Genomic DNA, 141,906 nt, shown 5'->3' with positions numbered 1-141,906 from the left:
TGTGCTCTGCTGTGTGCTGTTATGCTCTGATGTGCCCTGGTGTGCTCTGCTGTTCCCTTGTGTGCTCTGGTGCGCCCTGGTGTGCTCTGCTGTTCCCTTGTGTGCTCTGGTGTTCCCTGGTGTGCTCTGGTGTGCTCTGGTGTGTGCTGTTATGCTCTGATGTGCCCTGGTGTGCTCTGCTGTTCCCTGGTGTGCTCTGCTGTGCTCTGCTGTGCTCTGCTGTGCTCTGGTGTGCTCTGGTGTGTGCTGTTATGCTCTGATGTGCCCTGGTGTGCTCTGCTGTTCCCTGGTGTGCTCTGCTGTTCCCTGGTGTGCTCTGGTGTGCTCTGGTGTGTGCTGTTATGCTCTGATGTGCCCTGGTGTGCTCTGCTGTTCCCTGGTGTGCTCTGCTGTTCCCTGGTGTGCTCTGGTGTGCTCTGGTGTGTGCTGTTATGCTCTGATGTGCCCTGGTGTGCTCTGCTGCAGTCTGGGCCCCATGGCTGCTCTGCCTTGCAGGCAGGACCTTGCTGCCCCATCCCAGAGCTGCAGAGATCCCTGAAGGGACTGGTGGGAAAAGGTCTGGGTGTCCAGGCAGCCTTCATTGCCCTGACTCTCCATCAGCAGCCCCTGAGCCTCTTTATCCAGTAATAGATGCAGGTCCTGCAGTCAGGACACAGCCTGCGAGGACAGTCCACATCCCTCTGCATGGGCAGAGTTCTGCAGTCACTTTGCAGGCTCATCAGGTCATGTTTGAATTCATATTTCTCCATCCCCTGGAGCTGAGTCCTTCTCCTCACGCTGCTGGAGTGAGCAAACCCCTGGTTGGGGCCAGAGGGCAGGACAGTGGGTGTGAGCAGTGCCCCAAAGTGCCAGGCTGCCTGCCAGACCTGCAAAGGAGCTTTCAGCACCTCCAAGCCCGACTTGCTTTTGGAGTTCACTGTGAAAAAGACACCGTGACAAGCCCCAGAGGGTTATTTTTGGCAGAAAACTATATTTGAAAGAAAACAGAGCAGCCATCCTGCTGCAGCCAAAGGAGGCTGTGATATCGCTGCTGTGGCTCAGTGCTGCCTTTCTCACTGTCTTTTCTCCCAGAGGCAAAAATGCCATAAGACTGTGGTTATAACCAGGTTATTCACATGGGGGTATCTGCTCACACATTTAGTGTCACAGCCTGCTTGTCCTCACTGAATCAGTCTCCAGCTGTAGGAGCAGTGCAGTGACCCATCTAGGACCTCCTTCAGCTCCCTGTGAAGGACAGTGGCAGCAGGGCAGGTCCCTGCACTGAATAGGCTCTACCCAGCCCAGGAGATCACAAACTAAAATGACCAATAATTCACAGCACATCAGTGCTGGGGGTGAGGTTCCAAGGGCTGGTTTTGCTAAGAGGTGAGTTCCACCAGGGAGGAATTCACTCCTTGCCTGTGCTGGATGATTTAATTTTAGGCACAGTTATCTTTCTCGCCACAGTTTAACACAATTGTGTGGCAGGATGTCTGCAGTGGTCAGATGGGAATAATAGAGGTGTTAGTAACTCCAGAAAAGGAATTAAATTCCACCAGGCAGTTTGCACAGTTACTTCTGGTGCTGCCGCAGGGAGAACCCCTAGGTGTTGTCTAGCAAAGCTTCAGCATTTTTTAGGGAAGCATAGCCAGAATTTTTTGCATCTCTGTGTGTCTTTCACAGCAGAGCAGTGTGTCCGTGTTGCAGCTGCCGTGGGGACTGTCCTGCTGGCATGCAGGCGCCGAGGGAGGGTCATTGTCCCATTGTGTGGATGGGAAATGCGAGCACAAGGATGCAGAGCTCTGCGTGGAGGCTCTGAGCTCAAGTCTCTGGGGGCCTTGGCCTGAGCTTTAACTACAAAACCATCTTGCACAGTCCTCCATGTGCCGAGCAAAGCATTTCAGAGCATCCCCCTCTCTACTCATGACCTTTTGTCAGCAGCTTCCCTGTACTTGCTGCAGACTGTCCCTCTGGAAACTCAGCTGCTCTCTCCAGTTTAGGCAGCAGCATGGATAAACCTCTGTCACAAAAGCTTGAGCCTCAGCCAAATTTCCCAGAGACCAGCCAAGCTCTGGCAGAGCAGAGACAGTTCTGGCTTGTCCTGGCACCGATGCCCAGCTCCAAACCCCAGGGGCTGGTCCCTGTGCTGTGGGCACAGGTGCCACCATGCACCAAGTCCATGAAGCCACAGTGACCTCAGGACCCAAGGGCTCAAGCTGCAGAGCAAAGAGCACATCCTCCTGAAGCCACCACGGGGAAAAGGGACCAAGCAACCCCCAGCAGAAGGGCATGGCAGGTTTGGGAATGTGTGAGTCAGGCTTGGGTCTGACATTCCCAAAAAAGAGGCTGTGCTGGCTTCCTCAGGTGACAGGGCTCTGGTGGGTGCCCAGCCCCGCCACCCTGGGGCATCCAGACACACAAGAGCAATTGTGGCTTCTCACTGTTGGGCAATGAGCTCTGAATGGTGGGCCTGAATATTGTCGTGGATTTCAATAGAAAATGCTTTCAGATTGAAATGACCTTGATTACAGCTGGTTGAATAATTTGTTGTGAATAAGGTTCTGTGCAAAGTTTGGCATTTTCGCGTTCATTGCGTAATAATTGGTGATTACATTTTTCCAGTTTTTATCCTGTGTTGATCTCGATATTAGCCTGAAATGCCAGCAGTGCAATGACAAGAGACAGCACCCATGCCAAGATCCATGCAAACATCCATGCAGCTCGGGCATTACTTGCTTTCTGTAGGTCTGGGACATCCAGCAACCCAGAACTGCTTCTCCCTTAGAAACATACAACCCACTGATGCTCATTTGGCTATTTTTAATTTGATTAAGGGCTCTGCAAGTCCCCTTGGGGGGACAGATGCAAATGGGGAGATGCATTTGTCAGGCCTGTGCATGCTGTGAACAACAATATTCTGTAAACATGTGTCCCCATGTAAACCAATTTATTCCGAATTTATTCCACAATTTATTCAGTTTTCTTTTCCATCATTATGGGATTATGGTTTTAGTAATAAAAATGAGGATGAATAGTCCCTGATAACTACAGTGACAATTTACAGAAGCAGAATGTCTTGCCTTCTATGCAATTTCTGGCAGAAATATGCCAACTGAATTACTTAACAAAATAATAGCAAGTATCAGTCATTATTCATAGAAATATAATGCAATTCAGTCCATACTTTTGCATGTGATGTGAATATAAGGACACACATGGAATTGCACTGATTAAACTACAGATGCAACACTTAAGGTGGGAAAAATCTATGTGACGACCACTATGTCTTTGTCTTAAACCAGAATATATCAAATTTTAGTTGTTTGGAAGTGGGTTTTAAGTAAGCCACAGAGAATTTTCCTTTAAGCCACCAGTCCTGTCTGTACAGGAAGTTGCATCAGTGTATTTTAGCCAGTGCAAATCTGCGTGCAGACAAACCCTGCGTGACATCTCCTCATGGAGGCACATTCCAAATTCTCAGCACACTGTACCTTTTGTGCTGACAGGTCAGCACTGAGAGCCAGGGAAGGAACTTTAAAAAATGGGAGATTATTAGTCTTTTTCTGTGGTGATCAATGAATCCAGGACAAAAAATTTACACTAAGTCGTCAGCTGCAGTGAATTAATCACCCAATATTTTCTGCTCTGCTTCTTCCACTGGGGCTCACTGAATAGTAGCATCCACAGCAGCTTTATAGCATTTGAAAGAACTTTATGTTTTAGGTGAAATGTGATTTCTTTGAAGGATAACTATGAAATGCAGTCAATAACACAAATGACTTCAAATCCACCCTTTCCACCTAAGAGGAAAATGAGCCTATTGGTCTCTGTATGTGCTCAGTATATATATGTACATATATCTATATATCTATATATCTATATCTATACCTATATCTGTATCTATATATATTTATGTATGTAAATCACCAACAGGGGCTCTGGGACCTGCTCCTGCTCTGAACTCAGCAGTGCAAAGGGATCCACAGGAAATGGATGAGAACAACGTTGCTGGAGGATCTCCAGACGAGCATCTCCAAGGGATGCACTGCTAGGTGAGCTTGTGCCTTCCCAGAAAAAGAGATACAAACACAGAGCTGGAAGGTGGATTTGCAGCAGAGCCCTTAAATTGGGGCTTGTCCCATGCAGGAGTGGGAGCTAAGCCCCCTCAGGTTCTCCAGCCAGGACACAGGGCACTCCAGCCAGCTCGGCTGTAAATGTTACTGTATATTTATAAACAAGAGCAGGCTGGAGGGATGACATGGCTCTGTTTACCCCAGTGGCATGCAAAAGTAAACACCCCAGATGAGCTGATCATTAACTTGCCTCCCCTGCTTTCGTGCCTGTGTGAATAGGAACATTCCCCCTCTCTGCTTCACTCTGTCTGGTTTTGTTTGCTCTATCTCCACAGGGCTGATTTAATAGCCCTCCTTGAACTCAGAGAAGGCTATCATTTGCCTGCAGATCAAAACAATGCTGACTGCCTTGCATTTGAAAAACCCCCAATTTCTGCTTTATGATCGAGATAAAAATCCTCCTCTCAGTTTCAGAAAACAGGCAGCGAAACTTTGTGTGGTTCAGGACAATCCCACAAAAACCAAGGCTGTACTGAAAGCTTGGGAGCAAGCCAATTTGATGCATTAATCTCAAGAAATAAATCACATAAATAAGAGATAAGCACATGTTTCCCCCCAAGCAAATAGAGGCCACTTGGCTGTGAAAGGCACGTCCTTCTCAAATAATGAGTGGGAGACTCTAATTCCAGGCTCATAGTCAGTGTTTCTGTAGGGGCTTGCAGGCTGTGAGCAGAGGAGTAGCTGAGCATTATCAGGCATCTATTGAAAGGGTGTATGTCTGACACAGCTCACAGAGCCAGCAGAAAAGTCAGCACAGATTATTTTCCCACCCACGCACTTTCACAAGGAGTCAACGGCGCCACTACTGCACAGGTCTTGTAAAGGGTCAAGGATTTATTTTTCTTGAGTGAGCAACAAACTTCTTTTTCCATCAGCAATAATATTTTGTGACAGTGAGGCACCATTCCTAGGATCCCAGTAATCTCTGACCCGACAGATACTGAAACTGCAAGCAGAGTGTTGGGTAGGTGCCCAGCATTTGGTGGTGTGCAGAAACCCCCCTTTGCACTGAGATGTCCAAGACAGACACAGGAAAGGTGAAGAACACCTGAATTGTCACTGAAATCTTAATCCATCTCCTGCATGTTTCATTGCATAAGCCTCAGCAATGAGGGCTGTGCAGGAATGCTGGTTGGGGTGGCAGGAGGGGCAGATGGATGGGGCTGGTCCAACACCAGGCAGGAGGGGCAGGAGGGTCTCAGGTATGGGCTGGTGGGTACAGAGGCAGAGGCTGTTGTGGTTGTCAGCATCCACCTTGATCTGTCTTTTCCCTTTGGACAGTGAAAACCAGGGAGTTCTGTGTGGAGAAGCCACATGGATGAGGTGTAGTACAGATTGCAGTTGCAATCCTGAGTGGTGTAACGTGCCTGTGGCAGCAAATTTGGGTTAATTTGGAGTTTGGCTTTTGTGACTCTAGGAGGTATTCATGAAAACCCAAACCAGCCAAGTCAAATGAACAAACATTCACATCCTTGGTAGCCTGTCTCTGCTAAAACTAAATGCCCTGAGATGTGCTTCTCTCATCAGCTCTTTCCCAAACTTGTCTTTATTTTCTTCCCTCTGCAGCATCCACAAAGCAGGGCAGCACTGCAGCTGCCCAGGGTCACCCATCCCCAGCTCCCTCCCAGGCAGTCCCCTCTCTGCAGTGCTGCTGAGCTGGTCTGGGCTGTTTCCTTGGCCCTGGAATTTCACCTCTCCATCCCCACAGCCCTGTTTCAGCCTCTCATTTATTCTGGCCCATGCTGGCAGCTGGCTTGATTCTTGCAAATCTACCAAACCACATCTCATGGAGATTGATCACAGAAGCCATTGTTGTCCTGTGGAAAGTCATTTATTTGCTAGTTAGTCCCCAGGGTGTCTCTGGAGGGAGAGGGGGAAGGTGGACAATGAAGGGAGTGAAGGGTCCCTGCTGGGCTCAGGCTTCCTCAGGGATGTGAAACCCCAGCCAACCACACTGCTTACACTCAGACATGGGGCTATTTTTAGTGCAGCAATTCAACTGGGTTGCTGTTCCCTCTGCTCAGAGCCCAAATATTCTCTCAGGCACTATTGTGAGTGGCCTGAGGAGGGAGGGTGACACAGCCCTTCCCTGTATGCTGGGCAGCCCAAAAATCAGGGCAGGTGGCAGATCCAACAGCCTTACATGCAAAGGGCTCTTCAGGCCTCTATCAGGCTGATAACTCAGCTCAGGACAGGTGTCTGCTGCCCTCCTTCCCCTGCTCAGCTCTGTTAAGCTCCTGTGATCCTTCTCACTGCAGAGCCAGCCTGGTGTGCAGAGCAGGATGTGCACAGGGATGCTGGAGGGCTGAGAGTGTCTCGCAGGTTTGGCTGCTCTCAGCTGCATCTCTCCACACTGTCACACCTGCCCTGTGGCAGCTGAGGCATTGCAAAGGGCATATAGGAAAAAACAAGATCTAAAACCAACACCATTGATCTGCATCAGCTCTTTTCAGGCTCCTCCCCCACCTGCAGGCAGGAAAGTTATGGGAAATACTTTGACTCCTGCTCGGAAGAGCATCCCTCAACTCCAAACCAGCTTTGGTTTTGCCTCCTAGCCAGCCCAGAAACCCTTGCCCTCCTCTGGAACTTTCCCTATCTGCTGGAGACATCTCCTTGGGACAATGTCTCTCCTGCTTGTGGGGCCACAATATGCAGGGTCAGGATTATTGGGCTGCTGACTCTGGGACATGATTGTCGCCTCCAGAAGAAGATAGGGAATAAATACTCTGTTTTAATGATTGGTTATGGAGACAGAGGTCATCACCATAGCAAACAGAGTCTCCTTTGGGAAAAGATGAGGGTTGCTGGGCTGATCTGGGTTGTTTCCACATGTTGTGTTCTCACCAAGATGTTTGGGAAGTGCTTTGTGCCAGTGAGCTCTGCTGTGTGTGCGTGTCTGGCTGGGCACAGGGCAGCTCTTCCTGTGCCTGGACTGGAAGCATTTTAAACAGGACACTGAAGAGTAGCAAATAATAAAAACCACACTCCAATCTGAGATTACTGGATGAATAATCACTGGTGGTGAAACACATGAAACTCTGTGAGTCTGGGCTCTCAGTGCTTTCCCCAGGACCCAGTGGATGTCCAAGTACAAACAATGAGCAACCACAGTGTGGGGAAGGGGAGTGACAGCTTTGCTTGTCACTGGGCAAGGGGACAGGGACTTGCCAGGTCTCTCAGGGGTGCTGTGGCCTCTGTGTGTCTGCCCACACAAAGGAGGTTTTGTGCCCAGACCCCTCCCCAGTTCCTGGTTCCCTCTCCCTGTTCCTGCCTCCTCTGCTGCTGCTGCAAACCTGGGTGTGCTGGCTCTGAGGGGCTCCCAGCCAGGCACCACTGCCCCATCTGTGCCCAAGTGCTGTGTTCAGAACTCACCCAGAGCTTTTTCCATTGCAGAAATTGGTCTGGGAGCCCAAGGCCATGGCAAGATGGTTCACACTCCCTCCAATAACCTTTGGAAAAGGTCCATAGCCAGCCCAGCTGCCAGAAGCAGGTTAGCAAAACAGACAGATGGTCAGGGTTTAACTTGGGCACTTTTTCATTCCTTCTGTCACGACGCAGCCATCAGGAGTGTCTCTGCTGCCTTTGCTGTGACTGAAGGGCTGGGCTCCCTCTCACCCCCAGCTCAGGAGCACCCTGTGCCCTGGCTGGGATCTGGGAGCAGACCTGATTCTCCCTGCCAGGACTGGAACCAGTCTCTGCATGCCCAGCCATACTGGGAGTAGTGGTGCAGGGGCTGCTGTGCTCAAAGAGGAGGGGAGGGCAAGGGGTCTGCAGGGTAGGAGCAGTGTCCTACAGGGATGAGGAGGGAGGTAGGGCTGGCAGGGATGCAGGGAAGGAGGTGGTGGAGCTGGTGGGGATGAGGACACATCAGCCCAGGGTCCAGCATCCATGATCAGCTCACAGAATCTGCCATTCCCCAGACCCCTGGCATCAGCACTCACTGCACAGGTGTACTGAAGGACTTTGCTGCCAGATTGCACAAAAGCCCCACTCCAGGTTGGTGTCTAGGTTTAGGGTGGGCAGCAAAGGGTCCTGGGCCTTGTGCAGCACCCACAGTGTCTGACCCCATACACTGCACTGGCCATCCCATTGTCCTGGCCATCCCATTGTCCTGCACCCTGGGGAGTTGCAGTTCCTGGAGTTGCCTACCCCCTTGTCCTGTGCAGGACAAGTCTGCAGGGGAACTGTGCCACTCATCCTTCAAACCTCACTGATCCAGGCCAATGTCCCCTCGGTCACACCTGGAATCAGTTGGACCCTGACTCCAAACCCAAATCATTATTAGATAAAACCAAGAGGGATGTATCAGTAACAACATGAGACAGATTAATTCCTTGCATGGGTGGAGAGAAAATGCATGCCAGGCAATGTCTGTTTTCTATCAGCAATTTAAATGTCTCTCTGGATGTAAGATGAGTATGTTCCCTTACTGGGGAGCACCACTGCACTTGCAGGGCTTCTCCCTCTCTCAAGTGCAGCTGCTGCAGAAATACAGGCAGGCAAAATTGTCTGGGGTCAGGAGTCACCAGCACTCAGTTTCTACATAGTTTGGCTATTTTAAATGCTGACAGTGTTTGTTGGTTTGTTTGATCACAAACTTTGCCCAGCCTCCCACTGCAACTCCACCTGCCCAGCTGGCCACTGACACAGACACTGCTGTGGTGGCACCATGGTGTGACACATCTGCCACAGCAAATCCTTGTCCAGAGGCCCCCAAATACTGGCTGTGTCCCTGTTGCAGGTGGCCCTGGGTGACACCAGGCCGTGGGTGATCCTGACTGGCACTGGAGCTGCTGGTTTGTGCTGGTCACGGTGCCTGTGCTGGGGAATTTCAGCTTCGCCAGCAAACTTCTTATTCAAACATCAGCTGTACTAAATTTGTACGAAGCATTTCTCATGATGTCCAGATGCCACTGCTTCTAAAAATAGTCCAGTCTAGTCTGTTTTCCCAGCTTTTTATCAGCAATAGTTTTAATAGTCTTTGCAATCTTTAAGAAGTCATTTGTCAGGCCAGTGACTCCTGGGAATAAGAGTCAATCCCAGTTCTCCCATATTCCCATTCATGTCCTACACACACCAAAAAAAAAAAAAAAAAAAAGAAAAAAAAAAAGAAAAAGAAAAAGAAGAAACTTTTTGCATTGGAAAACAGATTTTTTTTGATGCACACTTTACAGGAGCTGGGTGGCAGAAGGTGAAATCCAAGCTTTCCCTGCAGAACTCCCCAGCACACAAAAGCTGCTGTGGGTCCTTCCCTCGGCACTGGTGCAGCACCTGGAGGGGGAGCAGGACATCCCTGAGGATCCCCAGTGTGGTGAGCTGTGCAGGAGGGGTTGGGATAGGGTGGGAGGAGATGAGAAAACCTGACATGACATGAAGTTGAGTGGGCTGGAGGTGAGCTGGGATGGGGATGAGGTTGGCTGGGAGGGGGCACAGTGGGGTGCCAGGCCAGCATCCAGGGGCAGTTTTGTCCTGCTGCCAGTCTGGTGGGAAAGGCTGAGACACCCACTCATGCCTCAGTTTCCCCATTCTCAGTGGTATCAGTGTGCTCTTTGAGAGCCTGGCAGCTCTGTCAGGATGGAGGTCACCACAGCAGCTGTTTCCAGTGCCAGACACAGACACTGTGACACTGCTGTCTTGCTATTATTTTATTTCATTTAAGATTCATGCCATTTCTGAAACATTTCTGCAAACACAGCTCTTAGGGACTTGTCATCATTTAACTACCCAGTAATATGTCCAGTTCTTGAATGTTGTGGCTTTTCCTGTGTTTATTTTTCCTCATCCTGGACCTTTTCCTCAGCAGATAGGCTGGTTTTGTATTTAGTTTTGTTTTTTTTCTTTGTTTGTTTTTTTTTTTTTTTTTTGGTGTGCCTGCCTGGAGTGAGCATCCCAGGAGGTGCAGCATTGGCAGAGTTGGTGCAGGATGGTGTTGAAGTTCCAGAGTTGGTCACAGGGATGCCCAGGGGAGCCAGGAGGAGGGCGATGGGTTAAAGAGTAAGTTGTGCCTTAAAGAGTAAGTTCAGGGGAAGAGGAGGGGCAGAGCTTTCCCGAAACACAACCAGCACCAGCCTGGCTGGCCCTGAGGTCGCATCCACATTTCAAGGAGTGATGGATCTGAGAGACAGTTTGGGAGAGAGACAGCCCTACTCTGAATGCTGCACTGGGATGGTGCCTGAGACCTGCAGCAGCAAAGCTCAGCCTGTTCTCCTTGCAGAGGAGCCTTGGGGAGCAGTAACACCTCCGTGCACTCAGTGTGGCTCAGGGGAAGGTGCTGGGAAGGCTCAGCCAGGGCACAGTTTGCCGGGTCCCCTCTGCGGGAGCTGCTCCCCGACGCTGCCCTTTATCCTGCTGCTTCCCGGCTGGGAACAAGCAGCCAGGGGAACAATGATTCCCGGGAACCCCGCACTGCCTCCGGGAGCGGGGGCAGAAACGCTGCGGGGCTGCTTCGGGGTAAAAATAGAACAAAATACAAATAAAGATTGCGGCTCATCCCCCAAAAGCGCGTTTGAATTGCCGGTGCGGGGACCCGATCGCGTTGGTGTTTCAGGGAAGGCTCAGAAACGCTGGTGAAGCATTTGGAGTGCGGGACTTGCGGGCTGGAGGGGAACACGCGTGGTTCCCACCGCTCCCCCGAAAAATCCGCGCATTTGTGGAACGGGCTGCGTATAAATTACCCATAAATAAGCTTAACATTAGTGAGCAGGTGGAACAGGGCAGGGTTCAGGAAATTATACAAAGAGAGTAGACAAAGAGCCAGGCTGCAGTTGCTCTTTGTGCCGGGGAGCTGGGCTCAGTTTGTGCAGTCACAACGAGTTAGCCCAGGCACAAAGGCGGCAATTTTGGGTTTGATTAAACTCTCTGACAGCATTCATATGTTAAATGATTATGTGCTGCTATCTGCTGCTACAGCGTGCATGTCACAGGAGAATCACAAATGAATCTGCTGAGGCCAGGGTGCAGTGTCACAGGAGATGTAATTAATAAGCCAAGAAAGAGCAGGATAAAAAAGCAAATTTATTGTGGCTCTTACTCAATGACCAGGCACATCAAGTCAGAAAGAAATGAGTAACATGGAGCAACACAGATGTACGTTCTGGCATTTGAAATTCTAATCCAGATGTAAATATTGTAGTCAGGATCCTGTCTCCCACCCTCAAAACTTCAGACACATCAGAACCATGTGGCATCCCCCGTGCCAGCTGATGCCTGTGGAGGCAGACCAGGGCTGTTCAAAGGCATTCCCAGCATCGGGATTATTTTGCCTTTATGCTTGCTGTCCATTCAGCCTTTTGTGAGGTGCCATGGGGATTGGAGTGACATTTGAAACAGGAATGAGGATTAGACACATCCCCCCCTCCCTGTGTGGGTCACACAGTGCCTGGCAGAGGAGCTGCACACCCAGGTCACCCTCACACAGGAGGGGACAGCACCCCACCTGTGCTGCCTGCAACCCCTGCCTGACCCACGAGTGAGAAGGTGTCTCAGAAACCCTGGATGATGGGCAGCAGGAGGTCAGTGGGCATCAGATGGGCTGCAGAGCCCAGGTGTCCCTGTCCCTGTCCCTGTCCCTGTCCCTGTCCCTGTCCCTGTCCCTGTCCCTGTCCCTCCCTGGCTGCCACTGGCACAGGTGTGGGAGCCATCTCCTTTACATTTCGATAGCCACAGCAAATGTGTCAGGCTGGGTTCACAAAACATCCCCAGCTACCCTGCAGAAATCAGATCACATGGAACAGCCATGTCCATGCATGCTGGGGATGCCCAAATCTCTAGTGGGCAGGTAGAATACTCCATGGGGAGTATTGGTTCCATGGGGAGGGCTGGCTCCATGGGGAGGGCTGGATCCATGGGGAGGGCTGGATCCATGGGGAGGGCTGGATCCATGGGGAGGGCTGGCTCCATGGGGAGGGCAGCTCCCAGGGACCCCCATCTCTGCAGGGAGCCCAGTCCAGCTGCAGACCTCAGCACAGGGCTGGCCAGGGCTCACCATGCACCAGATTGCAGTGAAAGGTTTTATTGCCCAGTCAGCTCACCCATATCAGTCAGCTATTTGGCTGAAGGGGAGGCGTCCATTCAAAGCCAGTTTACAGCAGAGGCTTTATTTTTATTTTAAAAGCATCTGGAAATTAAAAATCCCCTTTGGCACTCATCCACTTTGGAGAGAGAGCCAGGCCTGTCGTCTGGCCAAGCAGCCCTGCTCTAGCTGAGCTGGGTGGATCCAGTGCTGGGACATTTTTCTGACTTGGGCAGGAGTGGGATGTTGCCTTTCTTCTTCCAGCAGCTCCATAAACTTGCCATGAGTGTTGTTTACAAGTGTTGGTTTGATCCTCACATCGTGTGTCCCACAGTGGGATGACACTCAGAGACATTTGGGGTGTGCTGTGCCCTCCCCCAGCCCAGGGACATCTGTGAGGTCCTTGGCCAGGACAAAGAGCAATGGGATGGGTGTAGGGTTCACCTCAGGTGAAGGGGAACCATGCAAAACATGGGTTGTTTATTTCCATTGTGGGATGGCTGCAGGTCTGACAGGTGACTCTGCCCAGCACTGGCTGAACCTGGTGGCACTGGCATGTTGAATTTACAGCAGAGCCCTGGTAAGTTCTCCATGAGCAGTGTTTTCTCCCCAAATCCACAACATTTTATTGCATTTTTCCTTGGCAGGGTGGCAAACCCAAGGTAGGGTCATCCCTTGGGTCAAGGGGTGCTTTGGAAAATGGAAAAAACAAGTTAAGTAAATCCAATGCCTGCATGCAGTTATAGTTGATAGACCTGTTTTTCATCCTGCAGGCAAAGTAGGCACTGAAGTGTCCAGGCACCCCTGGCTCCCAGCCCCGTGTGTCCCTTCACTGTGGCTCCTCAGCAGGAAGGCAGAGAACAGAGTGACAACAAGGATTCATCCATTGAAAAATTGAAAATTGAGAAGCCCCTGTCCAGCAGCCTGGGACTGCCACTGTGGAGACTGAAACTGCTGAGTGCATCAGCTGCAAGGCAGAACAGCATTTTTTATCCAAAAAGTGAGTGAGGTGAACAAGTGTTTGTTCATCAAGGTGTTGAGGATCTCCAGACACAGCTCTCACCAACATCCCAGGGGGGCTTGGGCTGCCCTCCTGCCCTCGAGGTGGGAGCTCCACAACCTGGGGTAGCTGCAGCCAGTGCAGTATTCCCTGTCTGATCCACGCCTGGAGGGAATGAGGATTATGGCTTGTTGGTATTATTATCATTATTATTGTTATTATTGTCCTTTCTGGCAGGAGAGGAAGGGAATACCCACCAGGCTGGGAGAGGGGATGAAGCAGGCAAGGAACCACAACTTCTCAGCCTATCCTTCCAACCTGCCCTGTCCCACTGGCTCCTTTTTCTTCCCCCTGCCCCTCCCCAAGTCCTGCTGCACAGGAGCTGGTGCTGGGAAGGACAAATCCCACCAATGGCACAGGCCAGTGAGGGCCAGGCACGAGGAGACACGAGCAGAGACTCTTCTCTAATCTCAGCTAAGCCCTTGCAAAGCCCTGCTGCACACACACAAAGTAGATTTCTGCAGAGTCTCATAAAACTGAGAAACCTGTGGCCAGACCCTTATGGCAATGGCAACACGCCCTCTTTAGCACAAAGACTATCTTCCCACATTGGATTTCAAGGCCCCCTTTCAAAGTATGGAAGCATTAGATCTTTCCAAAGAAAGGATTTCCTGAATTATTCTAACACTGAAAAAAATAACATATTCTTCCCTGGCTCTCGCAGGCAGTTGAAGTACTTGGCTAATATTTTTTTCTCTAAAAATACCCAAAAGCCAGAGTCATGACATAAGAACAGGATCTTGTACTTAGAAGGGACATGAACCTCCAGAGCAGGCTGTGCTACCAACTCTGCCTCTAATAATAGCTGCCAACTTTGTGAGCATTGTACATTGTTTAAAGAATCTAATCAAGTTATATATTCCTTTTGAAGTCAGACAACTTTGATTTAACAATGGCTTCAGAGCTTTGAAAAACTCAATCTTTTCTAGTTTGTCTTTCACAATAGTTCCTTACCTGTCTCCCATTGCTGAATAAATCATTATAAACATAAACCAGATGCCTAATGCTAACAATAACTTTAGAGAGCCCTGCTTCCCCCAAGATGTATGGGCAATGACTAACACACTTTTAGCCTCCAGACTTAATTTAAAGCATTCTGGAATTGTGCACTGGTGAGAGGAAGGCTGCCCAAGACAATAACTTTTACATTAAATATAATCTCTCTCTTTAGCAGCAACAAAGTCAAGGTTGTTCTCCTTCAGCCCCGGTGTCTCAGCAGCTCAGCAATCTGTGAGCCTGAAGGTACTGGAGAAGAAAGACCAAGTTAAAGAAAATGAAGTGTGTGTGTTTCAATGGATGGGAGCAGCAGGCTGTGTGACCTGCAGTGGGTGTGCAGCAGCCAGGCACTGCTCCTCACAGTGAAATCTGTGCTGTTTCCAGCAAAGCTGTGACAAGGGACAATGCTGAGCCTCCAGACACATCAGCTCCCTCTGGCAGAGCAGCAAACACCCAGCTGCCCCTGTCAGCAGCTGAAACCTGGAGCTCACCTTGCCTGAGAGAGCTCAGGGGTGTGTGGAGCAGTGCAGGGGCTGTGCTGGTGCAGGGTGAGTGCTCCTGACCCAGGGACCTGCTCTTGACCCAGGGACCTGCTCCTGACCCAGGGACCTGAGCCTGCAGAGCGTCTGTAGCTAACAGCTGCTCCAGAGCTGCTCCACTGGGAATATCCTGCTCAACAGAGGAACACGTTTAAATGCATTACTAGCACAGCTAAATTAGTGTCTGGAGATTGAGCTCTGGCAAAGAAACAAAGTTTTGAAAGTTTCCTTCAGTATTCTTTCACTTTCCTATGTCTGTGCACACTAAGCCTGCAATATCGGGTTAATCTCCCCGTTCTATTTCCGTGATTTTGTCGCCCCTGTTCTACAAGATTTGTCGTCTTCCTTGCTTTGGTTATTTGAAGCAATCACCAAAAAGTGGAGAGAAGGAGAAAGGATGGGAGGAAATCTTTGGCTCTGCCAAGTTTAAGGAAATGAATATGAGATAAACTCTTCCACGCAGAGGTGCGCAGCGTGGCATGGGGGGAAGCTCAGTACTGAATTTCCTGACACAGACTGAATTAAAAGGAGCCATTGCTAAAAATATACCAAAAAGAAGGCTCATGGGGAGCTTGAGGAGGATTATTTCTTGTCCCTGAAATTCACAGAAATACCCCTGGTTTTTTTGAGGGACCTTTTGTATCAGCCTCCCAAGAAACCCGGTCACAGTGAAGCCCAAGGATGTGTTTGAAACCCTTGCAAAGATATCCCACGAAAAATAAACACACCCCAAAACAACCAGAGGGAGATTTTCCAGAAGTTCACCTCTTGCATGAAATTTGTGTTACTTTTGCATCACAGCTTAGCCTTTCTTAATTTCCAGCTGCTTGGGAAACTTCAGCCCTGGACTGTTTTTTTTTTGTTGGTTTTTTTCATTCTAATTTTCAAATAAAACTTCACCAAATTATTTGATATGGGGAGCAAGGTAAAGCACAGAGTAGCTCGAGGGGAGGAAAGACTTCAAACCCAGCATCTCCCAGGAAAATTTTGCCACCTGTTTCACTTTTGTGCTCAATAACAGGAGAGCTCCTTGCCAAACCAGATCCCACCAGCTGTCCAGCTGCAGCACCACCAAATCCACCTCCAGAGGAGGTACTAGGGCATTGGAATACAAAAGTCTGTAATTTATGTACTTTAAGCCACATTTTTGGTTATGGTGGATAGCAAGCAAACCCTGAAAATCATCTTTTACAAAAAAACTAATTCTAGATGATGTTTTTCCCTTATAGAGAATGATTTACCTGTCTCTGTGGGGTTGTACTTTTTGTACAATAGACCACATGTCTGTTCTGGTTCCTCACATATGAGGTACAGATCCCAGGCAAGCAGCTGGGGTATTGTGGAGTTTCCATGACAAATGGGAATCCTTTACAGGCAGCTTTCATTTTTTTCATCTGCCAGCCTCAATACACTGGCAGTTGTCAGAGTACTGTGAACTTTCATGTCAATTATGCCTTCACCACTACAAGTGCTTTAAAATTAACAACCAGCCACATTTCCTCTCTATGACCAAGCAGGAAAAAATGAAAAGACAGAAATTATTACTTTACAGAATACCTTCTCCTCAGTCCCACTTAGCAATCACTTTGTAAAGTGATCTGAAAGGTTATTTACATTGGGGTACATCTAAGGGATGAATAAGAGCAAATGCTCAAAAAAGGGATCACAGCTGTTTCCTTTCTTATCCCTGCCTGTCTCTGCTCCCAAGCAATTGCCCTCATGCTGCTGTCAGGCAGAATCCTCACAAAATAGTAAAAAAAGTGCATTTTAAGTAATCTCACAAATACATTTTTATTTCTGTTTTTTGTTTATTGCTTCTTCCAATTCCTGTTTGCCTTCATAAAGGGATATCTTAAATCTGAGTGTGAACAAAGGCAGGCACATGGAAAGCAACCCCTTCTGTAGGGGCAGATCCCCTGCTGCATTGGCAGGGACAGGAGGAAGGGAATAACAGGAGGAATAGAATGAAAAGCAAGATAGAACAGCAAGAGGAAAGTTTTCTAGCAGAATATTGCAGAGCTGTCCCACCATTGCTGACACATGGTGGGATGCACAGCAAAAGCCTGGAATCCTGGAATCCTGGAATCACAGCCCAGCACCTTTTCTGAGTATGACATCAAGGTCCCAGGTGTCCATTTGATCTGGCACAATGATCTTACATCTGAAAATAATGAGAGACATTAAAAAATTAAGGAAATTCTCTATTTCACAGTCTTTTCTCACTACTTTGAATTCTTCCTGTTAATTTCTCCATCTTTTGACAGTGCCTTTTCAAACCATGATCAGCAGCCCCATCTGCCTGGCAATGAGAAGTGGAGTCTCAGTCTTTGATGAGGACTTGCAGGGCTCCAAGACCTTCCATGGTCACTGGTGGGAGATCACATTCAGGCAACCCCAGGGATCCTCCTGGCCTGGCAGCCTATGGATAAAATCTGTGTGAGTGACTTAATATCCTCAAAAAATTGCCATGGTGAGTAATCCCCTGAGATTTGGTGTTGCCCTCATAAACACAGGCTGTCCTTTTTTATATTTAAACATCAAAGGATGCCATTTGCTTTTAAAGTGATGTTTGGTGTTAATATTCTGTTCCTACAAGCCAGTTGGATTGTGGGGAGGACACAGCCATCTCAAAATAAAGCTCTGCTCTGCTGACTGATAGGCTTGAAAAATTGTGCAACAAATGCTGGTGCACAACTCATTTATATGAAACACAACTGGTGGGAGATAATGTCCTGCCCTGGAAATGTGCACAAATGTTTTGTTTCTACCTTCACTGAGAAGAAGACAGAATTTTGTGCTTCAGTATTTTTTATAACTCTTCCCTCACTCTGCTATAACTTGAAGTAAAATTTTAGCCCTGAAGAGCTGCAGTGGGGGAGTTTTTATCAAGGGGACTCCTTTATGCCACAGGTTCAATCAAGAGGAACTGCCAGGGTGTAGGTTCAGCCTCAGTTTCTCTGTCCTAAAAGCGATGCAAAAATTAGAAAAGTAGCAAATATTATTATACTTGTACTTCTGGGGCAGGATGTGGATCTTCAACAACTTTTGATGTCCAGGGTAGGAAACTGTCCAGGCTGTTTCTTCTCATCCCTGTATCTCACACAGCAGAGAGAAGGGAAGATACAAACCCCTCTTTTCTTAACCTCTTGGCTAAACTCCAAATATTTTAAGCATTTCTGCTAGGGGTTGATTCCCCCAGTGAGCCCCAGAACTCTCATCTCTGACAGCTGTAAATCAAAGACTGTTCACAGGAGATCAGCACGTGCCAATTCTGCTTTAGGCTTTATGGCAATGTTCATCTATTGATAAAAATGAACCATCCCTCCCTGCAAGCCCTCTAGTGAACTCACAATTGTGCTTTGATTTAGTGGGCAGGGGGAAAAAGGACAGTGGAAATAATACAAATGATTACATGCAAAGATCTGCTCATCTTGTGAGACCCCTTTAAATAATTTAACAAAGGTCTTTAACAAGTCACACTCTAAGGGAAAAAAATTGGTCCACTTTAAACCTTGCTTTTCCAATTTGGATGTTTAAAAATACTGCAGTCTTTTAAAACAGACAGATTCTGTAGAAATTGCCATAGAGAGACAGACACAGAGTTCTGGTTGCCAAGTGTAAAGGAGAAAAATGTGAGAAACTCTTTAACAGGCAAACGTGGGGTGATCTCCTTTCCCCCAGAAGAGCTCATCCAAGCCTTGGAGACTAGTTAAAATACTGAAGCTAGAGGTTTTGCCCTTCCCAAACCACTGCTCACTTGAACTCTGCAGTGATGGTTTTCTCCACAGGAAGATTCAGCAAAGCTTTTGATAATTTTATGGGAACGCCTCATTGCATATTTGAGGTATTCCCTTTACCATCTCTCTCCCAGAAGGACAAGAAGCTCTCCAGTAAAATCCAGCTGGAGACACCACATCCCAGGGCTGCTGGGTCCCTGCTCTGACTGTTCCAGGGCTCTTGTGAGGAGTGTGGATCCCTCCCAGGACACACCTGATCTCCAGCAAAGGGAGTGCAGGGCAATTAGTGACTGTGAAACAGTCTAACGAGCCTAAGGAAATAGGAATTGCCCACACTCCAGCAAAACCAAGTGCTTTATACAACTTGAGATGCACTTGGAGGAATCTGGCTAATCTTTTACTCTCCTAGTAAATCATTCATTGAGGCCAGCTGTGAAATATGAGAAGAGCAGCTTCAACCCAAGGTTCCTGCCTAGCAGAGCTCACACTGCCTTGGCCAGAAAGAAGCTTTCCTGATAAAGCTGATAGCTGGTCCAAGCCCTCATGATTTCCAGAGGCAGGAATCCTGCTGGGGAGATTAGAGAAGCAGCCTTTGGAAGTCCTGGAGTAGGGCTGTGCAATTACAGCAAAATTAAAGGAACAAAAAAAGATAAAATCCACAGCGCTCGCCAGCGCCTGGCCCTCAATGCTCTCATGGGCTCTGCAGGTCTGAGCAACAATCCAGACAAGTCCCAGCCTCTCTGGGACATGGAGCACTCATGGAGCTCTGCAGCAGCAGCAAGGAAAATATCCAGAGCCTTGATGGCCAAGATTGAACTGGAGTTTTGTTCGAGAAGTGTGGGTGCCCATCTGGAAAGTGATATTCAGCTCTCACAGCTGAATGCAGAACCCGAAATTCCCTGCTTCAGGAAACTTCATGCCTGAATCAGTACAGTATGAGGTCATGTAATAATTCATCCAAAACATCTCTACCAGCTCACCACACCAGGATGCTTGTCTGTGTCCTTTACCCAGACTTGATGGATTTTTAAGAAACAGTCAGTCTTTCTCCACAGGTGTTACTACTAACCTGGGATAGAAGGAAGTTCTTGGGCAAAGATTTCATATGGTAAAATAAATAAAATTTTAGTTTACAAGAGAAATGAGCTGAGCACCTAAGCAGAGTATTCAAGGACATGAATTACAATCCACCTCCTCCAGGAATTAAGACAATACAGTTTTTTAAGGCTTTATTTATTTTATATCTTGTAGCTTCCAAAACTCCTAGGATCTGCAATTCCCAGGTCACTCAGTGTCCAGTCGGAACAGAGTTTCAAAGTGAAAGATGAGATGCAGCAAATCCTAGGGCCAAGAGCTTGAAGGGAAGTGAAGCAAAGGCCCAAATAGGAGATAAAATAAGAGCTCAGCAGGGCTGGAGGCTAAAGCCCATAGTCTTACTTGGTGCTAGACTCCCAGGGAAGGTGAGGTTTGCACACAAGGAGCACATCCCACCTTTGAACTGTATCAAATCCCTGTTGTGTGAGTCCAGACACTGATATTGTGTTTGGGAATGGAAGAGAAAATCCACTCCCTCCTGCCCTGTGCTTCACTGAGCAAAAACATGCTTGGTTTAGTGTTGAGCTTGGTTTAGTGTTGAGCTTGGTTTAGTGTTGAAGTCTTGGTCCAAATCACAGTCCCCTTGATGCCTAAATAAACTTGAGAAGTGATTGCATGGTGCACCATGGTGGACAAACAGCAGGAGCTGCAGTTCCCAGCAGACAAAGATCCTCTTTGCCACTTGAACTTTAACCGAAGTCTGGTGCAATAATCCCTCTACTTGTAAGATTTTAACTATTCTTTCTGTTTTTCTTGGGTACCTGGTGTTTTTTCCACTGACCTAGGGGTCAGTAACTGTGTAGAATACATCAAATTTTCTGCCTTCTCCCTAAAATCTCCTCAGATCTAAGTGAAACAGCATCTCATTGACCATTATCCCAACAAGCTTATGAGTGATGCATTTTCTGCTGTGGAGAGAAACAGGACAAGACAAGTAAGACTGGAAACTGTTTTATTTTGGTTTTAAAAGTGAGTGGCTCTTCCTTAACTGCTGAAGAAAATATTTCACCCTGTGCATTAGCTGAGCCATTAAGGAAGCACTTCCTCTAGTCCTAATTAAGTGCAATAAGCACTACAAATGCCCCTTCCTGTAGTGCTGTTTCTATTCTTAGCACATTCTGTACCATCCCTTGCAGTCAGGGCTGTGTGGGTACAAACTGCAGCTTGGATCACTGAAAATAGAGACAGTGTGGAAGGAGCAGCAGCAGGGAGAGCAGCTGGCATCCCCTGCCCCAGGTCAGAAGAAAAGCAGAGGAGGAGGAAGGTGAAAACCAAAGGGTAGCAGAGAAGTGCTCAACCTCAGCAATAGCAAGGACGTGGCTGCAGAAGCATCTGTTATAAATCCTCTTCTCTGGGCAAGGCAGGAAGCACAACTTTCACAAGACTCTCTTAAACTGGAGAAAGTCATCCAGGCCTTTTCTTTGGAAGCACTGCACCCCTCCTGGAGCCCTTTGTGATCTAAGTTGTTTAGAAAGTAAATGAAACTGAGTGAGCCAGAGAGGCAGTAATGGTTATTTCTCCAAGAAGGAAAAGCTTAATTTTACCATGGGGATCTTGCCTCTGCCATGACCCCTCCAACAGCTCACAGGAACACAGGAGGAATTAACCAGCAGTAAGGACTGGTTCATCTTGCAAATTTGTAAAGAGTTCCATCTTAGTTCTTAACAGCAATATCCTTGATCCTGGAAAACAAACAAACAATCCCAACTCAAATACACAGCACCTAGTCCTCAGCTAGTGACACTCAGCTTCTCCATGGCTTGTGGCACCCTCCTTTTTCCATCTAACCATGACAGAATTAGGGTTGTAACTTCTTTGGAGACTTCCCTGGGCTGCACTGAGATGGTCAGTGCATATTTCACAGGCAGCAACCCTGGAGGGGCTGGTCCCAGAGAAGGTGGGAGGACAGAGCAGGATGAGTTTTACCATTTTTGTTTGCTCAAGGTTGGTATCTGTGCAGCTGTCTGGTAAATGAGATCAACAGGATTTTTCCATCTAATCTAAGCAGGCAGTTGGGCTTTATTCAAGTAATTCTTCTAAGGGATAATAATGTCTTATTATGACTAGAGGGCTTATTACTAGAACTCTGTGCTAAATTCAATAATCTGAACTCACCAAATATCATCCCTCTTGTGGGAGCTTCAGCTGTTTGAGAAGGAGCCCCAGAGTTGCGTGATCATCCCTAAAACCTTCTCCCCTAAGTTCCAGCTTTGGAGAACAAGTTGTTCATCATATGCTGAATTCAGCCTTGGAGTAACTCCAGTGAAAACAAAAGGAGTAACAACAGGAATGGATTAGGCCCAATTGCTTTCACATTTCTCCAACTTGGATTTTCAATTCCAATACTAAAGGAGGAGTAAAAAACCCGACCCAACTCATGGTGCAGAGACAAATACACTCCAAAATGTAAGTCTGCTTGTGATGTGACCTCGTGCCCTTTGGAAAGTGCACCAAGGAGGGCTTCCCAAAGCCTACCTAGGGAAAAACCTCTGCTGTCATCTGGCAGAGCAATACATATTCCTGTTTCTGCCACTGTATTGTACCAATTTTTGCACAGGATTGTTCAAACCCTGCAGTTCTAGGCTGCTACATTTGTGACTACTGACCTTACACACGTCTAAAAAAGACAGTTTCTGCCAAGCTGAGATATAGAGTCATGAGGATTTAATTTAATTTCATAAAAACATACCGAGGAAGATTAAACAGTGTGTCTTCTGCACCAGCCTCATTTTCCAGGGGGAGCTGTGCTCAGATCAGGAGAGGGCACAGTCTCACCTACAAATTCTCATCTGACAGATCATCACCTTGGCACCTCTCTGGTTAAACAGAAGTGAATGAGAGGAAGTGGAATAAGGACAGAGACAGAGAACCCCAAGCTCCCCTGCTGTCTGCCAAGCCCTGCTTTCTTGCTGCACCACTCACTCATGAGCTTTTAAGTAAGTTCCCTCTAGCTCTGACCTGCTGTTTCCTGCCAGGGCTGATGAGCCACGAGTGCAGAGTCGCTTCCTCTGGGCCAGTTCCTCAGAGCACACACTTCTAGTGGCTGCCACATGAAGATAGCTGAAGAAAAAAAATGTTGCTCTTGTTTTCACTGGATTTATTCCCAGTGAAATTCCCAGGCTATTCCAGTGTGTTATAAAGGGGGTAACACAATTATCCAGTGATCAAAGAACTAAACTGCATGTCAGAAGTCCTGGGTTCAATTCCCAACTCATATTAGACCAACACTAACCATACACCCTCTCTGTGTCTCCACACACTTGAGGATTTCAATAATAATGATGATGCTCAAAGCTACTCCTAAACAAATAAGAATTTATGAAACATCACAGAAGCACAAAATATTGAGGCCACGTTTGACCCATGGATCTTCTCAAGGTAAGTGCAGAGCTTTGTCCAACTGACAGGCTGGAAGTGGAGGAGTTCAGCTCAGCTGCTATCTAGCTCAGAAATCACTGCACATTGTTTGCAAACTTATCAGGAGTGACTTGAATTGTGAATTAGCTTGAGCAAGGCAGCTGGCAGGCTGCTGAGGCACACAATGCCTGCTGAATCTGCACTTCCTGCTGGAGACGTGCAAAGGAGAAGGCAAACTATGAAAGAGCAGAGAAACAGCTCCCAGCTCCAGCCAAAACTACGTGCAGCACAGGCTCAGCAAGGCCAGCCACTGATCCAGGGGCCAAACCAGAATTCCCAGCAGCAGCAGAGCTGATAGTGCTCAGCACTTGCTGAGGAGGGATCCCAAAGCCCTTTGGGAAGATCATGAGGCTCCTCCACCCTCCCCCAGCTGCTTCCCAGGCTGGGTAAGGTCACAGAGCTGGAGGGCAGCAGCTGGACCATCCCAGCCCTGTGACCCTGCAGACAGCTCTGACACACAGCCCAGAGCTGTGCTGCCCTGTGCTGCACCTTGGTTTTCAGTAAATAACCAAATCCGTGTCCAAAGCAGCAGCAGAGCCCCGTTCTGGCCAGCACTGAGCACTCACCTGGACAGGGCTCCATGGGCACTCTCCATGCAGGCAGACACTCCCTGTGTGCTGCACACAGAGCTGAAGCTGCTGTGCATTCCCCAGGATCCAGGTCTGTGTGTGCCCACTCAGAGAAATAACAGGAAGAGGCTTCCTGCGTTCATCTGATGGGAACAGTGCAGCATCAGCACTTGGGAGAAACCCTAACTTGTACCCTGCAATCCTCTAAACCCAACCAAAATGTGCCACTTTCAGCAGGCTCCTGAGAGGCTCCACAGAGCTGGGAAAAGAGCCAGTGTGCAATGTACTCCTCAAAGCTCTCTCACTGTGAGCAGGGCATTCATTCATTTCAGGTTGTCAGTAAATTTGATCTAAGTCCCCTCTAGCACGGGATTGCATTATCCTTACAGTCACAGAGAACCTTTTTTAAAATCAGCTTTAAGGTTATTAGCATGAAGCCCAAACTCTGACTCTGGGAAGTCACTGTTGGCTGTGAAAGGAAGATGCTACCTTGTAAGTGAAAAGAAAGAAAATATTAGAAGCTTCTAGCAGCAGAAGCAGCAGGGTCAGTGCAGCTCAGAGCACTTCAGCAGCATCACTGCTGCTCAGTAAATGCTGTTCTGTGCTTTGCAGACGCCATCCCGTGGCCATCCAGGTCTCTCAACCTCTCTGCTGGTCCAGAGCTGCAGGCACATCAGGGATGCTCTGCTTGCTCTGCTGCTTGCTGAGTCCTTCACACTCCATGTTCTTTGCTGCTGATGTAAAGCAAAGCTGAAAAAGTTCTGCTAATTCCCCAAAAAGCCCCCCAGAGAGGTGCAGGCTGTAGGATGTGGCTGCTGCCTGCATTCAGCTGTGCCACAACTTTTCTCCCTCTCTTGGTTTGGAGGACAGGCAGCTGCTAAGAAAGGCAGGAGCTTCTTTTTGAAATGGAGAATGTAAACTTCCCCCATTTAAATTATTATAATTTTGAAATTAAGGGGTTTTCAGGCAAAACACTCCCTCAGGAAGAGCCTCCTCTTGGCAGCAGGGATAAATAACCCCAACACTGCAGGAAAAGTTTTGTGTTCTCCACAGCGAGTGTGTGCACCAGCCTGCTCCAGGCCGTGTCCTTCCTGCTGGTGACATCCTCCCCCTGCTCAGTTTTGGTGCTTTATCTACATCCCTTGTCCCACAGCTCTCCACAGTGCCCAGAGCTCCTGGGGCACCTCTGTCCCTCTCCCACACCTTGAATTCCCCTCTCATGCCCGCTCTGCCCCCAGGATGAGTTTTGCTCACAGGTTTGACAGCAGCTGACAATGCTGTGCATTCACTTTTCAGCTAAAGACACGAAGCTGAGCTGCCAGCCCTGCTCTGGCTGTCCAACAAACACAACCACAGCCTTTGAGGCTGATGCAAGCTCCACGTGAAGGGGGTGGAATCTGTGCAATCCCAGACAAATTCAGCTTCCCTCCATTCCCCTCCTTGCTGCCCATCCAGCTCACCCTACCCATGCTCCCTTCATTGCCCAGCTGCGTTTTAATACAGGAGGGGGAAAAAAAAGAGGAAAAAAATAAGAAGTGACCAAAAGGAAAAAGACTCCTCAAAGGCAAATGTTTCCTATTACAGCACGGGTTCTTTCAGAACTTTGATGTTGCTTCTCCCACACAGAGCTGTTTCTTTCACAGTCTGTTCTTGCACACGAACAAGATGTTACACGTACTCTACACAGCACATCCCCAACTCTTATTCAAAGCACATTTGTCCCAACTCACTGTACTTTGTAACATTTTTCAAACCAGTACTCATACATCATAGGCACACAGGCATTTTTATTCTAGCTCCCCCTTTTCACATTTATTTTTCTTCCAAATTCTTGCAGGTTCTGGTCATAAATAGGGAAGTGTTGACATTAGCTAGGGTTCAGAGAAAATTGTTAAGTTCATGGTAGTAGCTGAATTTTTCCAAAATTTTAGGAGCTTGTAGATCTTTGTCAGATCTAGATCCAACATTTGTATTTAGATTCTGGACTAGTTAAATTCAATTTCATTGTTTATTTTACTTGAGCCCACAGTTTTTAATACCACCTGCTTCCTACCTGCCTATCACAAACCCTAACTTTTGCATACTGAAAAAATTGTTGAGCACACATTGCATTGATAAACGATTACAGTCCTCATGACAAATTTAAATTGCAAATTATTTGAGGGAAGGAAAATATTTTTGTTCTAGCACAATAGGGTTTTCATAATCTGTGTTATAAACTATCCAAACACAAATAATAGCTGGGAGCTTCTGCCAACTTACTTGACACTGGTGGTAGTTCAAAAGTGGTGGCAGAATGCAGTTAATGCAGGGGTTAAGCTCATCTTCTGAAAAAAATAATCCCATGTCATTATCTCCAAGATTCATTTAACTCATGTGGTCAAATAGGACTTGCTACTGCATAAACTATACTCAAACACCTTGCAGAATCAAAACACAATGGATAATTCTTCCAGAAAACATTGCATTATCTGAAAAATAACCAAAAATACCATACTCTGTTATACCCCCAAGCTGAAAGACAGGCAGGAGTCCACCAGGAATTTTACCACAGCTATTCAGTAAGATAAGCAACCTATAGTAATTAAGAGTAAATAATACTTGTGTTTGTATAAAAGGTAATAAAATTTTATGGTCCTCAGAAATAAGCCAAGGAAGAACAACAGTATTAGAACTCTTGTACAGTGTAAGATGATGATTTTTGGACAGACAGGAACTGCTTGACAGCCTGGTGCTACACAGGGACTGTTACTGCAAACTTAGGCAGAGACTGAGAGAGACCTGGCCTGGCTGGCAAGAGATGAACAAAACTTGGGGTCTTTCAGTAATAAATTCTTACTTTACAGTAAGAAGACTTTGGAGGTGGAAGCACATCAGGTTTTGTTGCTGCTACTAAAAATAAGCTCAAAAGACTCTTGCCTCTGTTTAGAGAAAGAACCTGGTATCAAACCAGCCCAATTGGTTCACTAAAAATAGGCATTTCTTTATTCTGTGTTTTCAGGTCTCATTTCTTTTAAATCCCCAAAACCTTTTGTGATCTTCCAAGCTAACATGCATTCTTTGTTAATAGCAAGAACCCACCTCCAAACTTTATTATGCAAGAACAACAAACCAAATTGCTCCAGGTTTAAAAAGAAAATGCTGGCCCTGGCATGCTAATCAGAGGCAAGACTCAAACCAAAAGGCTTTAAGATCTAAGAGCAAGTAATAAAAAGCAGCTTGAATGCAGAAAGGGCTTGGATTGAAACAAGAGATTTCCTGCAAGTGCCCAGTCCACTCTGAAGGGATGAAGGAATAGCCTTGAGGTGCAGGCACATTTTACAGTGGCTTCTGTGCCTTTGCATTTATAGGAACAGCAGCCCCATCCCTGCAGCAGGGAGCAAACCCTGGATGCCACCCTTAAACCAGCTCTGCAGCATAATTACTCCTTCAGAAAACAGACTTGCCCAAAAAAGATCTATTTCTGATTTTAGCCTGATGACAAAGGTCCTTGTAGGGACCTTTGGGAGTTAGATAACCAGCCCTTAAGGAAACCCAAACAACAAATCCCTGCCCTCCCCAAAGCCAACTGGAACTGAGACAATGCTACTCCAGTTCTGATGGGCAAGCACAGCTCCCTCTTTTTGGAGTGGATTAAGCAAAACAGCTCCTTACCCACAAGGAGCCTTTTCCTCTAAGTCTGAACAGGGCAGGCCCCCATGAAAAGCCTCAGTAGTCTGAAAAATGCATTGTTCCTTGGCAAATTACCTGGGTAAGATTAACTCAAGGCTACAACTCTAAATTTATAGTTCAGGGAACAAGTCATTACTTCCTTCTCACCAGGTCTTCTGGTACCTCCAGTGACCCACCTTACAGTGAATTTGCTAAGGATTATTAACAAGATTCAAGAGAGGCTAAAATACTCAAGGATAGGCAAAGTTCCTTTCCATCTACTATGGACACTGCCATTCATGTAATAGCCATGGAATACAAGGGGCAGTTTGTGTGGCTCCAAAAATATTCCTTGGCCTTTACTCCAAAAAAGTAAATGCAACAGGATGATGACTTCATGAAATTCTTGAACTCATATTAATGCAGATCTTTTTTTATTATGAAGTAACCAGGAAAATTAAATGCTGATTAAATTCCTTCCAGGAAAAACAAGTTCTCATCTTTGTTGTCACACAATGTATTAGCAGGGTCTACAGATAAGAATGTGAATATTTGCAAAAAATAATTTCCCTGGGCCAGTCTATTGTGTTTGTGCACCAGAACCTCAGTTCCAAATCTGCCTGCTCAAGTTCACCTCTGCAAACAGTCCCCAATATGGACCTGCCTGGAGAAACATGCCAGGCTAAAGCCTTGCATTTAAAATGTTTTTAGCATTTTGATTTGTTAAAATGAGTTCTCTATTTATATCATGACTTCCAAAATATTTTTTAAAAATCCTGCTTTGGTATTTTTATGCAGTATAGAATTCCTTGAGCCTTTCAAGAATGAGTTTTCCAATAAAGTCTGCAGGACTCAGATTTACATCCTCACCCACTGACAGTTTAATTACTTTCATTGTAGGAGAAAGTATTTAATCACATACAGTCAGAAAAACAGCCCCTTAAATACAGGCTTTTGGGCCCATGATCCTCCAATTTGAAATTCAATGAAGGAGAATGAAACATGCACACTGTGATCCATTTCCTGATGCAGAACACTTGATATTATCAAAACATACAGAGTTCCACAGCTGACACACACATTTTTCTAAACCATTGGTAAAATCCTTCCAGCATTTTAAGCCCATGAAATGAGGATTCAGCTCTGGATATGATCTAAAGGCAGTGCTGGTCAATGAGCTGTACAAAGACCATTGCTGTAATACTGTGCTAATTAACATATTAAAAATAGTCTCTCTAAAATATTGCTTGAATTATACAGGTATTTTATCTTAGTTCTCAATTACAACATTAAAGGTAACTGATCACTGTTATTCTCAGCAACAGATACACACTAATGATCCCTTATAAAAAGAAGGAAGTGGGGAAAAGACAGGAATTCTCAGACTCTCATCATGGCAATTCAGCAGAAATAAGTCTGGTGAAGTCATAAAAAACTGTTGTTAAATGTCAATAGTTGTACATTAGAGCTGACTGCCAGCACCAGCTGGCCTTCTCTCCCAAATGCTCTAATTCCTTCAAACAAGGCAGGGAACAAATCCAGAAATGCAACTTTTAGTCAGAGTATGCTACAGTATCAGTGAACCCTGTAAGCAGCAGCAACTCAATAATCAACATATTGGAAAACTTTGTTCCAAAATGAATAAATTGTGTTAAGAGGGTGAAAGTGAACCTACCTCAGGGACAGGGACACCCATTTGTTGTGAAACAACAGACACAGCGAGTGTGTGCATTACGAATATATTTTATAAAAGAGCAATGTCTTTCACAAGACCTTCCAAGAGTGGGGAATAGCCAGAACACTACAAAAACTGCTGTAACAAGAGTGGCTATTTGTGCACTCGCTTTATGCAGCTTACATTCCAATGTTTACAGAGGCCAGCACTCAGATAGGACTCTCCACTAACAAACAAATCTGGAATACAGCAATTGTACAGTAAATCAGCCAAAATTAAGCAATAGCTATGCTCTTCTCAGGTTTAAGAAAGCATGCAATAGGTTGCCCCCTCCTGCCACCCCTTGTTCAGGTTTCCAAACCACAGTACCAGTAAAAGCACGGTAGAAGGGAACCAGGGCACAGGTAACGGGGTTGGATTTTATCACAGACTCTTTATCAATATTTTGCAAATGGAAAAGCAGCTCTCTTTAAGCACCAAGAGGCAGAGAAGATACAGGCATGAATAAAAAATAAAAAAAAATTAAGCGACTTAAGACATCAAAAATTCAAGAAATAGCACTGTGCATATACAAACAAAATTAACATTCAATACTGTAGAGCTCGTTTAAAAATGGCACCAATGGACAATATTTTACAATATGCACATTTATTTGAAGTGGGGAACTAATGCTCCACAGGTGGAAATGATCATACAAATAATAGTGCCACTGTTGGCCCATTCTGGTACTTCTTACAATTTAATGGAAACACTTTTAAAAATAATCTGGTATGTACATGTCTTCTGGATACCCAACGGCTTCTTCAGAACAGAAAAAACTATGGTTCTCCCCCTCCCCTTTTAGCCAGACAGTATTGCCAGAGATTGTGCTCACATCTAAAGCACATAATCTTACTTTAAATTCAGTGCTATTTTCTTTCAGAAAGATCACAAGTTGTACTTTTAGGTAACAAAAGCATTTATGTTACAAACATTCAAAAATGGAAGCTTATGATTCTGGCAGACAATGTTGCGTATTAAATACAAACCAGCCAGCAATTACTGAACATAAAAAACTTATTCAATCATAAAAAAATACTATAATTCATCACCACAGACTTTTTACAGAGTTATAAATAATAAATAGCATAACACAGTAGATTACAAACGGATTTATTTTGCCCCGTTATAGTCTTTAAAAAGTAAAATATCTGTTCCTACCTCAGACTGACCAAGGTACTGTATCAAGACTACTCATAACTCAAAGGGAACTCCTTCACCAAGCAATTGCAGAGCTCATATCCAATCCAAAGCCTTTCCTTAGGAATAGAAGGTTTGCTGAGCTGTTTGCTCTGCTCATGACCAAGAAAGGGACAAACTCTGCCCAGAGCAGCTGCAAAGGGTCTCTCACCTTGGCTGCCCTCGGAGCTGGGGCTGCCCCAGCACCTCCACACCTCAGAAAGGAACAATAAGGGAAGCAGCACCGCCGACAGACTTGGGTAACACTCTATAAACAAGCTGTACACAAGGACTTTCCCCACCCACCCCTCTGGTTTACATTCCATAATTCTGTAACAATGTCCCCTAAGGCACAAAAATACTTATGACCTCAATGCCACAGGAGACATCGACGGTGCCATTCATGGTTCTCCTACACAGTAGTTTAACTAACTCAGTTATCTGCACTGTATGTCTTCAATCGAGGTGTGGATTAATTTTTCCTGGCCAAAATCTTGCTGAATAATGACCTTATTTCATACAATCTGTAGGACAAATGTTCTGGGAAGAGAACTATGCAGCTAATTTAATCATGTTTGCAGTGTACTATTATTTTTCACTGATGGCAAAAGTGACAGTCATTAGTTATTTTGCTGTGGGGTTTTTAGTTTAATGTAATAGAGTGAGATTTCCACACCCAATGTGGTCTTCTGTAAATGAATTCAAAAAAATGACTAGCAGCACTAAGAAAATTAAATATTTTTTCTCCCTTCCATAAAGGAATTTGAGGCTAGTGACTTAAAAAAAAAAAAAAAGCAAGAATAATTTTACTCAATAGTAGAAGTGCCAGAGAATAAATTAGTATTTTCAAATCCTTCCAAACCAAGTTATTTCCCTAGACATAGTGACCATGATAATGATAGAAGTACATTCCTAAAAATTGCAACACTAGTAGGTAGATACCTATTCCTGGAATCAAAAAGTGTATGCAAGTTCCTGAAAGCAAAAGTTAGTATAATATCAGCAGACATCTTGTTTAAAAAATAAATTCGCAAAACCAGACAGTAATATGGTCTACAATGTCCATTAAATGGATAAATTAAAAAAAAAAATCACTGGAAAGTAGCCAAGGATTACAGTAACAACAATTTTTCCTTTTAATAAACCTCATATGAATGGTTCAAGGATCAGAGTTCATTTCTCTGTACGAGTGTACAGGAAGGGGACAGCACAGCCAGACACTGACTCCAGACTTGGTAAAGTCACTTGGGTGAGAAGTCATCCATCAGAATGAAGGAGGAGCAGGAGTTGGAGCAGGGCACTGGAGACTCCGTGGTGATGCTGCCTTTAGTCAGGGAGTCAGAGGAAGAGCCAACACTGCTGCTACTCCCATCCAGAATATCCGAGGACAGGCTGGGGAAGGGAAAAAGGTCCTTTAGTGCAGGGGCACGAGGCTCTGAACAAAGCTGACATGCTTCCCCCTTGGACAGGAATTGTAGGAGACCTATACTACCACTCAGTCTTTACTGCAAGACTGGCAGCCCTGAAAACTCCTTGTTTTCTGTAGCATGTTAGAGATATTCATGCTCCTCATGGGAATGGGGAGCAGAATTATTGGGTTTTTTTAACATGCAGAATAAACTATGAAGCTGATTTTAATCACACATAGAAAGGAGGTGACAACAAATATGTATAAAACCTTAAAAGTCTATAATAAAGGAAAAATAATAAATTAATCAGCAATGCAGAAAACATGTCATTAATTAGTCAGTATGCTCTTTAACACGGTACTGCTCAAAGCAAGAGTGAGACCTATTTTTCCTCACAGAATTCCTGTGCTTGCATTCTGAAGTCTAGATACAAGATCCCAGAGGGCACATACATTGATGCTTTTGCAATTTAGGGGGAAGCAACGTGGAAAAAAACCTCCAGGCAGTTTCAAGTCTGTAGGTAAACTGAAATTACAGTAATTGTAATTAGTTGTAAAAACAGTTGATATTTTTGAATACTTAGTATCTGACTCAACACAAAAGAACTTGGTATTTTATGATTGTAATAAAGAAAGATAACTTAACTCTAAAAATCATTAGGAACAAGAACAATTAAGTACCCACACACATTTTCTAAGCATTCAGTGAAGTGACACAGACACTGCCTACAACATACTGTAATGATGAAGCAAAGTAACTTTGCTTATGAAGTGACAGTTGTAACAATAATACTCAGTGTAAAAGCTTTGATACACAAAATATAGGCTAGAGTCTGTTCAGGAAGAATTGATTAAAGGAGAAGGACAATTGTCACAGGATACTACCACAGGGCAGCTCCCATTAATACACATCCACAAGAAACACATGAAGTATTTTTTTCCTGGAAAAAAAAACAAAAAAAACAACTAGAAAGCTTATGATAAATGCACATTCCCTGTTTTGGCATTTCAGGGCACATGTAATATTTTACCATGAACTGAGATCTGTCAGATGTGTAACATCTGGAGAAAGCATGTTGGTTGTTCCTTGGAAAAGTCTCTTTGGCTGACTTTCAGTTTCCATTTCACCTAAGGAAAACAGCACAAATAATCAAATTCACTTGAGTCTCTGGAATATCTATTTAATATCTGCTGTAAAACATTCCAAGGTTGCATTTGTAACACAAGTTCTCTAATTCATCCAAGCAAGCACCTGGCTAAGACATTAATTTGATGATAGCTGTTGTGAGACCATCCAGTCCATCCTTAGTAAAACTTCAGCAATATCTGAGAGGCTACAATGATCTCAAAGACATCAAACCTGTTACTTATACTGCAATCAGACAAAAATCAGACATCTGAAAATACCATGAACTTGATAATAAAAAAAAAAAGAAAAATAATATCCTCTCACCTTCAGTGTATTTTCATTCTTACTTTGAGGAAAAAAAAAAAAAAGCATAAAATGGTAATAATTTTTCTGGCTTTTACCAAGACTTTGCAGTAGTTGCAGAGTCAGTTTGAAAACCTGACAGAGGTTAAGCATTATAGCACACCAGTCTATACATTCTGCAAAAGAATGTATAGACTGTGTCACACTGCTACACCTTATAGAAGACTGGTAACTTCCAAAACATTGATTTCCTTCAACCCACAGGGATACATTCCTGTCTTAAGGCAAGGAATAATTGCTTCTAGCAAGCAGAAGGGCAAAAAACATTTATGAAATATTTGGTCTTGTGGAAAAATGAACAAAAACCAACTTAGATAACACTTTTGCCCCTTAAATTTCACAGAGACAAATCTGCACTGCTACAACACAGTGCAGAGTCCACCAACATTAATTCCCTATGGCAGAGAAAAGTTCTTCAGTTCATGGCTTTCCTTCTCCAACTATAAATCTACTGCTAAAATTCAGAAAAAAACAGGACCATATAATTGGGAAAAAAAAAAGTAAGTTCATTTTAATGGATAAGATGCTTCAAAATTAAGCAGCATTTTGAAAAATTTTTGCTATTTCACATAAAAAAAGGAAAACTTGTATCTCCACTTTGTATAAGATGTTCCATGGGAGCACATGGATTTGGTGAGGAAATTCTGTCTCTCTACCTGCACTTCTTTTACAATTTCTGTAAAGTGTAAGCATGGATATTTGTTCCTTATTGATCATTCAGCTTAATAAACTTTTGTTCCATTTTAGTGCCTCTAAAATTCACAGAAAATAAAAGCCAAGATAGAACTGACATCTGTGAGAAAACTTGTCTCTCCCCTTTGTCAAGTCAGTATCAGTTAGACAATGTTCTTTATCTGATAGGACAAACAGTACTAACAAAAAAAAAAAAAAAAAAAGCCAAACAACAAACAGTAACTTTTCTCAAAGCCTAAATGTAAGTCCTGTACAATAAAAGGATGGTTTTGGTGCAGTTAAGAATGTCTAAATTTAAAAGAAAAAAAAAAAGCAGAAAGGATAAACACAGCTAAAGGCACACTTTAAGAATATCTCATTCTTACAGCTCTACTATGGAGATTTGTTTGGGGATGTTAGCTGAAAATCTCTAACGTGGAACAGTTCCAGGAAAGAATGCATTTTCCCCCTTCAGGAGGAAAGGGCACTGATCTAGTCTATTTCTCTAAACACTCACCTTCTGAACTTTCAGAGTGAAAACAAACATTCAGTACTAAGTTTAGAAGATACTGCATGATAAGCAACATTCCTAAGATGATCTGAAGGGTGTGCACTGTTCAGTGGTACTTGTAGGAATGTTATGAGCATTTGTAAGCTGACATTTAATTTGATGTATAATAAAGTTTGCTTCTGTCAAGCAGTAGCTGTTTTTTAAGTTTTTCATTCCTGTGTTACTTCCTAGCTACTATACCTTGTATTTTTGAGTTATGCTTGGCAATTTCCAGCTCACTGTGGATACAAGTGCATTATATTTACAGAATAACAAAAAAGAAGTATCCAGCTAGAAAACTATATCCATATGAAAACATCTGATAAATACACATACCTTTTCTTTTAAGGGGGCCAAGAACACTGGGCCTGATGCAGTTGATTGGACTTTGACTCCTCCTGCTGAAGAGAGAATACTAAGAGTCAGGCCTATAAAGTTGCCAATTTGCATCAAATCAACACCTCAGCATATGAAGCATTCTTCAAAACTATTCCTGCACAACTGGAATTCTTCTGGAATCTAAATACATAAGATAACAAGGGCTGTCTATTAGAGCAGATTATCTGCCACACAAAGTTGTAGTAGATTTTTTAAGGTTTTCTCTCTCACTCTGTGAATCACATTCGCTTTTCAATCCTTCTCTAAATTTTGTTGCATATTTATATAAAACTAATCTGCTGACAAAGTTAATTTGAAACACCCAAGAACTTCCCCTAAAGTCACCAAGTCTAGTTTAAAGTTGACACGTGCCCTGTAAGAGCACACACATAAAGCTGCCATTGGTAAAGGTCAAACTTTCATTTTTATGTGGCGATGCTTCGGCAGTTGCAAAAACTGAAGACTCTTTTAATGCCTTAAAATCAACTTTAATTAATCTTTGGTTTAAATTACAATATTAGCACAACTGACACTCATCACTTACTTGCAGAATCGCCTTGTTGGACTAGGAATAGGGCTTGGAGGCAATCCATTACTGCTCACAAACATTTGCAATGATGGTGAAAAACATTGCTGCAGGAAGAAAGTTCAAATGAAATCAGTTTCCTACAAACATCCCCTCTTCCATTCCCTTTTTATTCTTAAAGAAAAGTTAGCAACAGATTACACAGATTATCAGATATAATCTACAAGTATTAGAACTTAATTTACAAAAACATACTAGCCCATTCAATTCTGCTCAGATTAAGCTAAAATTGAAACTCACAAGAGAAGTAAAATTGAAATAGACACTGTTCTCTAAATAAGAGAATTATTTCTGTGCTCTCTTACATTTAGAAACAGCAGTAATCAGGACTTAGTTCTTTAATGGGGCTTGTTCAACAAATGAGTTTACTCAAAGTACATCTGACCTGAAAACTAACAATATTCCAGAGTAAAACAGGATATTTAGCTCAGTGATTCTGCAGCTGATTTGAGCTTAGCTCATGAATGCTTCTACCTAAACACAAAAATCCTTCTGTCAAGTTATCTGCTAGTGCTTTACAGTCAGAATTCTAAAGGTACAGGACCAGCTGCCAGCATCAGTGTTTTCCCAGGAACACATTTACCCAGCACTCATACAGGGCTGTTACATGCACCAATCTGGTAGGAGCACACAGATCACTCCTTTTTTGTACAAAAGTAGAATCATACAAGAGGGTGCAAACAGGGTCAAGCAGATCATCTTTAAACCCAGATGCCAGTTTCTCCATGCTACATTTCAGTTTTCCAATTCTCACTAGAAAAGTAGTTTATCTAACAGCCACCTCTTTCTCTGGCACCTGCCACCATTTTTCAGTATGAGTTCAATCCACCCAAATCCTCCTTCAGAGTGCATTTGTGCCTTCCTTTTCATAACTGATGGACACATTTTCATCTCTCACCACACAGATTTGCAGTCCAATTTTGGTGCTTCTTCCCCAGAATCCCCCCACTTCCATACCTGGAGATCCTATCTATGACTATTTTCATGACCTCTTCCAGCTTCCCTAGAAACAGAACCCCAACCCAGTGGAACACTGCACAAAGAGCAGTAACTGAAAACATCCAGTGCTTCACTGCTTAAACTCTGCAGGCTCCCAGATGGCAACCATTTAATTCTAAGAAACCAACAAAATATGGATTTGGCTTTTTTGGTGCTTGTTTGGTTGTGTTGTTCAGAGGTTTTTTGAACTATGGAACAACTTGTTAAGTTACACATCTTGAGAGTTCAGCTTGGTCTAGAATTATGAAACATTGTCTCAGCTTGGTATTTCACTTATCCTACCTTTCCTATTCCTCTTGTAGGTGAAGGTGCAGGAGAAACTGGAATGAAGTCTATTCTCTTTGGGGAAAAAGATTTCTCAGACTTGTCCAAGTCATTGTCGCTCTGTGAATACAAGGTTTCATACTTAACACAGGCACAGGACCTTGAAATCCAAGGCACAACCTTCAAATGGAAAGTCATTGGGTCAAAAGCACAAAGTAGCTAAAGCAGATGAGCTTAAGTTCTTCTTAAATTATTTTCACAGTTAATTCCTCTCTTTCCCTTAAATTCGACATTTGAGTGTAAAAGTAGAATTAAATAGGAAACATCTATAAAAAGATTACCAGGCTCAAGCTTTCCTCCCATGACTGGCTTATCTGCATTGCTGTCTGCACTTCCCTAGAATACAAAAAACCCCATCAGTAGCTACAAAGAGGATAACTCTGGCTATTTTATCACCTTCTTTCAGTAACACTCACCTTTCATGTGCTGCTTCTCTGTTCATTAAATCCACTCCTTCCTCCTGCAAGAGATAAACGTTGTAAGTTTTCCCATAACATTTGATTCATCAGGCACTGAAATAATACTCATCATTCCATTATTTGCCATCAGGATTGAAATATGAACAGCAGAACTACTACAGAAAGACAGGGTAGCCACCAGTCCAGCTCACTGCTTCTCTTAAATTAAATACTTCTAAAATGCAAGATAGCTTAAACACAACAATAAGCCTTGCAAGGCCACTTCCTTGTTGAAATTAAGCCTTAAGAAACATTCAGTTTTCTTTAGTACTTAAAAAACTCAGTAGGAAAGAAACTAGTGCAAGTACTTCAATGTCATATACTTTTCATTCAGTTACTGAATACACAGATAAAAACTCCACTTACCCTTCTGATCTGATGAAGTCGGCTGCTAGGAATACGAATAGGAGATGATGACAAGAACTGGAATAAAAAAGTGACAGCCACAATGATTAAATCACATATAACTGCTTGCATACACACTATTTACCATCAACTACATTCTTAGGGAGTTCAAAATGAGCTGCACAACTGCATGTGGATGACTCAAACAATGTTGCAAAAAAGCAAACACTGACCTTCCAGAGAAAAGACTTGTTTTACCACTTACAGATTCCTTGTATCACTCAGCAAGTGACAGGAATCTGACTTGCAGGCAGATACTGCTCAGCATCTCAAATGCACAAACAGCTACAGATGCCATTTAGACAAGGGAGATAGTACAAATGAAACTGTGACCATTACACAATTCCCCACTGCCCAGGATATGACAAACTCCTGTAGGACACCTTACTCAACCTCCTGGCTACTGTAAAGGAGAAATCTCAGTGCTTCAACTCAGTCTTGAACAACACCCTCTAAAGCTTAAACTTCTGCAGTTTTATGCATCTAACTCCTCTGGAATTCTAAGATCACATATAAATGGCCAACAGTTCCCACTCAGGATGGCCATGTGTCTAATGTCACACCTACTGATGAGCTCCAAAATTCTGGATTCTTAAGAAATCTCACAACAGACGATTTTGAATTAAAAATCTCTGCCAGCTTTCCTGAACAGAGGAAATAGAGGAAACTTATGTCAGGACTTTAAGGTTTTGAGAAAAGCAATACTTAATCTTCATTACGCTCAGACGAGACAGAAACATTTCAGTGGAAAGTGCACATGAATCCCTCACCTGAGAAGGAGAGGGTAGAAAAAAAGAAATGCAACATCTTTGAAATGTTAAACTGCAGTAGTGTACACTTCCAGACTTATAACAGACAGCAACGAATAATTTCCTCTGCTTTCAGTGATTTCTGAAGTCTAGTGTTCTGTCTTTGTGAAAAAAGAGCACTTTGTCAGACAGGTCAACAAAGAATTGGGACTCCCTCGTGCATTTTCACAACAAAGCACCCTTTAAAGAATTTTAATTCTGACTGTATTTTACTCTTTTAACACACAGGCTTAAATTTTAACTCTAAAACTGGACTTAATATGGGGTGTCACATATAATGTCAACTGCTATTGTCTTCTTGGGGACACACAGTCAACACAACAGTATCATTTCATTATAGGTTGCAGTTAGAGGTGAAAAATGCTTATTCTGCAGCTTGGAAGCTTGCTAGGATACTTAGTGCAAATACAAGTCAAGTTCAACTTCATTTCTCTACTCCAATTATTCCTTCTTGTGTGTAAACATGACATGCTTAAGATTCCTCACCATTCCATGACGGCTCATAACTGTTGTGCTGTTCCTGCGAGTCCGCAACACGTAAGGCTGAAACACCTGGGAGTTGTCACTGCAGGGGGAGAAAACAAAGTTTTACCAACAGCTTTTTTGGATGCGCTTTACTTAAAGCTTCACAGTGCTGTGACACCCTCCAGAGAGCTGAAAACATCATTTTATTTGAAAAGGAGCACCTTCCGTGAGGCGAGAGGGGACAAGGGGGCAGTGGCGGCCCCGGCCCCGCGGGACACGATGCACGGGCCGCTGAGGGAGCGCCGGGCCGGGCCGAGGCGGCAGCGGCGGCCCCGGGGCGCGATGAGCCGGGCGCGCCCCGGGCCCCTCACCTGAGCCCGTGGATGAGCGGGGCGCTGTTCGACCGCCTCAGGCCGCCGCCGTCGCCCGGGGCCGCGGCGCTCCCCGGCGGCAGCTCCAGGTCCAGCTCCATCTTCTCCTGAGCCATCGCGGCGGCGGCGGCTCCGGCTCCTCCCGCCCCGCCGCGGCGCCCATTCACCGCCGGCGGCCGCCGCGGCTCCTCAGGCCGCCGCTGCCCCGGCCCTACAGGCCCCGCGGGCGGCGCCGCGGGCTCAGCCCGGGGGCGCGCCGGGCCCGGCGGGGGGGGCGGCCGCAGCAGCGCCGCATCCCGGGGGCGGCCCGGGGGCGGCCGATTCCTCCAGCGGCTGCTGCCGGTGCCGGTGCCCGCGGAGGCGGTGCGAGCGCTCCCGGTGCTTCCCTCGGTGCCCACCGCGCTCCGCGCCCGCCGCCACCGCGCTCTGCGCATGCGCGGGGAGCGGGGCGCAGGCAGCACCGCCCGCCTCGCAAGGCGCATGCGCGGTGGCTCCGCACCCCGGCACTGCTTCGGCGGCGCGAGAGCTCCCGACAGCCCCCGAGGGCGGCGCGCGCGCTGATTGGCTGTGGGAGGAGCGTGTGTGCGTTTGAAACGCCGCAACGGTCGCTAGGACGCGCGCGCCGCGGGGCGCGGCCTGGAGAGGACCCGGGTTCGAGTCCCACCCCGGCCACAAACGCGGCGCTTGATTCCCGACTTGGTGCGGAAAAGGTTTTACAACTTTCTTCAAGATTCGGTTCTCTCGGCCCTAAGTCCCGCAGGCTTTCCCAGTGTTCTCCCCAGCCTTCCCTAGCTGCTGAAGCACGTACCAGGGCTTTGATTGCAATGAGTCTGCTCAGCTTTAAGGAATCTGGCATAAAATTCGTTATGAGAACTGATCCTAGGTCTTGCCTGTACTCAGTTTTGGGACTGACCTGGACAAACCCACTCAAAGTGATCAAAGTTTGTGCTTGTTTTACAGTATTTTTCTGCAATAACAATTGCATCATAGATAATTGTCTCTTAAAAGCAGGGGGCTTTAGGTTCTTTCTCAGCACTAAATTTTAAAAGGTCTTAATTCTCTCCTGGGATAAAACAGTTCTTTTGCCAGAGTGCTAGGTGTTGAAACTGTTAAGATATAAAAGTTAGGATTTTTCAACATTTCAACTACCTTAGTCGTGAACATGTCTAGATGAATTATTCTCTCACTTTAAAACAATTGAAAGTAGATGCTTCTAGATAGTAAAACTCTTGTTTCTGTCCTTTAATATTTACTATGGTATCTCCCTGCATTTTTTGTTAATCAAGGCTGACTTAAGCACATTCCATTTCTCTACATTCTGAGACTCTGTGTCTCATCAACTGTTGTTTATGTTTGCATTTCTTTCACTGAAATGATATTAATGAAGAACTTTGTGCTGACATGCACACAGATGCATTGGAATTGAGTTAAAAAAAACCCCACAAGATTACATTTAAATATTTATGTGATTTTTCTGTATGTATTTATATTGAAAAACCCAGAGAAAATTTCCTTATATTGTATTATTGCAGAGGAAAATACCTTTCACAATCTTTTGCCCCTTACACTATGGCCTATCACAGCCAGTAATGACACCTTTCTGTGACACACAGAATTGCCATCTCCTTCAAAGACTGAGAACATAAATATCTAAATAGTTTTGCTTAATTTCTAATAATTATGACCAGTCTGATTCACTGGAAAATTAGAATCTGCAGCTGTGAAAGGAATATACTGTTAATCACCTTTTACTGCCACCATTCTCTAAAAGCAATATGACACTTTTACAGAACCTGCACCCTTCTCCTTGCCTGGTGCTTCAGTACAAGCATTTAATAACTTGGAATAACTTCCATACCTTCATTTTCCATGGCTAGAATTGTCTAAAAGGCAATTCAGGTGAAAGTTCCCAGCAAAGCTTCTAGCTCTGAGTGGAAATCTACTCAAAAATATGCTGGTTCTCTTAATACAAAAGCCACCTGCAGGATCTGACTACAGCACTAAACTATGTGGATTTTGCTATTTATTTTTATTGTGGAGTTATTATATTATGTCCTTGCCACTAAGGGCAGCAAACAGCTTCAAATGCCGTGTACCAGGATACTGTTAAGGAAAAAGTCAACAGCATCCAAAATATGGCTATGAGCTTAAAAACATCTGCTCCATGCCCTCAAATTTTCCAATGCCAGGCACATCATCCCACTGTCTGATCAGGATTTACTGTAGCCATGAGACCTTTAATGGGAATATATGTCCAAAGAAAAGTGGAGACTGTCAGGGTGACCCTCAGACAAAGAGGGTAATGAGGCAAAGGGGAGATGCACCTGGGAGAATCGTGCTGTGGAGCAGAATGATGGAAATGAGGAAATCACAACCTGTTGAGTTAGATAAACAGCACCAAGGCAAGAGGGGTTAAAAAAGGAGAGAACATGTTAAACAGAGCCTTGGGAGGACACAGGTGAAGGATGGATGTTCATAGAGGGGCAGCAGAGACTGAGAATGAGATGTGTGAGTACAGTGATACACAGGGACTGGTGGGCATGGAGTGGGTGATGATGGGGGCTATTTTACAGTGTCAGGGAAATACCCCTGTGGGTGAAATAAACAGTCACAATCACAAAATGCCATCAACCCTAGGTAAATCAGAAAGCATGGAGCCCATGAAAAAATGTTTTAGCTCTCTATAATCTACCCTCTTTATCTGGTTATTTCTGTTCCTAAAGACTGCCAGAAACTCTCACTATAAACAGATGAAGAGATGGAGCACTTCTCTTATGAGGAAGGGCTAAGACAACTGGGATTGTTTAACCTGGAGAAGAGAAGCTTCAGAGTGACCTAATTGTGGCCTTCTGGTACCTGAAGAAAATTTACAAGAAAGATGGAGAGATTTACAAGGGCCTGGATTGGCAGGACAAGGTGGAATGGCTTCAAATCAAAAGCAAGAGGGTTTAGATTGGATAATAGGAGGAAGTTCTCCCCTGTCAGGGTGGTGAGGTCCTGCCACAGGTTGCCCAGAGAAGCTGTGGCTGCCCCTGGATCCCTGGAAGTGTCCAAGGCCAGGCTGGACAGGGCTTGGAGCAAACTGGGATAATGTAAAATGTCCCAGCCCATGGCAGGGGGGTGGATCAAAATGGTTTTTAATGTCCTTTCCAATCCAAACCATTCCATGACTCTATGGATAATGCCCTATTAAGGCAAACCAGATTCCCCACTTCTTCCCAAGGGTTGGGAGCCTCAGCACTGTCACCAGCATGGTATTGACCTTCCAACCCACTTCAGCACAACCTCATCTAGGTATAAACTAAGGACACATGTAGCTATTAAAGTATTTTGAAAATGTTTTGGTTTTTTTATTCCTGGAGCTGCCTGGGCCTCCACAGAACCATCCACCGGTATTTCTATGAGTGGCAACAGCTCAATATGAACTCAGAGGTGATATTTTCCCTAGGAAGCCAGCAGCACTGTGGGCCTTGGTGAGAGAGCTCTGGAGAATGAGCACAGAATCACAGAATCGCAGAATAATGAGGTTGGAAGAGACCTCTAAGATCATCGAGTCCAACCTGTGTCCTGACACCTCAGCTCAGAGTCTAGACTATAGCACCAAGTGCCATGCCCAACCTTTTCTTAAACACATCCAGAGATAATGATTCCACCACCTCTCTGGGAAGAGCATTCCAGTACTTTATTATTCTTTCTGTGAAATCTTTTGTCCTAACATCCAGCCTATACCGTCCCTGATGTAGCTTGAGGCTGTGTCCTCTGTGTTTGTCAGTTGCTGCCTGGTGGACACTCTGCACACCCCAATGTGCCAGGGCTCTGTACAACGAGCACACTCCGCACACCCCAATGTGCCAGGGCTCTGTACAACGAGCACACTCCTCACACCCCAATGTGCCAGAGCTCTATTAAGAAGCACACTCCTCACACCCCAATGTGCCAGGGCTCTGTACAACGAGCACACTCCTCACACCCCAATGTGCCAGGGCTCTGTACAACGAGCACACTCCTCACACCCCACCGTGCCAGCGCCGTGCCCCAGCGGCCCGGCCGGAGCGCTGCGCCTGCGCCCTGCGGCCGGGCCCGCCTGCGCTGGGGCCGGGCGGGGAGAGCGGCCCGGGGCCCGCGGGCCGCGGGGGCTGCGGGAATCAGCGGGAGCAGCGGGCACCGGCCGCCCCCGGAGCCCCGGGATGCGGCTTCGCAGCTGCGGCAGCCCCCCCGCCCGCGGGTTCGGCAGGGCCGGGGCAGCGGCGGCCTGAGGCCGCGGATGGGCGGAGCGGGAGGAGCCGGAGCCGCCGCCGCCGCGATGGCTCAGGAGAAGATGGAGCTGGACCTGGAGCTGCCGCCGGGGAGCGCCGCGGCCCCGGGCGACGGCGGCGGCCTGAGGCGGTCGAACAGCGCCCCGCTCATCCACGGGCTCAGGTGAGGGGCCCGGGGCGCGCCCGGCCCGGCCCGGCCGTGCGGGGGCTCCGCGGCGCCTCGGGGAAAGCGGGTTCCTGAGCGCTGTCCCAGGCTGGGAGGGATTTAGGGAAGATATCCTGCTCCTTCCCCGTGTGGAGGGGTGCGAGGGAGCCCGGGAACACGGGCTTCGGTTTTGCTGAAACGCTTTGTTTTCACCAAGGTTTGCTGTGTGTTATAGAGAAACACCGTTGCTGTTCTAACAATCGCGATGATTTCTGTAATGGATCAAGTCTGAACAGAATAAATCACTGCTCTGGGTATGATTACAACAGTAAACGCTTTCGGAACAATCAGGCAAATTTGGTCAGGAAGGTCATTTCACGGGACCTTGACGTAAGTTTTACATTTAGTGTAAAACAGTGTGTCAGGTGTCCAGGAATTCTCCTGGGTGATGCTAATTTCTGTAGTATGCATTAGTGGGAGAAATGCAATGCTGTGTGGACAGTCGCGCTTGGATGTTGCCACCAGGCTGTGGCAGGTCTGTTTGCAGGAGGGCCGGGTGTTTGCCAGGTCTGCCTCTCCAGCCGACAGCACAGTGGCAGTGCCAGGCAAGGGCCAGGCGAAAGCTTTCAGACAGCTAGGGATTCTTGCATAGTGTTGTTTGGGTAAGTTTATAACCCAAAGGGCTGTTTCTTTTCTCCTCTGGGCTCTTGAGGAGTTGGGAGATGCCCCATCTGCTACATGGTGTGGTTTCTATCCAACTCTAAGGTGGTCCATGTGCTGCTGTTAGTGATGTGTCTGCATTTTGGGAGAGCATATTGACAATAAGTTTCATAAACTGTAGGATGTTACATGATACTTCCTGGTGGATTGATTTTTTTCCCTTTCTGTTTCAGTAAGGAACTGGGTATCAAGTGATGAACAAATCTCATAGCTCTTTTACCAAAATAGTTAACAGTGTCTGACAGTTCAGACAAAATACCACTTCTTGCATATTCCATCGTGATTTAATATGAAGTGAATGTAATTTTGATTATTTTACATATTCACTATGCTAGAACTCCCATTTTACATTTTGGTGCAGTATAGAAAGGTTGTGTGTGTGACAGCTCTCCCCTGGGAGGTTTCTGAGCAGGTGAAATAATTATGTAACTGAGATAAGATGTTTTTTTAATCTCAGCTTTTGTAAATTGGAAATTGCAAGACCCTTGAGTCTTAAAAAAACCAAAAAAACCCCAAAAAACCAAATTATTTAGTTCAGGGTCTGGGCAGATAGAAGGGTAAGCCTGAGCTCTTGCCTTGACACTGTGCATACACTGTGGGTTAGGTGTTCATACAAATAAAACTGAAATGCCATTGAACTAATCTGAGGTGATTGCAGTGGTTTGCCTGTTAGTTTGGAATTTTCCACCAGAATACTGTTTTTGCAAGATTGCAGCTCTTGGCAAGAAACTTCAGTTTTTCCCAGAATGGCTTTGTTGGGTAAACTGAAACAAAAGCTCTTGCTCTTACACAGCTTGCTTTTTCTCCTCTGTCTCCTGTTTTGACTTCTTCATTTTTTAGTAAGGAACTTGGAAAATGAGTTGCTATAGTTCCAGGCAACAGTTATATACTTATTATATAAGTAATTTATATCACAAAAGTTTTATTTCACAGAACTTTTAACTCTTGCTTTTGTGCCAAATTAAATTGATTTTTAATAGGAACTGTAGTTTTCTGTGAAAAGTAAGTCTGAGGTCTGACCAGTTCTGGTATTTTTGCAGGGGAGATTAAAGATAGGATTATTTGTAGGTTTATTTTTCTCTCCCTCTCTCTAGTTAGCACTGACAGTTGGGCTCAGGCTATGGTAAAGTGGGACAGGATTATTCCAACCTGTTTTCTTGACTCAGACCCTGGATTTCAGGATGTGCTGTTTGTCTTGTGTTTGCATGCCAACCAGTACATCTACCCTGAAGAGAATTGGGGCTCTTTGCCTCAGCCAAAACTCATCTCTAAGCATCTTGTCATGGATCCCTTCAATTTCTCCTCTTCCTCCTCTGTCAAATGGCAGCAAATGTTTGATCTCTCGTGGGCGTGAGCTGAGTGAAACTTCTTGGCAAATTGTAAATGATGTCTGGTCCTCTGTACTTGACATTTTGGAGAAAGAGAGTCTATGCATTTTTCTTGGCAGAAAGTACAGTGCTTATGCCAGTTGCTGTTGACTTTTATTTCACAGTATAAGCTTTATTTGTTTTTTATTTACAGCTACATAAAAGCTGTCTAAAACTTATGTGTGTAACTGGTGTGTTTTAAACTAGAGGATTCTGACAATGGTGTTTTATGGAAGTGCAGTAGGATTAGCAGTCCTTACAGCAAGGTAGTGATGTTGGTCAGGTTAGTTTTAAATAAATTATGTTTGGGAGGGCTTTTGTTCATCCCAAATTAGCAGCCAGGAAAAATAGATAAAATGTAATGTCTTGTCATTTGAATCTAATTACAGAGTTACATTTGGATTTGTTTACCTGTGCAGTTCCTCACTGATTTTTGAGTGTGGGGATTGCAACTTTTTTTTTCTAGTGACCATAAAAGTTAGTTTATTTCTGCAGTCGCATTTGTTAAGTGCTGATCATTGACTGTTGATAATACTGGTGATGACATGACCAGTAAAACTTGCTTTAGGAATCAATATAACTAAAATTGCCTTGAGAAAGAAGTTCATTTTGTGTCAAATAAATAATCCTATACCAATTCAATTGATACACTGCTGTGGGGCCTTAAAAACTGGGTTTGCTGTAAGTTTAATTTAACTTTTACTGGAGAAATGTTTCAGAAGATATTAAATATTTGTAGTGATAAGATTTATCAAGATGCTGTATTTTTAAATTCTATTTTTTCTGTGGAATCTAAGCTGGTTTCAGTTGCAAGCCATTTATCTATTTGTTCTATTGAATGACATTTGAAGCAATATACAAGCAGCAGCCATTCCAAACATAATAAATCCCCACAGTCTAAACAATTCTTCAATTATTCTGAAGACACAAAATGATTAATTGAAATCATTAATTGAAGTGGCTGGGAATTGGAGGATGAACAAGTTGATTTGCACTCTCTGCCAACGAGCTAAAAGACTCCTTACCTGCCTGTCTCTGGAGTGCTTTGTCTCGACAGGAGAGCTGTCACAGCCTTTGAAACTGAGCTGATCTGAAGAGGAGCATTTTTGCAAGGAAGGAAATGGCTTTTGCATTTGACAAGTGTTTCTTTTCACAGCGATCACTCCCAGGTGTTCCAGGGCAGCGTCCTGCGCACCCGCAGGAACAGCACCACCGTCATGAATCGGCACAGCCTGGTAAGGAAACTCCTGCAGCAGCCCCAGCAGGGGCCAAGCACAAGTGTGCAAACAGGAATAAACAAAATTAGACTGCAGTCCGTGAAACTAATACCACCAGGCTCTAGACTGTGACATTAATATGCTGTAGCTGTAATGAAAAGTTACTTACAGATCATTCGCCTTGCAGAATGCTTGTATTTCATTGTGATCATAACTTGGCTTGTAAAATTGGTGTTCCAAGGTAGAGTAAGAAAGGTGGCTTGTTAAGAAAATTAATTATATGACTGTACTGTTAACAGTTATCAGTGTCTTAAATGATTTTGTTGCTTAAGAAAAAAGTACAGACAAATACTTCAGCAAAGGTTGCATCTGTAACAGAACCAGAATAGTTATATTGAAGAAAGATTGTGGAAAAGCATTTCTCCTGCTGGGATGAAAAAACTGAAAGAAAGTGTTGTGGTGAAGATTTCTTCATCAAGTCTCTTTCTTCATGTTTTTAGGGCAGCAGCTTAGTGAAAATCTGTTTGTGCTTGTGGTCAGGCAAGAGGAGAAAAAAACAAAGGCGAAAGCTCAGTTTATTGTGTTTGCTGAAGATCCTCAGTTGTTGGCTAAAAAGATGCTAATTCAGGGTGCCTTGCCCAGAACTTGCTGGGAAGCTGGAGCAAATTCACTGATGGGCTGCTCTTCTGCCTGCCCCTCATAAATGTTGAAGTCTCCTGGACTTAGCCAGTGTTTCCATCTTCATGGGATGGTTCCTAACCATTCCCCTCACACTAATTAAAAGTGTCCTTCTTCACTCCCAGCTGATCAGGTGCTGACAAAATACATAAAATTTTACTTGCATTAAAAATCAAGTTCCCCACTGACTGCTAGATCAGTGCCTTGTCTGCTTTGAAATGCTTCTTTGAGTTGCCTGGTTTATGGTTCTGTTGAATATTGCAGGGAGGATGGAACTGGAAAGGATCTTAGAGATTCTCATCATTCTGTGATCTTAAACCAGGATCATCCACAGATGAATGATTTTGTGATAAATTAAATTTTCAGTATCAAGGATCCTAACCAACCTTCCCCTGTATTCTTCCTATAGCAAAGAATCACATTTAGTATTATGGTGTTAGAGATATTCTAAGGAGTTAGATCACATCCATTTTTGTAAATTAAATTTTACATAAGGAGGTGCTAAAGTGTATTTCATGTATTTCAAAACCCACTTCTTTGTATTTAAGAAAACTAATCCAAGTTTTACTGTAGTGTAAGCTATAAGAGGGTTAAAAGATTCAGTAAGCAGCTCAAACTTCTTTATTACAAGTATTACAAGCACAGCTTAAACTTTGCATTTTTTTAAACTTTGTGGAAAAAAAGTTGATTTCAATGTTTGCCTAATCTGTGTGGTGTTCCCTGTCAGGGGAACAATGGGAGTTGCTAAAATCTCTGTTAACTGGAGACCATACAACATCAACTCCATCTTCAATGCTGTCCCAGTTGCTCAGGTGAATTCCACAATCTGTTTTTGGGAGTAGCTTCTCCAAATCTCAGACTTCAGCTGGTTTATAATGATAACTGCAAGGGCAGTGGTGCCATTTGGGCTGGGGGTTGATTGCAGTTTTCTGACACTACATATAATTGCCAAGGAAGGGTTAACCAGGCTCAGTATCTGCAGTTTATTTTCTTCCAGGAGATAGCAGTGAGTAAATGTTTTGGTGTTTTTTGCTTTGTTTTGCATGGCTGAGGTTTTTGTTTTGTTGCTTAGGCAGAGCAGTTGGGTCTGTGGTTAGATGTTTAGGTGTTATTTCAGCAGAAGTTGATGTTAAATTTTTTCTTTTTTTTTTTTTTTTTTTTTTTTGTGCTGGGTTCAGTGGCTGTGCTGGCAGGAGGCAGAGGGCACTGCAGGGCAGGGCAGAGGCACCTGTGCATCCCCTGCTCACCTGGGCACTGCCTCCTGCCAGCCTGGCACTGCTGGGGCTTTACCTGCCCTGGAACACAGTCTCTGACACTGAGGGGGAAGGGGTTTCTCTTCTCTGACATAGTCTAATGATTTGTAATGTTTTTATTAATCCTTTTGCTCTCTTAAAATCTTGGGGATGTGAGCAGCAGAATTTTAATAAATGGGTTCAGTGTAGCAAGTATCCTTTGAAAGTGGCAGGTTTCTTTTCACAATAATTCAATCAAAAGATGCCAATAGAGCAAAAGTGAGTTTTACACACTGCCACAGCAATGATGATGACTTGTTGGAAGCAAGATGTAGGACCCTCAGAGCTGTGTTAGTGCATCAGACCCTGCAGAGGAACACTTAATTGTCTTTTTATATTTTTTGTTTTATACTGCAAGCCACTGTTTTTGTACATATTCTATTAATGTCAAACCTTAAAGTATGTGGATCACAGTCATAAAATTAGAATATAATGAGTGGAACAAATGCATTTCTACTGTGGAATGACAGAGTGAATAGGCAGGAATGCACTATTGTCCAAATCCTTTTCTCTGTGTGAGAATCAAGGTCAACTCAAGGTCTGCATTGGCTGGTGAAGCTTGGAGGAATTTTTATTAGGAGCATAGGATTTTTGGGAACCCAGCATAATAATAAAGCTGACCTAAACTGGACTTTTAAAAGTAGCAAATGAAAATATTATAGCTGTTAGCCTTTAGTATTATATATTAGGATGACTAAATTCTGGCACAAGTGTTAGTCATCCTCTGTGTGAGCCTGATAGGCTGAATTCCTTTGTGAGAAGCAGGGTGTGATGTCTTTGTGTTTGTTTTTTTAGAAGGAGGGTTCTGGATGTATGAAGCATTAATGGTCTGTGTTAGCTTACTCTGTCAGGCAGCAAAATCCTTGTATTCTCCATGGCACTTCTTAGAAGATGGTGCAGTAACAGTTAATTGGATATTTGTTAGTTCTCCAGCTTCAGCATGATGAAGAGCTCTAGTAATGTTTTGTGAAGCAGATGGAGCCTTATAATGAATGAAGTATAAAAACACCTATATTAATGTAAGCCTTACTTGCTGAACACATCCATTTTGCAAAGACACCTTATTTTTTGGAAGGATTTTCATCTTGCAGAGAAGTTAAACCTCTATTCAAAGCTTTGGTTTATAATTTTTGTTCCCTGAATGGCTATGACATAAATCAACTGAGGGTTGACAATGTGAGGGATGGGAAATATATGAAAAAAAAATTATATTGTGAGAAAATAATCCCTTTAAATTACTCATAAATTTTGGATGTGCAGCTTTAGATCATAGCATTCCAGTGAGATCTTGATGCAAAACTGTCAACATTAACAGAAGACCATTTTTAGTGACGTCTTCTCTGATTTCACCCAAATTGGTGAAGCTCTTGAGAAACCATAAAGAAAGTGTTTAACTCTTTGTTAGCCTTCTAATAGCTGATTTTTTTCACCTGTCAAAATACTCATTTATAGGCAGGCAACAATCCAGGAACCTTTTTGTACAATTCATTATATTTTTAAAGGATCTATTGGGGAGCTTTCTGAGATCACTTAAATGAAAATAAATATTCTGAATCACATAAAGGAAAATATTTATGCCAACATATATACCAGAGGTGACAGTGTGCTAGTGAAAAGCAGCTCCATTCTGTGGGGCAAGCTGTCAGTTCTAGTTGCCTGGAAATGGAATGGAAGCCAGGCTGATACCAATTAGCATCTGTGAGCCTACAAAGCAGTGTAATGTGGAAATACACATTAACATGTTCTTGCAAGTAAGTAATGTAGTTTAGATATACACTGAGAATGTTATAAGTGATATTTTTTAAAATGAGGTTATTTTTAGTTTGAGGCAACACTACTAACATTTCTGTGGCACTTTTCCCTCCCTTCTGCTGTGCTTTCAATTCTATGTGACTTTGTTTTGCAGTTTGTGCCATCGTCTCCCATCCGTATTCCTAGCAGCCGTCTGCATCAAATCAAACAAGTAAGTACAGATTCTTCTAAATGACTTTTTTATAGGTGGCTGGGTTGTTTTTTTTTTTTTTTGCAGTCAACTGGCTGTAGATTTTATTTTCAAACTGCCTGCCCAGTTCCACGTTTCATGAAGCAAAATGCAGCAAGGAGAAGATTTGAGCAGAGAGAGGATTCTTAAAACGGACATTTTAGAAAGGAAACCTTTAATGTAAACCCTTAGGGTAAAGTTTCACCAAGTTTTTGGCAGCAGTGCCAGCATAAATATTCAGGGCCAATAACAAAGTGTTCCTTAACTTGTGTTGGCACAGGACTTTTGTGCAGCCAGAAAACGAGCAGGATAAGGAAGCACTCTGGCTGAAAAATAGTCTGTACTCTTCTGGCTGGGCTATTTTTCATCTGTATAATTTTCTTATCCAGATCCCTGTACTTGTGCTGTCACAGCAGGAATGGAGGGGGAAGGGCAGCAGAGCAAACACTGGGGAAGGGGGGTGGTGTGGGGAATATCTGAGCAGGCTCAAATAGCTCTGCTCCCAGCCAGCACACTGCAGCCTGAAGACTCCAGCTTTAAAATCAACAAGCTCAAACTCTTGTGTCTCCTTCATTTTATATCTCCACTTTTTTACAGTAGAATGGTTATAAAATTGGTTTGAAGATGCTTAGGTTTTTTTATTTTTTTTTTAGCTGGCTATTTTTCAATGAATAGGCTTGATTTTTAAATGGTCAAAAGTTAAGAAAACAATATAATGCCTCAGGCAGCATTTTTAGGGTATGGTGCCTGAGTGGTGGAAGGCACTTCTGCTTCCTACCTTGGTTATTTAAGGTAGTTGCACAGTAATCCTGAAGAAAATAATTGCTTGCTTTCATTATGTAAATAATTTACTGGCTTAAATAGACTCTGAAGTACTTGGGTCAGTTGTACAGCTCTTTTTATCAATATAAAATGCTTAGGATTAATATGTAAATATCATAGAATCATAAATTAGTTTGGGTTGAAGGGGACCTTTAAAGGTCATCTGGTCCAACCCTCCTGCAGTGAGCAGGGAGATATAATGAGAAATATGCTGAGAGCAAAGGAATTAACTGTTGTGGGTCTGCTCTATTATCTGAAGTAAAATTTGATAATTCAGTCTTCTGGAAAATGCTTCTGCATTCATGTTTGTGTCATCCATTTATTAAAATAAACAGAGTAATTTTCTAATTTGAGCATTAGATTCACAGGTTGGAATTAATTCCATGTCCTGTATACTCACTGAGAACTTGTGAGATGCAGTTCTGATCTCTTTCAAATCTGAGCAAATTATCACACAGGTGAAGAAATTAGACTCTTCCTACTTATGATGAGGATTGTGAAGATGTTTAGTTGAACTTTTACTCTTGAATTAGGGAACCTGTTCATTCACTGAACAAGCTGGGTAGCATTCAGTTTATTTTAAGGAATGGTGTCTGCCTAAGAGGAGATTGAATCGTGTTTGTACTTGGTGTTAATGTTTAGCTTAATTTTACATATTTGATCCATTTTAATAATATTTTATGGAGTTTTTTTTAGAAAAAAACCTCACTGAATCCTGAATTCATTGTGTGCAATGCAGTGTATTGCAAATGAGATGCTGACAAGTGTCTAGTTAGTCACTAATCCATAGAGTAAGGTAAGAACCCAGCCATGTTTTTGAGGTTTATCTGTGCTAGTGTCCCCTTTGTAAAATTATATTTACTCAAGACTGCATAAAGGTGCTCTGGCATGTGCAGAATTTCTGGTTCATACTATCATTATTCAGTTTTGTAGCTACCTCTTGGTTAGTAATGAAAATAAAGCTGCTTGGGAAACAATCAGCTCACATAAAGCACTTCTTACATGATGGTCCCTCCTGCTACATCTCTGTCTCATCCTCTCCTCCTCACTCCTTTCCATGGATGAGAACTTGAGGTTATTGTTGCTTAACCAAGCTGAATTAAATTTTCCACATGCCAAAGTGAAATGAAACCACAACTTTTCTGATTTGCTGGAAAAAAGTGAGTTGTTTTGGTTTTTTTTACCTTACTTCTTCATGTGCTAATCTTTTAGGAAGAAGGGATGAATTTGCTGAACAGGGAAACCGTTCGTGAAAGGTGAGCACCAAGGCAGAGCAGGGAGTCCCTGCAGCTGTCTGTGGGCCCAGCACAACACATTTCTTTTCTTCTTTGTAGAGAAGTGCAAGTAGCAATGCAGATGAGCCACTCCTGGGAGGAGAGCTTGAGCCTGGTAATGCATTCATGCTTTAATTTGTGTTTCTATCATCAGTATCAGGACACTAGAGACTCTCTCATGTCAACATTTCCTTTGATAGTTTGACCTAGAGTTAAGTTGCTTGTATAGCTCTGCTTTTGATCAGTAATTTTTCACACTAACAAGGCATAGAACTATCAATTGTTCAAGGTACATGTGGGCTCCTTGGGCTGCTGTATCAAAAGGAAATTGCAGGTTGTCTGTCTATTCAAATTTTCTTCCATGTTCTGATACTCTCCATGTAATATTTAAGGCTTTTTTTTTTCTTTTTTTTCTTTTTTGTTAAGCATAAGCTCATATATGGCTGCCTAAAAATTGTTGATATGATGTAGGGTAACTTTGGGATTTCACACCAGTATTTTCTTGTTGAGGTACCTGCTTGTAAGATTAATTATTTGTACTGTTTATAGAGTGACAATGATTTTGACAAGTCACTATCACCAAAGCAAGTAGACTTTGTTCCAGTTTCTCCAGCTCCTTCACCCACACGAGGAATAGGGAAGGTGAGCAAAATGTGGTAATAATGGTTTTATTTTAAGTAGAGCTAAATAAATTCAACCAAATTAGTAGCAAAAGATAAAGCCACCTGCTCTTTTCTACCTCAGCTGCAAATAAGAAACTAGAGAGTAAATAAAACCCCCTAAAACCCCAAACCAGAAAATACCAGCTGCTCATCTTGGGGATGTGAATTTCTGTGGAGTGTTCAGCTGTTATACTGTGGTTAATAAAAAACAAATAATTCTGTTTAACCAGAGTACAGTGAAATAAATCTGCATGAAAATTGAATGTGTCCAATTTAAATTATTTTTCTCAGTAGCAAAAAGTGGTATCTCAGTATACCAAATGACTGATTGCTGTATTTGATACTAGCTTATTTCTCTGCAGTTAAGCATCAATTGTTACCACATGGTAGTGATACAGTATTCATAATAACACAAACTCTTTTCCTCTCAGCAATGTTTCTCACCATCTTTGCAAAGTCTGGTGAGCAGCAGTGGGTTGCCTCCAAGTCCCAGCCCAAGTCCAACAAGGAGATTTTCAAGGTAAGTGACCAGATCATATCAGTGATAGAAAATTGAAGGAGCTTGTTCATAGTAGGCATTTGAAATACCAGAAATTATTGTATCCATAATTTGATTTCTAGCACAAACACAACTTCATATACTCTTGTAAACTTCAGATTTTACAGTGTTGTAAAATGTTTGTCAAAACTCTCATGTCATAACATTGGGAAATGGCTGCATTGTGGCATCTGCCTTCCCAGCATAGCTCTATACTGCTCTCATTCACATCTTTAGTAATTGAATTCTGAGGGAAAGAAAACACAAACAGCTTTAGGGTTTGTTACTCCTTTGAGTGATGTGGGCATACAATTAAATTTTACTAGCCTCACAGTTCAGCTTGTCAACTGGGAAGTAGTCAGTGCCTGGATGAGAGCTTTTAGACTGCCCAGTTGGGAAATCATATAATTAAACATTTCCTGCTCAGTTCTGTGCTTCCTGGCCCATCTTCAGAGGAGAAAGAAAAAAAAAAAAAAAAGGCTTGTTTTGGATAAACTATTTTAATGCCTATTTTTCTTACTGCTTTCCACCCAGTAGTTTCTTTTCTGAATATCTTTTGATTCTTTTTTCAACCTTTCTCTTTTAATGGTGATCTCAGTGCAGCATTTGTCTTCTTCTAGCAGGAGAAGCCAGAGTCCAATTAACTGCATTCGACCAAGTGTTCTTGGATCTATCAAAAGAAAAGGTACAGTATTTAAATAGGTTTGTTTGGCAGATACAATAGGCCAACTTGTTAGTTTTATAATAATTCATATAACTGTCTTCATAATTCTACCCAGTTGGCTGATGCTTCAAAAATAACAGAAACAGCAGAGAAACAGAAAAGTAACAGAACATATTATCCATAATGAAATAGACAAATCATTAAATTAGATTTTACTATTCCATAAAGCTTTTAATTCCATAAAGCTAATAATTGTTTTGTTCTAACTCCTCCCCATTGCTGTGGTCATATAGATGTGATAAAAAATCTGATGTAACCTGCTTAACAAAACAATAAATACAACCATTGGTATATTTAACTGAAACAGAAAACTCTGAAAGTCCTGGTTAACTGAAGCACACAGGTACTGTACATTTAAAATAACTCTTCAAAACCCAACACTGATGCAAATGCCTGGTTGGCACCTTACAGCTTTATTAGGAAATGTTTCTCTGTCTTTCTGCGTTTTTCTTCAAGTTTAACTTCTGGAAATTTTATTGCACCTATTTTTATCTCTTCAAGCTTCACCTTTGTTACAGAACATGTCTGGCTCTGAGGCAACTTTTAAAACACTTTTATTGAGTTCTGTCATAGCCTATTTGAGCATATATCTATCCTCTTCTAGAGTGTTTGGAAATCAAAGTCAATAGAAAACTTCTGTGATAATCCTGGAGCTTGTTCCTTTTTCTTATTTTCAGCTTCTCTGCTCTGGTGGAGCTGATGAACTGATAGCTGGATAAATTGAAACAAAAGGATTATTTTTCACTACTGAAGAATAAATATCTGATATCTAAGCCTTAGTTAATTATTCACTAAACTGTACTGAAGCTTGGACAAAATGGTTCCAGGAAACAGACAGTCTTTAAAATTTCAGCATCTAAATTCTCTGTTCTACATATGAAATATTGTGAGTTTGAACCTCTAACCTGTTTGCTCTGTAGAAGTACAGTGAAAGTAGATTTTAATTGAAATGAGTCATAATTTTTATTACTGGTATCTCTTCCCAAAGGTGTGACAGAGATGGAAGATCACCCAAAAAGATTATTCCAAGGATCCAGCAACATGCTAACCCCTGAGGCTGCACATCAGGCAGACCTTGGGGCATGGTAAATGCTGTGCTGTTTATTGTCCCTTTCAGCAGAAGCATTGCAAATATTTTTTTTTTTCCTAGCTGTGATAATGCTTGAAGTTTTGTGTTTGTTTTTGCCTTTTTTAAATAGAGATATCTCATAATGTTACAGCACTGGAATCATCACAGTAAATAGCAATGTTCCCTACAATTCTGCAGTTCCTAGGCCTGACTGATAATGTAGGGTGTTGAGCATTTTTAGGAAAAGACACATCATGGATGAAAGCTTTTGGAGTCTGATTCAAAATGCAATCAAATGTGAATGCTGATGCTTTTTTGGGTGAATTGGTTTTGAATTATTAGGTTTTTCTTCTTTTCCCTTGCTCTTAGTCACAGAGGAGCATGAGTCTGTCTGATCCTCCCTGGAGGGTCAGAGGAGCTGGGGAGCAGATAAAAAGCACTTTGTTAAAAATGGTAGGGATTGGTAATAGCAAGGGATTTTGATCTAGTGTTTTAGTCAAAAGGTTGATCATACATAGGGTGTGCCTACACAACTGTCAAGGGTTGTTCAATGTGTTTCTGTCTTTTTGCCTCTCAGCTGATGTACTCAAGTCATGTAGAAGCTTTGAGTAGCAATAGCAAAATTGATGTTTTAAAGGTACTTTAAAAACATCTTTTTTGCACATCCTGTTTACACAGGGGATAGTAGTGTGGGTTCAATTGCTGCCTCTTGGTGTAGGAGATGGTAATTTAAAAAAATCACTTTGCTGCAATCACTGATGATAGATCAGCTGTAGTTACAAATTTGTGTCCTGTGAAATATGTAATACAATGGAGGATGGACAATTTCTTATTGGCTCTCTTGGCAAAAAGGCCTCTGGCTGCTGTGCTGGCCCAGGGCTTTGAGGATGGAATAAAGCTGGCAGTGGATTGTTCAGTCTGGAACTTCTGATCTGTGCCCCGTTTCTGGGTGAGCAAAGGAGGAAATGTGCAGAGTGTCCTGTGTGAGTGTGGAAGTGACTGTGTGTGCAGCTGCAGCTGTATTCAGATCACAGGGGCTGCTGCTCCTCCAGAGGTGCAGCTGTGTGTTTGGAATGGCTTTGGGCTGGTTTTGGGCACTTCCCTGAGCCTGTGCCTCGTTTCTCACGCCCTGGTGTCACTCTGTTTTCAGTCTGTCCTCACACACCCTGGATGACAACAGGAGCAGTGCAGGCTCCTCCTGTGACTCCCCAGCTGAAGTTGGCACCAGCACAGACTCTCCAGTGTCACTCTCTGACTCCAGATCTCCGTTTTTGCCCGTGGATCTCATGGCCAAGTTACCCATGAACTGAAGCAGGAATTGCTGCTGGGCACAGGAAACAGGCGAGATTCGCCCAGACTCTGTTGTGTGTAACCCATTCTGTTCCTCATAGGAACTTCCAGCAATGTCATTACTTCTAGGAAACTTCCAGAACAGTTCCTTGAGGAGGAATTCACCTTTCTAGTGATTTGTATGACATTTACTACGATACAGAAGCATTTGGGCTGCAGGCACGTTGGGTGCTCACGTCAGCCAGCAGGCTGCTGGTTTGCAGTGGATGAGATCTCCTTGCATGAGTTACAAACACTGTACATGTGTCCTGCTTGTGGAAGACTTGGCTTCCCAGCAGCCTGTGTCCTCCCTGCCTGTGGAGGAGCAGATAACTCACATTTCTCCTCAGCCTAAAACCAATGAAGCAGCTTACTAATTGTTTCTATTCCCAGAGTGTTAGATATTTATATTTTTTTCTTCTTCTTCATATGAAAGGGAGAATATTGCAGGGGGAAAATTGATTATTATTAATATTATTGTATTCTATTAGGATTGGCTCTTAATCAATTCTGTATTCCAGTGGATGTCAGAAAAGAACACATGGGTGAATTGTCAAATTCATATGTTGGATTCTATTAATGATCATTACTGCTGTTGTGACTAAATCTAAATTAGGTGTGGAACATTCTTCTGGAGTTTTGTATCTGGCGTTTGTTTCTTTTTCTTCCCCATTTAGATGATGTATAGAAGTGGTAGATGCTCTGTTAAAGGTCTTTTAATAGGGAAAAATAGTGACAATATTTGGAAAAATACATTAAATCCTGATATTTTAGTATTTAGTACTTCAGAAATGCATTATTTTAAGTCAGTATTTGTCCTCATATATGACAGATACGGTGAGGAATCTTGAATGCCTTTTTACAGCCTGAGGCCATTAAACATATTTAATCTGTGCTTTATTTCCTGATGTTACTTCCTCAAACAATGACATCAAGTCATTTCTGCTGTTGAAAACTTCAGATGCTGGTTGGAAGCCTGGAATCTGGTAATCTGAGATGCTTGAAGAGTCAGTGTGTTGAAGCATCCTGATCTCAACTCTGAAATTCCCCAGCCAGGAGGAAGAATTTGCAGCCCCCCATGGACAGCTGTCTGGGATTGTGCAGTGACACCCTCCTTGGGGTTGTGCAGCTGAACTCCCCCAGCTGAGTCCCTCTTTGTACATGTCTGTGTATCTGTGCTGTGTGGTTTCAGATCTTCTCTCCAGAGGGTTAAGAAAGGAGCAAAATGTTTTATTTTTAAACGCTAAATCTTTGTAGTGTCATAAAGTGAGAAAAGTATGGAAACTTCCTCAAGCAGGAGGAAAATCTGTCCTGAACTCTGTTGTGAAAGATTCACATGGATGAAGTTTTGACTGACAACAGCCATCAAAACGAGAAAGGGATGACTTGGAGTGCAAAGACCTGGCAACCTGAGGGCCAGTGACCCATTTCTGTGTGTCCTTATTATAGAGAGAAAATAGAATGTATTTAATAGTCTGACTCTGTTCTAGTTAAGATACAACATGGTTTACTTCTGGTATCATTCCTCTTAAATTATTGTAATAATCACCCTGCTGGTTGCAGTCCCTCCCCGAGTGCAGCTGCCCTTTGCCCCCAGCAGATGCACACGGACTGTTTGCTCTCTCTGCTGAGGCAAAGTTTGGCTTTGCAGTTTCAGGTTTGTGCCAAAGAGTTGCTGTGCATTCACTCTTCTGTGGTGAGAGCAAGACTGTTTTTTTAATCTTGCTTATTTCTTAAGAATGAACCTCCTGGTGTCTCTTCCAGTCTTTGTTAGAGGACACATCATATAGGGGGGTTTGATAGTTGAGTGTGGGTCAACTTGTCTCTTTTCTGTTGAATATTTATGCTATTTTTCAAATAAGTGCCAATAAATGGAAAAATAAACATGTTTTGCTGTTTCTGCACTTTTTTAGATAACCATATTCCTTCTGGGATTAAATGCTTTCTTTTAAAATCAGAATATCTATTGTTATTTACTTCCACCCAGTTTAATTAACATACAAGTAGGTATTAAAATCTGCAGCAGACTTACCTTGTTTTCCTCATGCAATGTTGTCTTGCAGGTCTGTGACAACTCTAGGAACAAAGAAGAATAAACACAAACATTTTTGAATACAAGTTACATGTTTATGTAATCTAGTTTATACCTAGAGGAAGTTATAGTGAAATAGTTGGGAAGAGAGAAGCTTCTGCTGGCTGGTGGGAAGTACTGAGGATCTTAACTCTTGGGAAGAAGTGGGGAGTCTTTGTGGTTTGCTTTAATAGGGGAGCTAATCATAGAATTATGGAATGGGTTGTGTTGGAAGGTTTTAAAACCATCTCATCCATCTCATCCCAGCCCCTGCCATGGGCAGGGACACATTCCACCAGACCAGGGGCTCCAAGCCCCTTCTAGGCCAGCCTTGAACAGTTCCAGCGTTGGGGAGTCCACAAATAATGCTGTTGGAGGAGAGTGAAATAGTTATTTGCCTTTATCTGTTCCTCTCCCTGCTTTTGCAAAGCAGAAATTGCATTGAAGTTGTGGGAAAGCATCTCAGTGTTTTGTCTTCACCAAGAAGCTGCAGTTTTGCTCCCTAGAGTCTGGTGACACATACAGGGTTTTTTCAAACTGAAATGAAAAATTTTCGAACCAATTACACTCCAGAATATGTATCTGGATGCAGGGAGTCAGGATGTTATACAATGCACAGAACCAACCCTGTACTTGTCTAGAAACTCATGCTTTCAATATTGCCTCTGCTTCTCTCTGGGCTTCTGCCACGAATGGCACCTTCCAAAAATCACACTCGGGTTCAGCACTTCCTTGGTCTGGTTGAAAATGATCCTGCAGGATTTGTTGGCAGTTAGATCAGATCTGGGGCCACTGTATCTTCCTTGACAAGTGATGGGTGTTTTTCTTCCTTCCACCTTCTCCAGAGTGACACAGTTGCTGAGGGAATGTTGGTAACCGTGCCAGTGCTCAGGGGGCTGTATTTTTGGAATGAACCCTTCAGTGGTTGCTGCATTTAGCAGAGGGATAGACACTTCCCTCTGGAAGAGAGCTCCAAATGCCAGGAAAATTGAGCCTCTGCCTCATCTAGATTGACTTGCAGGGTCTTCTGTGTGTTGCCAGTGAGGCAGGTGACCTGAATGCTCAGCTGAGCAGCTGCCCAAGGTCCTCCTGAGATCAGTGTAAAAACTTAATCCTAAATTCTTTCTTCTCACCTATTTTCAGAAAACTTGAATGTAAATGATCACCAACCCATAGAAACAAAACAAGTCTCCAGAGTCTGGTGAGGCTGAGATATCTCCATTTATAGATGTGTGCTGTGGTTCCAGTATCAGTGCTGTGTGTCAGTCCAGCCCTGCTATTGTGCAATGATTTGCCAGGGGAGTGGCTGGAGGGACCTCCAGCACTCCATGAGCTGAGAACAGCTTGTGCCTCCCTTGGCAAACGTCATTTCTGAAATGTTCACTTTATGCTGTTGTATTCTTGCATATGCTGGAGTCATAACTCATTCACTTAAAATAGAGAGCTTCAGGAGTCATAATTAAACTGTGTGAGCTCTTCCTACCCTGTTTTAAGCAACCTTTCTCATCACCAACAGGCAGATGGAGTTTAAGTTGATCTCTCTTCTCCTGGAAGCAACAAGTTAAAATATTTGTAAATGACACTGAATGTTTACAGCTAGAGTACAGTAATTAAAACCTTACTGACACAGAGAGGAGTGCTTGGCAAGAATCCTTTTCAATAACTGGGTGTAAAAATTGTCACTTCAGGTTCATTTTCTAGGGGTGATTTTTTTATCTCTACCAGTGGAGTCTTCCCATTTCTGCCTATCTGGTGGGAGCATCCTTGTTTGATAAACTTGGCAGCAGTTGTCAGCCAGCCCAGGCCTTGCTCAGGAGATTCTTTTCCTCTGGCATGGAGCACTGGAGGCTGACACCCTGCACCCCAAACCCAGACCCCACACCCTGACACTGCTTCCACCACTGGGGCTTGTGGTAGAAGCACGAGAGAGGAGGCAAAAAAAATAATCCACGGAAGGAGAGTAACCTTGTTTGACTTTCAGTAGCTGGCTCAGGAGCAGAAATTTCAGAAGGGAGGAGGAGTGGAGTGCATTCAAACCAAAACCAAACCAAACAAGCCTCCACATGCCTTGGTGCTGGCTCCCCTGTGTCTCTCAAGGAATGGTGAGACATCCCCAGTGCCACAAAGATTCCTCAGACAAATGTGGCATTTATCAAATTAGAAATTCTTCTGTTAGTTTGGTTTCTTGTTCTTTTATTTGCTTCATAAGAAGCAAATCAGAAAGTGCTTGCTATTTTAAGACTTCCTTCCACAACAAATAATTGTATGTAAATGTTTAGAATTTTGCTGGATGTCAACCCAGGTAGGAAGAGCTGCTCAAGAGGAAACAGATTTTGCTGCAGGGACTAATCTTTGGAAATGTGGTTCTCCTGGTTCCTTTTTGTCCTTATGTGGAGAAAAATCAAATCCCTGATGTGCATAGAATCAGGTACTGTGCTGTCTTTCAAGCCTGTTTAAATCACTGCAAGAGGCTTCCTGCTAAAAATACATCAACATCCTTTCATTTTAAGTGCATTCACTTCAGCAGTCGGTTTGGATTGTGGAGATTCCTGGCAGATTCCTGAGGGAAAGGCGCTAATGGGTTTGGTGATGTTGATGGAACAGGAGTTTCCAGAGCCCTACTGCAGTTTTGTCTCTGGATGATGTTTTTTTTGTTTGTCAAAGCAATTGTTCATCTAATGCCTTCATGTTCATACCTCAAGCCACCGAGTGTGCAGTTTTCTAGAGAACAATGCTCTCATTTTGTTACTGTAAATCATATTTTGCTATTGAAAATTTTATGGCTAATTTTTAAAATTTTTTTTAAACTGGAAACATGGATGTAAGTTCCATTACAGGGTGCCTGTTAGTGAGGTAGACCTTCCTACCAGCCCTTTTCCTCACAGTGAGGAGACACCCATAGCTGTAATCATGCTTGTGCTCTTGCTGAAATTATTTCTTTGCAATTTCTGCTGTTTTGAAGACCAGTGTGGTCGCTTTGCTGCATGTAATTGCACATTGTATTGTCAGCCTGGTCGTACAGCTTTGCAGATTTCCTAGAGCTGATGTGCATTAGCTACAGCTCATTATCTATAGTAAACAGCTCGTTAGCGTTCAGTGGAGAGCTTCTAAAGACAAAAATACACCCAGAAGTGAGTGAGTGTATCCCCTTACTCGGCTTTAGCTGAGATGCTGAGTGTTGCCTGCCGGTGTTCGTTCCTCCAGCTCTCCTTTTGGGATGATGCTCTTGTTCTCCAGGCTCCTTTCTCTGAGGTTGCTTTCTGTAAATGGCTCTTGCTGACTGCCTAGCGCTGGTTTCCCCATCCTCACCAGCTCCTGTGGGGCACTAACAGTGAGTGATGGGCTGCTGGCAGCAGTGAACCTCACTCTCCTGCAGTGGTTTCAGCCTTAATTTAATTTCCTCAGGCAGCACATTATGCCTGCAGCAGAGACTCCAGCACTATTAACTCGGGCTGTTTCTCCTCCAGCTCTGTGGGAGTTGGTGCCTTCCCTATTCTGAGCTGCTCCAACCCAACAACTCCAAACCCACCTGACAGACAGGATGATTCAAGGTTTGGGGGGTTTTTAAGGCCTCCTGTACAAGAGGTTTTTTTTAAGACCTGATCCTTAAATTCGATGTTGCCCTGAGTTTGAAGTGTGAGATTCACACCCCTGACAAAGGGGAGATGGAACTCGGCATTTATAAGGAAAGTGAGGTATCTTAAATGTATGTTAATGAGGACTAATGTATAATGATTTATTACCAAACCTATTTGGCAGCCTCTTTCCAGTTTAGGCTTGTTGATTATCAGATACTTGTACGTATGAAATAATATATGATTTGCTTTGACAGTTCTTAATTAGCTGATTGCAGGATTTCTCTGTTTTTTTTGTTGAAGGCACAGTTCTGTGCATGGGCTCCTCTTGGAGCTGCTGCAAACATCCCTGTGGAATGGTTTTAAGAGGAGCAGTGACTGTTCCCATCTGACAGCAACGCCCCATTGTCTTCCTGGGGCATGTTTTGAGACATGGCAGCAGCAGCAGCAGCTCAGCTTTTCCCTTTGCAGGGGCTGGTTTGTTTCCAGGGTTTGTTTCCAGCTCCCTGGGCTCCATTATCACCTCTGATCCCCTCTGATCAGCAATTCACTGATTCCCTGGCAGCCCCTCCTGCCCCTGGAGCTCTGCAACAGTGCACTGGGTCTACTGAAGTTTTCAAGTTTTCTCCTTTAGGGAAACACGATCAGCTCAGGATTTTCTGATCCAGACAAGCGCAAACTCCTAGGGAAGATGGTGTTCCCACCTCAGCAGCTCTGCCCCTTCTGCTGCCAGCACGGCAAGTGCTGGGTAAACACCGGGATTGTTCCTGCTGGCTGATCTCAAAGCCCTCCCAGCTGTCTGCTGGAAATACTTGCCCACTGCAAGGAAATGACTGTTTGTTTGTGTTAGGAGGCAGGAATGGGAAATGACGTGAACACTTAACTGTTTTTCCTGGTGTTTCTAAGAGGTACATTCAGTGTCTCAGGTCTTATTTCCAAAGGCATTCAGTGTTTTTTGAAAGTTTAGTATGTAAGTGCTAAAGGTATGTGCATGCACATAAATATACATAAAATCAGGAAGTATCTTCCAAATTTTGTGTATCCACCTGGTAAAACTTTACTGGTGCCCTGCTATGACTATGCTGTAACATAATTTGATATGTTCTCCCTCAGTGATGAATTGAAAGAGTCCTCAGGTCTTGTTTTCCCAACTGGGATAGATCTGTGATTCTGCAGTGTGCTGCAACCTCCCTGAAGGAGAAAGAAGTCAGAATTCACACTTGTCATGCTTATTTCACCCCAGCACCAGTTTTATCTGCCGAGTTACTCTGTGCATTTTTTTCCCCTGTGTGTTGTTCCTCTGTTGCCTTGTCAAAGAAGTCGTCCAACATTTTTAGTCTTTTTGGTTGATGATAACTTTTTGTTCTTGATTTCTTTGGTTAAGGTGTTTTTCTAACCCAATCACTTCTCTTCAGATTCCTTGAAAATGGCTGCTGGCATCTGTGTCCTGTGATCTGCCCTCTCCCTCATGTACTGTCCTGCAGGACTGAGGCAGCTGCAGGTGTCAGACCTGGTTACAGTCACCCAGGAGCTCCTACAGGTGACACTGTCACTTCTGCACTTGCCTGGCAAAACAGGCTCCTGGTCCATGACTGGAACACCAGGATATAGAGGGAAAAAGGGTTTGTGTTGGGCTTTTTTAATCAGCTTGGGCACAACAAAATGTTCAGCCTGGCTGTTGGGTGCTAAGATAAGGCACCACATGGGACTTTTATCTCAACTTCTGCTCCATTCCCTCACCTTTCCCCAGGCAGCAGCAGGTCAAAGCACCTGGTGAAAATCAGAGTTCACAGTGCAGGTACTGAGGAACAGTGAAGCTACAAGGACAGAGCCTGCAGTGGCAGGAAAACTCTGACCCAGCTCAGTGTTGGAAGGAGGTGCTGTGCCTGTGCAGGCCCTGGCACTCAGCCTTCTAAAGCAGCTGGGAACCTTTTTTGGTTTTTTTCCTTAGTGAATGTTAATGTTTGACTTTATCATCTGATGCTGATCGATGGATGACACAATCCCAGTTCTTCTGAGAATCAAACTGAAGTAGCAGTATATAAGAAAAAATGTAGTGGCTAACAATTTTCTTCAACTTCTCTTTCTCCTTTCTTTTAAGAAACACATTTTTTGCAATGTTTCTTTCTATTTCCACGTGTAAGCAGAAAAGCAACCCATAACATGCAGGGAGAAAGAAGGTTTGATTTCCAAACTTTATTATTCATATCAGAGCATATTCTATAGACTTCTTACAAACAAAGATTTGTCTGTATGAATCCAATGCAGTAATAGCTGCCCTTTTAGAATTACATCTCGACAATGAAATGTCAAATGAAGGGAAATACTTGTGTGAAACAAGATTAATGTTCACCTCAAATATGAAACTGGCATTTAAGCAGGAGTTTCTGATAGAACTCTCTGTGGTAGCTGTTGGGGGAGGGATGTAGAGAAATGTCTTTGCTATTTCACTTAGTTTGGTCTCTAAAATAGAAAAAAAATTAATGCAAGTTCAGCTTCTGTTAATGCAACCTCCATGCATCCCTAAGAAATGAGGGATCTGCTTACAGAAACTTCTTTTTATTGTCTAATAACTGTGGTACAAAATGGCTGTTGCAAGAAATTATTTCCCCAGGTAAGAAAATGAGCACTCAATGATACATTGGTAATGATGAAGTAAGAAATTTGAGAATTACTTCTTCACCTAAAAATCATGGTTTATTTCATAGTTCCACTGATGGAATTTTTCATTTTCTTCAATGATCAGTCATGACTCTCACCCCTCTGGTATGGATATACAGAAGTGTTATGTGCCAGCCTTGGCAGGTACAACCACAAACCAAATGAGTGTTTTTACAGAAGACAGTTTTTGCTTTTATAGTGATCACGCACTGATGTGAACATAGACTAAAAATAACAAATGTTGTTTTAATAAGGATTTTTTTACAGTAGGCATAGATATAAAAGTTTTTTTCAAATTATTTTCACAGGTATCACTGAACATTTCATAGCTGTCTGTTACAGAAGCACCGTAAAGTGCTTTGAGTCTTTCATTTATTATACACAGTTAAAATATATTACACTTCTGAAGGTATCTTAAATCACTGAACAGTTTTGCTAGCATCTTAATGAGCCAAATGGGAGTAAAAGGCAGTCCACATTCATGATGTGAATATACAGTAAGGTGTTTGACATCCTATGAACTCATTGCTCATGTTCTCAAAATAACCATGGTGATGAGACCTGAAAGACAAGAATGAAGAACTAAACACTTCTTTTTCACTCAAAACATTTAAAATAAAGAGTTTGCCCTGTCAAAAGCCAGAAAACATGGTAAAAGTGCATAAATACATGCAGAATGCATTTATATACAGTATTTATAATAGAATTATTGCTTCAAATTTTGATATAGTTAAAAATCAACGCTGAAATGTGGTGCATCTAATAAGTGAATGTCAAAGAAGATAGAAATACTCTAAACAATTACTGATCTCTCTGCTGGAAAATCTTAACATTGAAGTCTTGACTTGGGTAAGTGCAACACTAGCACCCAGACCCCATTTCTCATGGGGGCCAGTTATGGGCAATGTCATTCCAATGCTGAACCATCAGTAAGGCAGATCAGTTGAAGGCTCCAAGGCTTTTTTTCTGCTCTCTGAATAATAACTGATCAAAGACCAGTTTTAGACAAAGATGTTAAGCTTCCTTGTGAGTCTGCAGAAGGAGCTTTCAACAGACTCTTTGTTGTGACCTTTAGAGAGGGAGGAAAAAAAGCACTGCTCTGATAGAGGTTAAAAACAATTAAAACCAGATGAAAACAGGAAACAGGGCCTAATAAACCTACTCATGACACACTGAAAAGTTCATTTTAATTATATGCTGAGACAGGAGAAAGTACAAATCTGCAGTTCTTAGCAAAGGGTTATATTGCACAAGGTAAGGGAGGTAGATGAAGAACATAATAGGGGCTCCTTGAATTCCAGCCTTATGTAACATCAAAATAACAATTTATCAGTTCTGGGCAATTTCACTTTCTTGCAGACTCAGATGATGTCACTGTAACAGCCTTTCACTGCAGAAAGCTCAGCTAAAGCCTACAGATCTCACCATGGATAAAGACATTTCTGAGACTATTTAATCTCCTGCCACTCCATACTGATAGAACTTGGCTACTTTATGAAGACAGTGAAGGCAGAAGCATGACAGAACAGAGCTGCAGCACTGCCTTCCATTAGATCAGCAATTTATCCCTTAAAGAGGAACTACAGCTCAGCTATTTATTAAGGTCTGTATTGGTTCAGACAATCAGTGCTCCCACAGCTGCTGGATCCTTAGCTTGGATCAATTCCATCATCACAGAGGAACAGCAGAGGCTTCTGGAGAACAGCCTGCATCACTTGTACAGGGACTTCCAGACAATAAAGGGTTTAACACATTTCTGTAAATCAAATACTTCTCAAATATCACATAGTGCTGTTGGTGTGGTATAACAACCCTTTCCAATTAAATGCTCCACAATTGAGTTGTACTTCTTGTGGAATAAAGTGGTTTCAACTTCTCAAGAGCAATTGACTTTCTACATGAGCAAGAGTAGCACACAAAAGAATCTGTCCATGAAAACACTAAAAATGCTGCCAGCAAAGAAGTCAAAACCTCTCAAAACTTCATGAGGAATCTAGAAACAGGTTCAGTTGTTGCAAATGTATAAAGTCAAAAGGCTTAAAACTGCAGCTGGCACCAGCAGAACCTGGAGTAATTTTCAAAAGCAGAGATAAAAACAAAGTGAGGATTACTGCAAGGTCCTGATCTGAGAATCCATCAGCATCAGCTTGGGCAAAGAGCCACAAGTGAGATTTCAAAGCACTTCAGCAGATGGACCTTTGTGAGTCAGCAGAGTGTGCATGAACCATCATAAACTTGCACCTTTCCCCATCACTCCCTCACCTCTAGCTATCAGTTTGGAGCTGCCTAGCTCTTTTCCTTTAAATCCTCATTTCTGCCAGGTAGTGGGACAGGAGAATTGAGTTTAGTGTGACTGTTCTTCAAATCTGAAATAGTTACAGAGAAATAGTCATAGCAAATGAAATGTTGAACTCATCTATGCTAACTAATGCAGGAGCAAGTGGATGGTAGTGGTCTCAGGGTTTACAACAACTTACTGCTACACAAAACTGCTTATTAGACAGGAACTGACAATGAAGTGTTAAACAGCTCATGGGGGCTGGAGGGAGAAACACAGTAACACCTTCTACACTCTGCAACAGAGGAACTATTGCAATGCCAGAGTAAGAAACAGCACATTCCGTTCAGGTGTGTTGGCAGAGGACTGTTGCTGGCCCATCACCAAATAAAGCTGAAATTAACATGTAGGGGCCTGTGTGCAATAGTTATCAACTCAAATCTGGTCTAAAACACTTACAATAACTAATTTACCCTGCTATCACCATGGCTACAAATTTAGATCTCAGCTGAGATGCAAAACCTAACGTGGTGCTTTGTCTCCATCCAGTTTCCTGAGGCCACGGGCAAAGACGGGTGAAGTTTTCCAAACTCAAAAATGTTTATAACACCCAAAGTACTTACCTAAAACATAAGCAGCTACTAACTTTTGATTCACACTTAAGTGGAGGTAGAGAGGCACCAGGGATTCCATTTCCCCCAATGTAGGTAGCATTAGTGCTGCAACACACACCACTCCAAGGAAGACTGTGAGTAAACTAGGTCCCGACGAGGCAGTTCTGTTTTCTGAAAAAGCAAGACAGCCCCAATTATAAGGAAGATCTAAATAATATAAACATCAAGCATTCTGCAAAAATGTCTGGGAGCTGAAATACCCTCAGACTTTCCTTTTTGCTCTAGAGTTTGCAGGGGGTGGAAAACAACTCCTAAACCCACCCTTCTAAACCTTCTGCATTCTGCAGTGGAGGAGGCTGCTCCCTGCTCTGATGCTGGAACTTGTTTTCACATGACTTCCCAAACCCCTCCCTTCTGGAGGAACAGAGCCTGCCAGGCCCAGTTGCTATATATACACACTCAGGACAGCTGGATGTCTCAGCAATGTCTGAGGTTTCCCTGTGCATCCTGACTCCATTCCTTGATAATGTTCCTTCAGTGATCAGAAATAAATCAGTTAAGAGCACCCAAAAAACCTGCACAGGCAGGTAACTGCTCACACCTCCTGAACAAAAGCTGTCTGCTGCAGGAGCAGGTTCTTGGGCCAGATGAGCTCCCCTTCATTCTTCACAGGAATGTACATTCCCTTCATTCTTTACAGGCTCAGGCTGCACCTGAGTTCAGTGACTCTCACCTGAGAGTCAGTTTAGATGCCACAAATCAGTACAATTTGAATCTTGCTTTAAAAACTGTGAGAGTGAACCACTCTGACAGTCCAGTATTACCAGAATAAGGCAATGCAAACCACAGACAATAAAGAGTCCTTCATAGTCTTTATTGTCCTGCATTTTAGCAGCTGGAATTTACTCAAAGGCCCACTGTGTCATCTTTGAAAAGAGCTGTCAACATGTTAGCTGAATACCTCTAACCAAACCCTTAAGACCCATTTAAAAATAGCCAAAGTTTTTATCACCTTCTCCTATCCTCAGTGACTAGCAATATGTGCTGCATTTTAATTCCATAAATCTCTTATTTCCAGGTTGCAGGTTACATGCAAAACTGCAGTTTATTTGTTTACTGCTTTTCTGTAAATAATATAATGTAGTTAACAAGGTTTTTCAAGCAGAGAAACAGCACTTGGAATAAGATCAGTATCAGATATTTCAGGATGGCTCAGGCCCTCAGTCCTGGAGCAACTACCAAGGGAGCATTTTGTTCTGTGTGCCCAGAGACCTTGGTATGTTTGCTTTCACTGTGTATCCTACTAATATCTATTGTGAGGGGTTTTAAATAGAAAGTGTTTCAGCAGCCAATAACTAAGTATAAGTACTGAAACAGATTCATTTTAAAAACATGAACACTCTCAAGGAGGTTCCTCTATTTTCTGGAATTGCTTTTTGTTGTCCTGAAAAATGTAACAGTGACAAGAACATTCCAGTATAAATCAGTAAAAGTAAGAAGAATGTAGACCATCAAGAAACAATTTAGATTAATTTCAGGTACAACTTGACACTTTGTATCCTACTCCTTCAATTTAACTGCCTGGCCCAGGTTTTCAAGATTGTTGATTCCCTTCCTCACTGTGTGTATGAAACACACAGAGTTTTCAGCCACCAACTGTGGGACAGACAAAGAACAGGACACAGAACAAGGAGCACTTTAGAAGATGTTCTGGCAATATTTTCTGCTCATCAGGAAATGGGGGATTAAGGGTTTGGAACAAACTCAGAAGGGGCATATGTTTTGAAAGAGCCCAAGAGAAAAAATAACTACCATCCTTTCACAGATTGATTCCCATTGTCTGTAGAACTCCTGCTCCAGAGGAACAGTGGATGCACTCTCCAAGGTATGGCATGCAAACCCAGGGAGCAAAGGGTCTTGATTGATCAAAACAGCATAAACAGAATAGCAACAGTTTGGGTTCTTGTATACTGTCACCCTCAAGTGATAAAGACAGTCTTACTGGTAGGTAAAATGAATTATTTTAAAATTTATTTCTGTTTATATTTAAGAAATATTTTAAGTCTAGTCACTTGAGCTATTCAAAACTGGTTCAGAACACAGGAGGGGTAAAAGATTTCAGCTACCTGGTTGACACAAAGTCTGCTCAAAAAAGACACTTTCAGCCAGGTGTTCTTTTATTCGTTTTTCCTCCTCTTCCTTTTGTTGTTGTTGTTCCTTTGCAGATGGAAGCAGAGTAGCAATAATCTCCTTTTTCCCTAATGCTTTCCTCTGGCTCTGCTCAGACACTTGGAGACGGAATTTATCTATGACACCATAGTAAGAAGCACGAACGTCCCTGTGACGAATCACACTGTAGAAAAACAACATTTTCAAACAGATGAACTACTAAAAAACATGTCTGTTGTGGAATTACATCCTATATCACAAAGTTTGTCCTCTCCTCCAGATAAACTGGAATAATCCAGACCTCCACTACCTCTTTCATCACACAATGTTCTTGAAGACTTGATCTTACCTCTTCTCTCCCCTCCTGATGTTTAATTCCCAGATATAAATGCACCTGGCCAAAGAGGTCAGTTAAGTTTTTATCTCAAGTCCATCTTTGCCTCAAAACACCAATTATCTGAAAGATGCCTCCTCCTCATGCATCAAAGTTGTTTGATGGCCAGTGATTTTAAACTGAGGGGACTGGAGTGGACAGGGAAGGAAAGGAAGTTGGACTGGTGTAAGCAAGCAACAGTCCAGCTTCTTGAGGAAACCAGGCTCAAAGCTTTCCAATTCTACTTTCTCAGGAGCAAAACTCATTCCCTCTACAGACAAGAGTCAGCTAGGGATTTTCAAAATCAGAAACCCACCACTGAGAGCATGTTTGGAACCTATAAAAAGCACAGCTTTAAAATAGCACTGATCAACAGCAAAACAGACCTCTGAGCAGGGCTGTGCTCAACTGCCTCCTCTCTGCCTCATGATTCATCATGAGAATACATATCTAGCATTGAAAAGCTACAACATTTAGGGTTTTAAATGGTATCAGCTCTTAGGGTAAATAAGGATTTCAACTGTTTTTCCAGATGTTCTTTTGTGAAAGGTTATTCTAAGTTTCCAAGATAACAGTGGCTAATCTGAAGAATATAGGTAAAAATAAAAAGGTTGACATCTCATGAGGGGGGAAAAATGACTGTACCCTCAGTAACACAGAACAGTAGTCTTAAAATTGCTTCAAGAAACTGATCTTTGTGATAATATGTACACTAAAGTGCTGCAAGAAATGGATTTTTGTTTTTCAGTCTACATTTAAAGGAATGGTATCACATCAAGATATCTACAAGCATTAGCACGTAGCCAGTGATTGCAATTGGTATCTAGTTTGAATAGACTATTCAACACAGGAACAGAGACCAAGTCATCCCCTCAGCAAGAGGCTGCAGTGATGTTTTACATCACTTCAGAGGCAAAGGAGTGTTCCTGTGACAGGCTTCCAGCAAGTGGAGTGTTGGCTGGGCAACTGCCTTCACTAAAACAAAAGGCTTTTTCCCCCCACAAGACTAATTCATACAGCTGTCAACATATCAGCACATCAACTCTGATTTCTTCCTTTAACACTTCCTTTCACATTGGTGTTCCTACTCCTAGTACCATGGTACCAACCACCAACCTAAACAGAACCTTTACATAACACTGTGCTAGGAGAACATGTATCTGCTGCCAAGCAAGGAGATATTTTCTGCAGACCCTTATAAACAGATACATTCTCCTGTTTCTTTTTAGAGATCATTGCATAATTGGAAGCTCTGTAGAATATCTGTTTATCTGGCAAATGGCCACACTTGCATAGTACTGCTCATATCCTAGCAGTAAACACTGTCCTTAGACAGCAACCACTGGAATGGGATAGGGGGTTTTGCTGCACAAAAAAAAATGCCCTTGGAACACATGTATGTCTTATCTTCCTTTACTTAATAAAACCCATTTGTTTAACCAAATGTAACTAAGCTTGTGTAAATGTCTGCTAAAGAATGAAACAGCTCATTGGTACACTGGTATATTCTGACCTGTTTAGTTTAGCCTTGTTACCCCTGCTTACTGAAACCTAGTTCCATGTTCTAAACTTCCTTTCTCTTTGGTGAGTCTTTGGAATTTTTCAAACTGCACCTAAGGAAAACAGTCTATAGGAATAAAGATCTATTCCCCAGGAACAGTTGTTATTTATCTGACAAAAGATTTCTGTACATGGCCATTTGTTAGCCAGAGATTCCTTGTGGTGTTTTACAGTTTGGAAAGTTTTTATTCAAAAAGTTCAGTCTGCTTTTTTAGGTACTTCAGATTTTCTTCAGCTGTATCTGTCTATCAGCACAGAAATAATGTGGCAAATAGAAGATAAAAAGAGTTGGTTTATTTTAGCTTATACACCTACTCTGCTTCATCTTTCAGCAGCCTACAGACCCCTATATTACTGTGGTCACCTAAGCAGCCTCCTCCTGCTCTGAGCTACTGGGTTGACACCTGACAGGAGAGACAAAGGGGAGACACAGAGATCTGACAATGAGATGGGTGGTCAGGGTGAAAGGTAGGCAAAACTACCTTTATTAACATGGCCCTGGGAAACATGCTCAGTGCAACTGCATACATTTCCATCTTGCTAATCTCCAAACAAGTATTACTCACAAACAAATCTGAACCTGGGGGTTTTGTTTTTCTTGTTATTTCTAATAAAAGGTGCTCAGAGGAGGCTCATATTACTCTCACTCCTGGTTTACTCCATTACAAGATGCATTTACTGGCACTTCATTTATGCCCAAAGGCAAAATTAAAGAAGGACATATCTCCAATATTGTAATACCTCTGCTTTAGAAGAAAAGAACAAAATCAGAACCACAAGTATACAGGAGATTAGGAAAACATATCTTTATCCAATTTATATATTATAACACACATGCTGTCATTTACAACCTCTTAAATAATAAAAGAAATAAAGGTAATAAAATGTGGTATATTAGGAAAAAACCCAAGCAATTTCTACTTACATATCAACACAGCACTGAGGCTTCACTGCACCAGTAGCATCCACCACTGCATATTTATTTGGAGTTGTACAAAGAACTGCAAGGAAAAGGACAGGAGTGGTAACAAATCATGAATACACCACCAACTTCATCAACAGACACATGTAGAGACAAGAGTTTGGTTTTGTCACAGATACAAGATTGGTTACATGAATTATAATTGGATTGTTCAAGATCATCAACTAACCCTTAAATAGAACTTAACCTAAGAAACCCACCTTTGAATTTTAAGGCAAACTCATAGGGGTTATATAGAGTCAACACCTGCTTGTGTGTTGACTGGTCATCTGCATAAAATATAAGTTCTGTAGGAAAAACAAAAACAGGAAGATTTCCTTCCACTAACTCTGGCTGTCTTTTTTGTTGCTGCATTGGCACTGAATCCTCCTTGCTGCTTCTTGTGTTCTTATGATTTTGTATCCTCAGAGACTTCAGTTTTTGAATCGTTTAAGAATTCCAAAGCATTTTGGCAATTCTAAAGGAAAAAAATGGGAAAAAAAGAGAAAAGGCAAGAAGATTATTTCCATAAGTCTATACTAAACTGAGGCAGTTAACAAAGGTGTAAAAATATATAAACCACAATGCTTGATTATGAATCTACCCCTATTTATGTTCCTTCAAAAACACTGAAATACAAAAAATACTTGCACTGGGTTTCCATCTATTTAACAAACTGCTACAAAACAAATGGATAAACACCTCCCCAGTGTATCCTGGCAGCATTTGGGGGCCCAGCCCATGACTAGAGCTGCATGTGCTGGGTCTTTGCAACACAAACCAAACAAGGACAGGAAAAAGAAATCCCATCCTTGCCTCAGGACAGCAACACCTCAGAAACACGAGGGCAGAAATGAGGAAACAACAGGACACTGAGGCAGGAGGAGTCACTGTTTAGGCAGGAGCCTTTCCATGGGGATGGCCTCCCAGGATGAGGTGTAACAAGTCAGGAATCTCCTCACCCAGGTACCCAGCTATGCCAAATCCCAGGCATTCAGAACACAGGAATGGGGAACACCTCCATGCCTTGGTTAAAGCAAGCTCCCTGCTCCAACTGCATAGTTACAGGCAATGAATGGAAAATGACTGGGATGAGTAACACCAAACAGATTTGGGGTTTGCTGTTTCATTAAGACATGACAGGTTTTTCTACCACCACTACCTCTAACCAAAGTCACAATTCTCCCTCTGCCACCCCCCAGAGTTCTGCTTTATTCTGAGTGACATTCCAGAACTAAAACCAGAACCCATGACCCAACCAAGAAACAATCCCAAATGTAATTCATAAAATAAAATTAAGGCCAGACTCCTCAGCACACATACCACTGACTTAACACATGACAGAGAGAACAAAGTCTTTTCCTCCTCCCCAAGAATGTCATCATTTACTGCAGATTCTAGAGATTAATTATCAAACTGAAGGTGTCCTTTGAGGTCTAACTTCATAGCAAAAAAATATTAAAACAACAAAAAGTTCCTATTGACTCATTAGATGTCATTTCCACTTACCATAAAGCTTTTTAAAATAAGGTACTTTTTACCTGTTCTCCAGCTCAATACACTGGATAGTTGCACCTTAAAGGATTTAACTTCTGAAATTTCTAGCACCAAGTAGCCCAAACATTATGAACAATCAAAAACAAATGCTTGTTTCTGCATTATAAACATCATGATGATCACATTTCCAAGCACCAGATTCCATACTTGAAACATGACACACGTTCATGTGTTTACTGAAGTGTATCTGCCATACCATCAGATTTACAGGTTCTGATTCTTATTCACAAACTAAGCTTTTAATTTTATTTATTTAGTTATTGAAATAGCAAATTATTCCTGTGGAATTCAAACTCATGGATCTCGCTGGAATGTCTTTCCCCATGATCCAGTTCCTTTTCAGAGCACAGGTTTGTTTCCACTTCACTGAAATGCTACTAATAATATTCTGAAAACAAATCCCCAATGATAGTGTTCCAAGCTGATGTTCTGTTACCTTATTAAGAAGAGTCTAGAAAAAGAAATGGCTCTCTAAGTGGCAATTTGGGTTCTGAGTGCTTCTTGGAATTATGGTGAATCTCTTTTGTTTCAGAAGAATCAACAAACTCTGGAATTGTACAGCAAGTGTATGTATTATTTCTTCAACAACTTCATGCATTATTGCAAAGTTTCATTGTTCCATTCAAACATATTAAATCTATGTGAAAAGCTAATGTGGAAAGACTGCCAGCATGTAGGAATACAAAAATACCTTTTGATGCTTGTCATAGGCAGAAGATTCAGAATTATTTATATAAATTTATTTTACCAAAGTTAGCTCAATGCAGTATAGAGTAAGAATATGTTGGAATCTTTGGTTCTGCCATCTAAACTCTGAACCTCATGTGTAACAGAAATACAGGCAAGTTTTGACATTAACAAAAGGGACTTTTTCAAATAAATATTTTAAGCTACCATAAAACCAGCAGCAAGCTACTACTAGACAACTTAATTGACTATGTTTAATAAAATTTTCAAGTATTGTTTATAATAATCAGTATTATTTTGATGCTTTAGTTTTTTTATTTAAACACTGCACATGTTTCATTCCAATTCCTGGCTCCATCCCACATCTCCAGTTTCTTCAGCTCAGTCTGTGGCAAGTGCTCAGTGCCCAAAACCCCACAAATCTCAGTATCAGTGGAGGAAGGGATCACTACACCTATCAACAGGCTCATTTTTGTTGCACATCTATGGAAAAGTGTGCAAACCTCCCAGGATCCCACAACCTGCATGCAGAAAGCCACCAATCTCAAAAAAGTATATCCCATTATTGCTTCCTTTTCCTATTTAACTTGGCTGGATGAGGAATGTCTGGCAGGACTATAGAAGACACATTTGCTGACACAGCAGTGTCATTCAGGGTGTAAATTTCTAGATTCCTACACAAGCATCCTTTTCAAGACAACAGTTTAGCTTAGAAGTCACCTTTCTGGGAGATCTCACCAAGTGACAGCAATAAAAGCACTTTTCCCAAAGACTGATTGATAAACCACACATTTGCTAGGGAGATGTGATGGTTTAGTATTGATGCACTTGATGGTAGCACACCTTTCCCATCAAGGAGAAACTGCCAAATTTTACAGAGGAAGTTTGTATCACCACAACCTCTCTGCCCAGATGAACCCCACAGCAGTGAGAACAAGGTCATGTACCCCAGACAGCTCATGCACAGAAATTCAGCTGCTGCTCTTCTGCACCTCCACTGCACCACAACCACTAAATTTTCTGGTCAACAGCCACCACAATACTTGCAGCACATAAAGGTAAGCACGAGCAAATGTGTTCCAACCCAGGATCTGTGGTCTCAGACCTGTGATTTGCACTGCACAGATGGATTTATCTCAGCAGCACCGAGGAAATTCCCACAGGAGCAGGGATCTGTCAGAGGCAACACCTGAACAATGCCTGCTCACTTCCCAGCGCCCTTTGAAGTCCTGACAAACAATTGTCACTGGTATTTTTTCAGCACAATAGGGATCTTTCCTCCCTGAAGTTACTAAATATATACTGCTGGTGTCACAATAGCACAGATCTGCCAGGGTTTCCTCTGAAATCCCTTTCTTCATAAATTTAACTTGACAGAGAAAAAACACCAAGTGAAACGTAACTGCTCTCCAGGGTCAGAAATAACATCCATTGTGATTTGTTTTTACTTAACAAGTATCTGCTGAATAAATAAATCAACTGAGGAACTTTTTTGTTCCCATTTTAACTTCCAACACACTCATCACCATGGCTTCCCAGTGCATTTGTTGGTTGTTTTTCTTCATAACTGCAAATAACTCTACAGAATGTCATCGGGTAAACACTTCATTCAGAAGAAAACCACTTTACAGTCATGTCTCCACATTGCTGTTTTAAAAGTTGACTAATTACAGTGTAATCTACTTTTGTCACCTCTCATAATCTATCCCCTAAATCTACACAAGTCTTTCTACACTATATACTCAGTAAAACTGATGCATTTTGAGCACACATTTACAAAATAAACCACAGAGTCTTCTTCAAAATTCCCTCCTATGCCAAGCTGAGCAATCACTTTACGCTACAGGCAAATGCAGCACGGGATCTGAAGCACTCCATAAACATTTTGTGTCTCCAAAATGTTTTGAAGGCCTCAACGTGCCCTTACGCAAACCAATGTTTAAAGTACCTGCAATTATTTGGGAGCGTCACCCAAGGATGAGAGCACAGAGCCGGCAGCCAGGATGGCTGGATTCCATTATTGCCAACTCTGCCACTGACACTCCATGACCTTGAGCAAGTTGGTTAACCTCACCTCAATTTGCTCATCTATGGAGGCACACATTCTGCAAAGTATTTCAGTGGACGGACAGTTCCCTTTGAACCAGCAGAGCTGCTCTGATACTTTGCAAAACTGCTACTGTTTACCCCTCCAGAGGATGATGAGAAATGTCATCAGTAACTGTCTCCAGGATGCTGTAAAATGAAATAGTCTCGGAGCATTAACTATTAGCATGGATGACCACATATATAAATCATGCTGATACTGATAGCAAGATTTATTAGGACTACATTATTTTTTTAAGTGCTGACTAACAAAAGGAAATATTTAAATGCAACTAAAAGGCATGAAAAGAAGTGAAAAATTAAGTAACAGCTGTGCATTGCTTCTGGCTCGCAAGGATCCTAGAGAAGACATTCAAGGGCACGTGTGCTTTAGTCTGTATTTCCTCACTTTAGGTTTGTGTTGAACGCACTAAACTGCCTGATTTTTAAATGTGTGTTGTGCTCATTATCTGCGCGGCCCCACACTGCCTCAGAACAGCCGAGGGGAGCACCCTGCCCCGGGAGAGCGAGGGGAGGAAAGGCGTTCCGAGCTGTGCCCGCTGCCGGCAGGGCACGGCGCTAATTGCACACTCCTAATTGATCCTCTTTGTTCTCCGGCGAGCAGCGGCAGCGATACGGGCTGGGGCAGCTGCGCGATAACGGCGCCTCCCGCAGCCGGCCCGGCAGCTCCGCGCCGCCCCCGCCGCACCGCCCGGCCCCGCACCGCCCCCCGAGCGACCCCGGCCCCGCACCGGCCCCGCAGCGAGCCCCGGCCCCGCGGGGAAGCGGCGCCAGGCCGGGGCCCCGGAGCGCGGCCGCCGCCCCGCTGCCCGTCCCGGCCCCGCCGCGCTCCCGCAGGGCCTGCGGAGGGCAAAGCGTGAGGCCGGGCCCGCGGGGCAGCACAGCCCGGGACGGGCCGGGACGGGCCGGGTCAGACCGCGGGCGTCGCTCCGCTCGCCCGCCCCGTGCCCGCTGCCCGTCGCCCCCCGCCCCGACTCACCCGCCCGGGGCCGCTGGTGCGGGCTGGCGCGGCGCCCCTTTGTCCGCCCGTCACTGCGGGCAGCGCTGGGGCTGCTGGGACCGACCGGCCGCCGCCGCGTCACCGCCCCGCCCGCCGCCCGCCCCCGCCGCCATGTCGGGGCTGCCCCGCGCGCCGGGCCCGGTACCGCGGCGTTCGGCACCGCTCCCCCGCCCCGGTACCGCGGCGTTCGGCACCGCTCCCCTGCCCCGCTCCGGTCCCGGTACCGCCCCGGCACCGCCGGCTCCGCGGTCAGCGCGGTCTGTGCGGGCGGCCCGGCGCCTCTCAGCTGTTTTTAATAACGCTTCCCCTGGTGTCACGGTTCCCGAGTGTGACCCGGTCCCGGCGGGGCTCCTGCCCCGCTCCCGCGGCGCTCGGGGCCGCCGTGCGCTCTGCCCCGTGGTCCCGGGGCAGCTCGGGCAGCTCTGCCCCGGGTCCCGCGGGAAGGGAAGGGAAGGGAAGGGAAGGGAAGGGAAGGGAAGGGAAGGGAAGGGAAGGGAAGGGAAGGGAAGGGAAGGGAAGGGTCGCGAGTGTCCCCCGGGCTCAGTCGGGATGAAGGGTTAGCGAGCCGGGCTCAGCAGCACGGCTGGAACGGGACACCCTGTCCCTGGGAACGCTTCCGTGCTCTTACCTTTGTTCTTTATTCCTCTTACTTATGTGCTTGCATTCAATTAAACTGTTTGTGGACCAACTCGTACTATGCAGTATCCACTGTATCACCCTCCCTTGTTTTTTTTTCCCCCAACTTCCCCTCTGTGTAATACGAATAAATCACCACCCAGTGTCATCCCAAACTTCAAGATCTTTAATGCAGCAGAATGTTTTTGTTGCAAGTCAGGTGGATAATTAAGGTTTATATTGAGCCACCCAGTACAGGATTGCAAAATCTTTTACCCATTACCAAGCTTTACCCCTCAGTGAAATGAATACACGTCCGTGGTGAAATAAACACAGCAGCCACGAGTGTTTCACAATAACATCGTCCAGAACAGGAAGTAACATATTTAAAATCATAGAAGGCATTAAATAAAGAAATTCTAAAAAGTATATTTTCCAACTTAGGCCAGGTGTATGTATTAGCACTCATCTTTTTCTGCAGATCTAATGGTTCATTAAGAAGTTCAGTCTTACTGCCACAAATTACATAATATTGTTAAATTAGTATATAGAGAAATTATAATCATGTCAGAATTTCTGAAAATGTATGCAGTGAAAACTGGCAAAATATTTTGTTTCTTGATGAGTGTTAATCAGTTCAGATTTTAACATGTTTAAAAAGAATCTGGAATTCTTGTTTTTAAAAAGATTATCAGACTTCAGCCTTTCAGGATATGTTCAGAAAATTATTATGATTTTACTGGATATTAATCCAATGGAGTGTGTTCCTCATTTTGGAAACCCGTCTCAGAAGAAGCAGCAGACATAAACATGCTTCAGAGATATTCAAATTAATAACAACCAGAATGATCAAATGAAAACATAATCTCAAATGGCTAGACTTAAAAGCACATTAATTAGACAAATTGCTATTTTCCAGTTCATCCAGTTAATTTACAAAGAATGTTCTAAAAACAGGTTACATCTGCCTCTGTAAGTTTCCCAGGATTTAACTTTTTTTCTGTAGCACATTTGATAAGGTTTGCTTTATTCTGCCCAAATAATTAATTATTTCTGTGATTAGAGGGAGATTGAGGCTACATTCCTTGTTATGATGCTGGGAAAAGATGAGAGGAGGAAAATATGGAAGAAGAAGAGAACAAATAAAAATACAAAGGAGCAGAGATGAAAGATAGCAAAGAATCTGCAACAAGTTTGTCAGGTCACCTTAAATGTGAACCAAAGTGTAAAAAAATGTTGTTTCTGCAGCTTATGATTGGCCCTCTGATTTTTTACCTACCTTAGAAACTGCTGTGAGTTATCTAAAAGCATTGGCTAGTCTTCTGTTACATAAAATACTGCATCTTTATAGCATGAAACCTGACTGTGGAGTGTGCAGAGATGAAATGCTCCTGGATGACTCTGTGGTGGTTTTGGTTGCTGTGGTGATTATCCATCTGTTTAAAAACTTCACATGGGAGATTCACAACTCATTTATCATGGAAAAGATTTTCTTAAGTTGTGAGAAACACAGCGTTATGCCTGATTCCTGTAATTTTGCACACTTGATGAGAAAATATTCGACTTTATCTGCAATGGCATAAGGACATAATGTAGCATTTATTTATATATTTAGAGGGTACCATGCTTGGGTTCTGTGTCCACCGCTAGCCCAATGGGCCTGGAACATTGGCACATGTCTGAAGAAGTCACACAGATTAAATTGTATGTTTGCAAAATTTCATATGAAAACAACAAATGAGCAGATAGGAGAGAGGTGAACACTTCATGTATCTGAATCTAATCAATAATCTTTGATGTTTTGTTTTTCTTGACAGTTCCCTTCTCCATGGCACGCTGTGGCAGATCCTCTTTGGCTTTGAAGTAACTCAGGAAAGGGAGTGTCACATCTGCCTTCCATTTGCACTCAGGTTGTCTTTCTGCAGAAAATGATTGGAGTTTTCTTTCTAATTAATACCAATTTATTAAAAAGTCTCCATAACAAATATTTTTTTCCACTTTTAAAGACTAGCAGAAGAAACAATACTGCATTTAAACCAGCACCTTAAAGCAGCATACATGTTCTGACTTACAATAGAAGCATTGTATAGAGTAAAAGCAAGAATTGTTTAACCTAAATTGTCCGAGCTGTTTAATTCCCCAGCAAAAGTGTTTTGATTTTTTTTACTTGCTTATGTGGCAGATTTTCAAATTTCCCCCCTCCAGTGGCAGCGAGCTGTATTCCCATTCCCTGTCACTGCAGACTCGTGTGTATTTTTTTGTTTCAGAGGTTGGACTGTTTGTTTTTATGACTAATGATGTGGACCTTGGGAGTCACATATCTCAGCACCGTTGAGGAAATATCTAGACTTCTGTTAAAATGTAATCCTTTCCAGGGCATGCCTATACAGGAGAGTTAAAGACAGCTCAAAGCTCTCTCTGCCCATGCTCCCCACTGGCTGGAGCCAAGCCAGTTCCATCTTAGGAATCTTTTAGCTCAGCTCTTTGCCTGTGTTGCTGGGTCCCTGGGATGTGCCTATAGGCACAGTGAGCACAGCATGCCAGAGAGACACATTTGCTGCAGAACAGATAAAATTATTGGAGGAAAATACATCCTAAAGTGTCACTGTCTTTAAAATACTAAATGTAAACAAGGGCAGGTTTCATGCATGCTCAGTGAATAAGGCTAAGTGTAAGATCTAAGGGATCAGGTCCCTTTCAGGTCTCATACTGAGTGAATTTTGCCCAAAATGTGTTTGTATTACTTCAGATGGGCATCAGGGTTCACTTCCTTGTACTTGGTGTCTTATGGTTCCTCATGTGGGAGCTCCTGACATGCTGTGCTCCTAAACTGTGTGAAAGAAGCCATAATTGAGTCTTAGACACCGTGGTATTTATAATCATTTTGAAACCTCTGAGAGAACAAACATTTAGAGGTTTATAGACAGTCATCATCTTTATGAAGTGCAGGATCTATTTCTGCATTGTCTGCAGGACCCTGCTGGGAATCTCCATGTCCTGCTCATTGGAAAGCTGCAGACCCAGCATGGGCTCTACTCTTTTCCAAGGATGTGCGCATACATCTCTTATAAATAAGCAGTTATGGTTGTTTCATTAGACCCCTAATAACATCTCTATTTTATTTTCCTTTCAAAGATGTTTATTCAGTGTTGACACATATTTATAATATCATTTCAACAGTAAGAGTCTATCCCGTCAGATTTACAGCTATTATAAAATATGATGCTATCTGCATACAAATGGATGGTGGGAGCCCTACAGACATTTCCCCTATTATTACTGCCTAAGGAAGCAATAAAAATTTAACATTTACCATCGGGAAACACCTGCAGAGATTAAATTAAAACTAGATTATATGCTTATCAGTTATATGTTACAAAAGCAAACTCTTTAGAGATTAACATAAAAATCATTGTTATCAAAATCTTATTAAAAGCTTCAGTTAATGCACTCCATTTTGCACCTCCACTGCTCAAGCGTTCTCTGTGTGTGACTTACTGAGTCTTTGTGCAGCTGGAGGGAGGGGAGGCAGGGCAGCCTCACCACCAGCTCTGCTATCACCTCAGCAAACACCTGCCCTGATATTTGGGTTTGGTGCTACAAGCTGACTGCAGGTTCTGTTTGTCCTTCCCTCCCTGGTCCTGGCTGCTCTCTGAAGGGCTCTCCACACTCACACTCTGTTTCTTGAGCATGGCAGGCTCCAGGTGTCCCTGTGGAATTCTGCTGGGAATTACTCTGGAGAGCACTTGTCCTTCCTGCTGAACTCGTTCTTTAGTATGGTCAGCAGGACCAAGGCAAGGCATTTTTCAAAGGCTGGAAGTGGAGGACAAGGAGCTGCTGTTGCTGCTAAGCAGATGGTCTGGTGTTTAGTTTGTGCAGCTTCTGACATGTTCCAAACATGCTGCAGAACAGAGAGACTGGGAGGAAACTGGGCTGGAGTTGATCTCTGACCTGGAAATTCAAAATGCTTCTGGATTTGGGCTTTGCTGCCACCAATGATTGAGAAGCTTAGAGTGCAGATAATCTACCTGCTCTGGCTCGAAGAGGACATGCAGATCCTACCTGTGCCTGATTTGCACACACAGTGGTTAGGCTTTATTTCTTCATCTGGTATTACAGTGACCCTTTTGCTTCCAAGCATTAGAAGCAACCTGCCTTGGGAATATTCCAAACTGTATATGGAAGGGTATCACTCATGAACAGCCTGAATTGCTTATGGAAAGGCCCAGGCCAAACCCCCTCTGACAGTGGAGATTCTGCTAAGTCTGGTGGATTTGGGGGAGGTCACTAAGAAGAGGTTAAGATCATTGTTTCTGTGATTGTAAAATAACCAGGGTCATGTAGTTTACCAAAGGCCAAACCCAGAAGAGGATTAGAGAGTGTCAGACTGTGGTTCCTTCAAGACGTTTATTCTGAAGACAAACATGATATAGGGAAACTCCTGGTGATTTTTTCCAAGCCCTCACCATCTCCTCTGATGTGTTGGCATAGACTGTAAAGTTTAGTTAAGTGAATGAAGAGTGTTGGGGAAATTCAACTTAAAAAAACCCCAATACAACTTCAGCTTATAAAAACAGACAACATGGTGTATAGACCTGTGGGGTGGGGAATGCAGAGCCAAAGCAGACCCAGAGAAAGGGAGTAGAAACAGCTGGAGCTTGCTTTGCAGGGAAGAAAAAAAAGGTCTGTGGCCTAACATTTTAAGTAATAAGGGTTTGCTGGCCCAGCTGATTTTCTCTGAAATAGGTTAGGGAGTGTTCAAACAAGTATATCCAGATCAGAGGGGTGGTAACTTATTGCTGGGCAATGCTCACCAGCCTCTGGGCAGACTGGGGGAGGACAGTGCTGTCACCAGAGCTGGCTTTGGGAGGAGACCTGTGTCCACAGCCTGACTCCAGCCCAGTCTCAGCCTCACCCAGAGCAGCTGGAGTGTGCACTTTGCCTTCCCTCCCTCCTGCAGGGACAGGCTGTACATTAACATTTTTATAACAAGCTCTCCTTTGAGGGGAGGTAATGGCAACAAACCTGCTCACTTCAGCACCAGCCATGGGCACATCCCAGCTCTGTGTGGAAGCCTGAGTTCTGTCATTTTACTTGGACAAATCATTGCATTTAACTTGGAAAGAAAGGCCTGCTCATCCTCACTTGCTCTACTTTCAAGCTCTGAGCAGTATGAATTTTTTGACAGGGAGATTTAAGGTTTAATTTTTCAAAAAAGACCCACATTTTTATATGTATGTACCTATAGCCAAGATGTAGAAACTCCTTAACTGTAGTCTGAATTTTCCATCGTCATTATGCTAAATAATTCACTTCTGCTGCCACTAGAGGTATAACATTCACTTGAACAAATACCAAAGGAAACATTTAGTTGGAAATCTTGCCCATATTAATATTTCATTTTTCAAATAATGTTTTTGATCTGGGTTCTTTTGGAGGCCTCAGCCTACTTTGCCTATTCCTGTTGGGCAGCCTTTCTTTTATTGAACTACAGCTGGCTACTCCTGAGATGAAATGCCACTTTGTGATTAAAGGGTACAGAATTGAGCGCTCATTTAAACTGCATAAAAAGCTAAATTATAGTATCAGTCATTGTATCAATCATCTGTGACTACCTCATGTGCAGCTTTGTACCAACACATTTGTAAGTCTCATTCCACATCAATTCTGGTAAAAATTTACATTTATTCTGAAATGCAAACAAAAGTAAATTTATTTTAAATGGCTTTGCATTTTCCCCCCCCATGTAATAACCAGCTCTCAGATATAATCTCCCTCTTGAAAGTAATGAAAATGTCAGTGGGGACAAGGGTAGCAATGAAGTTCCCAGATTTTCTTTGGCTCTGGTAGGAGAACTGCTGCATAACCTGGGTTTTCGTGGCAGACCTGAAGTGCCCACATGGTTTGAGTGCAGGCTTAGCTCAGGGGTGATGGCTGGGAACCTAATCTTTGTTTGAAGGCTGTAACCTTTCCTTCCAAATGTTGTGCCACGCTCAGCAGCTGCTGGGAGCCTCAGGGTGGCTCCTGTGGCATTGCCTGCTGGCTTTCACCTGCTTTGTGAAGTTCAATTTGTTCATTTGGGTAAAATTGCAGGAGATAAAGGTGTGATGGTTAGACTGAAACATGGGGTTTAATTTAGAATCCCCTGCACTGCAGCGTGGTGTGCCTCCTGTTTATAGGCACTGTGTTACCTGTCACAGGAAAATGATTTTGGAGAGAAAATATTAAAACAAGACACCAGATGATCTCAGAAGTTTTCCTCTAAAATGAAAATTCGAGAAAATTATTGATTGCTTGAAGCATTTCATTACAGTAAAAGTGGGCTTTATCTGGGAAAGGTGTTTCCAGCATAAATGAAGCACAGATCCTCATAAAACTCCTGGCCTTGTGCAGTCTTTCCCCAATATAACACTAATAGCACAGTTCAGTATACAGCACATACATATTGCAGTTGGTGTATTCTTATTTTTAGTTTCTTTGTATTTTTTGTAGTAATACTGATAAATTCACCAAAGTCCTATTACACTCACAAGAAATATTTTACTAAGAGAAACAATGAACAGTTGGGATACTTTGGATTATATTAGGATAAGAGTCGATAAAGTAATACCACTGAAATTATAGCAATGTGAGATAAAAATTAGATCTGTGGAATTCTGTGAAAACAACAGCACTGCTCTCTGACCTTATTTCTGTCCTCTACACAGTCATTAGCAAGACTGTGCCATTTATTTACAGCTTCCTCCTATTGCAGGCCCAATCTTAGGCAGTAAATTCAATTGCAGAAATATTTTCACTGAAGCTGACTGCATTTAGAATAAAGTTACCAACTTACTTTCTCCCAAAAATCAAGAAAATGTGTGGCAACCTTGTATGCTTTGTCTGCAATTTTGATAACTCTTCTCAATGATACAGTTCAGAGTCAAGTTGACCTTTATGGGTTTCACAGCAAGGCAACAGTTACATAAAAAGGATGAACGAGCAACAACAAAAGAGGAAGGCTGGAATCATATAATCTGAACACCAGAACTGCCTGCACTTATACTTTACTATGTCAGTGAGGGAGGCAGCACTGGAGAGTGGTAAAACTCATAACTTGAAGTAAGGAAATGGAAGTTCTCTTTTCATTTCTGCCTTTTATTCCCTGTATTGCCCTAAGTCATTTAAGACTGCAAATATTACATGATTTAGATTAAAAAGGCAGAAAGCACACAATTAAAAAGAACAAAACCAAACCAAATCTGTTACCAATAGTCAAAATTTTGCTGGGTGGTGAAGAAAAATAGGCATGTAGAAGTCAAGGTGATTTTCAATGACAAAAGTGCCTTTGGCTTCTACTGATTACATGCTGATTTCTTCCTCAGTGTGTGAGAATCAAACACTGACATCACGTGAAACATGTTGGATGTGAGTTGGTTTATATGACTGTTAACAGTTGGGACTAGTATCTGTCACTAAACTAAAATATTGGCAACTGCACCAGTAACAGGAAAGTGTCTCTGTTGCTCAGTCTTGCTGGTTGGTTATGTTCCCTGCTTTAGTTTTTGCTAACATACAAAAGGCTTCATTTTCAAACAAACAAATCATTTAATTACTACAAGAGATCTGTGACATGCCCATGCCCATGGCTGGTAGAAGTGTTTCCTTTTGTTATGATTCTAGACCAGATCTGAGCTCATCTGGAGAGCTTCTTCCAGCACAGTGATACTTGGTTTTTATGGGACTGACTTTCCTTTCTCTGCAGGATTCTGGGGCAGACATCTGAGCTGGCTTAAGGAACTCAATAAAGTTTGGGATCCCTTGGGGGAGCAGCAAAGAGTCCCCAGCCTTTGAAACCAGAAATTCATACTTTTTTTTCACTGAGTTTGCAAAAATTGACCTATTTGTCCCTCTCTCCCAAGATTCAAAAAGGAAGAGAGGCAGCAGATTGGCCTCAATGCCACTCAGGCCAACAGAGGTTTTGTTCAGCTGCTGTATTCGATGCCTGCCTACTTCTGATTTTAACTGTTCTTAAAATATTTCTGCACTAACAATGTGGAATATTAGCACACATAAATCTGCTGGGCTTGCTGAAACAGTTCACTTATCATTTCATTGACATTGACAGCAATAAACAATAGCGTTTCCAGAGGGAGAACTGAGTTTTTCTGTATGTTTGTTGTGCTAGTTCTTAGTTTAGAAATTTTTTCCACTATTGTCCATTAAAATTTGTTTAATGGCCTGTGTATCACAGTGACTGATGCTGAAATCCTCTGATGTTTTTGGAAATGCAATAGAAGCAATTTCCAGCCCATGTCACAGGAAATTTGCATGTTCCAATGAATAAAAATTAAGATGAAAGCAGGATGTGTGGGAAGACCTGGTAGTGACAGAATCATTCCCAGCTGCTTTCTTGGTTGCAGAGTAATCACAAAATGAGGATTTTACCAAGCTTCTTTAATCCTCATCACTGGATTTTGGAAGGATGTGGCCACTGCCAGCTGCTTTGCTGACTTATGTGCACGCTCTGTACTGCTTGAAAACTCATGATTATGCTCTGACCAGAAAACAACCTTAGTGAGAAAGAACTGTCACCAAACCCCTCAAGTCCACTGTCTGCAGAGTCCCATTTCTTAGATGAGCTGGCTTTGTGTTTTAACAGCATTGAGGAAAAGCTCTATTTGGAGGCAGAAGCAGTGTAGCCCTGGCCTCTGAAATCAGATCATACTCTTTTGCCTACCCACTGGGAAAGAGGCAGCTGAGGATAGAGCATGCACACAGGCAGCTCTGTATAGTGTTTCAAGGAAAGCTTTGGAAAAGATAAGATTCTCATTTTGTACTTTGACAAAGAGCTGCACTGACTGCAGGAGTCTCCATGTTACACTCACAGCAAGTACAGCAGTTTTCCATGTGTTGCTGCAGCACTGCCCCACCTCATTTTATTGCCCTCCCTGTTTGCCACATCACCAGCTCCAGGGAGCTGGGGGTGCTGTGGATGTGCCAGTCCCACAGACTGGAAGAAAAGGGTTCGTGGCAGGGCTTTCTGAGTCTCTGAAAGCAATGGGAACTTAAGAGTCCAGACAGCCTTTGCTGCTTTTGCTTGAAAATTGTAAACAAGTAAGAAAAATGTTATGCTTGTAGCTGGTATGCAGTAAGGCTTTAAATTTGAGTTTACTTACCTTTTAAGTGTTCCACATATCCCATATCTGACCAAAGGTTTGCAAACGTGGCTCTGGGAGGTTGCAGGGGTAATTGGCTGGCAGCCTAGGACTGTATTTAATTAGCAAGGAATGCACCAGCTCTAACTGCATTCCCTGCTGGAGCCACAACCCACATGGCTACAGGTGCTGTCCTGCTTGCTCCTCAGGCCCAGGGACTGCTCTTCCTCAGGCAGGAGTGCTGCATGTTGCAGCTTGTGCTGCATTTGGAAAAGAATACATTTGGATATCACTATCAGGCCAGAAGTCTTTCTATTTTCTGGTTTTTGCTATGCCACAATGACAGGCAATATAATCAGATTTAGGGTCCTGCTGCCCTCTTAGCACATGAACTCCTGGTTGCCATAACCTTGCTGGATTCACATTTTTTATGCCTCTTTGATTAACCATTTTGGGACAGCTGGGCCTGACTCTGACCAGCATCAGCTGCTGATCTTCTTGAGTTCATGTGGAGTTTCAAGTGATTGATACCTAAGAGAATTAAGCTCAAAGTGCATCAGGCAGGACTGCCTAGAGCTAAAATACCCACAGTCAAAGCCCATTAACTGAAACGTTTGTGTTTCACTGAAAATTTCAGGAAAGCTGAAACTATTTTTTCCTTTATTGCCACCATTCTGAAGCGTTCTACCTTGATACACTTACATGTAGTGGGCTGGGCTGTTTTGTTTGTTTGTTTGTAGCAGTCTGATGGCTAGATACTCTCTTTAGTGTTAATTTCTAAATTTTTTAAAAAGTTCTATTTTCATGGTGATTTTAGCTTTATCAGATTGTTTTTTGAGACATGATTCAGGTAAGATTCTGTTATGTGTATCAAAGGGTAATTTATGGATTCAATGTATTAAGATGTAGTTTGCATCATGGTGGCTCATCCTCAAGAACAGCAGAAGCTTTGTAGAACTGTACTTCTCTCTTTGCTTGTTTTCCTTTTGATCTATGTTTTTTTACATAACTACTTTTTAAAGGTTTTTTCCTTTATTTTGCCTCTATCCAACCATTTCCCTGCATCTTATTTTCTCTGTTATCTGTGTTCCTTAATGTGTGAGCACTGAGAAGACCTGAGCAAGTGGAGAAGGGAGAAGGCTTTGTGAGCACTTAGCTGGAAACCCCAAGGCATTGTGCTGAGGTACAAACCCCTGAGGGGCACAGTCCCATCTCAGTGACTCCATTCCCAAGAGAACCACACCACCAGGGATGCTGAACAACTCAGGACCCCCTTGCCTTAGTGCAAGTGTAACCAATTATTTCTATTTTTCATTTTAATATGCTACTAAACTGAGAATACAAGTGCTGTGGAAACCTTGTAGCCCATCACAGATTCCCAGACTGTCACTAGGCTTTTGTGGTCTTCACCCTTGAATTTTTAGTTTCATTTATTGTAAGAATATATATAAGGCCGTACCTAGCATTGATTGCCCACCATGTCCTTCTCCTTTCCTCCTTGCTGCTGCTTTGTCTCTCACTTGCTTTTCTGTCAGATGGTAAAACAAGGGAGCAGGATGTGTGTGCTGGGAGGAAAGGGGAGCTTGCACAGGGGGTGGCAGGAGGGTGGGGCTGCTGGGGAAAAGGGACAAGTTGCCTGTGCCTGGCTTGGTGGTGATGCAGAGAGTGTGTTGTGCAAGGCTGCAGAAGTGTTGGGGTGACGAATGAGCTTGTTGTGACATAGGAAAGGGCTGGCACAAGCTCCCAGTTCAGTTGGATTTTCCTTGCAAACACAATGGGTTTAGCTGAATAGGGAATAATTGAAGTTTGAAAATGTTTGGATGAGAATTGGCATTATTACAGCCTTTTTTAAATGAAAGGGTGAGCATAATCATAATTGGAAATTTTTGTCCTTTATATGACTGTTGAACATAAAATCTTTTATTGCAGATACTCTTTTTCAAAAATTAAACTGAGTGAATTCAGGGTGGAGTTTCTGGTTTTTTTCTTTTTGTTTGGTTTTCCTTGCTGTCTGAGGTAAATTGTTACTTTCACTTGGCTATGGAGACAAGTTGTATGGTTGCTTTGTCTTTCTTTTTTTTTTTAAATTTTTTAAAGAAAATCCTGAATTATTATTATTGGGGACAGATCAGCATTTTGACCACAAATGGGGGTAGCTACATTTTCAACCCTTTAAATATGAGATAAATACTACAATTAAATGCCAAAGCATAGGACTGAAATTTTCCTTGGTTTAACCTGAGCTAACAGCTAACGCAATATCCTCTCTCTGCACAATTACAACTGTGGTTGCTCTAGGGAAAATGGGGGGAGGGTTGGATGGCAAAGCTCTGGCAGGAGCATCTCCTGCCCTCTGAGGGAGTCTGCTGGAAGACAGAGTCGGGAGCAGAAAGCAGAGGATTGAAGGATTGCTGCTCCTTAGTGATGTGCAACAGCCGGCCCGGGGCTCAGCACAGAGCAGCAGGAACTGCCACGCTGCTTCCAGGAACAGCCCGCAGCGCTCGGGAGGGAGGAAAAGGCCACAGACCCGATCCGCTCGACTGGGCGCCTCCTCCCAGCTCTGGGGAAGGGTTTGAAAACACAAAAGTTTCACCAAAACGACAGTGTTTATTTGCTGTTGATCACACTGTCCCACGTGAATTTGTTTAATGCCTTTTAAAATGCATTTTCAGTCTGCACAACCTCCTGAGGCACTGGCTGCCACAATGCAATTATGGATGGTAGGAAAGAGTGCTTCCTTTTGGGTGTGTTTGTTTTAAACCTGCTGCTAAATGCCTTTGTTGGATGCCCCCTCAGCTTTTGTACTACAAGAGAAATTGAACAATTACTCTGCATTTACCTTCTCCATTCGGCATTTTACAGACTGCCATCATTTCCCTCTGCAGTCATCCTTTTTTCCAACCTGAAGAGCCTTTGTCTATTTAATTTCTTCTTGCAGTGAAACTGCTCTGTATCTCAAAAAAGATTTTTTTTTTTTCTTTTTATTGCTCTTCTCTGTTTTTTTTTGCCTCTCACACAAAAGTATCAAGGAAACCCTATACAGGAATGCCATGGGTAAAAGTTTATTTGATGCTTCTTTGTGCCAAAATAATTAGGTTTTTGCTCTTGGAAATTACCAGAAGCTTCTGAAAGGAAGAGAAAATGTTCTTGTAATCCCCTCCAGTTTGAGATTGTGCTCATATCCAAAAGTAGGTAAGAATGCAGCAAATAAACAGAGTGTCTGGGTTTGAAGTTCTCCTTTGTTGCCAACAAACCTTCCAACTTAATACACAGAATTGAGTGAGTGCAAGGAAGTGACAAAACTGGGGCCGGAGAGTTCAGGAAGTTCAATAATTCAGCCTCTATGGAGCAAGGTCGGCAGCACTAACAGGACACAGCAGCTCCAAAGAGAGTGGGGCAGTTTTATTCTGCTTAGTACAAAATAAGCATGCTATCTTCTATTATGTCTAAATCTGAAAGGACAGAGGACTAGCAGAGAGCACATTTTTATTTTAAGTTTCTGTGTTCCTATCTGGCACAAATACTCCATCTGAGAGAAGCAAATGCAAATGTTTTCTGTTCTGAGCACAAACATCTGCAGGGGGCACCTTGCTGTCCTTTCAGTCTGGCAAAGTCACAAAGCTCTTCCACCTTGTGCCCTTTTTTCCTACCTTGTCGCATTTGAGCTGACTCTTCAAGACTCTGTACAACTACTTTTTGCTTCCTGCTGTGTCTCAGTTCTTTGGATTTCCCATCTGCTGTGTGCTGCTGGCAGTGCTGCTGCCCTGCAGTCTCCTCCTGCCATCTCCTCTTTCCATGCCCCTACACAGAGAGTTGCTCTCACAAAATGAGATTGTGCCTCTGCCTAAGGTCTTCCTGGAAACTTGTTTCTTCCAAACACCTTCCAGATATCTCAGGAGATGAGCTTTCACTTCCTCTTCTTCATTATTTATCTAAAAAAAAAATAAATATTGAAGAATGAAAATATCTTTGTTTTATTTTTCCACGCACTTGTTTCTGCTGAGTTTCCTGCTAAGTTCCCAGTGCTGCCTGGGCCTTTCCCTCCTGTCCTGCCTTCTTGTCCTGTTACCACCCACTCATTAGATCATGGCTGAAATTAGCTGGTGAGAACTACTGGGCAGGGTTGATTCCTCTTGCCTGTTTAGTGAAGGCTTGATGTGGTTTTAGGTTGTTTTAAAAAAAAAGTGAACATAACAAAATAAGCATTTCTGCAATTGGGGAAACCAAAGTAGGTGCCCAGGTACCCATGGAAAGTGCTGGTGAAGGTCTGCAACAGAACCAGTGAGAGCTCACATGGCACCAAACCTTGTGTTCCAAATAGATAATTCTGTCTGCTTTTCGTAACTGTCTTTTATGACAAATTGTCTTTAGGATTAAATACAGGATTCCTTTGGGGGAAAAATATTTTGTGAAAATTGCTTATAGTAAAATGCAATGATTTTATGGCATAGTGTTGTCTGTATTTTTTTTTTGCTTATTTTGAGGGAACTAAATAATGATAAACATACTCATGTCATGGAAGTGTTTGGTTTCAGTAAGATGATGATGATCTGTTAAAGATACGTTGGAAATGTTAATATTCATCCTTAAATGATAATAATATTTTCTGTTTGGGACCAGTGAGTTACTTCAGGTGCCCTCAGCACAGAGTTAACATCCCATGGAGTTGTGTCCTATCAATATTTTGGACACTGTCCCTAACTTTTCTTTTAAGACAGAGGGTGCCATGCCAGTGAGGGACAGTGGGTGTTCCCAGAGCAGTGAAATGATGGTAAGGGGTGAAAGGTGACTTGCTGAGCTGAAATCAGAAGGCTGAGGCTACCTGAGGCTTCCAGCATGGTCTGGTCTGCTTTGGATCAGGCACAAGCAGCATATGGAGTGCAGTCAGGTTAGCTAAACTTTCTCTGTGGGAGATACTTTGAACTCTGCAAGGGCAGGCAAGCCATGTATAAGTAGAAAAAATATAACTGTGTCCAGAAATGGAACAGCCAAGTGTGGCTTTTGCTTTATGATAAATCCTGTCAGTTCAGAGCAGGTCCCCAGCCCATGAGTATTCGTTCTCGTAAAATAAATGCTGAGAGGTAAAAGATGAAACAGTGTGAACTTCTCACTTGGTGGCACAAATCTGTGTAGCATAGCCAGGAAAAACAACTCTCCTAACCAGTTCCTGCTGGCTCCATTCTATTTAAACATATGTATTTTCAGGTTTCAGTTCTGGTAATGATATGCTGCTTTTATGACTCTTCCTCACAGGAACCCAGGCAGAAGGACATGGTTTTCCTCACAAGTGGCAATTTTTTAGTCTGTCTTTACATTTTACATTGTAGAATATAATCAAATCCAAATCCTGTCACTTGTGCATTCATTTAATTCATATTGTTACTTTCTACATTGATAATACTCTGGATTTTTTTTTTCTGTTTATTTTTTTCTTTAAATTTCAATTTTTTTAAATGCTTCTTTTTTTTTAATGCTTTTCATCCAAAGATCCCAAGCTGATTTGGCCTGATTCCCAGGTACAGCTTAGCAACACTTAGTGTAAGACCAGTAAAAGGAAGTAATGGGGAATTTCATGCAGTTCTTGGCTGGATGTCAATTCAAATGCACCTACAGTCAGAGCATCCCTGGCCTGTGATCCCCTGCTTGCCGTGGCTGTGACTGCCTGATGCCAGGCTCCTGTCTCAGCCACAAATCCCTCTCCCTTTCTCTTACCTCCTGAACAAGCTCTGGTGTCTCCCAGTGTTTATCAGTAGGATAATAAATCTTTCTTAGGGGAGAACTTGGCAGGACATATGGGGGTTTGGAGCTGGGGCCATTAATCTGATCTTATTTGTTGTTGGATCACAAACACGCACTTGGCTAAAGCACATGCTTTCAGTTTTGTATCTCCCTGCATAGGTATGTGCACAATTTTAATTTCTTTTTCTTATCTTCTGAGGTTTGAAGTAACTCAATTCTCCAGTTTGCTAAACAGGAGAAGGTTTCAGTTTCTTTTTCAGCAGTCAGAATATTTTTTCAAACTTTTATTCTGAATGTTGTTTCTTCTTTGGAGAGACTCTTGGACTTTGAAACCTGTTGTTTATGGAAAGTCTTGTCTATGTGGAAATGCATTCTGTCTTGCTTTGCTGTTCAAAGTGCTGCTTTGTGGGTTCATTTTATGTCTCCTCTGAGACATTTAGTCAGAATTTTGCTTATCTACCAGTATTGCAAAATGATCCCCCATCTTAGGCAACCAATCACTTCCTCATCCCCTTCTCATTGGTCTTTAAAGCAAAATGGAAATTAAACTGTGTCTGCTGTTATGCAGGCTGTGGATCTGGCTTTCACCTTTGGACTGTGGGCAGTATTAGTTGTCCTTGCAGGAAGAGGAAACCTTGCTGAACTATGCACAGCAAAGGGTTAACATGTCTGAGGGAAAGGGGAGAAAATCAGGATGGCTGGACTCTGCCCTTTTGCTAAGTGGCTGCTTTTTCCTGAAGTACATGGAAGACAGATGAAAAACCTCAGAGTTGCCCTGAATTATCTTCCTGAGCATACAGCTCTCTCTTTTTGTAGTTAAATATGACAGTTATAGTGTAGTATTTATGCACAGTCAATAAATCAGCAGAGAATGTGCTGCAGTCAGAGCATGTATCCATAGTCTGTTCTTTATATTTTAGCTGAAAATGGAACTCCTGAATTTGCTGAAGCCTGTGAAAAGAAATTCAGGTGTACATCTCCACTGGAAACTTGCACAAAGCCTCATGGCTCACAGCAGCCAGGCTTTCCTCCTCAGTTTCCATTACTGTCCTTCCATTTGCAAACCCAGATTCCTGAAAAGCAGCAAATTTTGGATCAGGGTCCCAAACTCTTGAGTGAAATCATTGCAGAGAGGAGATGGAACAAGTAAAAGGGGCAGACATCTTTAAGACTGAGTTACAGTTTCATGAAAGTTTGTAGTACAGTTACAAAATAGTAAAAAGGTCCTGCTGAGCAATATCCTGGAAAATCCTGGTTTGGGGTTTTGTTTGTGTTTGTTGGTTTGGGTTTCTTTTTTTTTCTGTTTTGTTTTTCCAGAAGGGGCTGTGTGACACACTGGCAGAAGCAGCCTGGCCTTTTCTAGTGTCTGGCTTAAGAGCAGCTAACTGCTGACAGGGGAGAATATTTTGCCCGGATACAGCACACAATATCACAGGACTTAAATTTGCTCAGCTTCTGCCATCTTGACTATAACTGTGAAGGAGCTGTTATTTACAACAATTTCTTACCTTCCACAACTGGCTCCAGCTCCACACAAATTCTTTATGGGGGATTTCACCTTTCTGAAAGGGACAGCAGAGATCTATAGTTGCCTAAGAGCTAAACCCTTCTGAATTCTTACTGTGGAACTGAAAAATGCACCTTGTGTGGTGCCAAGCAAGTCCCTTAGCTCTGGTGGAACCCCCTTTTTATGTGTGATAGAGATCATACCTCCCAGCTCAGGCATGGATTAATCTGTATTTTTATAGTGATTTAGCAGTGACCATTTCTGCTCTATCTGGAAGTGTTTTAAATTAAGCAGGAAAGTCATCAGGGTAGCTGTATTACATGACCAAGATAGGGGAGCCACAGCAGAAGAGGGAGATTTAAAGGGTTTAGCTGTTGATCCAGGTTTTAAGTATATAATTTCTTAGTAGTGTATCCATTGTGCCCCAAATTCATGTGGCTAACTGGTGCCAAAGCTGAGAACCTTCAGTGTCTAAACCTTCTGTCTCACAGGTGTATTACTTGTCCAGGGCAGAAAGCAGCTAGGTGAGAAAACAGTAAGATGAAGCAATATAAAAGTGTTAAGAAATGCACTGTTAGTGCTAAAATCCTGTTAGAGGCAACAGCTTAAATGTTAAGCTGTGTTAGGACAAGAAACTGAAAAATAATACAACAGGGAAAAATACCACTGATCTGTTTGGTTCAAAATTTGACTGGAATTACTAACTCATAATTCTATTCCTTTTTACTATGGGATAGAATATCTACATAGAAATTATTTCAAAATATTTAATTATAGGACAGCTTAACCTGCTGTAGCTGCTGTGATTTATTTCCCCATAAAGACAATTTCTTTAACTATTGCAGTTGAAGAAATGTAGATGAGTGTATTTTCAATTAAAAACCAAAAGAAGTTTAAACTTTATAGAGATGATGAATGTCCACTGCCACAGCTGCCAGGTAGTCAGCACTGCAAAAACAGTCTGGAGGAGGAGTAAAAGCCACTCTAGCTGTATTCATGCAGGTTAGCAACCATAGTGATTGCAATTTCAGGAATAAAAAGTGGCTCATTAAACTAAATAAATGTCTTGCATTGTGCCTAGAAGATTGCTAGGCTTTAGCTCTTGCAGTGTCCAGTTGGAGCAGGATCCAAAACACAAGATCCTCAAGAGAGAAAGAGGAGAGAGTATGTGAACCTTGCCTGCTGCTGCCCTTGGAAAGGTCAGCCTGTGAAATGGGGAACAAGAGTTTCATCTTGACCTTTAAATACTATGTCTGGATGGGGAAAAAGTAGTTTTTAGGTATCTGGAGGTCTGGAATTAAATAAAAATAAATGGTGAGGATATTAACTTGTAATTGTTCAGCATTTCATACAGGCAGTCAAGGAGGCTGCAGGACGTGGGGAATTGGGCTGCCAGCTGGAATTGGCTGAGCTCAGCTGGAGGCAAAGGGAGTCTCTGACCTCATCTGGCTGACATGGCAGCAATGCATAGGTGGCCTCATCGAGTTCCCAGGACCTGGCAGCGTTAGGTGCCATCTTCCACCAATAGTTCACTTTCCATTCAGGCCTTTGAAAATCAGTTCCTGTCCTGGAGTTATCTTTCAGACTAATATGCAGCGGTACAAAAATACAGTATCTGCATTTTTATCTTATCTATAGAGATTCAAATCCCATTTGTTTCAGTCTGGCTCCATTCATGTGCACTAATCACTTGCGTAAAAATATTTATCTGTTTATCCCTCCTGGCATTTCTGCTATGATTGTTAAAATTCAGAAACCTTAATTGCAGATGCACATACTTACAGAGGGTTTGCATAATGGAATGGAGTCTCCAAGTTTGACAGGATTGTTTTTCCAAAATGAACAGCTTTTCAGCTATTAATTTACCTACTTTTGGTTCAATAGATTTAATTACTGAGATAATGTTATTGGAAAAATACCTGCACAAGTTTTTTTTAAATACAAACTTCTTTCTAAAGCCAATATAGAATTGTGGCAAGTCCTGTGTGCAACTGTTGGGCTTTTTCTGGTGACAAAAGGGATGAGTACACGCCTGAATCAAGTGAGCTTGCATCTCTTGATTATTCAGATCAAAATGGGCAATGATATCTTTACCAACAACTGCTTTGTAATGGGGCATTAGCATTCACCTGCGATGTTGTGCAACAACAGTATTGTCCAAGTGCTTCACAAAAACAGAATTGAAACTGATTCTGCCTGCTGTTGAAATGAACAGCAAAAAAAAATATCTGCAAAAAACCTTTGAATTTAAAAGCACTGGAAAATATTATCAGTTTCTTTATTATTTTAAAATAAGATTCATATTGGCAGCGCTGCTTTTGTGTGTTTTGGATTTGCTCCTGGAAGCAAACAAGCACTCATGAGTGGACATAGTGCTAAATACTTCCTCAGCCTCCTTCCCCTTATCTGGCTGCTGCTGGTGGTGGCTGCCAGGCCCAGTGCAGCAGGACACCTTCAACAGGAGGCTCAGGGAGGACATTATTTCTCCCCAAAATTACCCGAAAGGAGGTTGTAGCCAGGTGCAAGTTGGGCTCTTCTCCCAGGCAATCAGCAGCAGGCCAAGGGGATGTGGCTTTGAACTGTTCAGGGAGGTTTAGGTTGCACATTAGGAGGAATTTCTTCACAGAGGGGTGATTAGACATTGGAAGGGGCTGCCCAGGGAAGTGGTGGAGTCACCATTCCTGGAGATGCTTAAGGGACAGCTGAATGTGGCACCCGCTGCCATGGCCTGGTTGAGCAGCTGGTGTTGGGCTATAGGTTGGACTCGATCTCAAACCTTCCAGGCAATTGATTCTGTGATTCCCTCCTTTCAGGTAATATACACATTTATTTTTTTCCTTTTATCTGAGTGGTAGGCAATATTGCAGGGTTTATATATTTTCAGTTTTGCCACAATTCATTTGTTGCCATCCTGCCGTGATCCAGGTACACTGAGGTGCCCTGTCAGTATGTGATGCCCAGACGCAGGCACTGCCTGTGGGAGACGCCTGTTACCTGACCTGGGAAAGGATCGCCCGTGAGGGGCTGGGGATTTGTGTTGAAGTGAAACCTCTGGAGACCAGGAACGGGGGCGATTATGTCACCGGTGAGCAGCCGAGAGGCTTCGCTAGGCTCCCCGGGAACAGCACACAGCTCCTGCACGCTCCGCAGTCATCGAGGGCTGTGCGAGGCGGCGGAGCGGTGACTCAGCCACCGTTACCGGGAGGCACAGGGAGCGCACGGCGGGACCGGGACCGGCCCGTGAGGGGCCGGGCGGGGCGGCCCCTGGAGCGCGGGGCGGGGGACCCCGCAGAGGGGCGGGGCGAGCGCTGTGTGTGTGTGTGACAGGTGCGGCGCGCGCGCACCCGCCGTCACCCCCTCCTCCCCCCCGCCTCGCGCGCGCGCGCGCGCCGCCATGAATATGCAAATGTCGGTATAATTGCCAGCCAATGGCGTGCGCGCTGGTCACATGGTGCTGGTGGAGGCTCAGGGAAGAGAAGTTGAGTCCGGGCGAGCTCGGGCAGCGCCGCCAGAGCCGAGCGAGCCGCGGGCGAGCGCCGCGCCTCCTCCGCAGGGAGCCCGCCGGCCGGGGCTCTGCCTGGACCATGCCGATCCTCCTCTTCCTCATAGACACGTCCGCCTCCATGAACCAGCGGGCGTACCTGGGCACCAGCTACCTGGACATCGCCAAGGGCGCCGTGGAGATCTTCATGAAGGTGAGTGCGCGGCGCCGGGGGAGCCGCCGCCCCCCTCGCGCCCTTCGCCCCTCTCACGCCGCTTCTCTCCGCTCTCTCCGCAGCTGCGGGCCCGGGACCCGGCCAGCCGCGGCGACAGGTACATGCTGGTTACGTTCGACGAGCCGCCCTACTGCATCAAGGTAATAACCCCCCCCGGCCGCCTCGGCCTCGCGGCGGGGCCGCCCTTGGCGCGGCGCGGCCCCGTCCGGCCCGGCGGCGGCAGCAGCAGCCTGTGAAGATGGCGGACATTTTGCTTTTGTATGGAGGAGAGAGGCTGAGGGCGCTGCTGAGATGGAGGAGGGGGGGGGGAGGAGACGGGCGGGCCGTGATTCACCGCCCCGGCGCAACGAGGGGCGGCCGCGCTCCGCCCCCCGCGGGGCGGCGGCTCCGGCGGGGCCGTGGCCGCGCTCGGGCCCCGCGACCCCCGGGACACGCGGCGGGGCGGGGCGGGCAGGGCCAGCTTCCCCTCAGGGCCGCGGGGCCCCGGCGCGGCTGTGGGACAGCGCCCGCGGCTCTTGCCGCCTCTGCCTTTCAAGAAGCCCCAGTGCTGGGGCTGTGTGTCCCCCTGTCCCCCTCCCCCGCCCCGCTCAGCCTGCAGCAGTTCTGTGCAAGGTGCTCGCAGCCGCCACTCCGTGCAGGGTTGTGGTGTGCTGGATGTGGAGCCATCGAATCATCGAGGTTGGAAGACACCTTTAAGATCACCAGCCATCAACCCAGTACTGCTACTGTAATTCCTAAACCACTAAACCACATCATCCAGTGCCAGCCTCTTAAACACCTCCAGGGACAGTGACTATCACTTCCCTAAACGGCCTAACCTCTTGAATCATGAACATTTTCTTCCTAATATCGAATCTGAATTTCCTCTGTCCCAGTTTAAGGCTGTTTTCTGTGGTCCTCACTGCAGGCACAGCAGGAGACTGGCCCCTATCTCCCTACAGAGTTGTAGAGAATGATGAGGTTTGCCCTGAGCCTCCTTGAGAGTAAACAAGTCTGCCTGGTTGGCTCCTCTTGTCCCTGTTTTCTCATTCCTCGAATTTGAGGCAAGTGCAGCCGTGCTGTTCACATCACATCATCTGCACCACGAGGTTTAGGCAAAAGTAAAAAAAAAAAAAAAAATATCGTGGTGCTGCATCCCTTATCCTGTAGGCTGCAGCTTGCTGATAGAAACATCCTAACTTAAAATACTTAGGTAAAGTGTGTCACAGAAAGCATTGCTGTGGGAGTTCTGGAATCCTCCTGAATAGTCCTGGATTGGGACTATATTTGTTCAGAGAAATACACTGCTTATAATAACTGTTGGGCTGTAGACACAGGCTGTGAAGGATAAATAAGTTAAAATACATTGTTGGTCATCCTAGAGAAGAAAATATTCTAGATCTCCCAGCTAAGACTTCTTAAAACATTTTAAAAGTAAGTGGGCTCGCTGGTGCTGTGAGCTTATTCTCTTACATCTTTGATAATGAGGAAATATACTTAGGAGCTATGAGTCTTGGCTCCTTTCATCAGTAATAAATTTACACAGCTTTCTGAAGTGACAAGTCATAGAGTAAGTATTTATTGTTTGGTATTGCACCTTTCATTTCCCCAGAAGAAGGTGTGGAAGTCATTTCTGTGAGTTGAAACCATCCTTGACTTACAGAAACTTAGGTCAAAAATCCTACATCTGCCTAGGAGAAGTGTTTTTTAGACATGATGCACACACTGTTAAACCCATCCATGTTTGTGCTGGGTGCAAACCCCAAATCTTTGTTATGCTAGTGTTAACTGGTTTTCTTGTGCCCTAGATTTCTTTCCTCCTAGTTTCGTGTAAAATATTTTACAAGTGTATCTTATGTTTGAGAAATGAGCTTGCTTTTTGCAATGGCAGCAAACATACTGGTGATTTAATAAAAAATTGACTTTGCTGCTGGAGGTCTGTGTGGTAATGCTACAGGTTATTACCACATCTATACTCAGATTTGCTGAGGAAGATCCTTGTGTTTAATGAGCATCTGTATACATTCTGATGTGCTAATGAGCATCTGACTGTTCACAGTTTTAGTAAATAGTAATTGAAATAAATGGGACTGTGATACCATCACAGCATTCAATCATATTTAATATACATTAAATAGCCAAGGAAAAGTATTGTAACTTGCTAATAATCTTAGAAATTTATATTTCTGCCTTTAGCATGGTGGTTCTTAAATTGGACCTTAAACAATCTTAAAATATTTTTTTCAAAAATTAGTAACTTTTCTAGGAACAGGCTGCAGATTCAATAAATATCTGATTATAGTAATTATGATCACAAGTGCAGCTCAACTATTGCATAAAGACTTCATGGCATAAATGAGTATTGCTGGGCTGTCATGGTGTCTGCTCCTTGAGCAGAGAAAGCCTCACAGCAGTGATGACTCCCTGTTTGAAGACTTCTTCTCAAGACCTGCACTGGTATTTATGTTGCTCCCTCTGTTGAATTTTCTAACAACCACAGTTGTGCCAGGAAAACTTCCTGGTTTCCAGATTCTTTATGTCTTTCAGAACATGCTTATAAAAGATATAAAATCTGATTTCTTTGCTCATGTAACTGAAGTTAAATACTTTATTTCTCTTGATTTAAAAAAGATGAAAATAAACTTGGCAAGTGAATGTATTTTGCAGGCTTGCTTTCCAAGTATGTGCAGCAGTGGCTGCTTTATCCTCTTGTTTTCTTTATGATTTATACTAATTAAATTACATAGCCTCTCAGATAGTTTACCAGTGAAGCACTTGAGGGAAATAATCTGGTAATGGAGTTGAGACCACCTAGGAGGCAGAGGAATTACAGGAACTTGAGCTTTGGAGCAGGAGTAGCTGAGATACGTGATTTGGTTTGTTTTTTTCAGAATTTGTTTGCTGTGGCATTAAAGTATTTCAAACCAACAACACTGTTTCACTTTTGATAGACAAAAATATATCAAAAAAAGTATTGTGCATATGTATTGTATTGTGCTGAGTGGAAAGATCATGCTATTGCACAAATGATTTGCCAGAATCTGAAAGCAATGTGATATTTTTGAAACTATCTTTAGTATAGATGGTTTGAAATTATTTACAGGACCTGTTGCTTCTGTTTGACTGCTTATAGTGCTTTCATTTTTAAAAATGGAATTATTCAGTCTCTCAGTTGCAGGGGGGCCCTGCAAAAAGCTGTGATGACAAGTGTCTAAAGAGGAGTCAGGGTGCTGTCCTGGCAAGATGGGGATGGCAGGAATCTCAGCCCCACTCTGGCAGCAGATGCCTCTGGAACCTTGTCAGCTGTTTGGCTTCTGTTTGTTATATAACATATAGGTGGTGATTTGTGACAGCAATTATGGTGCAACCATTTGTAACTCTTACTTTGTTTCCAAAGTACTTTACAATAAGAGGCAAATATTTAATAATTTAAAAGCATGTTATGAAATGTATTAACCTTGTAATTGTTGAGTGATGTGATCCTGTATAGGTCAGTGGAAAAATACCTGTACATTTCATTGGATGTTTGGGCAAACTCTCATTTTATGAACTAGGAGGGAAAATTAGTGTGTTATTTCATGAAGTAAGAATGTTCAGCCTAATGTTTTTAGGTATATTTTTTAGATTAAAATTGTGATAGGATGCTATCAAGTGAGTCTTGGTTAACATGGAAGTAAACCAGTCTGTTCTGGTATTAGGGTATCTGATTTGGGGTATTTGGCATGCATGGGAAGGTAATAATATGTACAGTAAAGCACTTTTGTAAAAGGTATCTATTACTATTAAAACACCAGTGCTTAAATTTAGATATGGAAGGAGTTCATTTCCAGTTGGGCAAGAAAAATGAGTTCAAGAGCAGCCTTGCTGCCTGGCAGGGTATTTGACATTCACATCCTCCTGGCTCAGAGAAGTGCATTGTCCTATTCAGGGAGTACAGCTGTGTCCTTGTTTTGGGGACTTTGTGTCCGTGGTGCCTGGAGCCCGGGTCTTGACCTGGTGCTGCAGCACCTCCAAGCCTTGAGTGCCAGCCAGCCCCACCCCTCCCATCCCTTCCTGCACACGTGGCTGATCGCGAATGCCTGGCCAGGGGGTGGTTCCAGGCCAGGCGTGGCACTGACAGTTCTGCACGGTTTGTGAGTCAGGAGCCTCTGATGAGCTCTTGGTATGGCCCTCATGGTCTTCTGTGGCTTTTTTAGTATATTTACCCAATTGATTTTTTTTTTTTTTAATCACATAAATTTCAGTGCCCTCTGTCAAATATAGATGTTTCTCTGTATGTATGTCATGGTGTAAGTGGCCAGAATCTTAAGCAATTTTTTTTTTTTGTGAATTAATGGTGCTAAAGTGCAAGGATGAGAGAACAGTCTTCTCACCTGCCCTTTTCCCCCAAGCTTTTCCTATTTTCCAGTGATGATCTTTCAGCAAGATCTATCTAGATTTGTCTGAAAATGGTGCTCATGCCAAAATCTTAACCTAAGAAGTTTTTGAAAAGGAAAGCAAGGCTTAACTCTTCTTTTTTTTTTTTTTTTTTTTTTTTTTCCATTCTCAATTTTTGTGAAACCTCACATCCTGCAGTTTGTGGTTTGCTTGTGGACTTGGGCTGCAAATGGGGAGTTCAGGCTCAGACCAAAAACACAATGGTGGCCTTATGTGAAGTTATTGATTAACTGGACTGCCCTGTTCCCTTGTGACTGATATCTGGCTGCTGGCAGTGATACAGCCTTTCCTCAGGGCTCAAGGAATATTATTTATGATCTGGTCACAGAAATATGACTTCTGTTTTATGTTCTTGTGAGACTCTATCGTCTGACCTTCATAAATGATCTGGTCACAAGTCAGAGGACTGAGAGAACATAAGTTATATTCTGAAATACATATTTTCCTCCTTCTGTTGTGTTATACTGAATTCAAGAGTCAGCTGTGACTGCACTGCAGAAATCGGCTCCATGAATTTAAGTGCAGAAATATGTATGTAGCTGTCTAAGAAGTAGCTCAAATTACTTTATACAATGTGTGTGAAACACTGCACTGTTTGAGATGTGCAAAGTGGGACTGATGGATAGGATGCCTTCCAGTTCCACTGCTGTTCCCTGCTAGCCTGAACATATGTTTCAGTGCTAAAGAGCTCCCTTGTGGGAGCAGCTCTTCGAAATGGACTGAGCAACCTCCTCTTTTTTTCCCCTGAAATTCTGGAGTCAGATTGGGATATCTTAGAGGCTAGAGCAGGAATCTGTATAAGGCTTTTTTAAACATGTGTCAAAGAGTACCTGTTTATTTATGATATTGAAATAGTGCTTCAAAACTGGCAGTTCATAAAGGCACACTCGAGAAAACTAACTTTGCTGTCTTAATTCAGTGGCACAGAAGCTTGTGCCAGCATTTTTAAATTTTGCTTTCATGGAGAACCTATGCTGGTGCAAAATGGAACTGATTACCACTCACTCTGCACAGGGCAGAGGCAGATGAATAGGTTGTGCTACAGAAAGAGAGAAGTGACATCTGTTTGTCTGTTTCTGGAAGAAATTAGATCAGAGCTCCTGACCCTGAGCTGCAGGGAGAAAGAGAAACCCAGCCGTGAGACGTGTTGGGTTTGAGGCAGAGATCTGCAGGAATGCTGCCTGAGGAGGTAGGAAATGCATTAGTGTGTTTGATCACCTTTGTGAAAGAAGAAAACCAGAGGAATACCTAATAACCTTAACTGTAGCAGATCCACAGAATAAGCCCAAGTTGATGAAGTTTTTACAGTAATCTTGAGAGAGTGAAAATCATTGGGTTTTTTTATGTAAAAGGTCTGATTTTGGCAAGCACAAGTACTTGGTGTCTGGCCTGTTCTGTGGAAGGAGTGGTGTGGACAGCTGGGAATACACTTGGAGCTTTGCAAGCTGGCAGTGGGGTGTGCAGGCAGAATTTTTGGTGCAAGGCAGATAGCAGCTGCAGGGGCAAGAGGGAAGCTGCTATCCAAGGGGTGCAAAAGGGAAAGCAAGCTGAGGTCAGTGGGAGAGGCCTGTCTTGCTCTCCAGATATGATGTGCACGTTTAGTGAACACACTAGCCAGGCATTGGAAAGGGGGGAAAAAGGTGCTGAAGGGGCTGGATGAAATGTAAGCAGCACACACAGTGTCTGTTCTTGATAACTGATTGAGGAGACTGTATTCTGTACTTGAGTAGTGGAGAGAGATAACCATTCCTGTTCTTCCACTGCACACTTGGTGGGTCAGTTACAGCAGTTTTTTTATTTCTGAGCACCAACATCTTCCATTGCCTGGAAGTACATACACACCTCTCCTCCACATCTTTTACTGTGCTTGTTTGAGGCTTTGTTGTGAAATTTGTGTGTTTTCACAAGGCTGTCTTTGAGGAGAAATGACTGGCAGGTTAAAGCCAACAATTGCTTTTCCTCTATTAAATGCATTGACTTAAGGAAGAGAAACAGAAGTCAACTGACTTAACTGACATAACTGACAACTGTTTAAGGAACAATCATGCAAATCAGATTGTCTAGTTTTTTTTGAGGGCAAAACAAGGTCAACTTAATACTGTTTGGGAATAACCATCAAACAGTTTTTACATGCTCCTTTTGATTTTACTGCTTTATCACTTAAATCTGATGGAAGAATGTGTACAAAAACATTCCTTTTAGGAACTTTAGGCATCCATTTTGAAGTTGGATAAGTATGGCTGTAGGCAGGAGGTTCTTGTTGGTGCAAGTGGTAGGTTTGTATTTTACATACTGCAGTGTATGTGTCTCAGAATCTGAAAACACCCAAAAATCTATTTTTTTAAAATCTTAGGAATCATCAGTTGGTATCCCTGCAGCAAACAAGGAAGTATTGTAGCCCCTTTGAGCACATAAAGGTGCTAAATTGATTCCTATAAGAGTGTCCTCTAAAAAGCACATTCCCATTCCTGAGAAACATCATATTGGGTAGAGTAAACCATGTTGAAATGCTTTTAAACATGCATAAGCATGCTGTCTTACTTCTTTGTGTCCTGATTGTGAGTTGTAGTAAGCAACCTCTTCCAGGAACTGGTGTAATGAGGACAGAACATTATAATGAGGAATTCTGTGAAAAGTAGTGTACCTTTTGCTTTTAAAAAAAACAAAGCAGTAGTAATCAGGGTGATTCATTCTTCTAAAAGGTAGTTTTGTGCCTTTTGAAATGGAAGTATTTTGTAAAAAATCAAATTCATGCAAGAACTTAAAAATGATAGTTAAATTTTGAAAGGAATCGATTTGAATGGAAGGACAGTTCAGAAACTAACTTGATAGCTATGAGGGACTGAACTCTGCTTAGCTGTCCTTTTTATTATTATAATTTTGAAGTAGTTAAATACTTGAACTTGTGCTTTCACCTGCTGTCTGTCTTCATGGAAGGGCAAGGCTGTGTAGCTGGGTTAATTCTTAATGAAAATATTTTAACTGGTTGTGCTCCTACAGGAATCTGCAAAGTAAAAGCTTGCTTTTTCATGTGAGCTGGGTTTCTGCTTTGTTCTGTGCAGATGAGATGCCAGAGACCTTCAGTGGAAACCATCATCTGTTGTTCATAGCCACTGTAGTAATTTATATTTTCATCTTTTTATTTGGTTCTTTATTTGGGCTTGGACACATTCAAAGATGTAAGCCCTTAAGACTACAGGATAAACTAGACAAAAGTAGATGTGTTTGCATTAAGAGGCTTTACTCATCCTCAGTGCAAAGGTCATTTTTATTTTAAAAATAGAAGCTTAAAATGTGGAATCAAACAGTTAAGTTGGATCTCCCGAGTTGGATTTTTATAGGGGGGATGTTCTTTAAGGAGTAAGGTGCTTTGTGAAGTTGGTGGTTCCTGGCCCATGGAATCTTTGTGATCTGCCTCTTCCCCTTTTGTGCTATTACTATTTCAGTTTCACTTAGGAGGTTATTGAATTGTGTCTTTTTTGTTGGTATATATGTGTAAAAAGGCCTGGGCCTTGCACCCTGGCTGTGTGGTGTGGCTAAAAATATGCACAAGGTACATCTGTGGTACCATGAGAATGGGCATTCATTCTTTTTTAACTTGATGAGAGCTAATGTACTGTTAAGTGCTGATAGGCTCACATTTTAACAGTGGAAAAAGGTAATTAAGATTTCAGACACTTCTACCTTGTTCACCCTTGTGTATTTTGTAACAGCTTGCCAGGAGGAGCTGTGATTTGCAGTGGTGGTGCAACAATGATGTTTTGAGCTTGCTGTGATCTAGAAAAGATGTAACTTAGTGCTGTCTCCTGCAGTGTTCCAGCTGGGATCCAGTGGGGAAAAGCAGGTTCTGCATGTGTGGCCTGTGCTCTGGAGCTGAGTGCTTTTGGAGGGGGGAGCAGTGCAGCTCCAAGGGCCTGTCAGAAGGTTCCAGATGGCTTCAGCCTTAGTGATTCTCTTCACTGTCTGTACTTTGAATTTTATGTAATATCATAGGCTACAAAAAAACCAAACCCACAAAAAAAAAAAAAAAGAAAGAAAAATCAAAACAACAACAAATATCCCCAAAAGCCAACCAACCAACCAAAAAAAAACCCTATGGAAAGAGTAGCTGGTGCTGTTCTGAATTTTAAATGCAGATTGTTGATTAAGTAAGGCACTCTTGTAGATTGAGTCATGAAATTTTTTCTTATTTCTTAAACTTTATTCTTACAGTGCACCTCTTAATAACGTAACTCTTGTACTTTAACACCCTCCAAAATATAGCAGGCAATAATTGCAAGGAATTTTTTTTGCTTTGTGTTTTTTCTGGCTAATTTTAGAATACTTAGAATACATGTAGCAATCAATTTCAGCTGTAAGCAGCATGTTCTAGGATCAAGGTTTTAGGAATGTGCCAAGAAAAAAAGTACATTCTTATAAAGAGACTGTTACTGTGCAGATCAGAATCTGTAGTTGCCCATAGACTTGTATTGATCTGCACATTCACTCTGCAGAGTATTGAAAAACAAAATTTCTTTTGGTGTAAGAACTGAGATTGACAAGGATCCCTGAAACTTAGTGTCAGAGAAGTAAAGTCTTGTTTTATTTTTAAATAGCTATTATTGTTACTTTTATTGTTACAGTTTTCTGTCTCACAATTTACTCAGTTGTGATTCTTTCCTTAAGTATTTATGCAAATTTCAGGATAAGTAGCATTAGATTTTTTAAATGTTATTCTAGACTAAAAAACTAACAGTTCAAAACTCCTTAATTTTACTTTTTAAAGATAAGGCAATTGTTAACTTGTCTGTGTTTTCAGAGTGATTTTAAGATCTTAAATGTGTGAAATAGTATTTTAAAAAGTAAGAATCTTGGTAAGATGGATGTTGTTAAGCAATTAATTGGACAGAAAACAAAGATCTACAGTGTGGTTAAGCTGGTGTTGTCATGCTCTGCTCCTAAGTGAATATAATGCATTAGCACTGGTCTTCATAGCTTGCTCATGGTTCAGCCAGTGAGTTTTGATTAAAAAAAAAAGAAAGTTAAGCTCTGCTTAGTGGGAGAATGTGCATCTGTTGAGGCAGAACACTTGGTGCCTGTAGCTGCTGCCAGGCTGGGATGTGGTGGGACCAGAGGGCTGGACTCAGACCATGTGCCCTGCACTCAGAGGGCCTGGCCTGGGGCAGCCTTCTCTAAAGAGCTTAAGCTCAGGTAGTTACCTTTGGTCCAGATGACTCTTGCATTATAAAGTAATTCAGCCTTTCCATCATCAGAAATAAAAATCTGACAATAGTAATACTCCCACGGCCACCAGTGCATTTTTGGTTGTATCAGAGTGAAGTCATTTGCTGGGCTGGCTAGTTGATATTTCAGTGAGTATATGAATTTAATGGTCATCTAAAATATTTCATTTCCTCAGCTGTGCCTTGAACACTATTTTAGAATTGAATTGAGGAAAGTTGGTGATTAGATGCCTCCTTCTAGATTTACATTCTTGAATTTTGAAGTGAATTTGCAATACCTGTAGCACTTTGGTGTGCTGCTCTAGTTCTTTGATGTGCTTTTGGAAGGAAGAAGTAAGGAATGTGTCAGTTTGCAAGATTAATGTGAATCAGACTGTTGTTTCAGCTCTGGGCTGTAAAGCTGGAGTATCATCAGTAAGGCTTTTCCACTTGATTTCCAAAAATGTGCAGTGAGGAATCTCTTGTGTGGATTGCACATACTCTGTAACCTCTTAGCTATTGCCTTTATTCCTTGGGACTTCTCCAGTCATGCTGAGTGTAGGAAGGGACCAGGAGAAGGACAGAGCTGGAGCTGGTTGGTATTGAAAGTGTATTTGATGGGCTGAAAGAGCAACAGGCTGTGGGAGTAGCTGAAAATCTTTGATTGAAACCTCCACATTTCAGCAGTTGCCCTCTCTACAGTGTTTGGATAAGATGCACCTATAATGGTATTTCTGAAATGACTGCTATGCTGCTGAACAGGAGCATGGAGCTTCTTGTTAAGCTTACTGTGCTGTGGCTGCAAACTGTGATTACTTTTGTATTCCCTCTCCATTAAGCTGTTTTGTGAAATGTAGCTTGTTCTGGTTCAGCTCTGTACTGAAATATCCTGGCTTCTCGAGTGTTCCTCAGAAATAGGTGCTTTTTTAACTGGATAGTGTTTTTAAATGAGAATGCTTTTTGGAACAGGGTGATACCATGATCTCTTTGGTATTTATACTTCCCTTTCTTTATGTGTTTCTTTTTATCCTTGTAAAGAAAAAAGTGCAGTGAGAGTAACTGTCAAAATACATGAAATACTGTTGACCAAAAAGCTAAATCTAGAGATGGATTGAAGCAGGAGCAGCAGGTAATAAATAAAAAGGTAGTGTAGGCTTTTTCCTTTCTGCTTGGCATTGATTATTATCCCTTGGTTCCAAGCAGTTTCCAGCTTTGAGTTGTTCATACAGCATTTGGCATTCCTATAGGAGAAGGTGCAGCTTCTCTCTAAATGCTGATATTAACAAAAGGCCCCAGTACTCGTTTTGTAACTGGAGCTTAGGAACCTCTCTGCTAGTGTTTTGCAGGGGTGCTGTGCTTAAAGATTATTTGATTTGTTCTTAACATAAACATCTTGAATTCTTCTTGAAGGAAAAGCATTTCCATGTCTTATTTAATAGTGAAGTTATCTTGAAAGGACAGTGAACCACATGGTGTAGTGATTGAGCTTTCTTTGGATTTTCTTTTTTTTAGGTTTCATGGAGAAATACTTTTTTCTATACAAGAGGAAATAGTTTTCTGTGTAGCTGACTGCCTGTAATAAATACTGGCACATACTTTGCTGGAATGCAGTTCACGTTCACTAATGTGCTTTAGAAAACCAATTGGTTGGATCTGTCTTTAGAAATTCTTTAGTCTGATGGGTGAAGGTACAGGAGTGTATCAGCTGTTTGGGATAAAAGGAATAATCCATTCCAGTTTCCTCTTTTTTTAAGATTTTTTTTTTTTTTTTTTTGCTAAAGATATTTTAAAGCAGTTTATGCTTATCTGGTCTCTTGGAGACATTTTAGGTATATTAAGCTTTTGTGATACTTATTTGACTGGAATTTTAGTGCTTTTTAAAAAACGAAATTTTCAGAAAGTCCCCACTGGATTTAAAGAAGCACTCTTGCTGGATAGTTTTCAGTTTGAGTATTCTACAAAAGCAGCAGAAATAACTTTACAGGAAGAAACAATTAACTGGCTATTGGCAATACTTAGCCTTAACACTCTGATCTGGTGCTCTGATGTAAGGAGGACCAAGTGATGCTTCTGTGGACTCTTCACTGTACTTGACTGCTCTGTAGGATTGTTGAGGGAGTAGTTTAAACCTGTGAATTGGTTACCTGCTAAAATACTGCTCAGATGAGGACTGAGAAGGAGGGTTTGTCAGCCAGGTCTCACAACAGACAGGAGTGTGCACCTGCTGGAGCAACCAGTGAGCCCTGGCTGCTCCCTGCATTCAGCACCAGTGCTGAGCTGGTTTCAGCCCTGTGTGCCAGGATCCTTGTGTGCTGGAGCTGTGCTGATCTCAGATACCAGAGGTGGGTGCTGTTCTGCTCCTCTGTGCCAAGAACAAAACAGAATTGATCTTGGGACTTTCTTTGCTAAGGGCTGTTGATGCTGTGCAGTGACAGGACTGGTGTGTTGCACAAAACAAATGAGAAAGTGTAAGTGCTGAAAGGAGAGAAGAGTTCTGCAGCCAAAGGTACAGAATTCCTGAGAGCTCTGTTGCCTCCAAAATGGCATTCATAAGTATTTGGAGGAGAGTCAAGGTCTGTAAGAGTCTCTTAGAGCTGTTTTTCTGCCCTGTTTGCACAGACAATTGTGAGGATTAAATTAGTAGGTGATTAGTAGGTCATATGATTTGGAAATTATTTTAGGACGTGAAAAACGTTAAATAAAAATGTATTTGGTGTTCATGGTGTAGTCAGTGCCTTTCTTCTCCTGTGTGCTATTTTTAGCTGGCAAATCTTTGAACAACCAATCAAGCACATGTTGGTAGTGTGGGCATTCCTGCTCTGCACTGACAAGAAGCCTTACCCTGTCCTTTATGGGCAAGGGGACACATGGTGCCAGCACCTTTCCCTTTTCCTGTTTGCTGAGTTTTATTGTGGCAGAACTGGGGTAACCAAGACAGTCTTGATTTGCCAAAACTCCTATCCCAAAGTTGCTGATGCTCTGGCAGGGAAGCTCAAGGCTACAGATGAGGTTATTCCCTGGTGCAGAAGCCACTGAGCAGTGCTGGGGCTGAGTTCAGGGGAGTACAAAGAGATGAAGATACTTCAGTGTTTGGGAAGCAGCCCCTTGCATTGTAGGCTGTCCAGAAGAATAATTCACTTCTGTACAAAACAGATGCCTGCTTGACTTTGGCTCAGACCTGAGCAGGTCTGAGTTGTGATCATGTGTACAGTCACCAGTGAACAGAAAGGTAATTTAAAAAGAAATCATTCTGGTGATTTGGGAGGCAGAATGCTCTGCTGGTTTCACTGTCTTCCTGTGGTACTGGGAAATTCCATAGCAGGATTGTTTTCAGATTTTAACAGCTGGATTTTTTTTCTTACCTTATTTTTTCCAAATGATTGCCACTGACAAGTTAGGATGCCACGGGCATTTTGTCTTAGTAGTCTGTTTTCCTAAAATGGGTGCATTTAATAATAGCTTGAATTATTGGGAAACTTAAATACTTCAAACAAGTTGTAGGATCTGAAGTGTAGTAGTTCTTTAGTTCTTTCTAGGGAGACATTAGCAGAACTTTTAAAAATATGTATATTTGGTGAAATACTGAGTACTTATTGTAACACAGGCTGTTGTGATTGGCATACAGGGTTGCAAATTGTCTTGGAAGATTATTTTTAGTAATGTTGCAGTTTTTGAATTAGATCTGAAAGCAGTCCAGTGAACAATGAACTGTGCAGCTCATTGTCATGGCATTGCTCATTAGAACCTCCAAAGCACCACATCCTGCCTTCCTGAAGCTGGTGAAACTGGGAACTGCTTTGGACCTGGAATTCTTGGGCTCTAATGCCCAGCCTTTGGCACTGCCCCTTTTTTACCAACTGACCAAATTGTGCCAAAAATAGTTGGAAAAAATAAAAGAAAAAAACCACAGCACCAATCAAAGCCAGAAAAACCAATAAACAAAAAAACCAAACCTACAATAACTTGACAGATAAGCCAGTGTAGCTGAGTTTTCAAGATCTGGGTGTTACAGGTATTCAAAACTTGCTGCTGTTTTACTTGTATGTTGATATTGCCCCTTTTATGTGGTATAGATGGAGTGGAGTGATTTGTTTTTGTTTTTTAACTTCCACTACGACATTTTTTAAGATTTTTCTTTCTAGTGTCTTGCAACTAAAATCTGTTTCTACTAAGTCTTGAAGGTCTTTTTAAGCTACTGGCTCTGACCAAGATTTTCTTTTGCTGCTCAGCTCTGCTCTTTTGATGTTCACTTAGTCCTGATTCTTCTTGGCCTAAGTAAGGCCTCCTTTTCTTCACTGGATTTTTCACCTTGGTGTTTGAATTCTTGTTAATCTCTGCCTTTCTCCTGCTGAAATGAGTTGTTTTGACCTTACCTGCTTCTTGAAGCAGCTGAAATAATTCTATAGCTGTGTGGTGAAATATAGAGCAGGCCAAGGATTTGTCTGAAAACCAAGTCACCAGAGAAAAATGCTACTTTTTAATTATGTTATTTCTTGTCAGCATGATTTACTTGCAAAGGTTGAAACCAGGAGCTGGAAGGTGGTGTGATGCTTCCAAATCTCTGGGTGGTTTGTGGGATGGTATCCAGAGCTTGCAGAAGGCCAAATGACAGTGCATTTTTACCTGTTATTGGCATTAGCAAAGAGGGTGAGAATTTTTTTTTTTTTTTTTTTAGCTGTCTTTGAAAGTCTTTTGGTATGTGTTTAGAGTCTGAAATTATTTGTTCATATAAATTATCAAAGGAAAGCCAGTAACATACTGGCAAGGTAAAGGCTGCTCAGATTGCTATTAATAAATTCTGGGCATAAAAGTGACTAAGTTGGAATGTAATATTGAAGATTAGAAGAAACTACTCTCACTGTTCAAATTGGTTCATAAACAACTGAAATAACTAATACTCAGTTCTGACTTCCTAGTTACTGACCTGTAGAGGATACATAGTTTTGTGTAATATATTTGTGTTTGGTCCTTTAAGGTTGTGGGATTTTGGTTGGGGTTTTTTTGCTTATTAGTGTTTCTCCTGGCAAACAGAGCCAGTGGGGTATTTTTTTTTGTAAGCAGCTTTAATGGCAGTATTTTGAATTTAGGAAGGATTATTATTTAATTACTTTAACATGAACTCATTGTGCATCTGCTTGGTGTTGGGTACTTGACTGTTTTGCCCAAAGAATGTTCCTACTATATATATGGAAAGGAGAATGCACAGACTTCTTTGGGGTTGGAGTTTCTGTCCCTGAAATACATGTTTCATTATATACATTGGCTTGAGTCTTTTTGGAGAAAAACATTTTAAAGAAATAGACCTTCTTGTCATTGATTTAAGTGTTTTTGATTCAAGAATCTTTTAGAGGATAAGGTAGAGAATGCAGTACATGAACTAATCAGATTTTTATTTAAACCTGAATATGGAAATCTTGCATTTGCTGCTCTTGTTCTTGTTATGAGTTCTTCCATTTTACTCTGTTTATTTCAAAGGTACAGTTCTCCTTGGCATTATCTCTAAGGATCCTGGGAGAGCTGTAAGATGAAAAATAGTTTTCTTGGACAGCCAACCTATGGTGATCAGCTGCTCCTTGTACCTTCAGCTTTCCTGCTTCTGCCTGGGGAAATGGTACATGTTTTATTTTGCAGGCAGTTGACCACACTGCAGTGAGATCAAACAGAGAGCTGGAAGCTGAGCAAACATTTTCACAATGGGAAAATAGCAGAATCTCCAAATATCAGTGAAGACTCTAACTGTTTATTTTATAAAGAGTACTCTTATATTCATTGGAGTTCAAATCAAGAAATGTAGACTGGGAATAGTGTTTCTTTTGTAAATGTTTTGTTCCCCCATGTGCTTTTGTAACAATGTAACACAAATGGTCTTTGCTGGAAAACACTTTTTGGACTCCAGCCTGTCTGTTCCCAAGAACATTGAGGGGTGTTTTTGCCAGACAAAAGGGAACGATCTCACCTATATTTATGGGTCCACAGAATTCTGACAAAACTATTTTTATAACTGTTCAGTTAAAATTACTTAAGAGAAGCTTCTTTAGGATAAGACAAATCATCTTGTTTGGGATTTCACTCTGAAAAAATACCATTTGCCAGGTCACTTTTACACCAAAACAGTGAGCCTATGCTTGCATTTCATTTTTGCCTTGAGCTGACCACAGCTGTGGGAGGTTGCTGTGACTCTGCTGATGAGATGCTTTATTTTAAGTTGTGGTTGTGTGTGTGTTGAGGGTGTTTTACTGAGAATTACCTGGTTCTTTTGGTCTTCCAGGGCAGTTTAATCATAAAACTGAACCACTCTTGTTGAAAATCTGTTCTTCCTTTGCCCCATTGCAAAGTTTTCTCTTGTATCCCTTTCATTAATCTCAAGCTTGAAGAACTGGTTAAGGGAGCTAAACTTGACCAAAATGCTTTTGTTGCATTATCTTATGATATTTCTCCATTCTGAAAAGAAACCCACCCACCTTAGACTTGTCAACTCAACAGAAGTATTGATCATCACATGTCTCTATTTGATTCTTATATTCTCTTGCAGTTCTGAACATGTCTATCCTAAGACCATTTATAGAGCCCACAGTTTGTACTAAAGGTTGGCAATGGGATAGAGTTACTTAAGCCCAGGAAAATCCTGTCCTCTCGTGTTCTTGCACTGCCAGCAGGTGGTTGCAGCTGATCCCAGTGCACAGGGAGGAGGAGCTGCTTCACCTGGAGGATGTGTTGCTCAGAGATTGTCCCAGCAAGAGTCAGTCTGTCTGAAATGATCCTCTCCATGTGTGCATGGCTGGGATTCCTGGTGGAGCACAGGAGTGTCCCTGGTGCCAGATGATAGTGACCTGGCTGAGTAACTGCTTGCTTGCTGCAGGAGTGCCTTGGAGAGTACAGTGTAATAGCAAGGCTGAGAGTTATGGGAATATCCAGCACTTTCAAGCTTTGGTTGTTTTAGCTGAGCCATCTTTAAATCCTGTACCAATTCCCTGTGAGCTGGTCTTCTCTAAAATAGCCTCCCAACTGTGCAGCAAACCACTTTTAAGGGAAGGGTATGTGAATCACACCTGTTGGGCCTGCCTACCAGCAGCTCCAGAGTGCTTGGTTGGACTGATCCATCCTCATCACTTGCTGTTCCTTTGATCCTAGGCTTTGTTAGCAATAATTTTTTAAATGCCTCCAAAATTTTAAGTTGTTACACCGAGATGCTAAATGGTGATTTAGTTCTCACATGGGGTGTTTGCAGCCACTTCTTTCTTACCTTCCAGGCTTAATTTATGGAAAAAGGGACAAAAAGGGAATGGGTATATGTCAGAAGAGGTAGTGACATTATGCTGCTTTTATATTGGTTTTACCTTTGCCATTACTTTGGAAGCTGCATTTCTGATTTCCAAACTTGGCAGTTTCTCCTAAAAATATCTTCACATGCTAAATCCAAATACTTCTATTTAACAGCATCATCTCTACAGCAGTTTTCATGGTAATGCAAAGTTTTTCCAGTGCTTGTATTTCTTAAGTCTCCCCATTGTAGGTGTAACCACGTTTCAAATCAAGTTGTGCATACCTGGATTACGTGTGTGCAGCATGTAAATGGTGCAGTGCATCCGTTAATCAGGAATAGAATTAATTTTTGTTGGGAAGAGAGATAAATGCCAACTTGCAGTTGATTGCAGTTTGCTGCTAGAATAACTAATAAGCTTTTTTGTTTTATGTAACAGGCTGGATGGAAGGAAAACCATGCAACATTCATGAATGAACTGAAAAACCTTCAGGCTTCAGGACTAACAACCCTTGGTCAGGCACTCAGGTCATCGTTTGACTTGTTAAATCTCAATAGATTAGTGTCTGGAATAGACAATTATGGACAGGTAACAAATTTATTTATAGTCTTGTGTCTTTTATATTTCTATGGTGTTTTAAATTACAGTTGGTGAGGGATTTTGGTGGTTCAAGTTCATTTTTGCATTTAACTTTTTTTTAGTGATGGATAGCTCTGTGTAAGAGCTTGAACTGGGAAGTCTTTTTCTGTTATTATGGCTACTGAAAAGATCCTGGGATTTTTTTCCTTGCTGAAGTACAAAGAGGCAGAGTACAAATGCCCCAACTGCAGATACACAGGAGGAATAGCCCATTTTGTGTAGTTCTGTGTGGTTCCACACCTATTTAATAAATTACAGGATTATTTTGAAAGATTGCTTATCTTAGTGTTTATTTTATAATGACAAAAATACAAGCCTCTAAGCCTGTGTGTTAAGATTGCTCTTGCCATTGTTGTGCTTTTGTCTGTAGGGAAGGAATCCGTTCTTTTTGGAGCCATCTATTTTGATTACCATCACAGATGGAAACAAACTGACAAATACAGCTGGAGTCCAAGAAGAGGTAAACTTGCATTAAATTCTTTCATGTTATGATTGTGCAAGTTGGTGCTATGCTGAGATGAATATTAATAATTCTTTTCCTGCTAATTGTACTTCTTCATCATTGACCTGTTTTTATAGAGAATAGAAACGAGCAATCTTATCACTGTTCATAGTCTGTAAGGATTTTGAGATGAGAATTTCAGATAAATTAGTGGACTGGAGAGAAACAGGATCTTGTACAGATAAATGAATCAATTTAGATATGATGTTTTTAGCTGGTTTGTCAAATGTGGAAAATGATAAATCTCTTTTTACCAGCTTCATCTTCCTTTGAATTCTCCTTTGCCTGGAAGTGAATTAACCAAAGAACCATTCCGCTGGGATCAAAGGCTGTTTGCTCTGGTTCTGCGTTTGCCAGGAGCTGCATCTGCTGAGCCAGAGCAGCTTGGGAGTGTGCCTACTGATGAATCTGCTATCACACAGATGTGTGAGGTTACAGGAGGTAACTGGATGCTTTTTTGCTTTGCTTCACATTTGGCATTTGCCTTGAAATATTTTTCCTTTAATTCACCTTCACCTCTTGCTGCTTTCTCTGAATTGCTTTGTGTCCATGTGAATCCATCTGGTGCTTTCTTGGATTCCAGTGGCATAGCAGAACTTACTCCTATTTCAGATCTAGATGTGAGAGCATTTTCTAAATGCAGTAGGAGGTTTTGGAAAATTTCTTTAGTTGTTCTGGAGGATGGCTTTGCTCATCATGAGGGCTTTTTAATTTTTTTAATTTTTTTATTTATTTAATCATTGAATTGGGCAGGACTACTATTAGTGAGATATTAATTCTGCTGCAGGGCTGATAAGCTAAATTTAATCTTTAAAAAATTAATTCTGCAGCCTATTGCTCGAAATGTTGATTAGAATTTTTTTTTAATTGGTGCTTGGAGAAGTTGTTGTGTGGGAGGGGGAGGTTGGGGTAGACAAAAGCAGATAGATTACATAGTCTTGGTGAAATCAGGCCTTCCTAAGGGCCTCTATAAACTTGTCCAGCCTTAATGACCTCTTTTTAGTAACAAGTGAAATCTCAGCAGGTTGTAGGGTTTTGGTGCTTTTTCTTGGTTGTATTGCATTTGCAAAGTACTTTGCCTTTTACATAACCTTGTACAGAGTTTGTTGCTGTTATTTCAGATAAAATTACAAGCCTTGGCAGTATGACTTAGGTAATGAAACATCTGAAGTAAGAGTACTCAGAATTTGCTTTTCTGTTTCCCCATGTCATTTCTCTCTTGCATAGGTCGTTCGTACTGCGTTCGGACACAAAGAATGTTGAATCAATGTTTAGAATCTTTAGTTCAGAAAGTCCAAAGTGGAGTTGTTATTAACTTTGAGAAGTCAGGACCAGACCCACCTCCTATTGGAGAAGGTACAGTAATTGTTGGGTTTTTTCCCTGCTCCTAATGTTTAAGACAAAATGTTTGGTTTGTTTGTATATATCCTTAAGTGTCTTCCATGTCCTTCCTGCCACCTTTTCCCTGTAGTGTACAGGATGCATCTTCTACAAGTGTTAGTTTGATCCTTGCTAAGTTAAATGATGCCATATGTCTGCACATGCTTGTATGGATCATCTACTGCTGTCTGGCTCTGTGTCACTCCTTTTGCCTCTTTTTGGATGGCTGAGGAAAGTGAATGTTTGCAGGAAGTATTTAAGTTTGAATTACGGTGTTGTCAAGACTGTACTTAAAATAATTAAATTTAACAGTAGTGTATTTAAACACTTAAACATCTCTGAAGCAATCTCAATGCTTAATTTTCTGTACATTTTCATTCTGCTAATTGATCACAGAACAGTAAGTTTCAGGTGAATGGTCTTAGCTGCAAGTGAAAATATGTGCTAAGAACAAGGAATTACTTTGCTCCCTGTGAGTCAAGTACAAAAGAGGAAAGAGGAAGGTGTACTCTAAATGTGATGCAGATCTTCAGATTGAAGAAGTTTGTGACTTAAAGGAAGAGGAGAGGGCTGACTAGTTCCAATTTAGGAAGTTAGGATCCTGGAATATCAAAAAGCATAATAGCTTTTAGTATCATCTGAACATTCTAGCAAAGCCAACTTTATTCCTGCTTTCATTGTGGAATCAGCTTTTTTTGTTTTTCTTGTTTTGCTTATTTAAATAAGGCTTTCCTGTAATGCTGTGCTAGACAGCACAGCAGTAAATTCCCATGTCTCTGGTGGCCCAAATGTTCTCTCCTATGTGGCAAAACAACTGGTGAAATTTGGAGGGGGGGTTTGTTTGCTTCATTTTTTTCACATTTGAATGGTGATGGACTGTGGATATGAGTGTATAAAAATGTCAAGACTTTTCATCTCTGGGAATTGAGGAAGTCTGAAACCAGAGTGAAATACAATAGGATTTACCCAAGCTGTAAAAATCTGTTTTTCTAATGTAGAGAAACCAAACTGATGTGTCACTGAAACATGGTTTTCACAGTATTACTGGCCAATTCTCTAGAGCAAGGAAAACCAGTAATGCAAAGTTTTTATAAAAGAAGGAAGATTGGTTAAGTGGGTGATCTCTTCTGTGCTGTTTGCTTTGAAGAGCAGTCTTTGAAAACTAGAACAGATGAGTTCTTTGTCCTCACTGTGCAGGGGTGTCTGTGCTGGTGGACTGGCAGGGAATGCTGGCCCTTCCAGCAGACTGTGGAGTTCAAGTGATCTGTGAATTCTTGTAATTAAAAATGTGGCAAAAGCTGCCTATTGTAAGATGGATCCAGCTTCTCCAAGAAACTTTGCTCCTCTTTGAGTTTGCACTAGTGGCAGCATCAGTCAGTGAGCTTTGCAGCCCATGTAGAAGTGAAAATGCCAATTCTCAGCCTTTGCAGGTGCAGCAGAACCAGCAGCAGTAGCTTGGTGCTGCCTGTGGGAGCTCAGACACTGAGCTTAAGCAAATATGTTTTCCATAATATGTGAGTATGCCTCACTGCACTCACTGTGTAATGGCTGTGCCACAGGAGCTGAAGGGAGATCAGGGCAAATATTGTAATTGTTTCTCAGATGATTCTGTGATACACCTGGATCCATAGGTTATTTCAGTCTCTGATGTAAAGATCTGTATGTCTTTGGAACAAGAGTAATAAAATGCCTTACTGGCTGCTAATACAGAAATTTTGCTAGCAGACAAATGCATGCATGTAGCTTTTCATTTTCTTTTTGTTTGTTATCTTGCTTTGTTTAAATTTTAGATGGACTTGTTGATTCATCCAGGCCCATCAATTCATTTGCTTCTCAGCCGTGGCATAGTTGTCATAAACTCATTTATGTACGGCCTAACCCTAAAACGGGTGTTCCTGTGGGGCACTGGCCAATCCCAGAATCTTTTTGGCCTGATCAGAATTCACCAACACTGGTAAGTGAAATAAGAACTGAAAAAGAGATTCTACATTCATAGTTGAACAGTCTGAAAATAGATAATGGATTCAGTAGTTTTTACTTTCTCTATTTATAATATGATGTGACTTTGTTTGAGAAGGTTAAAACTGTAAAAGGGTGATGTGGATACTGTAACCTGAGACATTTCTTGTATCAAGAAAGTTCACTTCCATGTATATGGTTAGTTAATTTGCTGAATGGTTTTTAAAGATTATAAAAATGAACTGTAAGTTACTTCATGTACCACCAATCATAGTGAGCTTATTAAATTTTAATCAGAGCTTTATAAAATTCATTTACATGGAAAAAGGATCATTTGTTTTTGAAAGAAAATCAACCATGGCTTTTTTTCCTTAGTATTACTTTATGTGTGGACTCTTTTTTCACTAGTAGGAAGAATTAAAACTGAAATAGAAGAGCTGCTCCCTGCAGAAAATAAGGAGAAAGCAGTATTAATTTCTCCTTTTCTTACTGAAGTGATGGCACATTTGGCATGCCTTACAAGCCTTTCTAAACATCTCTCTTTTGTTAGGCATGTTCTGTTCCTGCACTTTGCAAGTGCACAAGGTACTGTCTGTCCATTCCCCTTGCTCCCACCTCCTGATTAAAGAGGAGGGAAAAAAAAAGAGATTTGTGGAGAATTCTTTGTGAGATTCTTTATGAATTGAGTGCCATCTCACATCTATTTTTCTGTGAACTTCAAACTGAGAAGAGTTGAAGTTTCCTTTAAACCTGTGTTGTAGCTTGATGGACATGAAGGCTTCTAACATAAAGATAAATAGTGGCATATTAACCATGTTTTTGTCTTGGAAGGAAGAATGTATCAGTGTTAACATTTTTTTCAGTTAGAGAAATATTTAGTTAATCTATATTCTGTTATGGGAACTTGTATTTTATTCCCTTTGAAGGAATATTATGAAAACTAAGTGTTTTAAAACTTATAGGATGGTGAAATACCCACTTATGGATGTTTTTAAGAGAACTGGTTTGTTTACCATAAATATGTGAAAACTGATACCTTTTCCCCCTTTTCAGCCTCCACGCACTGCTCACCCTGTGGTGAGGTTCTCCTGTGTGGATTGTGAGCCCATGGTCATAGACAAGCTTCCTTTTGACAAGTATGAGCTGGAGCCTTCACCCCTCACCCAGTACATCTTGGAAAGAAAGTCTCCCCATACCTGCTGGCAGGTACTTGCCCTTTTTTTGATTCTAGAAATGTAATCTGAGGTACTTCAGTCTCTGCAAGCCTGGAGAATTGGGGTCTGGTTCAAACTCTGCACCAGAAGAGAAGAAACATGTCAAGGTTTCACTTACCTCCTTTCTAAGAGAATTATCAGGAGTCAGAATTGGGTGTTCCCTTCACAGGCTTTGTAATCTCATTTAATTCTCTTTCTAGGTCCATCTCATTTTGCTAAGAAATATGCCCCCCAGGTTCCATTTTTGGCTGAATTGAAATTCTCTGCAGGCTCCCATTTGCTTAGAGGGAAAACCCAGCACTAGTTTCCATCATGTTACCTAATGAACAGCTGCAAATCATTTTCACTAGATGGTTGAAGCTGCTGATGGGAATGGAATGGAAGCTGACTGTTGACTAGATTGGCCTTGAAGAGGTCAAAATTCTGCTTGCTGAAATTCTTTGACACATGTTCCTTTTGTAGTTTTTTTAATAAGTTTCTGTGTTCTCTGTAAAATCAGTCTCCCTTCTTCATGGTGTTCTTTTAAATATTAGCCTAATGTGTACACCAGCAGTATGCTTTGTATGGTACTTTATCTGGAAGGGTGAATTTGGAGGTGTCTCTGTTTGTGTATTCCTAATAAATACTACAGCTTAGTTGAAAATATGTCATGCCATATTCAGAAGAAAAACTAAAGTTACTTTAAAAAAAACCTGATTTCAGAAATGTCCTGTAAATATTCATAGGTACATTATTTGCCTGAGTTACTAAAATTACTCTGCTGTTTTTCAAAAACTGCTTTTTTTTTCTTCCAGCTACACATCAGACCCTTACAAATCAGAGGAATAGGCTCATTGTCATAGAAACCATGTAACAAACCCTGTTCCTTATGCCCTGAAAAAATAGAGGAAAACCACTTGCTATTTGCTGCAAGGTTTATTTTTTTCTAGGAAAACTATTTTTGACTTAGATGTGGGTTATTTTGCTTGCCTCAGTCAAGAGCATCTACCATTTTTATCCTGTTGAAATATTGTTTACATGTATTGCTTTTCAGGGTAAAGACCCTCATATATGTGCACTTAAAAAATAAAATTTTAAGAATGTTAGCACTGGGCATAATCAAGACATTTCTTGAGTGGTTGTTTTATTTAATTTCTATGCCTGAAAACGTTTTGCATTTTTTTTTAATCAGTGTTGTAAATATTAGTTATGCTATTTTTGAGTCAGGAGACTGATTTCTAATAGCTTGTTTATTTAACATTCCTCCAACATATGTCCCCTAACCTATTTTGAATAATTTCAAAAGCTCTTCAGGGCATCACTTCACAGTAGTTTCACTAAAGTAGTAAAAATTACTCTGTGAAGAGCATTTCCACTCTTGCTGGGTGTGCACTAAATGTTTTGTGACTATAGAATGTAAATCCATACTCACTCTGTGTTCAGGTTTGTCTGTGCTTGGTAATTTGCTGTCTTTAATGCAGTTTGGCTAGATTGATTTGAATTTTTAAATGCCTCATGCTTAATATTCTTCATGTTCTTCATTCTAATGCAATGATCTCTCTTATTCTTTGTCAGGTATTTGTGAGTAGCAGTGGAAAATACAGCGAACTTGGCCACCCGTTTGGGTATTTAAAAGCAAGCACTACTTTAACCTGTGTAAACCTCTTTGTGATGCCTTACAACTACCCTGTTTTACTTCCACTGTTAGGTAGGTAACAAATCTGCACTGGGCTGCCAGTGCAGCTGCTTCAGAGTATAAAAGCAAGACAATAATGGTTGGTGTTCTGCCTTAGTTTGAGCCATTATAAAATAATGGAGATCAGAGAGTAGAGAATGTTGCAAACTCTTTTAACCTACTTTGGGAGGAGAGGATTTTCATACCCCCTCTCCCTTTTTTTCTCTCCAGCAGAGGAGGAGAGCTACCTGCTTCCAGTGCATGTTTGATGCTGTTCACCTCCTAGACACGTAGCCTCTTCCTTAACCTGGAGTAAGCTTCAACCTCCATTCTTTTCCCTCATTTAGGGTGTGGTGTATCCAGGTTTTGCAGTTGCTCTTGTAGCAGCTTATTTTTTACAGGAAGATGAGATGCAGTGTTTGTCACGGGTGTTGGGAAGAGGGAATTCCCTAATGCAGTTTTAGAGCAGTAAGAAGGAATTGAGCAGTGGAACAGTCTGCATTTCTTTCCTGCCCAAAGGACCAGGTTTTGCTTTTGTTTTTTTTTTACTCCCACAATGAAATTATTTTCTAAGGAAAGATGATACGAGAAGGTGCTGTGTGAGCTACTGCCACAATTTTTAATTGTGGTTGGTAGGGATCTGTCAAAAAGGTAATGGCAGAGAGAGTTTCCAGGGTGCCACTAACCCTTTCAGTTGCAGATGCTGTAAGGCTTTTTTGTTCTGGTTTTTGTGGGTGTCTTTAATGACACAGAAGAACAGTGACCAAGAGAGTTGAGTCTTACTGTCTTACAAAGGATTTTTCTATTAATTTCTAGGAAAAAAAGATCAGAACACAGTTCAGGAATGCTTTTTCGTAATCCTGGTCATAAGCAAAAAAGAAGAAACTTTTGCTTGCTGATAGCTTGTCTTTTGTAGTTATCTATGTAGCCTGATAATTGTCCCAAAGTGTGGAAGGAGGATGAGAGTTTTGGTGAATTTGTGGTTCCTAAAATACTGCAGCATATCCATTAGCTGAAAAGCCATCACTGATCCTAAATTTAACTTCCCTGTTCGTTTTGATGTTGACATTTGCAGTTCTGCTGTGTCTTCTCTGGCAGCTCTTGTCTTCCCCCTGCCTTTTTTTGTTTTTTTTACAGGGGTGTAAAGCTCTTCCTTTTCTTTGAGGAAAGGCACTTCCAGTGTGTGTAGTGCTATTCTGCAGTTTAGTCACCTGGTAATCCATTTCTTACATTTCTGAAGGCTCTTCACAGGAAAATGCAGAGCTTCCACATTGCCTGAGTTGTAGATTGTATGTTTTCTTGAGGGCATGAATCCCATGCATTCCATATTGTTCATGCAAACACACACAGTGTCACCTTCAGATCTCTTCCAGGACTTGGTTTATCCTTGGTCTCTAAGACATGGTAGAATTAAGTTCTGTGGAATATACCTTCAACACAAAAGTAGATCTGGGCCCTTATCTACTTAGCAGTACAGAAAAGGAGTGACATGATAAGCAACATACCTGGTAAATTGTTTGTAGATATTTTTAGCAATATTGCCTCTGTAGGTAGGTAGGAACTGTGTTTTCCTCCATACACACTGGTAGTGGATACTGATGGTTCAGCAGAGGACTGATTTGAGTGTGTAAAACCAATTTTTCATTATTCTCACCCAGATTTAAAAGGATGTGAGAATTCCCAAGACCAGAAGTCTGCTCCATTCAGCCACTACCTCCCATGCTGGTGCATCAGTGTGGTTCTAGTGGCTCCTGCCCTACTGGTAGAATATTGGAGGAGGACTGGTTGGGACAGTACCATGGATAGTCTACCTATGTTCCTTCTGGTCACTTTCAAAGACAAAACCACTTTACAACTGTATATTTCTACTGTATTATCAGATGTGTTCAACCTTATAAACAGATAGTAAGATTCTTAAGGATTCTTTTTGTTTACATTTTTGTTTTCCTCCTACATTCCTGAGCAGGCAAAGTTGTAATTCTCTTTTTGAAAAGCAGTGTAAGGCAGCCCTAAAAACAGGTAAGGTAGATAGGCATGAGGCAGCTTGCACCTGATACTCATGCAAACTGAAACAATTTGTAATGGTTTGTGCCAGAGGGAGGTAAATTGTACCACATACTGTAGCTTTGATGATTTTATGTCTTGGCTTCTGCAAGGGTGGATTTGGGAATGCTGTAGCTTCTCCTGTCTTTTAACTTACAGAGCCTTCATTCAGAAGCTTTGTAAGGGAAAGGAGCCAATTAATAGGACTGGATAAAACAGTGAAGCTAATGGACTTGTGTGTATGTTAATGGACTCATGCATTGTGTTTGGTTGACTGATGAAAACACTGGTCTCTGGTCCATTCCCAGCAGCTCCAGTGTGCTTTCAGAAAATTAGAGGGAAGTGCTGACTAGCCTGGTGATGGTTTGCTCCCAGAACTGAGGAGGTGGAGTGCAGTTCTTTCTGTTCAGTGGGAGGCTGCTGAAGGCAGAGCTTTCACAGGCAGATGCTGCTGTGCTTCAATGCTGGATGCTTGGCCCACAGATGATAGAAATTTCCTCTTGAAGAATTGTTGCAAAGCTGTTATACTTCAGGTGCTGTTCTGTTTAAAAACATTTGTACAGCCAAGTTAATGAAGCAGAACTTGAAGGAGGGGTTTTAGGGAGACCTAAGTAAAGATGAGGTGTATTTCTAAATGCTTCTGCCTGAGATGTTTCCTTGGCTCCTTTTAGCTGCATGGGTGGGAGGACAAGCACTGCTGGGCAGTAAGAGTGACTGTTCATTGGGAGTGTCAGCAGAAGCAGCAGTGAAACAGCCATGCAGGAAATGCCTTGACAAGATGGTTAAATACCCTTTTTCTGTGGGTCTAAATATGCAACAGGATGAGCTTTAGAAAATGTCTGCCTGTGAAGGACTGCAGCATGGACAGTTTCCTTTGATGCTTTTACAGGCTCTGTGAGGGAACCTGCAAGTGGTGATTCTATCTTTTGGAAGCTAAGGGCTGTGTTCTCACCAGTGTTCTCACACAGCATGCTGTAGCTCTGGGAGGGACAGCCAAATACATTTTGATACCTTTTGTATCAATGGGGAAACAGTGACACATTGCTTTTCTTAGGTAATGATGGATGCTGTTTTCCATTGCAGTGCCTTATTTTTGGCTAGAGGTTTGTTTGCAGGAAAGGTTACTGTTTCCTGTGAATATAAAATCAGGAATCTACTACCTAGAATAGAAGAGTGACTATTAGTGCATAATTAGGAGAATTATAGACGTCAGGAGGGAATGGTGGTGTATTTGCTCAGGTGGACTTAAATTATTATTTTTTTAATCACCAATCACATTAAAGTTTTACCTTGGGTTACATGGTGCATGAACTATTGTAACAGTCTCCAGCTGAACTACTTAAATTACCTGCTGACTCTCTCTCATGCTCTCTTTTTTTAAGCTGTTCATTGATCTTAAAGGGTGCATCCAGCCCCTTTCTATAGTACTGAGTGTTAAAAGTGCATATTGTTGTCCTGTTTGTCACGATTTGGTAGTTTTGTACATTAATCTGAAGTGGATAAAAATTTTGCAATACAGTTTTCAGTTAACTGGTCTGTGTGGTTTTACCTGATCCCTTGAGTTGTTGCAGCATGCAGCCTGTTCCTGATGGTTTTTAATATCATGTTTCCAATTATACAGTGCTTTAACTCCTTCAGAGTTCAGAAGTTAAAAGAATTCTGCATTAAGTAAACTATGCAGAAATAAGTATGTGCAAATATTTAGGTAGAAGTAAAACTAAATTATGTAAGGTTTTTTTTCAATACTCCTTGAGTTTTATCTGCAAAAGTTTGAGGTTTAATTTGTGAAAGACATAGTTTACTGGATTATTGTTAGCTTGCTTATTTGTATAAATCATCATGTGCAGCCCAGGGCACAGGGGAAAAAGTGCCTTTCATGTGGCTGTGTTGCAGTCTGATGACAGTGTGTGTCTCAAACTCTCGAGGCAGAGGCAGGTAAGATGCTGATGGTGAAGTTCTCTTTGAAACTTGTGGCTGTTTTTACCACCCTTCTGAGAGGGTGGCAGCTCCTGCAGTGGGTTTGTGCTGTGGGGAGACTGATTTTAAAAAGCTGAAGCTCTGCTGAGGTTTGAGATTTTTTTTCCCTAGGATAGCAGGGATCAGGGAGGTGCCTTTTCATTTGATATCTGGGAGTAGAGCTGTGGTGTGGATTGGGACTCCAGCTGGCTGAGCTGAGAGTGGCTGTGCCATGTCACAGTGCTGTGTGCCCTTGCTGGTACAGCCTCACAGTGCAGCAGGTCAGACATTGATGAAGTGCTGATAAGGAGTTTAAAGGGTAAGCTGTACTCAACCAACAGACTGAAATATTAGGACATACTATAATACTGAACATGTTGCTTTTTAAGTTGTGGGGGTTTTTTATGTTCAATTTTGAGAGGGGTGTAGTTTAAGTTGCATTTTGCTGCAAAAAGGTAATAGGTCTGTGAGATGAGAATGGATGTTATTTTATATTTGCCATATGTCATGATATCATCCCAGGATTTTTTGGATAATAGTGCTAAGCTTGAAGTATGTTGAGATTTTAAATTGAATTTTAATTTGTCCTCTCCAACTCTAGCCCACTTTCTTCAGGCCAGGGAAGAAAAGAAGTAGCATCTGTAGTATGGTTTTTATATGTAATCCAGAATTCATTTAGATTGGAAAATACCTGTAATTGAGTGTGGTTTATCTGTGGGAACTTGGAAAATAGTATCATAACATCTGTTCAATTTGTGCAGAGTACTGTGCAAGTCAAATTTTCTTCTCCATATATGTCTTCCTGAAAACTCACTGTGGTGAAAACAATTTCCTTGCTGCATCTGTCTTTTGCACACCCTCTTCTGTGCATCTCTGTCTCCTGCAGCTCTCCCCAGTTAATTTTTGGACATCCCTTTCTCCAGACCTGCATATCCTTCCATTAGCTTCACTTTGCCAGCGTGCTACTATCCTACTAAGAAGAACCTTTATTTCAGTGGATAATTCATAATTGCAAATGGTAAATTGCAGGATGCTGTGTTGGGTGTAGAGACCACAGTCACAGTTCATAGTGTGCACAGCAAATAGGCTTCACCTCAGCCATTCCTAAACAGCCAGGTGCACACCTGGAGCCTGAAACAGTATCCAAAGGAAAGAAACATCTGGTTGCCCCTCTTTTAAAGGACAGCAGGTTTTGTAGCTAATTTCTGTCTCTTGTCTATACCTATGGGAGACTGCTGTTCTGGCATGAGGCAGGTGTTTTGGCTGGAAGTAACCCCTTGTCTGCCAGGTGCAGCTGCTGCTGATGGCAGCAAGTCCAGCAAAGCTGACCAGAAGGATTCCCTGATTGGACTTGTTTTATTCTTTCCCTTTGATGCCAAAGAATATTTTTACTGGAGACCAGAATTCATCATACAGGTTGAACAGAAGAAAGCTGGTTTGAAAATGGAAATTGAACCAAATTAATATTGTTTGATTTAATCAGATACAGGGACTCCCTGATGTGCAAGAGAGAGGCAAGGGAGGTGAAACTCTTTAACAGGTGGATCTGTTGCACCTTCCATGCTGCTGGTAGTGTGCAGTGTTTAAGTCTGGCGTTCTTGTAAGTTTGTTTGTAATGGGGACTTGCTCTGGATTGCCTACTGCAGCTAGGACTGGGGATTCCCAATCCTTCACACCTCAGGTTAAGAGCAGGTTTTGGGGGGAAGCCCCACTGGGAGATGGGTGAGGGGAGAAAACGGGGGGAAACCTGGCACGAACGGTTTCGGAAAAAGCTGAAGTTGTGGGACTCTATAAATGACATTTCCTTTTGTTGTTTTCCTTCTTGCAGATGACTTGTTTAAGGTTCACAAACTTAAGCCAAACCTGAAGTGGCGACAGGCTTTTGACAACTACTTAAAAACCATGCCTCCTTACTACTTACTGGTATGTTCCTCTTCTCATCTCATCCTCTGGGGTATAATGGCTGGTGTGACCAGAGCCCTTTGCATCATACCTCTTTCTAGTAAATTTTTTTCTACATAATTATGATGGCATTTTAGGTAGTGAACATTCTACCTTTCAGAGGTATGTAGATTAAAGCAAACATTTGAAAGAATTTTAAAAAATTGATAGAAATATTGAGGAGTAGTAGTAGCTATGTTAAGATATTAAGTGTTTAATAAATGTGTTTTCTGATCATTAAATATTAAATTATTTTGATTAAAAGTACTTCAGAGTATTCAGAGAAGCCAAATTTGGCATAATTTTTGTAACTGGATAAGGAAAGTGCAGATTAGATTTTTTGTTAATGTGGATGAAGTGCTAGAACTTGGGAAGCTGATGTTGACTGGGCCAAATAAAGGGTGGAGGGAGGCACTGTGTCACCTTCTACGTGTAGCTTGGACAATGCACCTCAATATGGACTTGCATCATCCCGGCTATTCTGGACCTGAGCCTTTGAGTGGAAATTACCAGTGGCACCATATGCTGTGTGGTGTCTTGGTGATGTGGCATAATGTCCATTGTGAGCTAGTTAGACACCAAACTCATGTCACATGTTATCTGAATAGACTTGAATTTTAGTGGCCAAAAGTGGAAAAGCTAGAGCACTAATCTATGTGCCTTAGCTTCCTATAATTGAGCTTATAAATTTCTTTTTTAAATACTTATTCTCTTACTATTGTGTATTTTGTTTTCCTTATAGCCATTAAAGAAAGCCCTAAGGATGATGGGAGCTCCAAATCTGATATCAGATAATTTAGATTGTGGACTTAGTTACAGTGTTATCTCTTACCTTAAAAAACTCAGCCAACAGGTAGTATTGATGAAACCTTTGCAATTAGAAGTGCGTTGATTATTTAGTTTGTGGTAATCTCATTATAAAGCAGTTAATCCCTGTGGGAGTTCATATGGGTGTGCAGCATATATTGTAATTGAAGATTGGTGAGCATTTCCACTGCAAATATGGATGAATCTGTTATGGTTCTGTAGCCAGTGATTGTGCCTTCTGTAAGTGGTGGAGAGGAATGCAAATGAAATGTTCTTCAGCTGTACTTTGAATATCTGCTAGAGTTTAAACTCTAAAGAAAATCACTAATTGGTTTTATGGCTGCTCTTGCCATTGTTCTTCACAGCTGAAGTCAGAGGCTTGCTTTCAGTCTCATGTTTATTTCCATGTGTCTTGGCAATATGTATTTAAAAAAAAAAAAAAAGTGTGTTCTTGTCCTTGGGGGGTAAAATCGCAGTCCAAGCTTTATATCTGAGCTTCCTGTTTCCTTCAGGTCAAAGTCTTTCTTTGTGTTAAGTGTGACCTGGTGGGAAATAGTCCTACAGATCTTTTTACTAAGACTGCCATTCCAGGTGTAAGGGCCTGGAAGTTCTTCCTCCTTAGCACGAGTGGCTCTTAAAGCAGCACTGCAATATCTAGAAGGCAGTGGGGAAGCAGTGCAGCCTTTAAAATGACAAAGAAAAAAATCCTCCGCCTTAAAGAATGCACAAAATACATCCCAGAGCCTCTGAATGACTGAGAATCTACTAGACATAAAACTTGCTGTGGTATTTTGGTGATCTAATGCTATGCAAATTCATATGATTTATCTGCACTGTGGAGTTGGACTGACTGGAGATGGCTGCTGTGGCTCTCACAGACATTCCCAGCACATGGAACAGTTTGAATGTGTGGAATGCATTATAAACTCTATAGGCACAGGCAATTCCAGAATTCTGCTGTGCTCCTGCTGTCCTTAAATTTAGTTTCCCACAGATAATAAAGCAAACTCTGCAGAGGAGGAGATCTGGGGGAAGTGGCTTGCAATCACAGTGGGTTTTGGGGTTTTGGTTGGTTGGGTGTTTGTTTTTTTTTTTTCTTTGGAGGTTTTGCTAGTGGGTAAAAAAAACCTTAACTCTGAATACAGTTAGAGCTTAATACAGTAAAATTCTCTGTAGCTGTAATAAGAAATCTGTTCTAATTGGAGAAGTGATACATTTTTAGAAATGTACTCATAAAACAGATTTCTTTTGCCACTTTTCTCTCTTATATTGATACAAACATACAGGGCAAGCCTTAGTTCATAGGTTGCTTCAAAAATAAACTGAAATTATATTGCTATATCTGAAAAATACTGTTGTTTTAGATGCAACTTTATTGTAACCTAAGGCATCTTACCTTCCATTTTGTTTTTTCTTTCCTTTTAAAAATGATTCTTCAGGGACACAAGAGAGTCACAGAGTTACAGCAAAATGAGGGATATTCACAGACCTCCTACTGGCATATAAATTTAGATACACTGGCTAAATATTTTTCTATATGCTAGCACATTAGGATTTTCTTTATGCTTGAGATCTAATCTATGTAATCCAATATATCCCTGGGTAGGTAGTAGGGTGCTAAATGCATAGTTTTATTCTGCTAATGTACTGTGTGTTTTGTACTGGCAATGTGCAATGCCTGCTGATTCTTTAACTCACGGTATGATTCCATTTTAGACAAAAATAGAATCGGAACGGATAATAGGTTCAGTGGGTAAGAAAGTTCCACAAGAAATTGGAATAAAAGTGAAAAATCACTCCAGTGGCCTCTCCTTGGTACACAGTAGGGATTTTAAGCAACTGCTGCAAGGGATCACTGGGGAATCTCCTCTGAGACTGTCGGAAATGAATGTTAAAGAATTTGCTGGATTCCACATAGGACTTTTAAACAAGGTAAACAGCACTGTGATCTTGCATGATTAAGCAGTTATTCTTATCTGTTTTAAATGGGTAACTTATATGGACTTAGTGTAGAAGGAAATACCTATCATGACTACAGCATAGACATAGAGGGAGAAGAGTAAATGCAATTTTTTTGCACTTGATTTTGGGACACTATTTGAAAACCCCATGGTAGTAAATGAAAATTACTGTGTTCTAAGTGCCAATCTCTGCAAAAGAAAGCTATTGTTCATCCATGAATTAATGTGCTTACTCTTAATGGAGCTGAAAGCACTAATGCTGAATAAGGTCATGTTGGAAAGACAGCTGCTTGTAGCCACTTATGAAAGTCTAAAGTTACTTAAGAATATTTTTTAAAAGTTAATGTTATTACAGTTCATAGTGGAATTTCTTCATGCATGAGAACTGATGAATTAACTGAAAGTTACTTGTTTTGTGACAAAACTAGGATTTGAAGCCACAGGCATTCAGAAATGCATATGATATTCCTCGTCGCAGTCTTCTAGACCAGCTAACTAGGATGAGAACCAATCTTCTGAAAACACACAGGCTTATCTCGGGCCAGGATGAAGGTAAGGAGTCTCAGTTCTTCATTAATAGCTTGAAGAGATTATAGCTAATTTTGTTATTTCTTTAAGGTAGTGGTTTTTGTCTCTGGTGTGGCAGCAGAAGTGGCCATTGCATGTCTTGTTGGGTCATACAATGCCCTTTTCTTGACTCTGAAAGGGAAGGAAGGAAATCTTTGCCTTCTGTCATGCAAGATGTCATGCTTGCTTTGAAATTTAAAAATAAGTTTCATGGGAGGGCTTTCACATTCACCAGGGTTCTGTAGATGTGTTATAAAGTAATGGGGGCTTAAGACACAGAGGATCTCTCTTTGCTTTTTTGTGAGGTGCTGGTGGTCTAAAGATGCAGTTGTCAGCATAGAAATTAAACTTGCATATTTTTTATTTTTCTGCCAATTAAGCTCAGCTCTTGCCAGGCTTATTTCCACAATTGTAGTCTACAGCTCATTCTCTGTAGTCAAAAGAAATTATCAGTTCTAGTTCTTAAATGCCAGCTCTTGAAATTGAGGTGTGACGTTTGTATCGCCTTAATTTTATGACTAAATGAAGTTCTCTTTTCTGTTGCAGACTGCCTTCATAGTGTTCCTGTTGCTCAGATGGGAAATTACCAGGAATACCTGAAAATGATGCCTTCACCTCTTCGGGAAATTGACCCAGATCAACCAAAAAGACTCCATACATTTGGCAATCCATTCAAACAGGACAAGAAGGTAGGGGGGACCTTGCTGCCTGCTGTGTATATTTAATGCAACTTGAAATTGTGAGAACAATTTCTCCCCACAACTACAATGCACTGCTGACCTGTGCAGCCTGTGCAAAGGAGGGATGTTTCCCTTGTGGTGCAGGAGGAATGTGTATGGAATTGTGCTGGTTTACTGGTTACTGAGTATCTCAGTTCTGAGAGCTGTCAAGTGTTTGAAAGCCACTTGAGTCTGAACACAGAGGCACTCAACTCCTCAGTGGATTGGTGAAACAGTTGCTGTTTTGTACTGCTACTTAAATTACTCTTTTATATTTTTTTTTCAGGGTATGATGATAGACGAAGCCGACGAGTTTGTGGCCGGGCCCCAGAACAAGATCAAGCGTCCCGGGGAGCCCAACACGCCGGCGTCGCTGAAGCGGCGGCGCAGCATGTCCCCCCTGCTGCGGCGCCCCCAGTCACCGCCCGTCGTCACCAACCACGTGGGTGGCAAGGGGCCACCTGCTGCTCCCGGCTCCCCCTCCTCCCTGAACCTCAGGGGTGTCCCAGCAAATAAAGGTGTGTGAGCTGGGTGGGGGGGGGTTCTGGGGAGGAAGGGAAAAGGTTCTGCCAGCGCGTCTGTGCGTTGCTGTTACGTTGGAGTGGGTTTCTTTTGTTGGCCTAGATAAACAGGCTGCTCTGCTACAGCTAATGAGATCTGAAATTAAACTGTTTGGAGATAGAAAGTGTCATAGACCAGGTTTTAGTTTTTCTTTGTGTATTCTCTGGTGAAGAAGGAAAGTTAAAATAATGTTTGTTTTATTTCCCACAAGTGGGAATTTTCGTACCCACCTATTGCAGCAAATGGAGTCCGAAGAAAACTCCATTAGCTGGGTTTGGGGAAGAGAAGGAAGACATGACATTGCTCTAGGAATATAGAATATAGTGACTTTGCAACAGTGATAGGAAATGTAACAGTCCAAAGGGGAAGTATTCCCTTGGTCACATCCACAGTTGAATAAAAGTATTAGAGTGTTTTCCTGCAATGTCAGATTACTACACAGCACTTGAAACAGAAAGGATGCAGAACTACTTCTATTTGGTTCTTTTGATTCTGCACTTATGCACCAGTAAGATACATATTTATCACTTGTAGATACCAGTAACAATGTTGTCCAAGATGGCAATGGAGAGAAGAAAGCAGAAAATTGTCAGTCAATGGAGAAGCAGATTGATGGCTTGCCTGTGCAAATGGCTCCTGTGGTTCCAGCTGCTGTGGGAGAGGATGAGATGTTACCCAACGACTTAGACTCCTTACCTGTTGAATTCAATTGTATAAGTGAAGATGGGCTGGATCATAAACCTGGTACCAACGCACTTGTTCGAGGGCCTCTGAATTACAGTGTGAGTGGAGATGACCAAAAGCGGGCCATGGAGTCTACTTCTGAATCTGTGCCAAATTCCTTTAAAATAACACCTACCATGTTGGAGGGAAGCAATGCTGACATCAAAATTAAAGTGATGAAAGAGGTTCGCAAACCTGGAAGAAGTAAGTTATTTGGGTTTCTTTATTTCAGTATGTAAGTGGTGTGAGGGAGAAGATTTTTCCTGGAGGGAAGGAGCTATTTTCAATATACACATGATTTCAGATTAATTTCTGATTGCTCATAAATGAGCAATAGAGGGGCAAAAAAAGGAGGAAATGCTGGGCAGGTGAGTTCAAGTTTTTGACTTGTACTTGGGAGGTTGAGTGCCAAGTCACCCTGTTTGCCCTCAGAGACATGTTAACTGGTGTAAGAGGTGCCCATTGAAAGCAGGACCTTTCAGAGGTTCTGGTTTTATTACCAGTGGTCTAATGAGACTGAATTCTCTGCCTTAGGCTACACTTGCTCCTGTGTACACGAAGTGTTCTTCTTGCTCTGTCCATCAAAATTCCCTTCTCAGGGCAAAGGCATATCTCTGTAAGGGTGCATCTTGGAATACGTTTGAAAGGGAATTGTAGCAGTTTAGAGCAGAGTGATTTTTTTTTTTTCTTTTTTAATTTTGTGAGACTAACTGGTGATGAAACACCAAGAGCTGCAAACTCTTAAGAACTGAAGAGTAAAAGTGAGATTCTGTGAAATGGGCTCGTCCAATTTTATACCAAATTCATGCCTAGTTAATGGTGCTGTAGAATAAACCAGTGTGTTCAGTGTGAGTCACCTGTCTTGCTGCAGAGTTCAAGCAGTCATCAAAGATAGAAGCTAAATTGTAGTAGTTTGAATATGTACATCTGTTCAGAGGTCTGACCATTTATGCTCCCTCTACCTGTTGCATCATTCTGAGCAGACTCTTGGTCACAGCACCATAAATGTATTCATACTGGGGTCAGTTATGGAAAATAGTGAAACAATGCTGGTTTTAAATTTGTTTGCAATTTAATATGTCCAGTTTTTTCTTTAGCAGTGGACATATTTACCTTGTACCAATGGGACAGTCATGTTATGCTCACACTAATAAGAGTTAATAATTTATTTGTCTTTTTAGAGATCTAATGGCAACCTCTGCTTTCAGAAATGATGGCTTCAGGCCAGATCAGGGTTTGGTGGCCCTGTGCATGTTAACTGTGATCATGGAAATGGGAGGCTTCTCTCTACCAGCCTGCATTTTCTGAGGATAAATGCTCTTAGCTGCTGCTGTTTAAAGAGAACCTTGATCTTTGGTGCCACATTTCAATTCTCAGATCCTCAGTATTACTTTAAATTATTCTATCACCTGTATTCTACTCTTAAAGCTAATGCAGGTGTTTTTCTTGCTTTATGTGTTTTATCATAGAGAGATACATGAAACTGGGCTTTATATTTCCTTTTTGGTTCATGAGCTTTTCTGAAATTGCATCTGCAATATTCATTTTTAATACATGGTTGAATTTATTTCTCTTTTTTTTTAGATTATGAAAAAATATTTTCTCTTCTTGAAGAGGTGCAAGGACCTATGGAAATTCAGAAGTATTTCATTGAATTTGCTATCAAGGAAGCAGCAAGGTTTGTCCAGATAGAAATTACTCTGAGTCATAAATTAAATATTAATTTAGATCATAGTAGTACATAATAAACTTTATCAGTGCAAGTATTTTGATGTTCTGGTTTGACATATTTAAATTATAATTGAATAGTCAAACTAACGTTACATTTTTATGTGGAAATGGTCTTTACATAAAGTTTAAATATGAATTAGAGAGATATATATGAGTAGGTTGGGGAAGGACAGATGTATTCAATTAAATTTTCTAGCCATTCTAATGCCAGAAATAAAGCAAACTCTTCACTACTGGAAACAGAGAGCCTCTGGTAATACCATTTGTCATGGCTGAATATTCTTAAGCTGTTGAACTGTATTTTTGGAAGAAGAAATTTATATTGCTGTTCTTCTCTTCTACAGGTTTAAAAAACGGGTCTTAATACAACACTTAGAGAGAATACTAGAGGAACTAGATTTCACCAGCCCACCCAACAGAGTTAATCATGTCAACAGTAGATAATAACGTCCAGCCGGACAGTGCGGACCAGGAACGAGTTTGCTGTGCCACAGAAGAGTGGAAGAGGACGGAGCTGCTGCCCTCACCATCTCGGCAGTCAAGTGATTTTACTGTCACAGTCTGAGAAGAAGCAGTGGAGCTTTAACTTTAAGAGCCTGATTCAGCAGAAGCTGGGCTATAACCTTAAGGATTTGCTATGAAAGGTGTGGCTTTTTCCTGTGGAGGGTGCTCTTTGCTCAACAGGCGGAAGAAAATAACCATTGCTGCCCCTCCTGCAGGTGATGAGAATTTACTCATTTGAACGCTGTCATTAGACATTTACGTGCTATAGGCAGCAGGTTGCACTAAAATGGGGCACTGTCAAATGCACACACTGTCTGCATCGTGGAGAGAGCCCGTGTGTTCCCAAAAAAACCCTCCCAGAAACACCTGCACTGGTAAAATTGCATGTTGCCACCACAGAGACAAGGGTCTTGTTCCCAAGAACTGCTAGCCATGCCTTTAAACTTGAGATTCAGTGTAGATTGAGAGTAAAGAAACTGCTATTGTGTTAATGAAAGCTAAAGACAGCCCTGTGACTGTTACCACCTGATGGTCACTAAACAATCTACCTCAGACTCTCTTCTGTTTTGTCTGCAGACATTATGAAAGTGCACCTGAGGCTTCCCAGGTCCCCGACTTCAGTTCTCTTTCATCCTGTGAGGAGGACGGAGATTCTTCAGGTGGCCTTGGCACACGCTGTGCTTTGGAAGCACTAAAAGGAAACGCTTTTAAAAACGTGTATTTTAATGTTCATACAAAAGAGATTATTTTGAACAGTATTGTTACCAGATCACTAATTTGATATTTTAACTGTATAAATTTTTTGGAACATATGTATATATAAAATAAACCATTTTATTAATTTTTAAGAAGTGCTAATCTGAGAAGTCTGTAGCGGGCAGCACTGAGTTCTTCCAGTTGTCTGTTACCAGCAGACTGAGGATATTTTTGTAAAACCAGCTGAACCTGGTGTTTCACATTCTCAAACACAGCTTGTGGTGTTAGCTGCAGAATGTGTTTGTACCCTGGAGCACCTGCCCAGGTGTCACTCAGTTTAACCTCTGGGGTGCACGTTTTTACTCAGTTTTGAGGGCCATAAGTTCCAGTTTACCAAACCCTAGGTTACCTCAGCTGGTATCCTCTTTGTTCCTCTTAACTGTTTTGTCTAAAGGCAATTCCATATATGACAGGACATACAAAGAAGACTGAAGCCACCTGCATGTAATTTTTTTCCTCTTTAAAGCAGTACCAATGACGTGCCAGTATTGAGTGGCTCTTGGGACGAGTGTGTATTTTCAGTTGTTTGCTCATAACCTCCTCTGGTCCTCTAACAACTTTCTTTAAAAGACAGGTTAAGGTTGTGCTCATGCTGACTTGTGCTCTTGGCCTCGTATGGGAACTATCCCAGGGATTCCAGTGGACTGGCCAGGCAGGGAAACAGGTTCTTGTGGTGAGCCTGTACTCTGTTCCTGCTGTTATTTTTAGTACAAACCAGCCTGTGAGACATCTTTTCCATCCACTCTGAAGCAGTGGCCTTGGTTTCCTTGGAAGATGCAGTTTGAGCATTGGAATGGCACCAGTGAAATCCAAGAAGGAAATGAAATTTGAGAAGGAAATTAAATACAGCAACAACAAATCTCTGTCATGGTGTATATGAATGAAGTGGCATAGAGGAAGGCATTACTATATATGTGCCCTGACTCTTAGAAGTAACTTTTATTCATCTGTGCAGATGAATAAAATGGAATATTTTTTTTGATCTCTACAAATACCTTGGAAGTGATACAAAGGAAGATTTACTCCTTTGAATTTCACATGGCAGCTGTTTGTCACTGTGATGAACCTCCCCTGCCAAGTGTTGGACTCTTAGAAGGGATTTTATTTACAGAGGGTCAGATAGACTGTGCATACCTCCTTGTAAAATGGCCTGGTTAAATGCATCAGGTTGCATGTAATGTGCTATTCTTGAAATAGTAGGTGGTAAGAAGAGACAGCTTTCTTCCATATAGTTAATGGCTGTTCAGTTTTCATCACCACTTCCAGAGACACTCACTTGACCATTGTGTGTCTGAACAGGGGCCATATTTTTAACTAATGACCTTGTTAGTGTGTAAACCTGCTCTTTTGGTGGGATGCAGTTGGCTGCCAAATCAGCTGCAGGGAGCTGGTAACTTCCATTCACTCCTTTGGAATCTTGCACCTCAGAAGCTACAAAATACTCAAGTGCAAGCAGTGAGAATTTTCCCTTGCCTCACCATTATTTTATCTGAATAGATTGAATTTGGGTTAGAATATTAGAGCAGCAGAAACCATAGTGAACTGGACATGAGTCTTCATAAGAAGGAAGGAAGATTTCTTCAGAGGTTGTGTCAGTGCAGAGATGAAGAAAAAGGAGCAACACCAGTTGATGAAGAGCACACACAGCCCTGAATTCCACGTGGAAATGTCTCATTTAGGAAGCTGAAAATGCTCCACAACTGGTTTAAGAAGATTCTTAATGAAGAGAATTCCTTGTGAGCCAGACCCCAGTGCTGGATGTGGGTGGGACATGCCTTGAGCAAACACAGTCCCAAGCTGTGCTGGTGCTTCAGGGACAGCCAGGAGAGCCACACTGGTGTCAGGCTTTGCCTTCTTTGGTACAGACCATGGCCCAGCAGCAGGAGCTGTGTCACCAGGGCTGTGGCCTGTGTGACAGGTGAACCTCTCACAGCAGGAGGGTCCCTCAGCAAGGGCTCAGGAGAGAGGATGAGTGCACTGATGCATCCTGGAACTGGAAGCCAATTATTTATGTTGCTCAAACTTGTATTTTTGAGCCCTTGTAAAGTTGAAATGATGTGGCACAGTTGAATGTTGGGGAGTAGGGAAAATATATGGCTCTGTGCTTCCTGTAAGGAGCACTGTTTAACAATGAATTAACAAATTTAACACTTGCCTTCCTTGGGTGGAAGGATTGTGAGGTGCTTTTGGAGGTTGGATAGTGTGAGTTCTGCTGCATCTGTTTTCTGACCCTCTCTTAGCTAGGCCTCCTTAGTGCATGTTACCTTTATTTTTTCCCTTGTGGACATGGAGGGTTTTTCCTCCTAAGCCATGCAGCTCCAGGCTGGTCACTGTGGCAGGTGTCTGTTGGGTGCTGCTGTTCCCAGTTTGGGGGCATTTATGGTGGGCTTGTGTATTCTTGCCCAGGTTTAACCAGCATCAGAGATTGATTGTTATCTTCCAGAACAGTAGCTGCAGAGGCTGTTACTGTGCTGTGCTTGACTGTGCTGTGGTCAAGCAATTCTATCTCTCCCTTTGCAGGAAATTGTAAAAAAATCCACCAAACCTATTTTTGGGGTTTTTTTTTAAATCTATTTTTTCCTGGTTCTTCCTCTAAACTGCCTGCCTGACATGGCAGCAGTATAGTCTGTTGAGTTTGATTTTTTTTTTGGTCTGTTCTTTAGTGTCTACTAAAAAACTGATGGAAAAATACAAGAAATGCATTACCTAACAGAAACAAATGGTTAAAAAAATCTATTAAGCTCAATTACATTGTTTCATACCAGCGACATGGCAACATCACACCTTTAGCAAATGGACTTGAGAGTGCTTGTCTTGAGAATGTGCAACCTAGTTAAGCAGAAAACAAGGCCAGAGACACTTCAGATCTGGCAGACAGGAGGTTTGGCAGAGATCTGAAGGAAGGATGTTAGTCACTGGAATTAAAAGGAGCTGCTGCTTGCAGGTCTGCAAAAACAAGTTGAAGTCTATCCTTAAAATGGAAAAGGAAGAAACTGGAGAAAAAGAATGCCTTGGGATTTAGCAAAAATCTTGTGGCCTGCAGGATGTATTAAGCTGTATTCTAAATCTCAATCTTGGTATCATTTCAAGGAAGATGGACTGAACAAAAAATGTTGAACTTTCCTGAAATTATCCATCCAGTTGAGCTGCACCCTGGCTTGTTTCATCACTGAAATACTGTTGGCTTGGCTTTGTCATTGGTGTTTTTCTTCTCTCAGTCTGTGATGTGGTGTTGCCTTTTGGTAGTGGCTAAAGCAGCGTGGCAGGGGAGCCCTGTGGTTGTCCATGGAGCTGGGAGCACAGACAGGGCCTTGGGAAGAGTGGTGGAAAAGGCAGTTGCTGCTTGTGTGCTGTGGGAGGTGGTTCAGCTTCACCTCTTCCACGTCACAGCCTTCATTTTAAAAGTGCACAAGAGGCTTCTCAGGGCTGTGCCTTGAGCAGCTGATTACTCAGAGTTGAGAGGATGGATGTGCCAAGGAAAGAGTTAAATTGTACAGGCTTGTACAGCCCTGTGGTAAATGCTGGAGGATATTTCCATAGGCAGTGGAAGAACTGAGCTGCACATGCCTCCAGCCACATGGCTTTGCCAGGAATGGGGACTGCTGGTACTGTATAAGGAAAATTGCCCTTTACCAGGAGCTGGGAAGTGCTCTAAGCAAATGCATATTTCTTCAGATTTTGAACTCAGGATGAAGCTCTCAAACAATTTATATTGAAGTCCAGGAGAATAATTTAGCCTGGGAAAGATGGTGGAATAGAAACCTCAGATGAGATTTTTGCTAGAAATCTGATGTTTTTGAGAGCTTGGGGAAGTTTTATCTTTACATCTGCAGTGGGAATTTGACAGCTATTTCCCAGTCCTGGACCAGCTCCAGCTGCAATGGAAGTAGCTGGATTTTGGCATTTGTATATGCTTGATGTCATCTCAGTCACTGTCATTCCTCTAATGCAAACAGTCTTGCATAATGTCCCTTAAAATACTGGGACACCTCTGGCAATTTGCTGCATCCCAG

At 42.3% G+C, this 141,906-nt stretch overlaps 4 protein-coding genes across 23 annotated transcripts; 2 read left to right on the top strand and 2 right to left on the bottom strand.

Annotated features, from left to right (window-relative positions):
* Nucleotides 1-29,493: 29,493 nt before the first annotated feature.
* PABIR2 (PABIR family member 2) lies at nt 29,494-39,447 on the bottom strand. 2 transcript variants are annotated; one of them, XM_079319394.1, is made up of 10 exons: nt 38,998-39,447; nt 38,648-38,726; nt 37,314-37,370; nt 36,906-36,949; nt 36,771-36,825; nt 36,448-36,549; nt 35,125-35,213; nt 34,539-34,600; nt 32,520-32,616; nt 29,494-31,472 (listed from the first exon to the last, which is right to left on the bottom strand). In XM_079319394.1, exons 1-10 carry the CDS (start codon nt 39,429-39,431, stop codon nt 31,322-31,324), a joined length of 1,170 nt encoding a protein of 389 aa, XP_079175520.1. In that variant the 5' UTR covers nt 39,432-39,447; the 3' UTR covers nt 29,494-31,321. The 2 variants fall into 2 exon arrangements, with proteins under 2 accessions (XP_079175520.1, XP_079175519.1); XM_079319393.1 differs by having other exon boundaries at nt 34,539-34,603; nt 38,998-39,440.
* Nucleotides 39,448-43,057: 3,610 nt separating this feature from the next.
* Nucleotides 43,058-59,031, top strand: LOC306808486 (P2R1A-PPP2R2A-interacting phosphatase regulator 1). 3 transcript variants are annotated; one of them, XM_079319113.1, is made up of 10 exons: nt 43,058-43,416; nt 46,642-46,720; nt 50,579-50,635; nt 52,688-52,731; nt 52,810-52,864; nt 53,299-53,391; nt 53,843-53,931; nt 54,573-54,634; nt 55,662-55,758; nt 56,893-59,031. In XM_079319113.1, the coding sequence occupies exons 1-10, from the start codon at nt 43,262-43,264 to the stop codon at nt 57,050-57,052; spliced, it is 891 nt and encodes a 296-aa protein (XP_079175239.1). In that variant the 5' UTR covers nt 43,058-43,261; the 3' UTR covers nt 57,053-59,031. The 3 variants fall into 3 exon arrangements, with proteins under 3 accessions (XP_079175239.1, XP_079175238.1, XP_079175240.1); XM_079319112.1 differs by having other exon boundaries at nt 54,570-54,634; XM_079319114.1 differs by lacking the exon at nt 56,893-59,031 and adding an exon at nt 56,320-56,755 and having other exon boundaries at nt 54,570-54,634.
* Nucleotides 59,032-65,392: 6,361 nt separating this feature from the next.
* MOSPD1 (motile sperm domain containing 1) lies at nt 65,393-79,444 on the bottom strand. 3 transcript variants are annotated; one of them, XM_079318933.1, is made up of 7 exons: nt 79,312-79,444; nt 73,555-73,811; nt 73,298-73,373; nt 70,397-70,623; nt 68,280-68,441; nt 67,641-67,744; nt 65,393-65,939 (listed from the first exon to the last, which is right to left on the bottom strand). In XM_079318933.1, the coding sequence occupies exons 2-6, from the start codon at nt 73,706-73,708 to the stop codon at nt 67,665-67,667; spliced, it is 699 nt and encodes a 232-aa protein (XP_079175059.1). In that variant the 5' UTR covers nt 73,709-73,811; nt 79,312-79,444; the 3' UTR covers nt 65,393-65,939; nt 67,641-67,664. The 3 variants fall into 3 exon arrangements, with proteins under 3 accessions (XP_079175059.1, XP_079175058.1, XP_079175060.1); XM_079318932.1 differs by lacking the exon at nt 79,312-79,444 and adding an exon at nt 78,663-78,810; XM_079318934.1 differs by lacking the exons at nt 67,641-67,744; nt 79,312-79,444 and adding an exon at nt 78,663-78,810.
* Nucleotides 79,445-88,586: 9,142 nt separating this feature from the next.
* On the top strand, nt 88,587-137,995 carry LOC306808352 (integrator complex subunit 6-like). 15 transcript variants are annotated; one of them, XR_013775988.1, is made up of 20 exons: nt 88,587-88,781; nt 99,291-99,376; nt 99,460-99,537; nt 116,715-116,864; nt 117,286-117,375; nt 117,675-117,858; nt 118,645-118,773; nt 120,588-120,751; nt 121,810-121,962; nt 123,525-123,657; nt 129,452-129,546; nt 130,307-130,417; nt 132,088-132,303; nt 132,761-132,884; nt 133,446-133,588; nt 133,905-134,136; nt 134,714-135,106; nt 136,487-136,580; nt 136,978-137,352; nt 137,714-137,995. XR_013775988.1 is itself a non-coding variant. In XM_079318853.1 (19 exons), the coding sequence occupies exons 1-19, from the start codon at nt 88,775-88,777 to the stop codon at nt 137,075-137,077; spliced, it is 2,682 nt and encodes an 893-aa protein (XP_079174979.1). In that variant the 5' UTR covers nt 88,587-88,774; the 3' UTR covers nt 137,078-137,995. The 15 variants fall into 15 exon arrangements, 4 of the variants coding, with proteins under 4 accessions (XP_079174979.1, XP_079174981.1, XP_079174978.1 ...); XR_013775989.1 differs by lacking the exon at nt 88,587-88,781 and adding an exon at nt 89,043-89,285 and having other exon boundaries at nt 136,978-137,277; XR_013775990.1 differs by lacking the exon at nt 88,587-88,781 and adding an exon at nt 89,044-89,285.
* Nucleotides 137,996-141,906: the final 3,911 nt, after the last annotated feature.

Source organism: Erithacus rubecula (assembly GCF_903797595.1).
Source record: "Erithacus rubecula genome assembly, chromosome: 15".
Lineage (NCBI taxonomy): Eukaryota > Metazoa > Chordata > Aves > Passeriformes > Muscicapidae > Erithacus > Erithacus rubecula.
Note: the sequence above shows the minus strand (reverse complement) of the source record. Positions and strands in the feature narration are given on the sequence as shown.

Bases quoted from the DNA above. Each gene is read 5' to 3' on its own strand.
- PABIR2 (XM_079319393.1), bottom strand. From the start codon at position 39,431: ATGCGCAGAGCGCGGTGGCGGCGGGCGCGGAGCGCGGTGGGCACCGAG. The intron at 37,371-38,647 runs GTGAGGAATCTT...TTTTTATTCCAG, and splicing joins TTATGAGCCGTCATGGAATG to TTCTTGTCATCATCTCCTAT. The intron at 36,550-36,770 runs GTAATCTTTTTA...TTGTATTCACAG, and splicing joins GGGAGGAAAGCTTGAGCCTG to AGCGACAATGACTTGGACAA.
- LOC306808486 (XM_079319112.1), top strand. From the start codon at position 43,262: ATGGGCGGAGCGGGAGGAGCCGGAGCCGCCGCCGCCGCGATGGCTCAG. The intron at 46,721-50,578 runs GTAAGGAAACTC...TTTGTTTTGCAG, and splicing joins TCATGAATCGGCACAGCCTG to TTTGTGCCATCGTCTCCCAT. The intron at 54,635-55,661 runs GTACAGTATTTA...CTCTTCCCAAAG, and splicing joins TGGATCTATCAAAAGAAAAG to GTGTGACAGAGATGGAAGAT.
- MOSPD1 (XM_079318933.1), bottom strand. From the start codon at position 73,708: ATGCAGCAACAAAAAAGACAGCCAGAGTTAGTGGAAGGAAATCTTCCT. The intron at 68,442-70,396 runs GTAGCTGAAATC...TTGCTTTTTCAG, and splicing joins GCAGACTTTGTGTCAACCAG to AAAACAGAACTGCCTCGTCG. The intron at 67,745-68,279 runs GTAAGTACTTTG...TAACTATTTCAG, and splicing joins AGTAGCTGCTTATGTTTTAG to ATTTGAAGAACAGTCACACT.
- LOC306808352 (XM_079318852.1), top strand. From the start codon at position 99,110: ATGGCGTGCGCGCTGGTCACATGGTGCTGGTGGAGGCTCAGGGAAGAG. The intron at 117,376-117,674 runs GTAAACTTGCAT...TCTTTTTACCAG, and splicing joins CAGCTGGAGTCCAAGAAGAG to CTTCATCTTCCTTTGAATTC. The intron at 132,885-133,445 runs GTAAGGAGTCTC...TTTCTGTTGCAG, and splicing joins TATCTCGGGCCAGGATGAAG to ACTGCCTTCATAGTGTTCCT.